At 39.4% G+C, this 144,179-nt stretch overlaps 1 protein-coding gene across 3 annotated transcripts; it reads left to right on the forward strand.

Annotated features, from left to right (window-relative positions):
* The first annotated feature begins 12,633 nt into the window (after nucleotides 1-12,633).
* Tbc1d30 (TBC1 domain family member 30) lies at nucleotides 12,634-96,275 on the forward strand. Of its 3 annotated transcripts, XM_076853071.1 has the most exons (13): nucleotides 12,634-13,108; nucleotides 16,935-17,099; nucleotides 60,137-60,198; nucleotides 61,271-61,336; nucleotides 63,173-63,298; nucleotides 65,237-65,422; nucleotides 69,271-69,439; nucleotides 71,261-71,429; nucleotides 76,552-76,657; nucleotides 84,018-84,130; nucleotides 89,062-89,201; nucleotides 91,751-91,957; nucleotides 95,100-96,275. In XM_076853071.1, exons 1-13 carry the CDS (start codon nucleotides 12,634-12,636, stop codon nucleotides 95,885-95,887), a joined length of 2,772 nt encoding a protein of 923 aa, XP_076709186.1. In that variant the 3' UTR covers nucleotides 95,888-96,275. The 3 variants fall into 3 exon arrangements, with proteins under 3 accessions (XP_076709186.1, XP_076709187.1, XP_076709188.1); XM_076853072.1 differs by lacking the exons at nucleotides 12,634-13,108; nucleotides 16,935-17,099 and adding an exon at nucleotides 56,528-56,690; XM_076853073.1 differs by lacking the exons at nucleotides 12,634-13,108; nucleotides 16,935-17,099 and adding an exon at nucleotides 56,528-56,690 and having other exon boundaries at nucleotides 95,172-96,275.
* The last annotated feature ends 47,904 nt before the right edge of the window (nucleotides 96,276-144,179 follow it).

The following is a 144,179-nucleotide window of genomic DNA, read 5'->3' on the forward strand; positions in this document are numbered from 1 at the left end:
ATGTTCAAGAGATCTGCAGGTGGATGCATCATGGTGAAAAATGTTGAAAGAGGAGAAAAATCTTAAAACAGCAAAAGAAATATAACTAGTACTCACAGGGGAACTCTAATAAAATCAGCAGATTACTTTCCATTAGAAATAATGGAGGCCATAATGGAGGAATAACATACTCAATGTCTGAAATCAAAAATAAAAACACCCTGGTAATCAAGAATGCTATATCCAATAAAGTTATCTTTTAAAAAATGAAGGTGAACCAAAAAAATGCTCAGATAAATAAAAACAACGAATTTGTGGCTAACAGGGGTGTCTTGGAAGATATATGAAAAGAAGTTCCTTTGGCTAAAAGTAAGTGGCCCCAAACAGGAAAAAAAAAAAAAAAAAGCATTAAAAGGTAATTTATGCAAATATAAAATGATAAATGCTATTTCTTGTTCTTTTAATTTTAAAAGCAATCTTAAATTCAACAAAACAAAAATTTTCATGGTTATGAGTCATATTTTGGGAGCTTGCAATACATAGAAATGTAATATATTTGCCAACAAAAGCAAAATAGATTCATGGGATCAAAGCTGCTTTGGTGTCAGAAAATGAGTGCAGATGGTAATTGAAATCCATAGGAAAAGGTGATGAAAGTCAAAAATAGTAAAGAGGTAACTATAACACAAGTTATACATATATACTTTCTTTTCTGTTAGTTGATTTAGAATATATAAAATTGAATGAAACATTAGCAATATAACATTTTGTGTGTGTGTGTATATATATACATATAAAACAATACAGTGAAAGTATTGAGAAAAGAGGCATAATGAAAAATGTTTTTATATCTCATTGAAATTAAGTTAGTATAAATCTGTTTCCAATAAGTTGGATACAGTAAGAGTAGGGCAATCTCTAAGGACAGAACTAAAATTTTTTAAAAAAGTTAAAATATCAGAAAGTACTTAGGGCAAAAAAAAATATAGTAAGGAATAATAGAGGAAAAAACATGAGACAAAAAATTTTAAATGGCAAATGAATCAACTAAATCAGTAGTAACTTTAAATGTGAATGGATTACACAATCCAATAAAAGGCAGAGATTGTAAGAATAGACAAAAAGCTAGAACTAACTATATGCTGTCTATAGAAGACACAATTTAGATTAAAAAGTACAGTAGTTTGAAAATACAAGGATGGAACAATATATGTACTTAGCAAACAAGAAAGGTGGAATGGCCACACTAATATCAGACAAAACTGACTTTAAAAACAAAAAATGTTAATAGAGGTAAAGCTGGACATTTTATATGGTAAAAGGGTCTATACATCAGGAAAACATAATAATTGTAAACATTTATGTATCTAACAATATAGCATTAAAATTCATGAAGGAGAAACTAATGAAAGTGAAGGGAAAAATGAAGAATATAACAATAATAGTTGGAAACTTCAGCATTCCTTTCAATAGTAGGTGGAATAACTAGGTAGAAGATCAAGGAACTAGAAAATGTGAACAACATTATAAAACAAGTAAACCTAGGAACTGAGGGCAGGCAGGATAGCTCAGTAGTAAAGAATGTGCTAAGCATGAGCAAAGCAAAGAAAGAAAGACCTAGTTGGTATTTCTATCCAACAACAGCAGAATACATGCTTTTCTCAAGTGCCCTTTAGATGTCCTGCAGAATAGACCATTTGCTAAGCCATAAAACAAGCCTTCATAAATTTAAAGGGAAAGAAATCATAGGAAATACATTCTCTGACAAGTATAAAATAAAATTAGAAATCAATAACAAGGAAATTTGGAGAAAGTTATTTGAAAATAGTGCATTCCTCAATGACCAATAGGTTAAAGAAGAAATCAAAAGAGAAATTAGAAAATATTTCGAGGACTGGGGTTGTGGCTCGCCTTGAGTGCTCGCCTTGAACGTGTGAGACCCTGGGTTCCATCCTAAGCACCATGTAAAAATAAATAAGTGAAATCAAGGTACTGTGTCCAACTACAACTAAAAAATATATATTAAAAAAAAAGAAAATACTTTGAGATGAACAAATGTGAACATATAATATCCTGAAACTATGGGATACAGCTGACAGTTTAAAAAATAATTTATAGCTGTAAGTACCTGTAATTAAAAAAGAAGATGATTTCACATCAATAATTTAAGCTGCTGCCTTACGATACTAGAAAAAGAAGAGTAAACCTAAGGCAAGCAGAAGAAAAGAAATAAAGACATTAGAACAGAAATTCATGAAATAAAGACCAGGAAACAGAGAAAATCAAAGGAAACAAACATGGATTCTTTGGAAAGATTGACCAAATTGGCAAATAATATTTCCTGTTATGGTTTAGATATTATGTGTCCCTCAAAAGGTCATGTGTGAGAGAATGCATGAGAGTTTAGAGGTGAAATGATTGGGAAATAGGAACCTTCACCTAATTAGTGCATTAATCCTCTGATAGGGATTAACTGGGTGGTAACTGTGGGCAGGTAGGGTGTGACTGGAGGAGGTGGGTTAATGGGGATGTCATTAGAGTTTTTTATTTTGTCCAGGAAAGGGGAGAGCGATCTCTCCCCGCCCCCTCCTCTCCTTCTTGGTGGCCAAGTCCTGACCTGCTTTTATTTGCCACATTATCTCACCATTATATTCTGCTTTACCTTGAGCCCTGAGGAATGGAGCCAGCCATCTGTGGACTGAGACTCTGATATCATGAGCCCTCAAATAAACCTTTCCTCCTCTAATTGTTCTTGTCAGGTCTTTTGATCATGGCAATGGAAAAGCTGACTGAAACAGAAATTGGTACCAAGAAGTGGGGTTGTTGCTGTGACTAACCTCACCATGCATTTAGAAGATTTTGGAGCTTTTTGGAATTTGTGGGAGGAATTTTGAAAAGTTTAGAGATGCAAGCTGGAAAGTTTTAGGTTGTTGTTAAGAATGATAGAGGCCAGACACATGTGGGTGATGGGAACATGAGGTTAAGAGAATAATTCTATAAAATGGACCCACCATGCTGACCCTCACATGCTTTCTTTTCCAAGAAGTGTAAAGTTTACTTGCAGCCCTACCTGGCTTAAGTGGACAGGCTATGTCACATTTCAAAACAAATGATAAGAGAGATCCAAGTTACCCTGAAGGGGAGACCTTTGTGACCCTTTTCACAGACCAGATCCCAGAACTCAGGGAGATAAGAATAATTCCTCCCCCCATAATTTCTGTAAGAATGTATGGTTCAGAATCCAATTAGAACTGGTCAACATGGGCCAAGGTGACTTAGACTTGTCATAGCAATGGGGACTTGAAAGTATGAAGCCATCCTATTGTCATTCAAAAGTCAAGAGGTAGAAATGGCTGGGGCTCTTTGGAAACTTCTCAGGGAGCCCCAATAAACTGGAATGCAGAAGAGGCAAGTTGTCCCTCTCCTGAGATGACCCACTCTCTCCCTTAGGAGTGTCCCCCTTTCCCTCTTCCCTTCCTTTCAATAAACTCATGCCTTTTACTCTGAGTGACATGTCCAAAATCTTTCTGACTTGATTGATGTTAGGTAGAACTTGACCTAGGCAACACCATTTTGAAATATCTTCCATCTTAGAACAAGAGTCACCTCAAGGTGGTTCTGACTCTTCCTGACCTAAACCCCAGACATTCCATCATCGTAAGAAAAGAAATCATTAAATCTGGGATTTAAATCCTAAAAACACCTATTTCCTTATTAAGGTGACACCACAGGGACCTTCCCTATCAACCCCCTAGCAATGGCTTAATTCCCCCTCCTTCCTCATCCCTCTAGATCTACCCCAGTCTATAAGCAGAAGACAGGTTTTAGTCTCCATTGGGCCCCCCTCCACAGGTTTGTCCTGAATAAACCTGTGTTACTGTTGAACTGCCTCTCCTCTCCATTTCTTTCATTCACTTCTTTCCTTACACTTGGTGAGAATCAGTGTATGAAGGGGAGTCTTCATGCTGCCTCAGTTTCCTGGAAGATCCCAGCCCTATAACACTATCAGATTCCCTCCTACACCATGGGAGTTACGTCTCTTCTCACTTAAATAAATCCTACTCTGTTCACTTTTCCTTTCTGTTATTGTCCTTCAGATTTGTGACACAAAATCCCAAAAGGAAATTGGTAAGGCCTGCTGCCCACACAAACCCCATGTGCTAGAAGAAGTGGGGAATCTAGTTTCATCTCAAAACTCCAGTTTCAGGAGGAACTTAATGGGCAATTCTGGTGGGAGCTCAGATCAGAATGCCAGTAGCATTGTAAGTAGTAAAAACTGGACTCATGAGGCTTCAGAGAGAATGGAGGACTCTATCGGAAATTGGACTAGAGGCCATTCATATTATGTTCTTGCTAAGAAGCTGTCTATATTTCGCCCATGTCCCAGGACTTTCTGTGAGGCTAAATTAAAAGGTGATGGATTTAATCTGGCAAAAGAAATTTCTAAACAGCATATTGTTCGGACAGTGACATGGATCAGGCTGTCTACTTTTAGCAGAGTTTATTTTGATAATCAGGAGCAGAAAGCAGAGCTGCAAGATTTGACAAACTTGCAGTTTGGCTAGAAAACTTTGTAAAACTGGGATTAAGGAATGTGTGGTTGTTAAGGACATTACAGCCACTAAAGAGATACTGAAGATTGTCTAGATACAATAGGAAAGAAGACTTGAGGGCATCTCAGGAATTAATGAGACCAAACCCATATCAGGCTCAAGGGTATAAAAGTAAAAATTCCCTGGAGAAGAGACCAGTGCATCACTCTGCCTGCACAGGGGGGCCTAGGAAGTTGTTTCACCATGTTCAGCCACCCAGGCACTTGGAGGTTGTTGCAGTTAGGTTCTGGAGGCTTGGCTTCTACTCAAGATGGTGGCAGACATTGATATCAACCATGAGGTACTGGTTCTGCAGGATTTCAGAGAGAGAGGCAGTTCAATGGAGAGGAGAGGAGTTAGGGAGTTTTGAAGGCTTCCACTGAGATTTCAAAGGAAGGCCTGGGGAGCCAGGCAAATTGCAGCAGAGTCAGAGTCCCTGCAGGCTGCCCCCATAGGGCATAGGGAGATGAGTGGAGATGTGAGGAGGGAGCTGAAGCTGCAGTGGAGAAACTTGAGATTAAGAAATGTCAGTACCTAAGAATGTCTGCCTAGGAAAGCTGCAAGAATAAATCAGAGACAAGCCAAAGGAAAGGCCATATGATCTGTAACCAGCAAAATCATAGGAGCAGAGCTACACAGCCCTTTGGAGAGACTGTCAAGATGCCATGTGCTCCAGATGCTGGACATGAACTACAGGACTTGTTAGCCCAGCTGGATTTCAGTCTTGTTTTGGTCTCCTTTCTTTCTATGCCCCATTTCTTCCTTTTGTAATGAAAATGTTTACTTTATACCTTTATATATTGAATATATGTAACTTGCTTTTGATTTTTAGTTGGGCTCAGGCTGAGAGTTTGCCTTGAGTTTCAGAGGAGACTTTGAACTTGGACTTTGGGTAATTCTGGAACTGTTAAGACTATGGGGACTCTTGTAAATGGACTAAATGTATTTTGCATTGTGAGATGGTCATGAGCTTGTGGGGGCTATGGGGTAGAATATTATGGTTTAGATATTAGGTGTCCCCCAAAAGGTCATGTGTGAGACAGTGCATGAGTGTTTTGAGGTGCAATGATTGGGTTATAAGAACCTTAACCTAATCGGTTCATTAATTCCCTGATAGGGATTAACTGGGTGGTAACTGTAGGCAGGTGGGGTGTGGCTGGAGGAGGTGGGTGACTTGGGGCAGACCCTTAGGATTTATATTTTGTCCATGGTAAAAGGAGCTCTCTGCTTTCTGGTGCCATGTTCCCAGCTGCCTTCCTCTGCCACATACTTCTGCCATGATGTTCTGCCTCACCTTGAGCCCTGGGAATGGAGTCAATCATCAGCCCCCAAATAAAGTTCTCTTCTAATTGTTCTTATCAGGTCTTTTGGTCACAGAAATGAAAAAACAGTCTAAAACATCTCCATTTAAGTAGCTAGTCTGGCCTCAGCATAAAAGGATTATGGAGAATAATTAGAGTTTACCATAAGCTCATCCAAGTATTAGCCATGATTGCAGTGGCCTTGTTAGATAGATGTATGTTTGCTACAGGAGATAAATATAGTCACAGGTAAATTGTAAGCAGCCACAGATTTGGTGAATGTGTTTCCCAACCAGGAAAGAGATTTAGAATCAATATATGTTCATATAGAACAGATAACAAAAGACACTTATAGTTTTGCCTCAAGGTTATATTAAACGCCCTATATGTAACAAAAGGTGACTGTGTGCATAATATAGTTCAAACAGATCTAGACTGGGTATCCTGCTGACATTTGTCCTTCCACTACATTGATGACATTATGCTGACCAGGCAGGATGAACAAGAAGTGACTAGCATGCTGGAGATGGTGGGAGATGAAACCTATGAAAAAATAAGTTCCTGGCACTTTCCTAAAGGTTTTTAGGGATATTGCTAGGACATTGCCTTCAAAGTGAAAATAGATAGCCATATCTTACATTTCTTACTACAAAAGAGGAAGCACAGTGCCTGGTAGAACCCTTTGAATTCTGCATGCAAAACATCATACCACTAAGATTATGATTTCAGCCCACATGGCAAAAGACATGAGGGCTGTCAGCTTTGATTGGGGATGGAAGCAGAAAAGCATTTTGGTAACAAGCAGTTTTGGCTACATAATCTGTGTATCCAGTGTGAAACAAAATCCAGGCCCTTAGTTCAAAGAGCAGGAAACATGTGCCACTAAAAGCTGGGCTTGGTGGTGCATTCCTGTAATCCCAGTGCCCTGGGAGGCTGAGGCAGAGGATCACAAATATGCATGAATACATAGAACTTCAGACACCTGTGTTACTCATTATGGTTATGCCAGTGCTCCCATCTTACCTCACCCCCAGGGACCAGAATGACCAGCAACTTAATTAGACCCTAAGCCACTTAATAAGACGCTGCCTTAAAAAAAAAAAAAAAAGGGTGGGGGTGGTGGACTGGGGATGAGGCTAAGTGGTTAAGCCCCTCTGGGGTTCAATACCTGGTACCAAAAAAAAAAAAAGGACATAGAAGGCTTTAAGTTTTTATATATTCCAAAGTGCCCATTTATGTACTTCATCAGAGTATCTGCAATTATAGGGAAAATTAACTTAAAAATGCTTTTCATTAATATTTGGTTAATCCAAAATTTCATATGAAAATAACATTCTTGGCAAATTAGAACATTTTTCTATTTCTAAGCCTCTGGGTATATGATTTGCCATGTTGCAAAGTTATCAAAACTCGACTCTGAACACTTTGAAGAATTCCAATAGCTCACTGATATGCTGTATTACAATTTCCGTGTGGGCCTTTATTTTGTAATAATTTACTGACATGAGCTGCCTAACCTTTGGAAGTTCCTGTCCCAGCTTTTAGGCCTAGGACTTAAGATTAGTGCAAATGTTGCAGAGACGGAACTCAGGAAACAGGCAAGCTAGACTCCCACAGCAAGTTCTTTACACAGAGTCCTTTTTCTCTCCTACCATTATCACCACTCCACCAGCACTGCTGCCTCTCCAATACTCTCTACTGTCTCTACCATTACCTGGGGCTGTTTCCCTCCTGGCTCCTGACTGCCCTGAGTATTATGCTTGTGGCAACTGCTTGGTGCATGGCACTGACTCCTGTGTCTGCTGGCTTGGCTTATCTCTTCTGATCATGCGCATGCCCTATCCTATTTGATTAAAAACACACACACACAAGTTAGAAGATAAAAATTATTAATAATTTTAAGAATGTGACAATAGAACATTAAGACGAGCACTGGGACCTTTTGAGAATTGACATGCCCATGAAGCCTGTCCTGGCAGCAGGTCTAAGCTGCAGTGCAATTGCTTTTCTGTTTGGGCTGCACTCGGGCATGTGCCAGTAGTGGAAAGAGATGCAAGGTAGAGAAAACCCCTGAGAAAATTGCAAGATTTTAGAGAAAGGTCATGCTATCTATCACATGGATAGGCATATGGAATCTATAGCAGGAATTACACATCATTTGAAAAACAGCTCCTGGTGTACTAGGAACTTTAATCTATGAGGTACCAAATGACTATACTTCCTGAAATACTTATGAGTTGGGTTCTTTTGGATCCAACAAGTCATGGAGTTGGTCAAGACCAGCCATAAGCCTTCCTAAAAGGAAATAATACAGGACCCTGCAGTATCAGAGGACACAAACGAATGCATGAATACATAGAACTTCAGACACCCGTGTCACTCATTATGGTTATGCCAGTGCTCCTATCTTACCTCACCCCCAGGGACCAGAATGACTAGATGAAGGGGAAGGAAAAAAACAAAGCTTGGTTTATGGATTGAAGAACTTGGGATATGAATGGAGGTGGAAATGGTTGGTGGGTGCATCACAGCTTTACTCAGCATTGGTCTTTTAAAAAAATTTTTTATTATTATTTTTTTATTTATTGGTTGTTCAAAACATTATAAAGCTCTTGACATATCATATTTCATACATTAGATTCAAGATGGTTATGAACTCCCAATTTTACCCCAAATACAGATTGCAGAATCACATAGGTTACACATCCACATTTTTACATAATACCCTATTAATGATTGTTGTATTCTGCTACCTATCAGCATTGGTCTTAAGGACAGGGGTAAGAAAACCATCCTAATGGGCAGAGAGCTCTGTGTGGTGTACCTGATCATGTGGTAGGTATGGAAGGATAAATGGTCTGAAGTTAGAATTTTTATATGGGCTCATTGGCAGTGCTGCTTGGCCTTGGCTGGCTGGTCATAATCCTGGAAGGAAAAGGATAAGAAGAATGGAAATAAGGAGGTTTGGGGTAGTGACACATGGATAGGCATATGGAATAGGCACAAAGTGTGAGGTTCTTCGTGTCATATGTTTATGCCCAATGGAAAGCATTCACTGTGGAAGAGGTACTAAACAACAACTTAGACAAAATAGCCTGGATAATGGGTATTAGACAAACATTGTCAATGGCTATTCAAGTGTCACTTCCTCTTCAAAAAAATGTTACTTTAATCCAGGTATCAAAAGATTTAATTTTCAGCTGTTATGCATTGAGCAATCACACTGTAAAGGAAAGGTTATATTCTGTCACTTTAATATCCAGTGTAATAATATTAAATAAAGTGGTAGTCAAATTAGATTTTCAAAATTCCTATCAGTGTCAAATTTTCTGATTTAAATACTATTCAACATCAACAACTCTTATTTATTGATTATCTGCTACTTATTAATATGCTTTACTAAGGTCTGTGTAAGGTTTGATGCTTTTAAAAAAAACAATTTTTGTGTCAGTTTTATTGAGGTACAATTAACATACAGTAAGATTTGCCAATTTTTTTTTGTGTGTGTGTCTTCGTGGTGCTGGGGATTGAACCCAGAGTCCTTGTGCATGCAAGGCAAGCACTCTACCAACTAAATTATATCCCCAGCCCAGATGGATGGCTTTTAAAAGTACTAAGAACCTTTTTTTTTTTTAAACCTCTCATTCCATCCTTTTGGATTGAAAAATATAAGCATATTCCTCATGTATAGTTCTGAATTGAAAATACAGACTGCATTGTATTCCAAGCATATAAGTTAATTATAAACAAAAAATTAAAGAGCAAAATTGAGTTCCCATGAGGATGAACCAAAATGCAGCAATAAACTCTTGTGTTTTTCTTCTGACTCAGGGAATGAGTAATCCCTGAAAGATTAGAGTAAAAGGTTAACTGCTGGGTATTAGAAATTGCCCATCCCAGAAATAATCATAACTTTCCTCATAGCAATTCAGACTTTATGTGGGTATTTGTACATGCTAAGAAAAATTGTAAAAATGGTGAGAGTTTTGTAAAGGTGGTTTCAAATAATGGATATCTGAAAGATATGGTAAGACCTTGTTACAGGTTTGGAAATAAATGGTCATAATACATAGATTGTACATGAGATTTTCATAAATTGCATTCTAGCAAATTAAACTCAGGGACAGGTGCTTTTTAGTTCCTTATAGTGCAGTATTGGAATTTGTATCCCAGTTGTATCTGATATAAACTTATTAGAACAATTAAACATTAAAACTAAATTTCCAAATTAAAATAAACTAATTATTATCAGCAGCATAATTAACTTAGTACATTTCATTTTAGCTATTAGTCTTAGAATTAACAATTAGTTTTGACATTTATGTTCTATTAGATCAATGGTTCCCTTATATCCAAGAGTAAGCCTTAGAACTTCAAAGTTCTTATTTGGGGAATTCCCAGTCACCTGGAAGCAATAATGTGCCATGGAAAGGGGACTGCCCTTTGCCCACACCTGTACAGGATTCTCTTTAATGGAACTCGCTTTTCTTCGGAAGGTAGGTAATTGGCTGGTATTTTCTCTAGTTTTTATTTTATTCATTCAATTAATTCAGAAAATATTTATTAATCATCTGCTAGGGACTGCTCTCAGTGGTGGGCCTATATCAATAAACAAAATTGACAAAAATTCCTGCTCTCATAAGCCTATATTTTTGTGGAAGAAGACAGATTTAAAAATCCATGAATTATGTGATATGAAGGAGCATGATGAGTATTGTGGAAAAAGAGAACAAAGAAGGGAAATTGGGAATGCTGGGGGATGGGGAGCTGCAGTCTAAGTGGTCAGGGAGGTACCCCCTGAAGACATTTAAGCAGACACCTGACCCAGGTAAGAAAAGAGTTATGTAGATATCTGTGGGTAAGTACAGTGACCTTGACCCTGCTTGCCTTCTTAGTTTTTAGTTTGCCCGTTTCCTCTTTACTAGTAATTTGGTAATGATGGGAAATGGTTAATAATTTTGAAGTTTTGATTAATTTAGAAATCTGAAGGTTAATGACTACTGTTTTCTTAGCCTTTTTTTTTCATTCTCTGCTCACTTTGTTTCTTTATAGTTCCTGGTAGAAAAACTTTAAATAATAATAAGAAGAATGAAGACTAGTAGTTATAACACATCTCTTCTTAGTGGAAGGAGATAGAAAGAGCTGGGAAGTCAATGAAGAGAGATCTAATTTCAGCATTTGCTCCTATGAAAGTCCTGCTTGTTGCAAAGTTTGGCCTATGAAGAGGGCTCTTAATACTTATTCAATGCCAGGGACAATAGAGGAAAAAAAAAGAAATTCAAACACAAAACAACAGCAATATAATAAATACACACCCTCCATTTCATATATTTAACATAAATGCTAGCAGAAGTTAATACGTTGCAAAAACCATAAAGATATTTTCAGTATAATTTTAAATTCTAGATATCTAAGGGGAAAAGGCACAAAGCTTCAATTTTCTTTATATCAAGACCAGTTTCAAAAAGGGTTCTATTTGTTGTCGTGGTGGTATCAAGTGATGACACCAGGTTTCTACTTATAGGGTCAGCCTCTCTTATGAAGATGCCTTTAAATATAAAAAGTGTACTGAACACACAGAAAGCACCACTATTGTTCATGCTATGTGTTGTTCCCTCTGTTAGAAGGATGCCCAACTATTTAAACAGCATTATACTAACAGATATTCTTCCATAATGAAAGCCAGGCACTTCAAGCTTCATTCTTTGTCATTCTTTGTGAATGGGCAAGTTATTTAGCCTCTTTCCCTCAGTTCCCTCATCTGAAAAGTGAGGTTAAAGTAGTGCTTACCTGCTTTATAGTACTGAAGTGAGGATTAAGTGGGATAATCCATGTAAATCATAAAGAACAGTGCCTGGAGTGCAAAAAAGTGCTAAAAATGTTGATGATTATTAAATTCATAGAAATATCTAAGGTGGAGGGGCACCTCATTATCTTCTACTGAGCTCTAGTGTAAAGACATCTTTCATAAGCATAATTTTACTGTTAAAACTGGTTCCGTCAACTTATTAATTTAATCATCTCATGACTATTTATTAAATCCTCATTCTATATTATGTCTTGTGTCAGGGAATTAGTTGATGTTAATCAGTACTTTGTTTTTCACCGAAAGAAAAAAGTTCTCAGCGTTATTAATCCCAAGTATATGCCAGGTGTTCAGAGTTTTGGAAAAGTTTTTGTCAAAAACTAAACTAGACCGCCTTCAAAGGCTCCCAGATGGGGAGGGAAGGTGAGAAGGGCTGGGCATTGTGCCCGCGTATGGGAAGAAGTTGTTTCTGACCTCGGCCTATTGACTGGCGCTTAAAACCCTCCCGGGCATTATATCAAGCTGGTAGCTCAATAAGATGCAAGAGTTGCCCTCATTTTGAGTTAAATCACGTGCTTAAAAGTGAAGGTGGCAGCGGCCAGAGAGCCCATCCCCCTTCGGGCTGACGGCTTCATCCTGCTCCGGCTCTGGCCACATCCTGCTCCTTGACACTCCAGAGAGCGCTCTCGGAGAAGTGGTGCCTCACCGGTGGCAGGTGTCCCCAGGTAACCCGGCGGCGTGGAGGTCCCCCTTCGCCGGAGGCCGCAGCCCAGCTCAGCGGATTGGGGCGGGCCCCGGGAGGGAAGGTCTGGCTGCCTCGGGAATCCGGAGCCCGCTGGCGCTGCGCCAGGCCCAGGACACCCCAGGCGGGGACGAGGTCCACCTCCTCCCGGAACTGGCCGGCGCCGCGAGGCGGGACCGGCGGCTAGCGCGGGGCTGCGGAGCGCCGGGGGCCATGGAGGTCCTTCCCGCCGGCGGGGGCCGGACGGGGCGCCCCGAGCGGGAGTTCCGCGGCGGCGGCGAGGCGAGGCTAGAGCACGCGGTGGAGGAAGCGGTTCCTGGAGTGGCTCGGACTGTACCCGCGCAAGGGTCGGCGGAGCGGCCGCCCGGCTCCCGCGGCTCATGGGAAGGCGAGGAGGAGCTGGAGCCGGAGCCGGGCCAACAGCCCCGCGGCCGCACGAGCCGCACGGCGTCCCTGGTGAGCGGCCTGCTCACCGAGCTGTACAGCTGCACGGAGGAGGAGGAGGTGGCGGCCGGGAGCCGCGGTCCGGGGGGCCGCCCGCGGCGCCGTGACAGCCTGGACAGCTCCACCGAGGCCTCGGGCTCCGACGTGTTCCTGGGCGTGCGCGGCGCCGGCGACTCCCGCGTGCTGCAGGAGCTGCAGGAGCGGCCGAGCCAGCGGCTCCAGATGCAGTACCTGCGGCAGAAAGGTGAGTCGGGGGAGCCGGACTCCTGCGAGCACCTGAACCGAGAGGCCGAGAGATCCGCTATTAAGTTCTGGGTCTCTCCTCGAATTGACTCTGGTGCCAGCATTGTCACACATTCATGACTGCGCTAAGTTCTTATGCCCCTTCTCCCATCCTCTCTCCAGGTGTCCCTTAGAGTATCAGTTGTTGGAATGGTCGGGGTCTCTCCTCCCACTTTCCCCCAAGTGTTTGTGGAGGCCCAAGGGAAGAGGCAGCCGGAATCCTAATTTCTACTGAACAGCTGCCAGGACTGGGTTGGAGTTTCTGCTACGTATACCTGAAGTTGCCCAGAGGACGCTGGGAGAATGGAGATGACGCCTAGGGATTTTTTTTTTTTTTTTTTAAGTCCGCTTTCCCTAGCCACACTATTTAGTGTTTAACTAGTGAGGCAGAATAATTCAATAATGTGGTTTCAAAAGCAAAGCGTGCGAATTCCATTTCCACCAGAACGCAAGGTTCCGAGCTGCTCACTAGGTGTTTTGTTCTGTTCACCGGTTCACCGTGGCGGATTAGTGGAGAGTCCTAGAGCATTGGCTTCATGGCAGAGTAGCTGCTGGTACCTTCCGTTGGCATGGAGAGGTTGATCCCACAAAATGGCCTTGGCTTCATGGGAGGAAAGGCTAATTTGGTGTTTCTTTTGTTATCAAACTCTGAGGCTCGTGTCCTGTTGAGCCTTTTTTCCCCCTTCAACTGTTCATAAAAGCTTGCCTCTCAAGCACGAAGTTATTACAGTTGTCCTTTTTCAGAGATATAATAAGATCTTAATTTACAAAATTTAGTGAGATGTGAAAAACAGAAGCTAAGCCACTATAACATTTCTTGGAAATAATGTCCTTGTACTAAATGAGCAGGCGAGGGATGCAAGAGTACTATGTGATGGTATCCTTTCTTATTACAAAAATCAGTCTAGCTGGTTCCAGGAAAAAATAATAATAATAATAATAAATCTGGCTGCTTTCTCAAGTCTATGTGAACAGCTTTCAGCTTCCTCTTTTGGCTTCCTAGTGAAGATATTTTTTCCCAGCTGATTGTTACAAATGACTTCCACCTTCCTCCCCCATGTTGGCCTCTGGCCGGAGTTAGGCCATTTCATTTTATACAGTTATTTGGCTGTTCATAGAGTGTGTGTTGATTCCAAAAGTTCTGTAGGGCAATAACTTTTCAGATTTCAACAAATCAATTTTGAAGAATTATGATTTGTCTTTCTCTTTTTACAAGACTTACTTTTAATTACTGAGAGAGTTTTGGTGATTAGTAATTTCCTTTTGGAAGAAGAAAATTGGCAAGCTAAAGTTTAAAAGAGAGGTAAGTGGTACAGCTTTGCAAGTCGACTTCAGATGAATGACCTCTCTACTAATTATTCACAAGACCTGTAAGAATCTGTTTTGCCCCAGTTTCAGTCTTATTATGTACCTAGTACCCTGCTAATCCTTTTTTTCTCTTGTAGTCAGCCGTATTAGGATGACAAAGATGACCATTTTATAATGGTACACATTCATTGTTAATAAATATCATTAGAATGTTAGATTTAAGAATCAGGTGATGGATACAGCTGTCTGCTTAAATAATGCTACGTATTAAGTTATGTGATTTTTCTTTTAGGGTCAAGTAGTAAGTAGCACATGCCTGTAATCCTAGTGACTCAGGAGGCTAAGGCAGGAGGATCACAAGTTTGAGGCCAGCCTCAGCAATTTAGCAAGGTCCTAAACAACTTAGCCAGAACCTGTCTCAAAATAAAAAATAAAAAGGATTAGGAATAAACTACTCTACATTCAGTAGGAGAATGTAGCACCTATTTTGATATTTAACATGTGGCTCGCTCTTTAGGTGAGATACCAAAATGGTTTCTCAGGAAATCTGGACTGTCAGTATTCCCATGGTCAAAGGGATGAACTTTGGAGACTCCTGGATTGATATCCCACTACTGTTCCTTACTAGCTGAGTGACCTTGGGCAAGCTGTTTAACCTCTGTCACTTTCATTTTTTTTGTAAATAGGGATGATAATAATGGGTCAGAGGGCTATGGTGAGAAGTTAATATGTATACAGTGCTCAGTGAGTGCTAGAGATTATTTTTGTTAACATACACGCTAGAATTCCTTAGAGAGGAAATTGATCACAGGTGACAATTTTCTCAGTTTTCCCTCAGTTACTTAACACTGTGAAAGAGGCAGTGGCTGGTGTAGGGCATTCAAAAATGTGGACCCACTTCTGTCCCTGGGATGTTTTGATAACTGGCCTATATTACTGGAGAAGACATTTCCACACTGAACTCTGAAAATTCTTGTCATAAACAGTGTATATAATTCAGAGAATGACAGAGCCATAGATACATAGGAGTTACTGGGAATGAGATAGGGTTTTCACATTATCTTATGTTTTTGTGAATGTTAGTTTTAAGAATGGATACTTCGGAGACTGAGGCAGGAGGATCACGGGTTCAAAGCCAGGTTCAGCAAAAAGCAAGGTGCTAAGCAACTCGGTGAGACCCTGTCTCTAAATAAAATACAAAATAGGGCTGGGGATGTGGCTCAGTGGTAGGGTGCTTGCCTAGCATGTGTGAGGCACTGGGTTCGATTCTCAGCACCGCATATAAACAAATTCATAAAGTTCCATCAATAACTAATAAAAATTAAAAAAAAATACAAAATAGGGCTGGGGATGTGGCTCAGTGGTTGAGTGCCTCTGAGTGAGTTCAATCCCTGGTACCAAAAAAAAATAAATTAGTATACATCTTTTTTTTTTAATCTGTTAAAAGGAAATATATTTTCTATTATATATGAAAACTTACCAAGTCTCTAAAAATGAAATATTATACTTGATAGACTATTTGAAGACAGTATATTTAACACAAAATCAGTATTACTACATTCGTCTACATTGCAAAATGTGGGAAAATCATTTAGAAGGATGATAATTTACAAGGATGAATACTTTAAAAGAAAATCTTAATCAGCTATTAAGAATCTTTTTTAGGTTTTTACATTAATGATTAACTTATCTTACAGGCTTACCACCTGAGTACTTTAATAATATAAAAAATGTACATACCAACTGGGTGCAGTGGCTTAGGAGGCTGAGGCAGGAGGTTTTCGGGTTCAAAGCCAGCCTTAGCAACTTAGCCAGGCCCTAAGCAACTTAATATGTTTCTTTTTTTTGAGGCAGGGGTGCCAGTGATTGAACTCGGGGATACTCAACCATTGAACCACATCCCCAGCCCTAGCCCTATTTGTGTTTTATTTAGAGACAGGGTCTCACTGAGTTGCTTAGCACCTTACTGTTGATGAGGCGGTGAACTTGAGATCCTCCTGCCTCAGCCTCCTGAACCAATGGGATTACAGGTCTGTGCCACCTTGCCCCGCCCTAAGCAAGCAACTTAATGAGACCCTGTCTCTAAATAAAATTTACGAAGGGCTGGGGATTTGATTCAATGGTTAAGCACCCTTGGGTTCAACCCCCAGTACCCCATCCCCCCAAAAGAGAAAAAAATAAGACAGATTTCAGAAGCAACCAGAGCCAGGAATGGTTAAAAACAAGAATCTTTGCTTATATGCTACAGTAGCCTCAAGGGTTAAATTCACAGCATTTATCTCATGAATAGAACAGGAGATGAATAAGTGGGTTTTTGAGGAATGTCTTAGCTGAGTGCATGTATGTAATCTTGGGAAGAACCTAGAATTGGTTGGCTTAAATGAATGTTCTAGATATTTATCTGTTGACCAGTATCACATTGAAATTTATATTCCTCTCAAGGTATTTATTGTTCTCTTTCTATTTTTCTTTCTTTATAGACCCTAATGAATTGAAGACGATCCTTCAGGAGCTCAAGTACAGAATTGGCATTCAGTCGGCCAAGTTACTTCGGCAGCTGAAGCAGAAAGATAGGCTTCTGCATAAACTACAGAGGAACTGTGATATTGTGACTGCCTGCCTGCAGGCTGTGTCTCAGAAGAGAAGTAAGTACTGGAGAGGGGCAATAGGCATGTGTTTTTGAATATTTTGAAAAATTCTGCATGGGTGTTCATACCCTGGAACCAAGAACCATGAATAACTCAGTTTTTTTTTTTTTTCAGTTCAAATGAATACTTCATGTCTAATGTTACCTTAGTTTAATTATTCCAGACTTGAGGTAGTGCTTCACTTTGACAATGGTTATTTTTACTGGATGCTAAATAATGACAAAAATCTTTGTTTTTCAAATAGACATAAACTAAAAGCCATGTCCTTGCTCTCTTCATCTCTGTATTGCTCCAATAAGTGAATTAGACAATTGACCTAAACAAGGAAACTCTTGTAACAGGATCTTACAACTTGCTCTGAAATCTGAAAAGAACAAAGCATTTTAACAAATGAAACCGGTCTCTTAGGTAATGCCCTTATGACTTATAGCTTCATGGCATGTTAATTGAGTTAAAAATAGTTGAATTATCTGATCCATAGTAATACTAGATATGAAAGCTTGTGAATTAATTTTATAATATTCCATGTGATAGTTTTACATTTTACTCTGCTAACATGTCCCTGTTTTTGTTTTGCATTTTTTTGTTAACATGCAGCATGGCAGAACAGTATGTTCAGGTATGGTAAATATAGGCACTGATAGTGTGTTTGGATAAAATGCCTGTGGCGATTTTTCAGGTGCATGTGAAAATTGCCTTTTTTTGCTTGTTTATTCTATCACATTTTATATGCAAAATAGCACATCCTAGAGATTTTAAAAATATTCTAAATTAATGTTTTTTTAATGAAGCAATTTTTAGGGCTTGATTAGTTTCAGATAAAAAAATTAATGGCTTAAATACCATTGTCATATTTATCACTAAAAGAAAATCCTGTGTTTTCTTGTTCCTCTTTTGATTATATTGCTGTTTATTGTCCCCCAAACTATAAAGGTTTCACTTAATGTGTGTTAAACAGAATGCCACTTGGTTATCATAATGATGCTGCTATGGACCACACTAAGTGGGAATGTGATCGATAAGACTGGAACTGAATAGGGCTTTCTCTCAGAGTCAGGCACTTTAACGAAATAGCTGGATCAGGAAGAAGGGCATGTGTGTGGTGGCGGGGGAGGTTATGTGCACGTGTGCATGCATCTGTATCTACCTATAACAAATTGGCATGTTATTAGTATATGGTAGTTTTTCATGGATTCTGATTGATTCAAAAGTGTCAAGTAAAAATTATTTTCCCCTTCTATTATAAGATACCGTGATTTTGACTTTCTCCTTTCAACCATGTGTTTGTGTACCTATTGTTGTTTGTACCAGAAGTTAAAGGCATAAAAGGGTAAATGTATGGATGTCCCCCCTACATTCCTCCTCCCTCTAAGGATTGACCCCAAAACTTCGCACATGCTAGGCAAGTGTTCTACCACTAAGCTATATACCCAGACCTTTTTTTTAAAATTAACTTTGAAATGTGATCCCATGAAGTTACCCAAATTGACCTTGAACTTTCAATAATCCTCCTTGCTCAGCCTCCCAATTATAGGCATGAGCCACTGTGCCTAGCAATACATGGAGTTTTAGTGTGTAGTAAAGTGTAAGAAAAGATGGATCAGGTGTCAGCATATAGAGAGGAACATTAGACAAGGTCATGAATGGGTGGACTGTATTGGTAGTTACTAGGGACTAATAGTCATGTGGAATTTAAATTACTTGATTGATAGAAGGACTAGCAGTTATGTGTTTTTATGGCAAATGTGCCCACAAGTACCCAACCAAATTTGTGAATCTATGAATGCATCCTTCCTATGTATTTTAGAGTTTGTCTCTTCAATTTCAGCCAGGGTTTTGCATTTCAGAGAATATGGGGTTATCTGGCTGCCTTCCTTGAAAGCTTACTTCTCACCTTGGTAATATGACTATTAAATAGAACAGTGTTTTTTGTTGAGCAATAACTACATTAAAAATTATTGTCATAGTATGGTACTGCACTATGATGTAGCCAGTTAAAATTTTGACTAAATGGTTATTTATCAATTTTAGAACTCCAGAGGTTAGATGTTTTGTGACTAAATGCTTAATTCCAGTAGTTGCACATTTTACCTCTTCCCTGAACATCAATTAATAATAAATACATTTAACTAGAGTTCTAAAAAGCTGAGATTTGACTATACATTGAATAACTGAACTTTCATTTTGTAGTGATTGGCAGTGATGAATTCAAATAGAACATGTTATGTTAACTTATATGTATTTAACATGCAAAAGTCCAGATAATTTCCATTTCTGCCTGCATGTGGATTTGATGCTTATAATTCTTTGCAAAAGTGATTTTTTCCCCTACCATAGAATGCTACAGAATAAAATTGTCTTTTATTAAAATGGGTTATTTCTCATTAATACATTAAAAAGAATATAATAATTTTGAAACAAGAATCAGGAGTAATTGTACATTATGATCAAAATGACTAGATCATTTTTATTTCTAACACAAATGATATAATTGCTTAGACTTTATGGTTTCTTATGCCACGCCTCGTGGTAGCTAGCATCTCTTTGTTTTAAAACTGGGGTGGACATAAAAAAAAACAACATCAATATTTGTCTTATAGAAGAGCACATTTCTCCCCCATATTCATATAAGGAAAATTATTGGCATAAACAACTTACTATTTAAAATAAGATTTAAAAGAACAACAGCAGCTGTTATTTATTGAATACATGCTTTGTGCCAAATTATTGCTTTTTTTTTTTTTTCTTATTGAGACTCCAAAAGCATGTTTTTTTTTTTTTTTTTTTTTTTTTTTTTTTTTTTGTTGTTGTTTTATTTCTTTTTGTGCCAGGGATTGAACATAGGGGCACTTAACCACTGAGCCACATCCCCATCCCTTTTTTATATTTTATTTAGAGACAGTGCCTCACTGAGTTGTTGAGGCTGGCGTTTAACTCATGATCCTCCCGTCTCAGCCTCTGGAGCTGTGGGGATTACAGGCCTGGGCTACCACACCCAGCTAAAAGCATGTATCTTTATGAACATTTTATTAGGACACTGAGATTCAGAAAGTTGAAGTAATTTGCCTAAGGTCACATAGCTAATAAGGGAGTGAGAAAGAATTTGAAGGTAAAGTCTCAAAAGTAATATGGAAAGGGGCTGAGGTTGTGGCTCAGCGGTAGAGTGCTTGCCTCACATGTGCAAGGCCCTGGGTTCAATCCTCAGCACCACATACAAATAAATAAGTGTACTGTGTCCAACTACAACTAAAAAATAAATATTAAAAAAAAGTAATGTGGAAAGAAAGAAAAAGAAAAAAATGTCTCACAAGTTCACACTTTCTAACCATGAACTGTGTTATAGAATTTTCTAGTTTTTCTTAGCAATTAGATAGACAACTCTATCAACTCTATAATATTATTGGAATGTTGCTGAACTATAAGAAATTTGTAACTTGCAAAGGACACAATAAAGAGTTCAGGTTTGTTAGAATGTGTTGCTTCAGCACAGTTTGCATATGAAATAAGTACTTTATCTTTACTTGTTTAAATGGATTATACTGAACAATTTTGATGTTAAGATTTTTATGTGGTTAGCTTAACCTGTTTTTCCTGAAAGTAGATGGAGATCATATTAATTATTAGCATTGCATTGTTTTACAATTTTCTGCCTTGGTGTAATAAATGTTTAATTTATGCTGGTTGAGTTTGTGAAATGGTATTTTAAATCAAAAAATAAAATCTCGCTGGCTCTTGAAAATCATGGTAAGAGAAAACACGAAAAAAAATGTGAATATACACAGAAATATTGTCTTTGTTCTAGCTTTGCCAATAAATACAGGAATTTTACACAGTTTACAACCCCATTGTATTAATGTATCTTTGCTGGCATCCTAAATTTCACTATCTATTATAAGTGCCTGGCAGAGGCTCATGCCTTGTCAGGTAGGGCCATCTTTGTTTTGCTTTTCTTGTGCCTGTCTTCTCTGATATAATAATTTGTCCTTTGTAGAAGGAAATGGTATTTGTGCAGCCCCGAGTTTGATGGCACAGAAAGTCAACATTTTCCACTAAAAATCAGTTTTCTGTGTGTGTGTATTTTTAAATTATAAAATTAATATACTCAACCAATAATCTATTCCTACATATCTACTGAAGAGAATTGAAGAAACATGTTCCCACAAAAACTTGCACACAAATGTTATATTATTATTATTCATAAGAGCCCAAAGTGGAAATGTCTATCAGTGATAATGAGTAAATAAAATGTGGTAATATCTATTCAATGGAATATTTCTAAGCCATATAAAGAAAGTACTAATGTATGTCACAACATGGATAAACCTTAAAAACATTAATCTAAGTGAAAGAAGCCAGATACATAAATCCACATATTGTACATTCTATTTGAAATGACCAGAGTAGGCAAGTCTGTAAGACAAAGTAGATTAGTGGCTACTAGGGGTTGGAAAGGGTGGAGCAGAGTGGAATGGAGAGTGACTGTTAATGTTATAGGTTTATTTATTTATTTATTTATTTTTGGTACTGGCGATTTAACCCAGGGTTGCTTTACCACTGAGCTACATATCCATCCATTTTTATTTTTTATTCTGAAACAGGGTCTTGCTAAATCGCTTAGAGCCTCCCTAAGTTGCTAATTTGCTGAGGCTGGCCTGGAACTTGGAATCCTCCTACTTTAGCCCCTTGAGTTGTTAAGCATACACCTGCAATCTTAACAACCCAGCTAGATTTCTTATTGGGGTGGTGAAATTTTTCTGGAATTAGATAGTGTTGATGGTTACTTTGTGAATATCACCAATATGTATAGTCAAAAAGGATGAATTTTATGGTAAGTGAATTATATCTTAATAAAAGTGTTAAAATTTAATATACTTGTGGAGACTTTCAAACATACATAAATATAAAAAGAAGAGGAAAGAAATCATTTTCTAAAGTCAGTCCCTTCATATTTTAGAATATTTATTCAAGTGGGTTTTTTTTAATATGCGGTTTTCCCAAAGTCGTGATAGTACATAACATTTCTGTGTCCTACCTTTTCCATGTAACACATCATAAACTGATGCCATTGGTATAAATTATTCATAAACATAATTTTTAATGGCTGTTGCACTGTTTTTCAGTCAACTATTTTGTTTCAGTGTAGCATTGAAATATTGAAGAATTTTCTTTCAGTCGTGCATACAGAAATAACAATTCAAATTGATTTAAGTTAAAAAAGGAAATTGATTGGCATACTTAAGTATAAGTCCAGGGATGTGCTTTTGGGTGTTGTTAAATCGGGTATAGCTGTTCAAACAGGATCTTGGAGAACATGACTTCATCTCTTAGCTGTGCTTGCCTGGGTGCTGCGAAAGGCCCGCACGGCCGGCAGCTGCTCCAGTTCAGCAGCCCTACCTGGAAGAACAGATTTTTTTCCCCCACAGGTCCAGAAAGTCTCATAATTCGCTTTCCTCAACCTTCCTGGACCCATGCTCACTAGGAATTAATAAATAACTCCTTATTTATGTACATAAGAAAGTGATAAGTGCTATAGAAGAAAAAAAGAGGAGCATGTGGATTTGGAGTGGTTTGCTATTAATGGTCTTTTGGATTTTAACTATTTTATTGCATGTGTGGTGGCTGTGTAATTTTCTTTTTTCTGATTACTGATATGGTTTATTGACTATTTGAATATCCATTTTTTGTGAGGTGCCTGTTTCTCTCTAGAATTTTCTGCTTTTTAAAAATTTTATGGATTTGTTGGAGTTCTTTATATATTCTGAATATATAAATATATGTTTATATATATTCTGAAAAAAATATTCAGAATATATATATTCTGAATATATAAATATTTGTCAAATATATGTTGAAAATATCTTGTTCAGCTTCTTTTGGTCTGCCTTTTCACTCTGTGTCATTTAGTGAGCAGTAGTTCTTAATTTCTATATTGTTCCATTTATGAGTCTTAGCTGTTTACGAGCAGATTCCATGTGCACTCCATGGAGTCCCATCATTAGCACTGACTTTTACTTGGTTTAAAGCTTTTGCTGTTTTGAAACACTCAATTTTTTGAACAAGTGGCTTCACAAATTATATAGCCAGTCCTGCATTTATAGCTGGTGGATTTTCCATGAAGTTTAAGAAATCTTCCTTCCTTCCTTCCTTTCTTTATTTATTTTACCCCAAACTCTAGAAGCTTTTTAATTTTAATTTAATTTTATGTTTTGCAGTGCTGGGAATTGAACCCAGAGCCTTAAGCATGCCAAGCAGGTGCTTGACCACTAACCTGCACCCCCAGCTTAGAAGCTTTCCTATTTTGTTTTCAAATAGAGATCTAACTGCCCCTAGAACTGGTAAATTTTATTTCTGTGATGTGACATAGGAGTCAAATTTCATATGTGTCCATGTGGATACTTAAGGGACCCAGCCTTGTGTATTGAAGATAACATCTTTTAACATGACTCTGTGATGTCAGTTTTGTGTAAAAAAGGTTTCTGTATGTGCACGGATCTGCTTGTGGGTTCTTATTTTGCTTTTTTTTTTTTTTTTAAAATTGTTTTTCCCCTGAGCCAATAAAACACTTATTTTCAATATTGTATTTTATAATAGCCTTAATATCTGAAAACATATGTCCTTACACCTTGTTCATCTTCAAGACTGTTTTGGTTATTCTTGACTCTTTGGGGAAAATTGTCATCTTTACAATGTTGGATCTTTCAATCCATAAATATGGCACATCCCTCCAACAGTATTTTAAACTTTATTTTATTAGTATTCTATAGTTTTCTGTTTCTAGTGTCTATAAAGATATGTCTTTAAATTTATTCTTAAGTAGTTGATGTTTCTTGACACTATTTTAAATTGTAGTCTTAAAAAATTCACTTTTTTACTTTTGCTGGTTTGTACAAATAGTTTTCTGTATACTGACTTGGTGGTATCAGGTAGTCTTTTTCTTTTGTTGATTCCAATAATATTTCTGTAAATTAATTTGTATTTTTATCTTATGTGACTACTGTGGTTTTTAAACCTTCATTTTATTTACTTATTTTTAGGTGGTGCTGAGGATCAAACCCAGTGCCTCACATGTGCTAGGCAAGTGCTCCACCACTGAGCTACAACCCCAGTTCCTCATTTCTTTTTTTTCTTTCTTTTTTTCTTTTTTTTCTTTTTTGCCTTGTGCGCTGCCTGGGGCTTTCAGTAGAATATCAAATAGCAATAATGATAATATGGTGGACATTTTCTCCTTGTGTTCAACCTCAGAAGGAAAGCTTTCTTTTCATTTCACCAATTAGTACAATGCTTGTGAAAGTTTTCTGTATAACTCTTTTATTAAATTAAGGACATCCTTTTGTCCAATTTGCTGAATTTCATCACATTTTATCTACTGTATTGAAATGACATGTTGAATTTTATGAATTCTGTTGAATGTTAAAGAAATCTTTCATTTCTGGAAAAATCCTAACCTGGTCCTGATGTATTATTTATATATAAATTGGGTGGGTTTGGTTTGCTAATTCTTTGGTTATAATGTTTGCATCTATGTATGTTCACAAATGAGACTGACTTATAATTCTCATTCTTGTAATGTTCTTATCAGATTTTGAGAGAAAGAAAAAGTTATAGAGTTTGCCTTTCTATTCTCTGGAAGAGATTGTGTAAGACTGGTATTATCTCTTTCACAAATATTTGATTGAATTCACTGGTAAACATATTTGGACCTGAAATTTTCTTTATAGAAAGATTTGTAACTATGAATGTAACTCTTAAAATAATTATAGAGTGATTTATATTTTCTATTTCTTCTTATATTAGCTTTGGTAAACTATGTAGAATTTTTCCATTTCATATAACTTTTCACCTTTGTAGGCATAAGATTTTTAAGAATATATTTTTTAAATATTTATTTTTTAGCTTTAGGTAGACATAATATCTTTATTTTATTTTTATGTGGTGCTGAGGATTGAACCCAGTGCCTCATGTATGCCAGGCGAGCACGCTACTACTTAAGCCATATCCCCAGCCCCAAGAATATTTTTAAAAACATTTTTTTAGTTGTCAATGGACCTTTATTTTATTTTTTTATGGTGCTGAGAATTGAACCCAGTGCCTCACACAAGATAGGTGAGCACTGTACCACTGAGCCACAACCCCACCCCTTAAGAATATTAAGAGGGCTAGAGGTGTAGCTCAGTGTATGAAGGTGTATGAAGTCCTGGGTTCAGTTCCCAGTGCGCGCGCGCGCGCGCACACACACACACACACACACACACACACAGAGATTTTTTTTTTGTTCCTTTAAAATATCTTTTATTATATAATGTATCATCATAAGGAAAATTATTTAATATATGCATTAAAATTTTTTTAAGGACTGAACCCAGTGCCTCACATGTGTGAGGCAAGTGCTGTGCTACTGAGCCACAACCCCAGCCCTAATATATGCATTTTTTTAACTATTTTTTTTAATTGTAGTTGGCACAATACCTTTATTTACTTTTATGTGGTGCTGAGGATCGAACCCAGCGCCTCGCATGCAGTAGGCGAGCGCTCTACCACTAAGCCACAACCCCAGCCCCTGCATTTTATTTTAAAGAATAAATAGGCGTGTGTTGGGATTGTAGCTTAGTGGCAGAGTGCTTGCCCAGCATATGTGAGGCATTAGGTTCAATCCTTAGTACTACATAAAAATAAACAAAATAAAGGGATAGTGTCCATCCATTAAAAAAAAAAAAAAACTTTAGAAAAAAGAATAAATAGCCGGGCATGGTGGCACACATGCTCGCCTGTAATCCCAGCAACTCGGGAGGCTGAGGCAGGAGGATCTCAAGTTCAAAATAGCTTCAGCAACTTAGTGAGACCTTGTCTGAAAACAAAACTGGGGATGTGGCTCAGTGATTGGGCACTTCTGGGTTAAATTCCTGGTTCAAAAAAAAAAAAAAGTAAAAAGAAGAATAAAGAGGCCTGTGTATGGTGATATTTACTTATCAAGCTTGAGTAACAGATATTATCGCACAATGAAGAGTCAGCCCCTGCGTGCTGTTCCCCGGGTGAAATCTCTCCCCGACGTTTGTGTTAACCATTTCCTTGCTTTCTTTATACTTTCCTCACTTGTTTTGTATGTTCCCAAGCAACATTTGGTTCTGAAAAATTGAGTAGCAAGCCCAAGACTAGTTGTGTAGAGGGTAATGTTGCTGTCTTAGATAGAAGCTTCTAGAAGGTAAAGCTGGGCCCCTGTCTAGGGTTGACTTCCCCTGAGAATTCACAGGAGTCCTTTCTGGGGAAGTCAGATGGCAAGGTTATAAACGAGTCCTGTGACATCTGTCAGGCTGTCATGTGGACCAGCTGCTGAATAATCAGCTGGGCTGGGGTGTGACTTGCTTTTTATTTTTGATTGGGAAGCTCACCACAGCCTCACTTCCTCCTGCTCTTAGAAGCAGGTCAAAGTACTTCTGTGGGAATGGAGGGAAAAGCAGGTTTCATTAGCACATTGTAAAATAAACCTGTACAGGTGAGAATTGGACCAGCTCCGCTGGGCATTCTGCCTGTGAGTTAGAAGATGATCCAATGGCAGGAAACATCTTGTGTTGACTCCCTTCCACACAACTGAACCCTGAGCACAGTGCACTGTCCTGTACACAGCTGTCATCTGGGCTCCCCCCGTCACTCTTTCAGTGGAAGCTCCCCCCCACCCTACCCCGGTGTCAGATCTCGTTTCCTGTATTCCATGTGACATAAAGTTTTTGGAGCTGTGCATGAATGAAAATGGCTTTATTATAGCTGCATTTTGATGGATGGTTCTAGGCTTGCTTTATTGCCTTCTCACTTCCAGTGTTGATCTTGGGAAGCTGGAAGCCTTTCCGATTCCTGACCCACTGTACTTGACTGCTTACTTTTCCTTTGAAAGCTTGTGGAGTCTTCTCTCGTTCTCAGAGTTCATGGTCCTGTTGCTTGGTGTAGGTCTACTTGCACTCATGTAGGTCATTTTCACTAGCCTAGACAGGTTCTTTCAATCAGGTAGTTTTCTGTGAACTGTTTCTTCTATTCTTTTTCCTCCTTCTGGGGTTCTGCTATTTGGTGGTCACCACATCTGGATTAATTCTGTAATGTTCTTATTTTTCATCTTTTTTTTTTTTTTGCTTCACTGTGTCAACTTATTACCTCAACTTTATTTTTCAGTCCTATATTGAAAACTTTTGGGGGGGATTGTTATTTGAATTTTTAAAAAATGTGGCACCATATTCTTATTTCATAGGTGCAATATATTATCATTTTAAGCATAGTGATAGAGACTAAAATAGAGAAGTAGAAGTAGAACAGAACATTTTGGAGGAGCTAAAATATAAAGGAGGAAAGAAACTTTCAAAACTGCTATTTTATTTAGAAGCTTTTCTCAGAGGTCTGGTCATCCCTGGCTGTCTGTTCATATGAAGTGTGGGAGTCTAAAAAGCTGACTTGAACTCTGGGCTCCCTGGCAGGGATTATTGACTTTGAGTTCCACTGAAGGACATCTGGATGGAACCCCCTAGTTGAGTATCTCAGGTCTGCCTTCTGGAGCTGGTCAGATGTCCCAGGGAAGAGTGTTCTGATCTCCTGGCTGGTGGGCAAAAGTGTGGCTGCTGGTATTCTGGGAACTGAGTGGAGTGAAAAGAACTGGAAGCCTCTGCATTTAGCATTCAGTAGGCCTATGGTCAGTAAGTCCCCTGTTTTAGGTAAGGAACTGTATACACAGAGGAGAAAAACAAGCTTAGTTTCTCCAACTGTATACTTACAACACAGATCACTTCTGTGACCCCAAGAGGTGCAGGGATTTCTTCCCACCAACAAGCAAACAGTCAGTCTGCAGTGGGCAACACCTGGATGTCCTCTAGTTCAATTCAGTTCTGACACTGTCTCCCTGTAGGTAGCATCAGGTCCCACAGATTGAGAGCTCAGTCCACAAGACTGCTTCCCGCTTTCAGATGCCAGTCACAAGTCCCAGGTTGTTTTATGTGTGCTGTTGACAAATTGGCTACAATTGGGGTTCCAACAGACCCCTCCTTGTGTTTAATTAATTTAGTAGAACAGCTCATAGACCCAAGGGAGTCACTTTTCTTTGCTAATTTATTATAAAGGATATTATGAAGGATATAGATGAAGAGATGCAGAGGGCAAGCTGTGGGGAGGGGCACGGAGCTCCTGTTCTCTGCAGACACACCAGCCTCTGGCAACCTACGTGTGTTCAACTATCCCGAGGCTCTGGGTCCTTTTTTTAGTGGAGACTCCGTTGCATATATAAGCATGAACAACCATGTAGAAATACAGTGGGACAAAAGGGGTATGACCAAATGCTAATAACCGAGTGGGGAGACCCAGCAAGGCCTGATTCTTCTTGGCTCTGTGTAGTATGTGTTTCTCCCAGGAGCTGGGCAGGACCCCTTTCCAAGTGGGGGTCTTATGATCTACTGTCAGACAAGGTAAGTCAGAATTTTTTTTTTTTTTTATTGCCAGCTCCAAAACAGTAACGGGAGAAGAATATATTTTCAGTTTTTATGGCTGCCTTGGGGACAAAAAGGATCAGATAGAAGATCAGGAGGTCAGAGAGAAAGATTTTTGCTTTCTGAGGCCCAAAGTCCCTCAACATTATAGCAAAAGATTTTCTTTGACCTTTATCACTCCAAAGATGTTCTGAAGCTGCTTTAGAGACCAGGAACAAGCCGGGCGTGGTGGTGCACACCTGTCATCCCAGTGGCTTGGGAGGTTGAGGCAGGAGGATTGCGAGTTCAAAGCCAGCCTCAGCAAAAAGTGAGATCTAAGCAACTCAGTGAGACCCTGTCTCTAAATAAAATACAAATAGGGCTGGGGATGTGGCTCAGTAGTTGAGTGTCCCTGTGTTCAATCCTGCCCCCAAAAGAAATCGGGGACAAAGTACTTTAACTTTATTATTCTAGTCATTAGGAAATAATAAGGACCGTGGGAGTTATGAACCAGAATCCATGGAGGAAATCCAAAATATCTAGCTCATGGTATCAGAGTACTCGTCCTCAGCTGCTTATCCAAGGACTCTCCTTAAACCCATACAGAAATGAAACTTTTGCAGTGATAGAAGAGGAGTGGGTGCCTGGCCTTGAAAGTAGAAGAGAGGAAGTGGGAATCTAACTACTCCACAGCTTTCTCCTCATTCTTCTTATCAAACTTCCTGGAGAACTGGCTGCCAGTCATTGAGTCTTTGTGGAACATGGGTCATAACTTAGGTTGGATCTCGGCTTTCTTCAGTGTGTTTGGGATGTGGTTCTCTAGGATCTGCTGAGTCTATGTCTGCTTATCTGTATGCTTTTCTGGCTTCAAAAATCCATTGCTATCCCAGCAGCTCAGGAGGCTGAGGTAGGAGGATTGCTAGTTCAAAGCCGGCCTCAGCAACTTAGTAAGACCTTAAGCAACTGTGAGACCCTGTCTCTAAATAAAACATAAAAAAGGGCTGGGAATATGGCTCAGTGGTTAAGCACCCCTGAGTTCAATTTCCAGTATCAAAATAAACAAACAGACAAAAAACAGAAAAGAAAAAAAATGCTTTGGTTGAGGGCTCACCTGGTTGAATTATAGCTTTTCTTTATCCTCTGATTTAATCATCCTACTTCTAAACATTTCTCCTTGGGAAAAAAAATCGAGGATATGTGAAAAGATCTCTTTCAAGAAAGTTCATTGATCCTTGTTTTTTTTTTTTTCATCTAGAGATTAAGCCCAGGACTTCAGGCATGCTTGGCCAGTGCCATACCACTGAGCTACATCTCTTACCCAAACACTGCTTTTAAGAGTGGGAGAGTTGGAAATAATTTAAAAACCCAACCTCAAATCTGTCAGATATGTAGGAAAAAAAAAATCCTTTGCTGTTCTCTCTGCTCCCTTTTCCTCTAGTCCCTGCAGGTTCTGATTAAAAAATAAATTAATTAATTTAAAAAACTCTTTTTACTGTATTTTTAGTGTGGTTTTGCGGGGGTCAAAAATTATATGCACTCCCTCTCGCTTCTGCTGCCCTAACCAGATGTGTATAATTTCTTTTTTTTATAAGCTCATTTGTTTTGATAGATAAAAATAAGTTGGCACTTAGATCAAAGTAGATTTCAGTTTGACTGCAGAACTGTGAATTCTATTACAAACTTGTTAATACTAATAACAATTATAAGTTTTTTAATTAAAAATCTGTTTTGTGGTGCTGGTGATCAAATCTAGAGCCTTTTGCATGCTAAAGCAGGTACTCTGCCTCTGAGCTACATCTCTAACCCTCAGGTATGTTTTTGACACATAATTAGCAGCTTGGTCTACCCTGAAGTAAGTCAGTAAGAATATGACTAGGTGAAAAAAATTGACTAAATTTTTTTTTTTACAATATATTTTAGCAATAGTTAAAAAAATAAAACAACTCTTCAGTGTTTTATAGCTAAGTTCTTTTTCCATTTTGTCATAATTAACTCATTATATATACTGCAGATTTGTGTGACATTTGAGAATGCCATAATTGCTTTTGAACCACTAAGTCCTGAGAGATTACTGAGGTTTTGAAACAAAGAGGAGATGTTTCTTTGACCTCATTAAAAAGGGAACTGATTTTTAGAAAAAAAGAATATTTATGAATCTCATCATGATAGGTTAGAAGTAGAGGGACTTAAAAAAAGTAATTTTGGTTTGCCCCACAGCCTTGGTTGAACACAGTGAGGCGTGGAAATAGGGGTATTGGTGCAACTCACTAGGCTAGTTGGACTCAGCCAGGACTCGCTGACTTGGTGTCCTTGCTCAGTTATAGCCAGCAGGGGGCACTCTCTTTCCCTAAAGCTTTTACAACCGTTCTCTATAGTGTCTCACCCAACAGGAAAAGACAACCCATAAACCAAAAAATAATACAAAGTAGGATAGACTTCGTATGAAAGAAATAATCCTTTTTAGAAGTACCTTTACACACACACATATTTAAAATGTGTGTGTGTGTATATATGTGTATATATATAATGTGTATATAAATAAAATGTGTATATGTAAAATATGTGTATATATATAATGTGTGTGTATATGTATATAAAATGTGTGTATACATATATAATGCGTGTGTATATCTAATGTTTGTATATATATAATGTGTGTATATATATAAAATATGTATATTTATGTATATATAAACATGTACTTTTATTATTTTTGAATTTAGTTATATGAAAATGCTTCTAAAAGTGGAATATTTTATCATATTTAAAAGGAAGCATTTCCATTAAACTGTGTTTTCAGGATATATGCTTCAAAACCATTATTCATTCAACAAATTATTTATTGTGCATTTACAATTTACCAGACATGAGTACATGTGTTGGGAATATAGTAATGAGAAACATAACAAGATAAATATTTCACAGTTTGAAGTGTCTTTTATCCTAAGTATGAATGCAAGATTACCTTAAATACTTTTTTTCCCCAAAGAATGGACTCTTATTTTCTAAATCAATTAACTACATTTTTCCTATGCTAGATAGATTGTTATATTTTGTTATTGATTTACTATGTGACACAGAGTGCTTAATTTTAGGAATTTTACTTACATCTCCAAATACCATTCTCCTTTGCAAAGAAATAGACTTCCAGTGTTCCTAAACTTTGCTGCCTATTGGAGTTACTTGAGGATCTTTAAAAAATTCTAATGCCTGGTTCCCACTCCCAGATATTCAGATCTAGTTGGCATGGAGTATGATCTGAACATGGTGATTTTTAAACTCCTGGGCTATTCTAATGTGCAGAAAAGTTTGGGAATTAGTGAGCTATTCCCTAATATTGACAGCTCCCTGAAGATAGGGATGATGGCTTCTATTCCTCCGAATCCCTATTCTATCATCTTGTACAGCACATTGGACCTAGTAATCAGCAATGAAAAGCCATTGCCTGGTTCCCTGGCTACTCTGCTTAGAGTTTATGGTTGTCTTTATCATGATTCATATGCATAAAAACTTAACTCATTTGTCCCACTCTATATTTGTCACTCACCCCTGACAAAACTTCAGCCCTGATTAAATTCAAATCTTTCTTCATTCTGTGTGCACCTACACAGCTGACTGGCTGGAGAAACATAGTACGCCAACAATGCTGTCTTCTGATATGAGACTGTCAACCTCTTCATGGATACCCAGGGTGCTTCCAGAAATCCTATTGTATTTCCCTAGCCCATTCAAACTTCCCTTTTTGCTTTTTATATTCCATTCCTGCTCCTCATAACTGATGATTTCACTTTTTATTTCAGCAGAAAAAATATAAGCAATCAAAATGAATGACTCATGTTCCTACCTTTGTGTGATAGTGTTCCTGCTGTTACTCAAGATGAATTGCCCAGAGCCCTTGGGTACATTAGATCCATCTTCTCTTTTCTATTTAAGGAATCTCTGTGCTTCTTTTCTCTCACTTTTTATCTGTTTTTCCATCTCTACTGGTTCATTCGATCAGCATAAAAACATACCTATTTATCTTTCTTCTAAAACCAAACGCTAAAATCTTATCTACACATTCAACTACTATTCCATTTTTCCATGCCTCTGTTTACCTGAAAAATGGACTATAATATTGGTCCTACTTATCTCAGGAATGTTTTGAAGACAGAACTGAAAGTACTTTGAATTGTTAAATGTATATCTGTACTTAGTTATAAATTCAAAGAAGTTCTACACAGGGTGCATGCTAGATGCTAAGGTGAAATATGCTATATCTCTAGTGACCTTTCAGAAAAAATGAAGATGCAGGGAAGCAAACCTAAATTTTGCAATAAGATTTTTGGTGTAATGGTGGTCCAGTAAAAATTTAAATTGATTTTTTTTTTCTTTTGTGGTGATGGGGATTGAACCTAGGGCCTTGGGCATGCGAAGCAAGCACTCTACCAGCTGAGCTATGTCCCCCAGCCCTAACATTGATTTTTGGACAACTCCCATTTTCACAAAGTATGTGTTTACACTCTGAAATATTTCAGATCTACCTTTCCAATATGATTGGCTAACAAACAGGGGTCTTAACTACACACTATTGGAGCCTGAAATGCCAATGAGTCATTAAATGTTTCAAGATAAAACTATATACTTTTATGAAATTTGTGGAAAAATGCTTAGGAGGAGGTGTCATTGATGCAAGGGAATTTCAGGCAAGTAAAAAATGATTTTTATATTCTCAAGAGTTAAGAACTACTTAGCATTAGATTACCTGAAGGTCCTCCTACTGAGGAGAAAAAAAAAAGTGAGAAGTTTGTTGAATTATCGAAGAGAGTTGTTCTGTGGACGAGCTGCAGAAAGATGGAATCAAAGTCCAAAATGCTCTTGTGTTTATGGTTCCTCTTTTCTATTCGGTCCTCTTTCTTTGGGACCACTTTTTGGGCAATAGACCATTTTCCACATCTGCCAGGCTGGCATTAGGTCCCTTCTCTAAGAGCAGGAATGGAGAAATAAGGGAGAAGTCAGGGAGAGGAGTCTGGGCTTCTGGGGGTGTGCCCTTGGAGAATTGATGGGACACACGAAGGCTGCATTGGTCAGGATCAAGGGACTCTGGAACCATCTCACCTGGGCTTGAAGCCAGGTCTACCACTGACTAGCTGTACAATCTCATGCCAGTTCCTTATCCCTCTGTATTTCAGTTTCTCATGAAAGGGGGTGATGATGATACTCACTTCTTGGGGTCATCGTGAGAATCGAGTGAGTTAAGGTGTATACAGTGTTTAAGGCATTGCCTGGCTACGTTCTTTTCTGTTATGCCGTAATTACTGGGGAGGTTTTCAGGCTGTGTTTTCCATCAGCATTTGTCTACTTGCCTTTTTTAAAGTCATTTATGAAGGTTATTGGGGCTTCTCACATTAAAATAAAATTGGTCAGGTGGGACTAATTAAAGTGGAGATGTCAAATAACACGTAACTGGGGATTTTATGATTTTTAGATCTTTGGGGAAGGACCGCATTGCTTCTCCTTTATGTGATTCAGTTTGGAATGTGGTGTGTAAATGTGTTTAGGGGATCTATATTCTGTATGAATGGACGCCCTGTGTGAACGAGAAGCAAAGGTGGAAACACCAAAGGCTGTGAGGCATGAGGGAATGTTGAGGGGGACTGAAAAGAAGGGTGGAAATGTGTCATGTGCACGGGGCAGGAGCAGTCCAGGCAGAGAAAGCAGCCCAAAGGCAGAGCGAGCATCAGGTGTTGGTACTACTCTTAGTAATCTACTCTTGCTGGGTATAAAACTGGAGAGGATAGAGGGAAGTGGCAGAAATTGAAATGAGTTGAGATTCTGCCTGCAGCAGCAATAAGAGCTCAGGATTGGATTTTCATGTTTCAAAGGTCATTTTGGTGGTAGTGAGGACAGGCTGGAGAGGGTGAGTGGACACATGGACTATCAGGAGGAGGCCAGTGCGCTAGAACAATAGAGTAGATGGGAAGGGAGTCCTGGGTATGTAGGAAAGGCACCAATGGTGATTCAATCCAATGGATTCAATTGGATTGTAGGAAGAGGAGGATCTGGGTGGTGGGAGGCACCAGTATGTATAGGCAGCTGAGATCCCCCAGGAGAGTCCACTGGGACTGCTAGGGGAAAATGTGGAACTGTAGGGAAGACAGAACCCTGGAGGTAAAAAAGCCAATAGAGAGTGCAATGTCAAGAGTGAGGCCAGAGGCCAGAGGTAGAGTTTAAAGGAGATGCAGGTTTAACTTCTCTAGAACAGTTCTCAAGAACACATGCATGTGTACACACACACAATTATACAGAGAAATCAAACAGGACAAAGACTGAAAGGGAACAGGACTTTTTTTTTTTTTTTTGCCTTTTTAAAGCAATGATAGTGGGCTTTTTACTTCATTCAAGTGACTGGGAAAGAGGCTGCATTACATTTGACTTATCTAGCTAGAGTATTGTAGTCATGTTGAAGTTCATTGGGAATGAGATGGGATGAAAATTAGGCTTCCTGGTTTAGATTCCCATCTGCCCCTCAGTGGTTACAACTAATTACTTTCTTCTTCTAGAGTCTATCATTTGCTATACTTTCTTCTATTAGAGCTCCAGTAATAGTTTATGCATCTTCTACTTCCTCCCTGCATTAGACATAGATCTTCCAGGGAAGGGGCTATGCCATTCATTCTTAGCATTTATTATAAAGCTTAGCATTACAGATGGGCTCATTGAATGTATGGGAGGTGGATGGTTAGCTGGGTGGGTGGATAAATGAAGAGGTTGTATCAGAGATGCCTTGCGTGTATGTGATTGCATGAAAGCACACATGAAGCAAGTGACTTGGTCATGGAAGTGAGAGAGGCCAAGGTAGGTACAGAGCTTAAGATCAACAGTGTATATTTGGAATCATCACTTTCATAAATGGCTAAGGGCTTAATTAGGAAGGAGCACCAGGGATCTGCTGAGACTGGAACATCATAGTTTGTAAACATGTAAGAATTTTGTGGAATTATCTTAGAATTTTGGAACTGAAGGAAACCCCCTAGAATTAATCTACTGTAACTTTCTAGGGAACATAGGACACTAGTATGTATGAACTACCTTCCTAGATAGACTAGATGCAATTTGGGGTATGGCTATTATCCAGAAAACATTTATTGATGATAATGTCAGTATAATCTTTACATAAGCATGGGGAAAATGAGGTTATATCATTTCAGTTATAAATAAACCCTGAAATCTGGGCATGGTCGTGCATATCTGTAATCTCAGTGACTTGGGAGGCTAAATCAGGAGAATCACAAGTTCAAGGCAAGTCTCAGCAATTTAGTGAGGCCCTAAGCAACTTAGTGAGACTCTGTCTCAAAAAAATAAAAAGGACTGGAGATGTGGGCCAGTGGTTAAGTGTCCCTGGGTTCAATCCTCACTACAGAAAAAAAGAAAAAGAAATCCTTAAAAGACTTAGAAAATGTATGTCCCAGGCACATAAGAAGAATATTAAAGACAGGTCAATTCTAGATATATTGTCTTTGTAGAATATCTCCTTATAGCTTGCAAACTTTGCATACTCAATGGTAAATGTGCATCTAACTCTGGATCCCCTGCAAACTGCAGGAGGGTTTTTCTGAGCCTCTGGGTATTTTTGCCATGATTTTTACTTTCAATGGGTTATTTGCCATTGAATGATAACATAATAACATTTTTTTTTTCTGATGATGGCATGAACAAGTTGATGTTTGTAATGGACTCTGTATAGAAATATATATGTACATGTATGTGTGTATGTATATAGGTATTTATATACACACACACATCCACACACCCACACACACACTAGGGATTGAACCAAGGGGTGGTGAGTCATATCCCAGCTCTTTATTTTGAGACAGGGTGTCACTAAGTTCCTTAGAGCCTGGCTAAGTTGCTGAGGCTGGCCCTGAATTTGCAATCATCCTGCCTCAGCCTCTGGAGTCACTGGGATTACAGGCGTGCACTACCACTCCTGGCTTAGAAATGTACTTTTGATATTGCATGTTGGAAAAGAATAATTTTTAACAATTGTGTGTCACATCCTATGCCTAGTCTATTAGAGCTTTTTTTGCTCCATCCAATATGGCATTCCCAACACCATTCACAAAAAGGGATGTTGTAGGACATGCCATGAAGGCACCAAAGTGTGCCATTTGGCCGGAGATCTCTCCCAGAAGGTTTTGGTCAAGTATGAAAGTTGCTGTAGATAGGTGTGTTGGTGGGTTCAAAGGATGGCAAGGACATCCTTCTCACATCTTGCTGCCACTACCCAAGGTGGCCAGTAGAGGGCAGGCTGTCTCCTTCTCCCCTCCCCACCAGTTTTCTGATTTATCAGATCAAACCGATTCTAGAATCAGTTGTGTAATTAAAACATGATAGGAAAGGGGTGCATAATTTATTTAGTTGTTTTCTTTATACAATTGGGGCAGGTTTCTCCTAGCCTGCATTGGTGTTTCTGTCTTATCTTTTTTTTTTTTTTTTGGTTCCAATTCTCCTTAGATTGCTCACAAAATGTAGAAGGGATTCAAACTCTAGGCCCTGTAATGTGGGGAGGTTTGTGGACTTTGAGTTTGGTTGGTTATGATTCTTAGTGAACCTTAAAGAGCTTCTCATGTCTGATTCCACGTCAAGGCCCACAAGTCTCCAGCGCTCCTACTGAAAGACAGGGACTTTTAGGGAGCTAAACAGTCTGACCTATTTCCATATGAATAGATTTTTGTTGTTACTCTTGGAAAGATGTGATAATAACTATCATCCCTTTTAGAGGAGGAGCTAAATTTGCAAACGTTGTTGGGCTATGAGATCAGAAGTCCCGATCCTGTTTTTGTTCTCCTTCCTTCCTTGTTATTTGAGGCAGGGTCTGACTATTTTGGCCAGATTGGTCTCAAACCTCAAGCTCCTGGGCAGAAGCAACCTCCTGTCTCAACCTCTGAAGTAGCTGGGCTGATAGGTGCATGCCATCCTGGCTCTGGCTCTGTTCCTGTTTTTGATGATGCTTTTTTCTTTTTTTTTTTTTCCCTGTAAATCATCCTGTTTGTTGGTATTCACCTGTATATAAAATAGTATTTCCCCCAGGGATTTACTGGTGACTCCTCTTCAGGGTGTCTCATTGAGAAGATACTTTTCCTCTTCCAAAGTCTCTATATTTGAAAGTGGGGAAGATCAATCTTACATTAGAAAAATGTAACTGATTTCCTGGGAGAATGACCATTTCTGCCTGCCATCCCAGCCTGTTTTGGTTTGAATATGAGGTGTACACCCCAACCAAGGAGACAATGTAGCAATGTTCAGAGGTGAAATGATCAAATTATGAGAGCTGTAACCTAATCAACAGATTAGTCCATTTGATGGATTAATAATTTGAAAGGACTACTGCACTGGGTGGTAACTGTAGGTTTGGGGTGTGGCTGGAGGAAGTAGGGGGCATACCCCTGGGGTTTATATTTTGTTTCTGGTTCCTTACTTTCTTTCTGCATTCTGGAATTCTGGATGCCATGAGTTGAGCTGCTTTCCTCCATCTCACCCTTCTGCCATGATGTTCTGCCTCACCTTGGGCCCAGAGAAATGGGTTTGACCAACCATGGAATGAACCTCTGAACCCGTGAGCCCCAAAATAAACTTTTCCTCTTCTAAGTTGTTTTTGTTGGGTATCTTGGTCACAGCAATGAAAAGCTCACTAACACTGATCATTAAATTTTTTTTTTTTAGTTAAAATTTATCCCTGTAGAAGAGTGAAAGGCAAGCAACAAATAGTTGTCTCTGTTGTAGTTGTTGCTAAGGATCAATCTTGCCTCTGTGAAGATTAGTGAAATGTAAAAGTCATTCCACTGTATTGGCCATTTCAGTGCTTAGTGACACCCATGTCCTCTTCATGCGTGGCTTTCTTTAACTTTGCATTCAGTTAATGCTCCTTGTACTTTCAATTTGTGTTTTACTTGAAACCATATCCAGAGTCTGTGTCAGGATGGTGAATATAGATGGGAAATATAAGCCTCAGAAGGATGAAATGATCCAACCCAGTTTCCCCAGTAAATTTCTCTAATTCTCCTCTCAATTCATAGAATAATGAAATTTGAGATCCTTAGGAATCATGCAACCCAACTTGCTCATTTTGCAGATGTAGAAATTGAAGATTCAGAAAGTTGAATAAGATGTCTACAACTACCCTCACACCTGTTAGGATGGCTGTGTTTGAATAAAGGGTGTTAATGAGAATGTGGGGAAAAAAAAATAAACCCCTTGTGTGTTGTGGATGGGAGTGTAAAATGGTGCCGCTGCTATGGAAAATCATCTGTGGTTCCTCAACAAATTAAAATCGGGTTACATGTGTTCCAGCAATTCCACTTATGTGTGTACCCAAAAGTACTGAAAGTCAGGTCTCACTGAAATATTTATACACCTGCGTTCACAGCAGTTCTGTTTACAGTAGCCAAAAGGTGGAAGCAACCCAAGTACCCACGGATAGATGAATGGAGAAACAAAACCATACATGTACATAATGGAGTGCCATTCAGCTATAACAAGAGGAAGGAAATTCTGATATGTGCTTCATAATAGATGAACCTTGGGGACATTACGCCAAGTGAAATAAGTAAGTACTGTATGTTTCCACTTACGAGAAGTTCCCAGAAGCAGAAAGTAGAACAGTGGTTGCCAGGGGCTGGAAAAGAGAGAGGAATGGGTGTAGAGCTTCAGTTTTGCAAGATGAGAAGGCATGATTGCACAACCGTGGGAATGGACCTAACACGATTGAACTGTATGTATAAAATTGGTTAAGATCATATGTGTATTCTACCAAAAAAGTTTTTTTAAAAAGGTGCTGTTAGCTGCATGGGTAGTTGGTCTTAGATTTTTCCTCAACTTCATATCTTGTTCTTTCCCTAATATGCCATTCATGGTGTTCTTTCTACAAAATTAATCATGGATCAGAGTTAAAGCATCCTTTTCCCATCTGGCTTATCACCGTCCAGAAAACTAGTTTTCATTGTTGCTGCCTGGAAGTGACTCTCCACCTTCCTCTCTTCTTTAGATCACTCCTTCCCACTCTGTTCCAAGCAGAATGAATTATGTGCTGTATTTAAAATTCACCACATTCTCTCTTGCCTCATGCTACTTCCTCTGCCTGTTATTTTTTCCTTTACTACCTCTATATGGTAACTTCTATTTTGAGGATGCAGCTGACATGTCATCTGTTCTGCAAAGTGCTTTTGACCACACAGTCTGCATTGGGTGCTTACTACTTTCAGGGTCACCCTGGCCACATGACGTTGCTATACTTTGTTCTTGTCCACATCCTCATTGGATTGTGCCTCACTGGTCTCACTCACAGTCTAGCATGTTGCTTGCGTATAGGAAAGTTGCTCAGAAATGTCTGCTGCAAGATGAACTGTGTCTTGGAAGATACCGCCGTAAGAGAGACATTCAAAATTTCCCACGACCAATTGCTGATTTGCTTTTTCCTCTGACTTAAAAAAAAAAAAAGAAAGTATCTCATTTTTAATTGTGGTAAATATACATAATAGAAGATTTACCATCACGAGCATTTTAAGTGTGCAATTCAGTGGCATTAAGTATAATCATGTTGTGCAATCACTACTACCATTCATCTCCAGAACTCTTCATCTTGCAAAACTGAAACTGTCTACCCATTCAACAGTAACTTCCCATCCCTGCCTCCATCTCTCCAGCCCCTGGCAACCACCATTCAGTATTTGCTCTTTTGTGATGGGCTTATTTTCTTTCATAAAATATCCTCAAGGTTCATTCATTTTATAGCATAATACAATATCCTACAACATGGATTTTTAAGGCTGAATTCTTTCTGAAGGTGGAATAATATTTCATTAATGTATATTCAACATTTTGTTCATTCCCCTGTCTATGGAAATTGGTTTGCTTTCACCTTTTGGCTATTGTGAATAATGCTTCTGTGAACATGGGTGTGACTCTGATTTTTACAATATGGCAAGTCTACCCTGTGCTATTCATCCAATGCTATACAAATACACCCTTAACCCCTTGAATTCTTCATAGTCTCCATATGGAAGCATTAATATTATTTTTTTTTAGTTGTAGATGGACACAATGCCTTTATTTTATTTATTTCCACGTGGTGCTAAGAATGGAACCTAGTGCCTCACATGTGCTAGGTAAATGCTCTACCACTGAGCCACAAACCCAGCCATGAAGCATTTTTCTCCATCCATTTCTGGCATGTTCCATTTTCCCCAGATTTTAACTTGTGATTTGTTTTTCTTACTTAAAACTGTTTATCTTGGGCTGGGGATGTGGCTCAAGCGGTAGCGCGCTTGCCTGGCATGCGTGTGGCCTGGGTTCGATCCTCAGCACCGCATACAAACAAAGATGTTTTGTCTGCCGAAAACTAAAAAATAAATATTAAAAAATTCTCTCTCTCTCTCTCTCTTTAAAAAAAAAAAAACTGTTTATCTTCCTTCCCTCTAAATTGTGACTCACGCCCTTCCCCTTGTTAGTGGTTTTGGATCAATTATGCTACAGATCCAGTCTAACAATTTGTTCCTAAGCCTCATGGGGTTTGGGATTCTTGGTAGAATATGTTCCCTTCCTTCATCTCCATCACTTTTCCCTCTTCTTTCTGGTCATCAGAAATTTATCCTCCACTTTTCCAGCTATTCCTATCATTCGAAGGAGGATCATCTGACAGCAGCCTTCCTGTACTCTGTTCAGCATGAAGCCTCCGCCCTGACCCTTCACCCATACTGCTGTCTCTGTACCCTCTCCTTCCATATCCCTCCATCTCAAGGCCTTGAAGAAATGAAAAGTGACTTCTTGTACTAGAGACAAACAGCAGCAAAATACAGTCACCACTTCCAACAGCCTGTTTTGGTGGATTTGTGGCGAGAGATCTGTTTCACCTGTGTTCTGAGGCGGGCCATCCTACTTCTTCCTTTTTGTGTTCTCTGTTCCTGCGGCTCCAACTTTCTCCACATTCTTCCATTTGACTCCAGACCTCTCTCTCCTCTACCATTCTCCAGAGTACCCCCAACATGAGGCATGTGACACAATTTACTGAAGGTTTCAGGGTAAGAAGGAGGGAAGTATAGCATGAAAACAAAAAGTCAATGGTTAACCCTGAACTGAATCAAAGATAATATCGACAATATTGTTCTCCTCTGGGAATTCCCTGGTAATCTTTAGGCCCTGCTAATCTATTTTATAGCTTAATCATCTATACTGTTTGGAAGTCAGAGAGCTTCAGAGCCTAGAAGGTAAATCAACATCCTTGGCTGGACCTAATTTCCCCTCCATGGAGGAGGAGTAAGCCATACGTAAACGTGAGGTGTATAGCATCCCTCTGTGCAGTTCCAGCTCATCTGGGTGAGATCAGGCAGGATGATGGAGGCGTTCCAGACTTTTCTCTTTGGCTAAAGCTTATTTTCAAATTGTACACAAATTTTTAATTTTAATTTTTTGATTACATCAGATTTAAAAAATAATGTCATTATATTTTTATACCTTTATTTTATTTATTTATTTTTATGTGGTGCTGAGGATTGAACCCAGTGCCTCACACGTGCTAGGCAAGCGCTGTACCACTGAGCCACAACTGCAGCCCTGACACCAGATTTTTAATGCAAGCATTGGACAAACAGCAAGGGAACATTTGAAGTGTTGACTCACTGTGTCAAAGCTTCAGTATCCTAAATGGTTCATACGATTTTTTTTTTAAGTGAGTATAATATGGTGATAGAAATTTTAAACACTCTTGAAAAGACTCAGGGCAATTTGGTTTGAATCATCTCAATAGATGTCTTAATTCTGAGACACAGTGATTACGACAGCTGCTCCCCTGCACAAGAGGGAACACTACAGTGGCACAAAAATTATTCAGGACTGATTATACTCAGAGACTGTATCATTTTCCATCTTCTCTCTATGGAGAGGGTCTTTGGTTTGTTGCTTTCTCAGCTAATGATCCAGCTTCCTGTTTCCTTTTGCATATTTGGCAAATTATTTTTAGAGACAAGTCATTTCTGCAGTTTCTCAGGAAACTTTAAGATGGCCCAGACTTTCTCCTGGATAAGTCTTAGGGTGGGTTGATGTGGAAAGGAGCTCACTGAGTGTCCATTAAGCCTGGTGTGTGCCCTGATTGATATCTGCACACTCTGCCAGGGTGCCATAGAAGGGACAGCTAGTCTTTTGTAATCCTTACCAAGACCTTCACTAATTTGCTCAGGTATTATGGGATATCTTGTTTGACTGGCAACATGAGGCTAACCATGTTGAAGCCACTTGTTATTTCTACCAGTACCTTATTTGTATTAGTTGGTAAATGATATAATGAACATTTGCAGAAATGAGGGGTGTCTCGTTAATTGGTATACACAGGGCTATGAACAAACATATTTTCAGAACTTCCAAATGTTTTGAACCTGCTCAGATTAAAAAAAAAAATCTGATTATATTTCACTGACTTAGTGGAGAGAGAGTGGCTTTAGAGTGATATCAACCTGAATTCAAATCCCCAACTTCACTTATTAGTCTTATGATCTTAGAAAAGTTATTTACCTCTTAGTTTATTTGTTCATTCGTTTATCTAAAACTTCCTTTTAAAATTATTTCTTAGAATAATAAAAAAAAAGAAAATCAGAAGAGTGCAAGGAAAAATACAACCAGTTTCCACATTCCAACTATCCAGAATTAACTACTTGTATTTGTATCACTGTCTTTTCCTGTAGTCATTTTTGTCTATGCCTAGTAAAAAGAATTACCACAGTAATATATGCATACTGCTCCTTTTATTCCCCATTGCTTGGGAAATAATATCTACTTTGTTGCATTAAATAAGATAGGATAATTAAAGTATCTCAACCAGTACCTGAACCACACTACATTACATGGTAATTACTGTTATTTATTTATTTATTTTTGGTACCAGGGATTGAACTCAGGGGCACTTGACCCACTGAGCCACATCCCCAGCCCTATTTTGTTTTTTACTTAGAGACAGAGTCTCACTGAGTGTCTTAGCACTTCACTTTTCCTTTGAACTTGTGATTCTCCTGCCTCAGCCTCCAGAGCCAGGGAGTACAGGCATGCACCACTGTGCCCGGCATAACTGTTATTATGGGTTATAGTTATACTCATCCCATCCTTGTTTTTTGTGTAAACTTATAAACACAAATTTTTGACAAGGTATTTCTCCTTCTAAGATATATTTGCAACCCCTAACTTGAGAAATTGCTATTAATACATGTAGGAATATAGAATATACCATAAAACTTATTTATGCTGCAAATAATGAAAATATATTCAAAGACCAAAACTTTATAATAAATGATGGGCTGTATTTGATGAACTCCGAAAAATAAATGGTTGAATCAAATTTCAAAATATTGCAAACATTATTTGAAAAGCTACAATATTGGAGGAATAGAAAGATTGACAAGAACATTGCTGTCTTAAACTCTGCTATGCAGGACTGGTTTCCTGCTTGCAGTTATCTTACAAAGCCAATGGCCATTGGGTAGTTAATACTGGGGCTTTATTAATTTCTTTGAAGAGCAGGAAAGAATTGACTTATATGCATTGTAGCAAATTCTCCTAAAGTAACAAGTTTTAAAAAAATCAAGATAATGAAAAATGTCACCAATTTGTCAGTTTAAATATGAGTGTTCTTTTTAATGGACTTCCTCAAGCGGTTTTGTACTAAATCTGTAGATCATGTTGGATGCTAACATAATTAAAGAGCAAAGAAGCTCAAGTGACCTCGTTGGCATTGTTGGTAATCTATGACAATGTTCTCATATAAGTTAAAATGTCTTAAAATACTCTTATGTGCTTTTACACTACTATGTTAATGGTAGAGGAAATATTTAAATAGAGAGCTTACTGTATGCCAGGCGCTATGGTAAATGCTTTACCTCTATCATTTGCTTCTTTGAGTAACCCTTAAGGAGTAGGTACTTTATTGCCCCATTTTGTGAATGAGGAAACTGAGGTAATTGAGTTACCCAGGTTTACATCACTACTGAATGGTGGACCCGGGTTTCAAACTCAGACAACTGGTTTTAGAATCTCTGCTTTTAGCTACTATCCTAAACTGACTGCCCTTAAATCTATAATTACAGGAGCATTTTTACCTGATGTCTAGAGCCAGTGTGTGATATCTGAGCATTGCATATTTTGGAAATTTGTCAGGGAGACTAAGAATAGTGTTTGTGGATTATTTTTTGTACATTGCACAAATGTTAGTCAAAATAACTGTTCGTAAACACATCTGCTTATTTTTCTTATAGTTGAATAAGAAGGCTTTTTAATGGGTAGTAAAACATGACATTCTTCTTAACTTGATGAATTTATGATTTTATTTCTTTTTAACATCCATGTACCAGAGCCTCATGCTAGCTGCAGGCAGGGGTGGGGGTCAGGTGCAACCATGAATAAAATAATTAGTTCTTGTACTAAAAGAAGTTTGTGGTTTACAAAAAAGTCTGCATATAAATAATTCAAGGGCATGGGTGAGTCAGGTGTGGCGGTGGGAAGTGTAACATATGGAATTCAGGTGTTGTGGCAGGTACCATTTTGAAATGGAGTGGCAGGTACCATTTTAAAATAGAGCAGCAGGATCCGAGTCTGATATTCTTTGTGTGCCATAGATACAGTTAAAAAGACATTTCCTGAGTCTGTATTATGGATCAGTCTCTATGGAAGAAAATTATTTTGCATTTCCCTAAAATATACTGTAGTATATCTGGTCTAAAACTTTTTGAGTACTGGCATGATGGCACCACAAGTGGAAAATTTCACACCATAAAACTTTGTTTCAGGTACAAATTTATTGAAAATATTATAATTGCCTATAAAAAGGCTATTTGAATAAGGTGTATATGAAACACAAATGAATTTCATGTTAAGACTTGGACTCTACCCCCAAGATATCTTATTATATATAAGCAAATATTTTGAAATCTAGAAAAAATAATTCCCCAGTTCAAAACACTCCTAGCCCCTGCCATTTTGAATAAGGGATACTCAACCTGCAGTTAGTTTTCAAGTGTCAGGAAGGTTTAAAATTTAGAGACTCAGAAGTAATTTTTTTAAAAAAAATTTTTGTAGTTGGACACAACACCTTTATTTCACTTGTTTATTTTTGTATGTGGTGCTGAGGATCGAACCCAGGGTCTCGCACGTGTGAGGCCAGCATTCTACTGCTGAGCCACAACCCCAGCCCCCAGCGCCACCCCCCCCCCCAAGTAATTTTTTAAACGACATAATCTATTCCCTCCCTAGGTGTTGGCATATCTGATGATGCTGGCCTTAGGCCAGAATGACATACTGTTAAGTGATACTCTGCTGTAAGTGGGGACTAAAGACAGTGGTAATTAAAAGTGCCAGCACTGCTATACTAAGTACATGAGCACAGTAGCCATACTGGTACTGATTCTAGAAGAGAAGGAGAACGTAGAAAGTATATTTACTAAGAGCTACTGCTTCCTTAGGAGTTTTTTCTCTATTAACCAAAACTGTAGGTTGACTTTCAAAGTTGAGAACATAAATATGACCGTTTCCCAGGTTACTCTGGTAGATTCTTGTATTTTTATAACAGCAAAGACAAACATGAATATAGATCACCAGATATGCAGCCCTTTGAAACACTGTGGCCTATATTGACTGATACCGTAAATCTGTCTACCCCAAGTATCTGGCACCTGTGAAACTCAGGAGAACAACATTCCTTTTTATGTAGTTCTGGTGTGATTTAAAATTTCTTACATTCACTGTCCTCTGATTTAACCATAGCTGATTGTTATGCTAGCCTTTATATTTAGAATATAGAAACAAAACACACATATCATTTTTATTAAATGTTTCTTTTAAGTCAAAGTTTTCATATTGACTTTTGAATGACAATGCAAATTCGCCTTAAACATGTCTAGGCTTTATTTGTGGGAGTTATCCTGTTTATTATAGCTTTTTGGCTAATATTTTTTCTTCCTGATTCTCTGAACTTCCTTGAAAACAAGCTTCATTTGAAGAAATAAAGTTCTAAACTGCTTTTTGGAATTTCTAGATGAAGTAGTAACAGAAAAATTATATATATGGAGGCAGGTTCAAAATGAAGTTCTGCTAAGAATCGTGACTTCTACTTCTAAGTTTAAATTGATGTTATGGTACTGACACAACAAATATAATCATTCAGAAATAAGAAAATCAGGAGCTGGGGTTGTGGCTCAGTGGTAGAGCACTTGCCTAGGATGTGTGAGGCACTGGGTTGATTCTCAGCATCGCAAATAAATAAATGAACAAAATAAAAGATCCATCAATGTCTTAAAAAAATACGAAAATCAATTAATAATGAATTTAAAGCTTCTAGTTTTATACATCATACATAGTCATGCACTTTTTTTGTGTGTGTACGTGTATTAGGGATTGAATCTGGGGTGCTTAGCCACTGAGCCACGTGCCCTAGCCATTTTTGTTTTGAGACAGGGTCTTGCTAAGTTGCTTAGGGCTTTACTAAGTTGCTGAGCCTAGCTTTGAACTTGCAATCCTCCAGCTTCAACCTCCCGAGCCACTGGGATTACAAGCATGTGTCACTGCATCCAGCAGTCATGCACATTAAAAAACTCTTATATTTTAGAAAATGACTTGGGCTCACTTTAATTGTTTGAACTTCTATGTCTGTCCTGGACTCTTCTACGATGAGAATAATGGCTTAGAGATAATGTAAATTTCTAACAAACATAAAAATTCAATTAGTTTGGAATACTCTTAATAAATCAAGTAGGTAGAATACATTTTATAAACTTTCATCTATATTTTATGATGAGGAGTGATACTGAAAGGATGTTTTGAGTGAAATTTCAGTTTACCTGAAAATATAACCACCCAAACTGTATTCTTTAAGCATTACAGCTGCCCAATGGTTTATTTTGGATTGAGGAATTCTAACAGAGTAATGGACTTTCTGCATATCTGTTCAGTTGACCATAGAGAATACTAGGGTTGAAAGCTGTTTTGCTGATCTGAATGGTCCATCCTCCCCTCATTTTAAATGTCCTTTCATAGCACCTCTGCCTGCTGGGCCTAAGAACTCCACAGGAGAGGACAATTAGGTCTCCTTGAGGCCATGGGTTTCCTGTACAGTTAGAGCATTCTTACATTGTGCTGACATCTGCCTCTTCACAACTCCCATTTAGCAGTTCTAAGCTAGCCCTTTAGAGCAAACACAGAGCTAATCCCAACTGGGTGTGGGGCCACATACCTATAACCCTAGTGACTCAGGAGGCTGAGGCAGGAGGATTGCAAGTTAGAGGCCATTCTCAGAAATTTAGTGAGGCCCTAAGCAACTTAGTGAGACCCTGTCTCAAAATAAAAAAAAATTTTTGAAAAGGACTAGGGATGTGGCTCATGGTAAAGGGCTCCTCGGCATAATCCTCAGTACCATAAAAAGCAGCAACAACAAAACAAAAACAAAGCTGATTTCAGGATTCCTACCAAGAGAGTGAGGGCACCAGGGTAAGACAGTAAAAGATGAGATCTGGCATAGGGTTAGGGCTTTGGGCCAGTTACACTTGCCCTGGGGGCAGGGCTTGGATTCTGCCTCAGCGGGCCTCTGGGTGATCTGCTGACAGTGCCGTGCTAGCTGCTGACCTTTCCAGTTACAATGCACACTCATTAAAGAAGGACAGCCAGGTTTAAGTGTATTTGGTGCCTGCTTTGTGCAGGGCTATACTATTGACTTTCATTATGCAATTTGTTCTCACAACAACTCAGATATTGTTCATTCTAAAGATGGGAAAACTGAAACACATGAATTAGGTTACTTGGCTAAAGACATAGAGCCAGTAAAGAAGTGATGTTGGGACACTACCTTGGTCTGCCATTGTGGGCACTCTTCTGACATGCCACGTTGCCTCCTGGAGGGCGCTGGCAGGTGCTGTGACTCGTGTGCCTGCACACATTCCCACATCAGTCCACACATTTGCACCATCTCTTCTGAGTGGACTCAACTTGCAGACCTAAGGCTTCCAGGCCTGCCAAGCCAATGCTATCATTGATGCCAATCTCTCTCCTCTTCCTGAAGCTCCTCTCTTATCAAATTTAAGTATATTACTTTCAGAGGCATCAGCCTTTCTTATCTAGGGATGTATTTTTAAGCCAAATGAATCAGCACTGATTGGTGTGAGAAACCTCCTTGCATATCCCTCCCCTGGGACAAAGGAACCATAGAATGTCATGGTGTAAAGGGCTGGGGAGTCCAAGCTCAACAGTTCATCATGAGCAGATTAAACACTGGTTATATCTTCTGAAGTGATGAGTCTAAGTCTCCCGGTTTCACTCCTGACTTATCATTGAGTGCAAAAATAAGAAGAGCAAATGAGCTTTGTCCTCAAATGTTTTCAGATGATATATAATAGCTCAGTGAAACAAAGCTCTGGGAAAGCATTTGAACATACAAATCTTTTTTAAAAAAATTTTCTATCCCTATTTGAACATGTATTTTATTTTATGTATTTTTTTATTCTAACTTGTTATATATGACAGCAGAATGCATTACAATTCATATTATACATATAGAGCACAATTTTTCATATCTCTAGTTGTACACAAATTAGAGTCACATCATTTGTGTCTTCATACATGTACTTAGGGTAACAATGTCCATCTCATTCCACCATCTTTCCTACCCTCATCTCCCCTCCCTTTCCCTCCCTTCCTCTCCCTCCCCTTTGCTCTATCTAGAGATTGTCTAATCCTCCCATGCTCTCCCTCCAACTCAGAGTATTCTTATATCAGAGAAAACATTTGGCATTTGTTTTTTTGGGGGGGATTGGCTAACTTCACTTAGCAATAGTATGATTTATCTCAACACTATATATTTTTCAACTCCATTCATTTACCTGCAGGTGTCATGATTTTATTCTCTTTTATATATAGCACATTTTCTTTATCTATTCATCAACTGATAGGCATTTAGGTTAGTTCCGCAGTTTAGCTATTGTGAATTGTGCTGCTATAGACATTGATGTGGCTGTGTCCCTGTAGAATGCTGTTTTTAAGTCCTTTGGGTATAGACTGAGGAGTGGGATAGCTGGGTCAAATGGTGGTTCTGTTCCCAGTTTTCCAAGGAATCTCTATACTACTTTCCATATTGGCTGCACCAATTTGCAGTCCCACCAGCAATGTGAACATACACATCTTAAGAGGTAGAAATAATGATCTCTTTTCAAGTATTTTTTTTTTTTTGTGTGTGTGTGTGTATGGGGGGTGCTTCTGGGGATTGAACTCAGGGGCACTCAACCACTGAGCCACATCCCCAGCTGTATTTTGTATTTTATTTAGAGAGAGGGTCTCACTAAGTTGCTTAGCACCATGCTTTTGCTGAAGCTTTCGAACTCAAGATCTTCCTGTCTCAGCCCCCAGAGCCACTGGGATTACAGGAGTGTGCCACTGCTCCCGGCTTTACACAGAATTTTAAAGGATTCCTGCACGCTGTCCTTATTGCTACTCACTCATGGAACTGTAAACTCTTGGGGATAGAACATGCCTGTTTACACTTGTATTTTTCATGTATCCCTACACAGAGCCTTAGCCACAGTGGTTGATTAATAAGTGTTTATTTTATGAATGAATGAATGAATGAATGAAAGAAATACAAAGATGTCTATTTATGGTCAGTATAAACCTAGCTCAAGTACAGGTTGACCATGATTAATCTGAAAATCCAGAATCTGAAATGCTCCAAAATCCAAAATATTTGGGGCAACTGTATGCCACTGTCACAATTGATAATTCCACATGACCTCATGTTATAGGTCACAGGCAAAACTAAGGCATGCCGAAATTATCATATAAAATTTCCTTTAGCTTTGTGTATAAGGTGTATTCTCAACACAAATGAATTTTATATTTGGACTTGGCTCCTATTCCCAACATACCTCATTATAGATGTAAATATTCCAAATCTGAAAAATCTAAAGTCCACATCACTTCCACTCTTAAGGATTTCAGATTAAGATACTCAGCCTTAGTATTTAATTGTTCTCAGTAATCATGAGGCAAGAAAAAGTACTTCACAGAAAATAATTGGCCAAGAAAAATAATAGGATGCGTTCTTAAATCTCTGATTAGTTTTATGTCTGAGAGTACATGGATCTGGCTTCATCTGGCTAAGTATATTTCTCATATAGCACTCTGAAATGGAATTTCTACCTCACCTGTGAATTAAATGATTAGATAAATTAATTTTAAAATTTATGTTCTGTAAATGTAACTGGTTTCTTTTTCTTTGCTTTTCCAAAATATTTGAGTGTGCTTAAGGGGAATGCTGAAGATGGTTTTGTTTTTGAAAGTATCTTGTTAAAATATATGGTCTTGAGAAAGCATAAACAGGAATACTGGGAGGGAGCAGAACCAGGCGGTGTGTGATTTGGGGTTGGAGTTTCAAAGCTTTTCTGTTCTTTGTTTGACAGACCCTTTTCTGTGAATTTAACAAAATACAAAAGCCACACCTGACTGTCTTAAAGGATGAGTGTATTTAAATAGAGAAGTTGCTTTTATGACTAAGAGGAGCAAATCATATAAAAAGAAAATGAAATGTTCCACGTACATAATATGGTGTCAGGTAATTGTAAAGATTTTTCCCCCTCAATTTCCTCTTACTGCCCTCTCTCTCTGTGTCTCTTTCATGAGGGGAAAATTATTCTGATGCTCATCACCCTGGTCTTTATAGTGTATAGTCTTTGTTGTGAATAATGAGTTGAATTAAGGTCTTACTTTGTCATAGGTCTGAGGAGAATGTTTACTTCTTTTGGAACTGACCACAGATGCTATATTAGTCAGCTTTTTGATATTATTAAAAAAAATACCCAAGATAATTAACTTAGAAAAGATTCATTTTGGCTTTCAGTTTTGGAGGTTCTAGTCCATGATCTAGTTGGCTGTTGCTTTGGCTCTGTGGTGAGGCAGCACATCATGGCAAGAGCCTGTGGTGGATGGAGCAAAACCACTCACCCCATCAGGAGCCAGGGAGTGAAGAGGAAGAGACAGGGTGTCCCATTGTCCCTTCAATGGTATACCCTCAGTGACCAAAAAACTTGTGCTAGGCCCAATCTCTTAAAAGTTGCACCTTTTCCAATAGTGCCACACTGGGGACCAAGCCTTTATCACATGGGTGCATTCAAAAATCCAAACTACAGCAGGTACTAGGAGATATATGTTACTTTTACTACTCAGGAGTTATTGATATACCCTAAAACTTTGTGGGGAGAAGGGAATAGCAGCTTTTATGCCATCAGACTCCCACTTTATTAGCATGAGTGCAAAATGGGCCCATCTCATGCCCAAGGGAGACAGCATTAGATCTCATGATCTAGTAGGATAACTTCTGACCCTCAAAGACTCTGTGCTCATGAACAGCTGCCAGGGAACTCAGCAGCATGCACATGAACTCCAGGCCAGCTTCCCCAGAGCAGGCTGGCTCCCTGTGGTTTTTCTTTTTCCTCACAGCAGGCTTCCAGGGCTTTTTCTCTTACTAATTGCTACCACTAGTTCTGTTCAGTCCCTGAAGATAAGCACGTAGGCCTTTTTTATTTTAAGGCTTTACTGTTAAAAAAAAAAATAGTAGCAATAGGAAATCAGAAAAGTCTCAGACTTTATTCCCTCTAGAAGCCCTTTGGGACATAGCATTTATTCCTTATGTTGGACTTTCTTTTCTTTCAATCTTCTTCCCCTGTCTCTAGTTTGCTCTTAAGGAAGCTTCATTCCCAGCACGTAGGCTTGATGATGCAGGAAGTGCTGAGTGGTTCATAATTCCCTGTTTCAGCATGGGAGATTGAATCTCTGAGGATGTCCCAGGAGAACTGGGCTCTGAGACATTCTGGGCATTTTCCTCAATGTCTTTATTTTCTTTAGCAATACAAAGAATAGTTTCTCATCTGGTGTAAAGTTTACACTGGGCCTTCCTTTCTCCAAATCCAGCTTAAATCGTAACTGCTCTGGACTGTGCCAAGGTATGATTTGCCCATGCATGAATTCACTGTTATTATTTGATTAGTAAAGATCATTTGATGAGTAAAGAGGGATGGTGAGTTGACCTGGCAGCTGAAAGCCTCAGGCACATCCATGCCAGCTTGTTTTCTTTGTAAGTTGACTTCAGATGACATCTTTTGCTTTTTGGAAAACAATATCCCAGACATGAAATAAGAAACTGTGAGTCACATAATAAATATAATACTAGGTTTGTGCCATGGCTGCTTTTCGAGTATTGTATTTTAGTCCTTGGTTAATTATCTGTTTGCTACAAAAATTGGCAGTCCTGGCTCTCCTCTCCAATGTAAACAAAATAATATTGTTTAATTCCTTTGCTGCTTATTGCCATAATAGTAGAATTTTTTTTTTCTGATTCAAATTCTATATAGTTTTAAAGTAGGAAGTTTTCAGGAAAGCTTTTTCTAATGATCAGAGTCAGTTTTTCCTTGTAATAAATCTAAAGAAGATGGAAACAAAATGTTCGTTTTGAAAGTAAACAAGCTCCTGTCAACATCAGGAAGAACAGTAACTGAAGAAGAATTTCAGAAAGAGGTCTTTTCATCAGCCATGACATATCAGGCTGACTTGACAGTCCAGGGGCTAGACTTTGACTCTGGCAGTTCTGAAATTTGACTACTTCAGTTTACTGAGCATTGAGCATACTCACTGGTAGTGACTGCAGTTAGCTGATAAGTACATTCTCTCCTCTGCATCCGTCAATATGAGAAACCAAGTGATAATTAGAAGTTTGTTTGGTGAGACTAGCATCAGAGCCAAAGGGAGCTGGAGATGGTCTGAGTGGCTTGTGTCATAGAACCTGTATATCCTCCCCACTGCAGATGGTGTGGTGAAGCAGAGACCATTGATCCTCCTTTTGAATAGCAAGCCTGCCTCTCTTGCCAGCCCAGTGCATGTCACTGAGTGTGAATAGCCTCTTGTTAGAACACAAACCCCTCTGAGTTTTGAGCAGAGGAGGGTTCTGGGAGACAAGATGGTATATGCATTGACCAGCTTGTTCTCCTAGTGTTTCCTGTTCCTGCAAGTTCTCTTTCTTTCTTTTTGGGTGTTCACTACCATCTTTAGCCCCAAGGGCATATTGGTGCCTCTAAAACACGGGCCAGACAAAGGCAAAGATTGGGCCTCTGTCTGTTCTCAGCATAGCTGAAATAGGCTGGAATAGTCAATGGATATCTTATTAATGTTAACAGAAAGATAAAAGATAATGAATGTGTGCCCAAACTGCAAAAGCACGCAGCCAATGATTGATAGATCTCTGTGTCTGAGCTTGGTGCAAAAGGTCAGGAAATCTAAGCAAACTGTTAATAATGACCAGGCTAAAAAGTGACTTTATCTTCTAAAGTGATGTGTTTTCCGAATGCTGCTTTTTTTTTTTTTTTTTCATAGCATCTTTATTTCAGTCAGGCAGCTATAATTGAATAGCTCACACATCCCTTATCAGCCTGTTTTGCTTTTGCACATGACTTTGTTTTAACAGATTTTGTTTTTATACATTTCATTTTTAGAGTTGTACCATTTCTGACAATGTCCTCAAATTCTGGGGGCACTGCACAAGTCTCAAATGTACTGATTACAGCATAAGTGTGCCAGAGTCACAGGAATGACTTCTTTTTATGGCTGGTTTAGAATAACATTATGAAAGCATTTAAAAATATTCAACTTTTTCCAGTCAATTGTAGCCATTGTTTTTTAAAAATTTACTTATTTATTTACTCTAATTTGTTATACATGACAGCAGAAGGCATTTCAATTCATAGTCCACATATAGAGCACAATTTTTCATGTCTCTGGTTGTACATAAAGTAGTTACACCATTTGTGTCTTCATACATGTACTTAGGGTAATGATGTTCACCTCATTCCAGGGTCTTTCCTACCCTCATGGCCCCTCCCTTCCCTTTGCCCTATTTAGAGTTTGTCTAATCCTCCCATGTGTAGCTATTGTTTTTTTTTTTGATAATCCTTTTTTTTTTTTTTAAGTTGTCCATGAAGCTTTTGTTTTATTTGTTTATATGTGGTCCTAAGGATTGAACCCAGGGCCTCACACATGCCAGGCAAGCACTGTACCACTGAGCCACAACTCTAGCCCATAGCCATTGTTTTTGATAGTCAAATAATTTCATCTTTGGTCAATCAGAGCTTATTTATGTGGTTCTTACGTCCTTTTGACATGACCCTATTAATCTGGGAGCACTTCCTTCCTTTCTGAGTTCATCAAGATGTTTCAGGCTCTCCTACTTTTTTTCTGGTCCAGATATGGAATCGGTCACTCCTGAAAAGAGCCTTTGTTCTTTTTAGTGGGGAATGGTATTTAGGTGCTGGGATGTTCATTGCTGCTGAATTGTCTGTCCTTCTAAATCCATCCAGTGGATATATTTATTTTTGGAAAAGGAAAAAATGAGTTCATGCCAGTGATTTCAATTTAAATATTGTAGTATTTTAAAGAAAACTGGTTTCTTTGTTGTATACTTAAATTTTCTGTCACACTGAAAATATCTTGGCTCCATTTGACACTAATGTAATTATCTATTTGCTTTATTCTATAGTGTATGTAAGTTTAAAATACCAATATTATTCATAATAATAATGATACTCCTGAATGAAATTAATATTTTCTTTCAGCTCTATTTGCTCTTGGAATATATACCACTGTCAATGAAAGTCATATTGTGTTCTAAATCAATTATTTTTTCTGTGTTCTTATACTATCAATGGCTGTTTAGTTAAGTTCCTTTGCTTTCATTCATTTTTGAGATTCTTTATAAATTTTATTAATATTGTTAACATTATTCCACAGTCAAAACTATATAAGGCAGGGCTGGGGCTGGGGCTAGGCAGTTGCACACTTGCCTGGCATGTGTGAGGCACTGGGTTAGATTTCTCAGCACTGCATATAAATAAAATACAGGTCTATCAACAACTAAAAAATTATTGAAAAAACTACATAAGGCAAATCCAAAGAAAGCTCAGCTTTTCATTCACACTGTACCCCCCTCCCAGTTTTAAAATTTCACTTTTGGTTTATTGAACTAGTGTTTCTGTTTCCAAAGAATAGCAAATACAAATATTTTATACCCCACCCTTTTCTTCCTCATTCATTTTTGTGGTAAATATTCCATTGTTTTAAGAATGGCTTTTTTCTTTTTAACAGCAAGGATGGTTAATCCTAGCTCAGAACTAATGAAGTTCTGGAGAGATGAAGAACCACTTCTTTTAAAAACTGCTCTTCAATGAAAACACTTTTCCAAAAGTCCATTTTTTTCTAAGAGAAATAATCATTTAAAAAAGTGTTTTTTTTTTTTTTTTTTCCTTTAAAAACCACATTTTCTATGCCTCTCTAAGCTGCCAGGAAAGAGTTTAACGCAATTTGGGGGGAAGATTGTACTTCACCATCTGTCAGCTTCAATGCCACGCTGCCAGATTTGTCCTGTGGCGGACTGACCTTCGGTTCCAAGGCTGCTTAGATGAGGTGGGCACTTGCAGCTTGCTGGTGTTCTGCACCTGAGGCTGGCTCCCTTTGGAGCCCTCTCCAATCCTCTCTCCTGGGAGAAGCGCGGAAAACTGTTTTGGTCTCCTTGCGGTCCCGGATTCCCTGACGCCCGGGCCACCGGCTCCAGGGCGGGGGCTGCCCCGCCTGCGCACAGCGATGCGGGGATTGGGGGCGGGAGCACCGCCTTCTTCTCCCGCTCACTGGCTCCCGCCCTCCCTCCCTCCCCGCCCCAAGCCCTTTCCTGCTTCAGCTGTGCAGGCTCCGCACTGCAGATGCCCGCCCGCCTCCCGATGCTCGGCGGCTCCCACGGTGCTCTCAGGTCCTCTCGATCCCTGGAGGGCTGGTTGCTGCTCCTAGGCACCCTCGTCAGCTTGGACTCACTGAGCTCTGCGCCTGAAGCTGCTACCCCGACGAGGCAGCGGGGACCGAGGAGGACATCCGCGGTGCCGGATCCCGGGGTGCTCTTGGATGCGGCAGGACAAGCTGACCGGCTCCCTGAGGCGCGGGGGGAGATGCCTGAAGCGACAGAGTGGTGGCGGCGGTGGCGTGGGCACCATCCTGAGCAATGTGCTCAAGAAGCGCAGCTGCATTTCGCGGACCGCGCCCCGGCTGCTCTGCACCCTGGAGCCGGGTGAGGACCCGGGGCTGCAGATGGGGCGCTGGAAAGTAGCGTGGCGCCCTGGAGCCGGTGCTGCTTGCACCCTAGCCTCCGCTGGACTCCGCTTAGGCCAGGCGCTGTGGCTTGGTGCTGGCGGAGCTCGGTCGGCCTGGGAGGGCACAGTGCGTGGACCAGGGCCTGGGCACCAGCAGTGCCTCCTGAGACGCGAAGAATGGGCTGCTCCCGCCCGCGGACCCCCACCCCGCGGCCTGTGAGCCGGCCTCCTGCGCGAGGTGGGGAGGTGCGGGAGGCTGCCCCCGCGATCAGAGGCTGCGCCACCTATTGTGCTCCGGGCTCGCAGGAAGCCAGACCTTGAAAGAGGTGTGTGGGGTGGAGAAAGGCACAGGGTTGACACCAGAAGTCGGAGGGGAAGGCTGCGACTGCGAAGCAAAAATCGAATATATGCTTTCCTGAGTGTGCCTGTGATGAGTCCCAGGGTCAGCCTGTCTGAACCCTTTAATTTGAGCCTTGGTGGGGAGCAGACAGGAGATCCTTGCTGTGGGTAAGGTTTGGGAGCACTCCTGGCCGTGGTAGGATAGGCCCTTTCTGCCAACAGCCTGTGTTTACACATCCCTGCTTCTCCAGGCTGCATAACTCGGCATCAGCTCCACCACCCAGCGTCCCTCCCGGGCGTTTTAAGAGGCTGGCGCTGCCAGCTGAGTGCAAAGGGAGCCAGCGGTACTCGCAACGGTGCTTGGCGCTCACCTTTCCCTGGAGTGGCCCGGGCTGGGCTCCAAGAGTGTTGGTCATCTCCACTGCCCGCCCCTCAGCGACTGCTGGGACCTGTTATCAGCCAGTTGTGGGGGATTCAGCCCAGGCTGTAAGTCCCAAAGGATGGAAAGCATTGCTGCCTCCCGAACCTCGTGGTTTCTTTGTTTTCCTCCCCACGGAAGTGTCTAGTTGCAGAAATTGTAGTATTTATTCGTCATCTTCTTTTACCTTTCTTTAAAAAGGAAAAAAAAATCTCCTTCCCATGTTAAAAGTGTTTTATATTTCTGAATCCTGAACAGCTGTGATTATCAGATGAAACGTAAACCTTCTTTCCTCCTTTATTCAGTTAGAAGAAAAGGGGGTGAAAATGACCTGATTTAAGCTTTTGTATGCAGGCGGCAGATGATCAATTCCACCTAAATTCTCTGACTCATTTTTGATTATGGGAAAATAGTTGTGGTTTTGGCTAACCAACTCCTGCTGGGTTTCAGCTTGGAAAGGCAATCTGTATGACGCCCAGCAGGTGCTCCAGAAAAGCCAGAGGAGGATATTTGGTCAAACACGTTAAGAAATCCTGCAGTTTTAGGGCAGCAGGAATAAGTCAGCTTGGGACTGACTTATTGGTCTTAATTGCAGTAAAACAAACGTAATGATTATATACTCCTCCGTTCAGCACCCCGCTCCTGGACAGCACCCTCCCAACACAGTTTTGTTTATTAAAATGCCTTTGGAGCTAGAAGCACTCTCGGACTTCATTTAAACCATCTTACAGAGACGAGAATCAGTTGGGTACTTAATTTTTCTCCGAAGAAGAAAATCATCTATCCAGGCAGAGTGTGGTTTTGACCCCAAAGCTTTGAAGAGAAATATCAAGGCATTGATATTTCTACCGTAGCTTGACTTTAGAAATCTAGGTCCCAGGGCTGGGGTTGTGGCTCAGGGCAGAGCTCTCACCTAGCACGTGCGAGGCCCTCGGTTGGATCCTCAGCACCACATAAAAATAAATAAAAAAATAAATAAAGATATTGTGTCCAACTAAAAGCTAAATATTTTAAAAGAAAAGAAACCTAGGTCCCAATACCGTGTATCCATAGCACTCTTCCTGGGCTCCAAGAAGAACATCTGCATCCTGTCATGGACTTGGGAAAATCAGACACATCTCTTTCTTTCCTAATTCTTGTCTCCAAGATTTGTCCTTTAAAAGACCAATTTACTTTGTTATTACTCTTACTATATTTTATAAATTCTAAAGATTGTTCCTGTTCATACCACCCCTCAGCATTGGAAATGTGTAGATTTTCAACATGCCTAACCTGCAAACAATAACTTGTAGGCAAAATATAATTTGATTTCTGTAATTTGTAAAACTGAATGTTATTGATAATGTTTGGTATTTCTTGTACTTAAAAGCAATGTCTTTTTTATTATTATTTTTAATTTATACGTGACAGTGGAATGCATTACAATAAGTCTTTTAAAAAGTGATTTAAAATGTCATGTACTTGATTTTGAAATTGTAGAAAGAGGATTTATAGTATTTTAAGATATGATTTTATTTTTATAGAATTTAAACATGTAATTTCATTTTAATAACAATACATAATTCTAATACAGAATTTTGAATGAAGATCTTTATACCCTTTCCAATTTATTTACTTCTGTTCCATATATTTGGAATTTCTATCAAAGAAGATTATCTAAAGTTATTGATTATTTGGGATTAGAGTTCAATTATGTGTTTAGTTTGTAGTTTGTAATTTAATACACATGATGTTTTATCTTCAATGAATAAGTCTATCAAGGCAGAATTTTAAAAATATAAAAATCTCCATCGGTCTGGGTTTGTGGCTCAGTGTTAGAGCACTTGCCTAAGCATATGTGAGGCCCTAGGTTTGAGCCTTAGCACCACTTAAAAAATAAATAAAACAAATGTATTGTGTCCAACTACAACTAAAAAATAAATATTTAAAAAAATATAAAAATCTCCAAACAGAATTGTTATAATGGATCAAAAGGAAAGGCAATGACATATATGTGTGTATTTTTTTTCTTCTTCTCTGCTCCGGTGCTGGGGATTGAACCCAGGGCTTTGGCCATGCCTTGTAAGCACTCTACCACTGAACTACATCCACAGCCCCATAATATTATTTTATAGCTTTGGATATTCCACTAAAGTTATCTTAATAATCTTAGTCCATTCAAGCATCCTGGAAAAACAAACTCTAAGTAGAGAATTATCTTCCTACCTTTCATTAATATTAATTACACTGTACCTGGAGATTTACAGTTAGCCATCACAACAGTCCTCAGAGATAGACATTATTGTTCTAATTTTAAAGATAAAGGAATTGAGGTTGAGACAGGTTAAGCAGTTGGTTTGAGTGTGAGAACCAAGGTTGAATGGAGGTGTGGGTAACTCCGGTTCTGTGGCGCCAGGTTTTGTTTTCTTTTGGCACTATTCCAGGTAGCTGTGGAAACTACCATCCCAGGTGATAAGCTCTATTCTATAGCCATATGGTATCTTCCTGTTTTAATAATGAATACATTTGCTTTTTATTTTAACAAAATTGGCTAAAATTTAGTAAAAATACCTGGTTTTAAAAATTTAAACAATTATTCAGTAGAATCAAGGTTTTTTTTTTAAATATTTTTGATATAATTTGTCATAGTTTCCTTGAATAACAATGATTTACGTATTTTTCTTTTAGGAGTTGATACAAAATTGAAGTTCACTCTTGAGCCATCTTTAGGTCAAAATGGTTTTCAGCAGGTAACTTCATTTTTGCTTTGAATATACTCTTGTTTGGGAGTACCAGTAGGGTACATTGAGATATAGTCTTCAAGTTTGAATATTAGCATGTACTTTGATATGCATACGAAGATGTCAGAGTTTTTTTTTTTTTTTTTACCCCTTTGGTTTCAAGTAAAATAACTTTTGAAGCTAAACATGACAATTTTTGCATTTTCTTTTTTTGGAGCACTGGGGATTGAACACAGGGGCACTTAACCACTGAGCCACATCCCAGTTCTTTTTTATATTTTATTTGGGGACAGTTGCTAAGTTGCTGAGACTGGCTTTGAACTTGTGATCCTCCTGCTCCAGTCTTCTGAGCCAGTGGGATTACAGGCCTGTGCCATCATGTCTGGCCAGTTTAGCACTTTCTATAAATGGTAAAATTGTGAATTATTTTATTTATATGTCCTGCTGAGGATCGAACCTAGGGCCTCACACTTGCTAGGCAAGTGCTCTACTGCTGAGCCACAACCATAGCCCTGAAAAAATTTTACTAACCAAATATTTATTATTCTGAACTCATAGTACATGTTTTGATATATATACTTGTGTGTGTGTGTGTGTGTGTGTGTGTGTATCACAACATATATTTTGTTACCAGGGATTGAACCCAGGGGTGATTCACAGAGCCACATCCCCAGCCTTTTTTAGTATTTTGTCTATAGACAGGATCTCACTGAGTTGCTTAGGGCCTCAGGCCTCAGTAAGTTGGTGAGGCTGGCTTTGAACTCACAGTCCTCCTGCCTCAGCCTCCTGCTGGGATTACAGGCATGCACCACTATGCCTGGCACGTGTTTTGGTTTTTGAGTTTCCCAATTGTTGTTTGTTTACTGCAAATGGGTCAAAGATGTGTTTAGAGTACCTGAGGTGTGGGTTTTGGGGCAGTCTTATCCCCAGAGCCATAACTGCCAGCTGCAAGAAGCTTTATTTATCCTAGTGTGCTGTACTAATTGTATCATACTCTGTGTATGTCAAGATGGAGAAAAGGTTGAAATTGCTTATCCAGGTTGGTATTATTACTTCCCTAATAGCTCTTCTTTGTTCCTAGTGGTATGATGCTCTCAAGGCTGTAGCCAGACTATCAACAGGGATACCAAAGGAATGGAGAAGAAAGGTAAGGTGGATTTGCAAGGCTAAAATACAGAAAGTCTGTCATTCTGTCCTTCAGAAACCTCTGGAATGTCAAAAAGTATATTCTAGATTTAGTAATTTGATACTTATTGCTTCATTATTTATGCACGCAGTAAGCAGTTATTGATTATCCATTCTGTGACACGTGCTGTTCTAGGTGCTAGGGATGCAGCAGTGCAAACAACAGCAGACTGAAGTTTTTGTCCAGAGGAGCTTACAAGGAATAAAATATAAAGTATGTCAGATGGTGACAAGTGCTGTGGATAAAAATAAAGCACAGAAAGAAATAAGGAGAGTGTGGGAGAATAGGGGTAAGGAGGTGGAATTTTAAATAGCAAAGTAATGCGCGAGTAGGGCCCTGAAGGAATGGAGAAGTCAGAGATGTAGTTACCTGAGGAAGTATACTCCAGGCTAAGGCCTGAGGAAGTATACTCCAGGCTAAGGGAAGAGCCGGTGCAAATGCCCTCAGGTGAGAGCATCTCACCTGATTCAATCCAAAGCAGAGGGGTGGGGTGGAGCACAGAGGACGAAGTGAGAAGCAATAGGGGAGAGAGTCTTAGAGGTAACAGAAGGGTGGTACACTCTGGCTGGACTTGGGTTTTTTGCTCAGTGTGGAATGGGAAGTTTGAATAGGGGAGTAACATAATCTGAATTACGTTTCAAAGGGACGGATCTGGTGGCTAACTTGAGAATATGAGAGCCAAGGGCAGAAGCAGGGAGATCAGTTGGAGGCTCACAGTAATTCAGGCAACAGATGATTTAGGTTGGGGCAGTGGAGATGGAGAGGAGGGTCAAATTCTAGATATATATTTTGAATACTCAGCTGATATGAATTCCAAGTGGGCTGAATATAACGTATGAAAGGTGTGTCCAGGAGGACTTTTAAGATTTTGGCCTGAGTGACTAGAAAGGTAGAGAGTTACTGTTTATATAGATGGGAGGATCAGGGGTGCAATACTTTATGATTGTATGTAGAGTTGGGTTGGTGGGAGATTAGCTGTTTGGTTTGGGATCCATTAAAGTTGAGATGCCTATTAGATATCTAACTCGAAGGTATCAAGTGTGCATTTGAACATATGATTCTGATGCTTATAAGTTTGGTTGGAAATACTAATCAATGCTGTTCCTGCAAAATCAAGTTAAAATACCAAAACCTGAAATGTGTTCTTAGGATAGTAATTTATAAACCTAGTTTTAATACTCCTAGAATTTGAACATTGAAAGTTCCTCAGAATAAATATTAAAAATGGCATTATGAAATGCATTTTGTAGAAGCAGATTTTCTGGGTAAGACAAAGGAGTAAAAATATCCAATGACTCTTTTAAAAAAGTTCTTCATTATGGGAGCCCATCTGTTAGTTTTATGTGTGTGGGAAGGATGATTTAAAGGCAGAGGCCTCCATGGTGAAAAAAGGCCCCACCACCATGAGTGGCCAAGTGGGTTTTGCCCAAGCATGAAAGCAACTTAGAGTCAAGTAAAACAAGTTTATAAGAAAATGCAGTGAGTCTAATGAACTGAAATAAAATTCCAAAAAACTCATGGCTTATTTTCTTAATAGTATTTCTAATGCCTGGATTGTTACTTGACACATGGTAGGAACTTTACAAATAGTTATTGAAAGAGAAAAATGAAAGGATTCAAAGGTCGCAATTCAGTACAGCAAAAATTTTGATGAGGTTGTTACAGATCTTGACGTACAAGCTTTATCTGGATTAGGAACGGTTCCCATTTTCTTGTCGGATGCAGTAACTATTTTCTAACAAAAGTGAAATTACATATTCTACTTTAGCAACCTTTTTTATTTATGCAATATTTTAGGTTTGGTTGACCTTGGCAGATCATTATTTGCACAGTATAGCCATTGACTGGGATAAAACCATGCGTTTCACTTTCAATGAAAGGAGTAATCCTGATGATGATTCGATGGGAATTCAGATAGTCAAGGTAATGCCCCTGCACTTGGCCTGTAGTTCTAATGTAGAAAAAAGACTCTAAGAGCCAAATGTTTCCTAGATAGAGGATCAAATGGTCTCTACCTTTGGTCCAAATGTCTTTGTATTTTCTGCATCTTTGTTTTATTAGTTAACAGCTTTTTTTTTTTTTTTTTTAATGGGGAAACTCAACTATGCCTTATTTTCATCAATTTAAATGTTGCTGGTAAGAAGAAAATGCTTGTGAATGAATGAGCTTCCACTCATATTCAATTTGTTTATCTTCATCACATGATAGGAGATTGAAATTCCTTTTCTAATTTTTCCCCTCTAGCATAGGTTAGTGCTTTGCTAAACTGAGTTTTACATAAAAGGCACTGATTGGAGAAACTTAAAGTTAGATATATTTCATAGTAGAATCATTTGGCTCTTATTAGGGTCTTTGATAGTTTCTTAACTGTTAATTTATAGAGATAGTTAGAGTTGACTGATGGGTCTACCTTAAGTCGGTTGGTTACAGGTTGAAGCAAGCTGTAGAGGCAGCTGTGGTTCACCTACCTGTGTTATTGCAGTTGATTAGAGCCTGGTGCTCAAAGCACCAGGATGCTGATTCTACTCGATTCCAGAATAATCCTCTTATATAAGGCTCTAGCACATGCTTTTTGATTTTTTTTATGAGTGCATTACAGTGTGATACTAAGCTGGGATTTTAAAAGGAGGTTGTTTCATCTAATTTTTGGCTGCTACAAGATAGCTAATGTTTTGGCATATTTGAGTATATTTTTTAAACGAGGAAGTACTAACTGAAGTGAACAACTTTCTAACCTAACTTGATCTGTTTCAGACAAATGATAAAAAATTATGGCATTTCACATTGCATATTAAAAACCTTTGCATTATCCACATTTCAACTGTCTATTTGAAATTTCAGAATATGTTTCATTGAGATAAACATTTCATATTTGAAATATTTTCTTTCTGTTTAGCTGGTGAACTAAGAGAGTGCACGTTTTATAATAAACATGTTATTAAGGGGATCTGTTCTTTTTCCCAATGAAGCAAATGCTATGTCAATAAAATGACTTCAGCTGCCGAAAATCAGAGTCTCTGCTTGGTAATTAAATTGTAGATATTGTTCTCATTACATATTAATGCAGAACAAATGTTTCTGTCCTTAAACAAATTTATAAAATGATTTGGATAGAATGATTTTTCTTTCTATAATATAGATATTTTTCTATTTTGATTTACTCCCTAATATTATTTAGTGTTTTGGTAGCTAAATATTATACCATATTTTTTAGGAGGGACTGTGAGCCTCTATCATAAATGTGTTGAAATGGCTATTTTTTTAAAATATTTTTTTAGTTGTTGATAGACCTTTTATTTAATTAATTTATTTGCATGTGGTGCTGAGAACTGAACTCAGTGCCTCACATATCCTAGGCAAGTGCTCTACCACTGAGCTACAACCCCAGCCCTGGCTATTGCTTTTTTAATATATATATTTTATATACATATACATTTATTTATAAATTTTTAAAAATATATATGTATACACATATACATATATCTACACACATATTTATGTATCTGTATATATATGTGACTGATGCCCATTTAAAAAATAAACTATCAATTTATGTGAAATTATAATGTCATTTTTGTTAATTGAGTTTTTTTTTATGTTAATTCTGGGAACTCTCTAAGTAGAAAATTTGCCTGACTGATCTTCCCCTTGCACAGACAGTGTATTAGAAAACATTTGAAAGAGAAAACTTAAAAAACATGTTTTGGCCTATGTGTATAAGTTACATATACATTTAAAAAAAGTTAAAAATCCATGTTGATATTTTGAACTATTTAATGGTGAGACAAATAACAAAAGGTATATTCCTTGTGAGGGAGCATTAGCAGATATTTTAATAATATTGCTCCCTTTATTTTTTAGGATCTTCACCGTACAGGCTGCAGTTCTTACTGTGGCCAAGAGGCTGAGCAGGACAGGGTTGTGTTGAAGCGGGTGCTGCTGGCCTATGCCCGATGGAACAAGAATGTTGGGTATTGCCAAGGGTTTAACATCCTGGCTGCGCTAATTCTGGAAGTTATGGAAGGCAATGAAGGGGATGCATTGAAAGTAAGTGTCACTGATGGAGGGGACTGGAATTCTCTTACAGTAGAAAACTGGAGCTATAATTCTCTTCCCTGATGCCTCTCCCTTTTCCAAGTGTTTTCTATACTTTGGTAATGACCTAGGTTAGCATTTTCTCCAGGTTAAAGCCGTGTCAAGTGACTCAGGTAGCTGCTGACTGTGAGGGTGATTATTTTCTAGTCTCACTTATAAGGCATCATATGTTAAAGGCAACTTAAATATTAATTGTGTTAATTATCATGTTTGTGTAACAATTAGCTGCTTAAGACAGCTAGTATGTATTACCTTATGGTTTCTTTGAGTCAAATCTGGGCACAGCTTAGCTGACTCAAGGTCATATCATTGTGGCATTTAAACTGTTGGTGGTTATGTTCTTATTTGAAGGCTTGACAGGGGGAGCGTTCATCAGGTTTGTTCATGTGGTTGTTGGCAAGACTTAATTCCTCACAGGCTGTTGAACTGAGGGTCTCTGGCTATTTATTGACTGGAGGCCTCTTTTATTTCCTTGCCATGTAAGCCCCTACACTCCACCACTTGGTTCCTGGCATCCATGAGAGAGCAAGAGAATAAAAGCAAGTGAGGCAGAGAAGTTCAAGTTACAGATTTGTAGCCAAATATCAGAAGTGACATCCATTGTTTTTCCATATTCTATTCCTACGAAGCAGTCACCAGATCTAGCTCATACTCAAGGGGAAGACTACCATGAGGTGGAGGTTACTGGGGGTCATTTTATAACTGCCTACCATGCCAGTTATCTTTAATTCTGGTTGGATTGACTTATTTGGTTCCTTTGCTCTTTCATATTTGGGGCGAGATATAGAGGAGGTGGGCTGAGTGTATCTATGGAAGGTGTTTGGAGAAAGGTCATGGAAGTGAATTATATCATTACCTTTTAGTCTTCGGTGAGTAGGACCTTTATTAGTTAGACACAATTCTGGAAACAACTTGAGATAAAACACTAACAATGTAAGTTTATGGGTCTGATTGTGAGTCATGTGTCACCAGAAATAGTCTTTATGAGAAATGAAGCCTTGCAAATGTGGAGGATGGCCACTGCCTTCATTGCTTAGGGCAATGTGGGTTGCCAATTCATATTTGAACATCTAAGCAGCTGCTGATTGTAGTGTTTGTGATATATTAGATGGAGGCTTGTTCTCTGTATTCAAAACACCTCCCCAACCCTACCAACTCTTGTGTTTGACTGTGGTGAATACCTCAGTGACATTCTCTATCACTGACTAGTGTGATATGGAAAAATAAGCTCATGTTCCTCCTAGGTTTATACACATCACAGTGGACTTAATTATAAACCCAGCCGGACATGATCTAAGTGTGTATTCACCTGCTCACTTTTTCCATTCATGTATTTAAGGAAATAGCTTTGAAATGACTTGTTTATCAAATAGGTGGGGGTGGGGAAGTGGGGTGGACAGTGACAAATTAAATATGTGAATTTAAGACATTTTTAATTAAGAAACAATTTTATTTACTCATTCTATCGCTGTTAGTATTTTTTCCAGATATAATTTGTATGGCTATGAAATGGAAATTGTTCTGTTAAAAAGTTGGAATAAGCGATTCAGGTCAGAGAGCTGGAGAAGTTTGGGAAAAGGAGTATATATTGCCAATCAACTCATGAAAGGACTCAGTGGTACCGGAGAAACTAAAATTCACATAAAAAGATGGATTGGACAAAGCAGAGAAACTGAATATTTTTATTTCTGTCCCCAAGAAAATAAGCCCCGTGGAATGAGATGACATATATCATCATTGTTTAGGAATGTGTAGATCTTGTGATTAGATATTTAATATGCAGAGGAAAGTTGGGTTGATGAAGAAGCACTTCTGATGCCAAGAAAAATATCAGTGTCTGTGTTTTTTTAGCAGCCATTTTGGCATTAGCAAGTTGAAATTATTAGGGAAATTCATAGTTTATTAAAAATAGGTGAACAACTTTTTTCTAATTTCCAGAACTGTCTTTTGTTAGTAATTATTATTAGATTTTTAAAATGTTTTTTAGTTGTCAAAGGACTTTATTGTATTAATTAGTATGTGGTACTGAGAATTGAACCCAGTGTTCACACATGTGAGGCAAGTGCTCTACCATTGAGCAACAACCCCAGCCCAGTCATTATTTTGTTTCTAAATATTTGTCAAAAATTTGAAGCCCTCTCATTACTTATCTCATTTATTTATTTTTTTTAAGATATATGATTTGGTCTTTGAAATTTGGTAATGAGCTGTCTCTTTTGTCTTAACACCAGACTTTAAGATGACTTTATACTGAGAATTTTATTATAAGAATTACTAGAATAATTGAAGAAATATATTTTCTTATTCTCATAATTTTGATGGGATCATAATTTCTTAATAATGACTTGAGTGCTTTTCTTGCTGCTATATAACTTCTCCTTAGGTGAAAAGGATAATAACCCCCAGACCATTACCTTTAAATTTGCCTTTCTGTCCCCATAAATCCCCTTTCTCCGGATCCATGGAGTGCTAAGTGCCTACCGGGGTGCTCTACCCTGCTGGGAGTCTGCTCTTTCCCATCTGGGACCTCTTCCTCCACGTGGACTGAATGTGCTCCTTGTCTTGCTGAGCTCCTGTTTCCCAGGCAATGATACATTTACCTGGTACATTCTGTGCTGACGTAAGAAGTCTCCCTAGGCTTGTGGATCAAAAACCTCAGAGGGCTTTCTCAAGAATCATACAAAACCATAATCTAAAATTAGAAAGTATAAGCCAGGAATAAGGGGAAAATGGTCCCATGGCATGGCTGGAAGTTAGATAGGGAGATCTCTATTGATTAGATAGGTCGATTTTTATGTATCACTTTATTTTTTTTGAAAATATGTGGTATCCTGAAGATAAAAAATGTGAGACAGCACTTTTCCGCCTGCATACAGAGCCAGCTATGATTTTGTTCTTAATTTTGTTTTTCTGGTGCTCTGGGAATGATCTGGTCTCTTACGGACTATAAAAGCAGACAGGGAAAGGACTAGGGATTGAAGAACAGAACTTGTGTTTTTTTTTTTAATATTGATTTTTTAGTTGTAGTCAGACATAATACCCTTATTTTATTTATTTTTATATGGTGCTGAGGATTGAACCCAGGGCCTCACATGTGCTAGGTGAACACTCTACCACTGAGCCACCATCCCAGCACCCAGAACTTGTTTTTGTGTTACTAGATCTAGTGGTTCTTATCACTTTAGAAAAGGTAATACAAGTATAAAACTCAAGAATGAAGATTGTAATTTGAAGAAATCAGGTGATGATCTTATGAAAGAAATGTGGGTTTAAAACAGTCCCATTTGTTCAAACAAAACTTGGTTGCATTCTCCTGGGAGAGGAAAGTAGTCAGAAACCAACATCAGTTGCTGTAATAACCCAGGTGATTGGAAAATGAATCTCAGGGCCACCTCAGCGTGGGTGTTTTATGATAGGCCATCTCTTCGGTTCCGTATTGATGTCGTAAACTACTCATCCAGGATTCAATGCTGAGGCTCCTGCTGGTGGCTGATGAAGCCTGTGCTTTCTCATTCCCCAGTGAAGCTGAGAGTTGTGAGATCACAGCTGCTTATGCAGTCTGGTGGCCCATCTAGGAATTTCAGAAGGCGGCAGAATTTGGGTCTAAGTTACTTATGATTATGCCGCCTTCTCCTTATACCAGGTGTAAGTGAGCCTTGAAAAATTGGTACTGATACATTTAAAGGAGAGTTTGCTTTGGCTAATTGCATTTTATCTATTTGAATTATATTCTTTTAATTTTGGACATGTTAGGATTTTGGTTGTTATGAAGCTGTATTATTCTTTATCTTTTTCTTTAGATTATGATTTACCTGATTGATAAGGTACTTCCTGAAAGCTATTTTGTCAATAATCTCCGGGCATTGTCTGTGGATATGGCTGTCTTCAGAGACCTCTTGAGAATGAAACTCCCTGAATTATCTCAGCACCTGGATACTCTTCAGAGAACTGCAAACAAAGAAAGTGGAGGTTGTCATGTTTCATTGCTATTAAACCTTTAAAAATATTTGGCTTGTGAGATTCCACTCTATACATGAGCTAACATTGAATGGAAACGCAGGTTTCTGGGTATCTCTTTGTTTTTTAATTTTTTTTGTAAATAGACACAATACCTTCATTTATGTATTTATTTATTTTTATATATATGGTGCTGAGGATCGAACCCAGTGCCTCACACGTGCTAGGCAAGTGCTCTACCACAGAGCTACAACCCCAGCCCTTCCAGGTATTTCTGTTGTAAGAGTTTGGTGCAATGAAATAGATTCCCAGAGAATAAAAACAAAACTGAAAATACATATATAGGGTCATGTGTTAAGCCTCTAGCTGGTCATGGGTAGAAAACAGGTTGAGAGCCTAACATCCCCTTGGTACCAGATCAGAAGCTAACGGGATATATTGTACTCTAGATGAAGAATGGTGTATGTGTCTTATTGTCTAAACTGTTCTACGCTGGCACCAAACCTGTTGGAGTTCTTTAAAGCTGAGCTTCAGGTACCATTTAGCACAAGCTGGCTTTGGAGAACCATTGAGGCTATGGAAGTGCAGTTCCCAGAGCTGCTGCCATCTAGTGGCCTTATCAGCCCTCAGCAGTACCTGGTTGAAGTTGCAATTACACCCATTGTCTGTGCTCTTGATACCAGAAAGAATGTTTTGTTTTGCTGTTTCCTGGACTTGGCTGCTGGTTCCTGTTGTAGATCATGCATTTGTGGGTTAGTCGGACCCACACATTTAAGTCTTGGAGCACATTAAAGGATTTTGAGGATCTAATCTTTGATTAAAATACACTGTGATATTTTAGTGACAGCTGGGTGTCTCTAAGTTTTTTCTCCTAGTCTATTTAAATAATCTGTATTTAATTTGGTGTACAGCGTAACTGTATACTTGCGTAAGTTTTATAATGCTTCTGCATAGACTGGTTTTGCCTGTCCTGCAGTCAGACACGTTTTACTGAGCTACATGTTTTCCCTTTCATGGCACTTGGCTAATGAGGAATAACCTCTGGTTCTAATCTTTGAGCAAATGTTTGTTCATAGGTAAGGAGGAAGAAAATGGGTGTAGGAAAACAAATCTCTTTTTTGCTTACACTTGAGTAATTGTGCATACTGACTGTAACTGGGAGGGAAGCTCAGTCTAAATGTCTGAGTTGTTATATTTCAATAAAATATATGCTTATGATATCACAAGAAGTGGAAGTACTGTTTTTAGTAAATTCAGAATTTCAAAATGGATGGAACCCCAGATCTTTCTTTAAAACTATATATAGTTTAGCTCAAAATGTATTTAAATTTAATGTTGTTTAGTCTCCAAATATTTTGGGATTTTCCAGCTAGCTTGCTGAGAATTGTGTACATAATTTAAGAAGCAGACAGATAAATTATAATAAACAAGTTTATTCTTTTTGGCCACATTTGAGTAAAAGTGTGCTTTATAAGATTCTGAAAATCTGATGCCTTTTGCTTTTGAGAGGCTAAAATCCTTTATTTTTGGTGAGGAAACTTTCTTCTTAATTTCCAGCACCCTACAACAGGTAGAGACATAGTTAGGTTTTAGGTTAAGATTTCTGAAGCATCATAAAGATGAAGCTCACATGATTGAGGTTTTCATTAAAAACACCTATGTTCCTCCAGAAGTATGGAAGGAATAAAAGGAAGAAAGAACCAGGATGTAGAATGAAGGAATAAGTCAAGAAATAGAACCTAATTGAGTGGACATGGAAGACTGAGAGAGGGTGTTTGTCCAACTTACTCATCATCAATTTTGAAGGAATTAAGCATGCTTGTTTTGTTTCAGGTGGATACGAGCCCCCACTTACGAATGTCTTCACGATGCAGTGGTTTCTGACTCTCTTTGCCACGTGTCTCCCTAATCACACAGTTTTAAAGATCTGGGATTCAGTCTTCTTTGAAGGTTCGGAGATCATCCTAAGGGTGTCATTGGCCATCTGGGCAAAATTGGGAGAGTAAGTGATTTCCCTCATCTGCTTAATTATGTGGTGTTGAGAGTCTCAAACAATTTTTGTGCTTTGAATGTGAAGCATTGATAGTGAGTGTGAGGAGAAGAGAAAGTTGTGAACTTTCTTGAATTGCTTTAGGCTCCTGGAATCTCAGCTGCCTGCTCCTTGATTGCTCGGGGCAGAGGGAAGAGGAGGATTCTCCCCTCCTCCTCAATGGACCTGTCCTGCCTGAGTCTCTCCTCAGCATCCCTCTGGACATTCTTTTGGAGGAAGGAGGGAAACTCAGATGGAAGAGAAAGTGGAAGATCTGGAGAGGAGCATGTGGATTTATTGGCTTATATAATACTTTGGATTATTTATGAATCTTTATTATTTATTTTGTTTTGCCATTCAGAACTATGGTAAAATTAAATAAGATAACCCGTAGAAGATTCTAACAGGGTGCTTGGTACATAGTCAATAGTAGACTCTATGGAACTCCTTTCTTTTCATGAAAAATTGCTTATGTGTTTAAATCTGGTCCTGCCAAAACATATTACCCAATAAATTTTACTTACATTCCTTACTAGTAGTAGCAGGGCTGAAAAAGATAGGGTAGTTTCGCTTATCTCTAATATATTATGACTAATACATTGTAACCTTTGGTTAATGGAAGACACATTAGGAGGAGACTGTTAACACTTTACTTAAGAAGCAGAGAAGTTTTCAATGTTTCTTTCCCAGAGCTATGAATGACTTGAGTGGGTACATGTGTTAGTAAGCTTTTTGTCACTGTGACCAAACTGGCTTACAAGAAAAACTTAGGGAAAAATTTATTTTGACTCACAATTTCAGAAATTCAGTTCACAGTTGGCCAACTCCATTGCTCTGGGCCCAAGGTGAGGCAGAACATCATGGTGGAGGGTGTTGCAGAGGGAAACTGCTTTGCTCATGGTGGCCAAGAAGTAGAGAGAATGAAGGAAGAGTCAGGGCGACAAGATATAATCCCCACGTGCTCCCAGTGGCCTCACTTCTTCCAGCCACACCGCATCTACCAACAGTTACCATCCAGTTAGTCTATTCAAATAAGAATGGACTCATAGGTCACTGCTCTCATAATCTAATTGTTTAACCTCCTGCTCAACACAGGAGCTTTTGGGGAACATCTGATATCCAAACCATAACATTACCCATGGCATGGACAACATGTCAAAAAACTAATAAACCACTGGCAGTGTCTTTTTTCAAAACCTTTTTTAAACTCGCCTTTTTATTTATGATAACTTGTTTCCTGGGAGATTTCCAGCACTTTTTTTTTTTTTTTTTTTTTTTTGCAAAAAAAGTTTCACCATCTAGGCGTGGTAGCGCATGCCTGTAACCCCAGCAGTTCAGGAGGCTGAGGCAAGAGGATGGTGAGTTTGAAGTCAGTCTTAGCAACAGTGAGGCGCTAAGCAACTCAGTGAGACTCTGTCTCTAAATAAAATACTAGAAAGGGCTGTGGATGTGGCTCAGTGGTTGAGTGCCCCTGAGTTCAATCCCTGGTATCCTCCTCCACCCGCAAAAAAAAATCCACTAACTATCAATTCAGGGATTAAAAAAAAAATCTTTATTGTGTACAAGTATTTTAAAATATGACATAGCTCTCTCCTTTGCCTTTGTTTTATTGAACATTACTTTTCAGGTAGGCCAATCAATCCATCTGATGGATTTAGTGTGGTGTTTTGTTTTACTTTTCAGGTAGGCCAATCAGTTCATCTGTGTGGGATTTAGTGTACTGTTTGCTTTTCATTTTCTCCCAGTATCTAACTCATTCTGTAGTCACATGTGTTTGATCTACATTATATGTTATAAGCTTTTTGAGTTTTTCTGGGTGTGACAGTCCAATTACTAGGTGACTGGTTGGTAGTATTAAAATAGTAAAGCTCTCTATTATATGGGGGGATAGTGATATTCACCTTTGTGACTTCTTAATAATGGGGCAGGAAGAAAAGAGGAGGTCCTGGCTTTATGCCAATCTAGTCATTATCTGGAGGGTGGGAATTTATTCCTATGGTAATTTCAGCAGTGTCACTCTTACAGATTAACAATAGCTGCAAGTTAAGAGCCAGTATTCACTGAGTATTTGAAATGGACAGGCACTGTTCCAAGTCCTCCACATATATTAACTAAGTCATTCTTCACCATTATCCTGGTAGAGTTATGTATTGTCATCATCTTCATTTTATAGATGTGAGAATTGTGACACAGGATTCAGTGAATTGCCTAAGTCCCCCTTTTCGTAAATGGAAGGTTCTGGTTTTAAACCCAAGTATCCTGGACCCGAATCTGTGCTTTTTTATTTTATTTTTATTAGCTACACATGACATTACAATGATCTTGGCAATTCATACATTTGAATCATTGGGGTATAATTTCTCATTTTTCTTACTGTACAGATTGCAGAATCACACTGGTCATAGAGTCACCTATATACATACAGCAATCATAATGTCTATTCTATTCTGCTGCCCTTCCTATCCCCCCTACTCCTCCCCTCCCCTCCCATCATTTTTCTCTATCCAATCTAATGTGAATCTGTGCTTTTAATTATGCAAGTCTACTGATAATAAGTGGCTAATATTCATGAGTGTTTGCAATATATGTATGTGTAAATACACATATATCATATCCTGAACTTCATGATCATTCATATATATATATATATATATCAGGGTGATGATGGCCAGCATCTCTTTGAGAGGTTCTCTTGCCATCTCTCCTCCACCAGGGAAGTCCAAGCCACCCTAAAACTTATATTCTCAGATAATTAGTCAGGAACAAAGCACAAATACTCAGAAATATATTTACAGAATGCGAAGCCCCGGATAGATCTAGTCTACATGGGTTCTGGGACTAGACAAAGAGAAAATGGCTCCAGTGGTTTATTTAAGCAGGTACATCAAAGGAAGAGATAAGGTTGCAAGGGTGGAGTCTTGCTTCATGATGTCTCGCAGTCAGCAGGGTGATTGACATCTTGGCAGGTCACACCCATCTCAGGTACAATGTTGGGGGATCTTTGGCAGAGCTTCAGAAGGGAGGATCACCTGCATGGGGGAGTGCCAGAGGGAGTTCCCAATGCCAGACTTATCCCCTCAGGAGGCTACTGTGTGCAACTGTCCACACACAGCCCACGGATAGTTTGTGGCATATATATGTGTGTATGTATATATATGTATGTGTATGTATATGTGTGTGTGTGTGTGTGTGTGTGTGTGTGTGTGTGTGTGTGTATATATATATATAAATAAAATATCAGTCTGGTAGAATCTTTGCTTATCATAATTGAAAATCTTTTGAGCATGCAAGGGAAGGCAACCAACACATATCATCAAGTGCTGACAGTGTCTGTCATTACGTTAGGCAAATTCAGCACATTAGCTCATTTAGATCTCCCAATAATGCTGTGAAGTAGGTAGGGTTATTCCTCCCTGTTATTTCAAGTGAGAAGACTATCACACAGCTAATGATTAGCAGGGCTGAGACTTACCCCTGGATTTTTCTGACTCTAGTGCCTGTAATCCACTCTACAAATGTTTCATTGGAAAAACCATAAACAGCATAAAAGGTAATCTTCAGTTGATGTGTGCCTGAGCAACATATGTGCCTTACATATGGTTATCCATGGGGCATCTCCTTCCACTTTGCTTCTGCAGCTGGGGATTCCCTCCTTTCACTCACCGAGGGGTGCTTTTGGAATCTGTAAGTTGTAGACCATCAGTTCATCTGCACTAGCATCTCTTGCGTGTCTTTTCTCCTCTGGCCCACCATCTTGGCGCACTCCCTCACTGATTTCTGTTGATTGCCCATTGTGGTGTGTCTTCTCTGGTCTCCAGTCATGCATCATATTTGCCATGCCACCTCCAGGCTGACCTTGCCAAGGACACAGCTGTCCCCTCACTCCCTATTAAAAGCCTTTCAACACTTGTGTCCTGAAGTGGTTCAGCTGGCAGGTGAGGCCTTTGTGATCATATGTCTGCAGCTTTCTAGCCTCAGCATTCACTGGCTCCCTCTGGCTGTGCGTTCATTTGCCCCCTGGTCTTGTGGAGCTACTTGCAATTCCCCAGATGGTCCTGCTGTTTCCTGAATTGGTGTCTTTAGAATGATTTTTCTTCTTTGTCAGCTTGGAGAGCATTTTTCAAAGCACTTTTCTCTTCTTCACTCCCCAGGGTAAACGTAACCTCTTTTCATTTATGCCCACATCCTACGCTGTATCTTTGTAATAATATTTTAGAAGTATACTTCATTTATATACTTACATAATCATAAACAACCCACACAATACCCTGAAGCCTGAGGTTTTTCCATCATCATTTTTTTTTTTGATGATTCTATGAAGATCACCCAGTTGGTGAGCAAATTGAACTGTCCAACTGTACAAAGAACAGTATAATAGATAAAACAGAAATACCCTGTGTTCTTTGACTTGGATTACTCACCCCCCACCTCAATTTAGAAGAAAGTTAAAAGTCCAACCTATCTCACAGGTTACTAGGTAATAGATTCTTCCCTGAGAAGGGCTCAGAAAATTCTTGTGGACTGATGAAATATTGCAAATGAAGTTTTTGTATTTTTTGACTTTTAGCTCTACTGTGGTTTGGTTTCCACCTATTCATGCTATCACTGCAGATTAAGATCAACCGAGTCTCTGCAGGGGATAATTATTCTTTAGTACCTAATTCTGTGGTTATAATTTCTGGTCAGTGCTGGGTGTTCTGATATATAGAATTGTCAAATGGAACCCATGAAGAGCTACAGTGGGACTACGTTGCTGGGATTTTGGGAGTGCATACCAGAAAAATACCTCTAGATTGCTATTTTTTTTTAATGAGATTTTTCTATGTTGCCCAGGCTGGTCTTGAACTCCTGGGTTCAAGCATCCTCCTGCCTCAGCCCCAGAGTAGCCTGTTTGATGGGTGTAGACCACTGGGCCAACTTGGTTTTGGTACCTTTGATCTTTACTTCATATTCATTGTGTCCCAGGATTTTGATTTCTGTTGATTGCTAACTTGGTTGATGGTGAGAGGCAGCGCATCTTGTATCTACAGCACATACCCATTATACAGCATGAGTGCCCTCAATAAGTCCTTTCCCCCCTTCTTTCTTCATCTAGGCAGATAGAATGTTGTGAAACAGCAGATGAATTCTATGGCACCATGGGGCGCCTCACCCAGGAGATGCTGGAGAATGACCTTCTGCAAAGCCATGAACTCATGCAGGTGAGTGGGCAGCGGGGCCCAGCCTGGATGCAGGAACCCAGTGCTAAAGTAACTACCGGTGTCAGAGCAGCAGTCTATGGGAAATGTATTTGGCTGTCAGTCTAATTTTTTCAGTTGACTAAGAGTCTGTGTCTAATTTGATAAGAATTTATGTGACAAGAGGAAGGAAGAAATGAATGATGGCTGTTTGTTAGGGCTTTCCTTCAAACTGCGCCGCTTAAGAAACATTAGGCGCAAAATAAAAATAAATCAGGGGGAAAATAGCCCAAATCACCCAGTGTTTATTCTGAATCTGATTTTTAGCCTTCTTAAAGGGATATTTGTGGGGTAAAATTGTTATTTGGGGGCAGGTATTAGGATACAATTTTCACCTTCATTGTTCTACTTTCTAAAACCAGGTTATTATACATGAATCATAAATTTCAGCATGAAAGCCTTAAAGGGTTTGCATATTTTCCTTCATGTTTTGCTGCCTCTCAAGATCACATTGACCAAGTCACTGAAATTGACAGCAAGTATAGAAAAGAGAGCTGGTGTGTTGCTGCTCTTTCTTCCATTAGGTTCTGCAACAAAGTTTTGTCCTCATTCTCCTCCTGTGCTTTCAGTCACTTCTTTTCTTCTTACTTCTTCCTCTTGCCACTGACAAATGGCAGGCTGTATCCAGGGTTGTCCTGGGGACTTCCTTACTTCTTTGTGATTTTTCTCCTTATTCTCAGCTGCAACTTTCACCTTTATGTTGGGGTCCCATGGTCATTTTGAGGTGCCAGGACCACTCAACAGGCTACAAAACCAAGACTCAGGACAATTTCAGGCAGATAGGTGAGGGGCTTTGTTCATTTTGTGGCTCACTCCAAGGCTCCCCCAGCTCCTCAGACTCTCTTGCTCTTGGCAGGCAGCAATCTGATTTACCTGACCCTTTGATACAATTCCCTTGAGCATTCTTACTTCCACCTCAGTGTCCCTGTGTACTCTCATCCCTTTTATTTCTTCCTGTCTGTCTTAAAGGAGGAAGTGTTCTGTCTGGCCCTAATTTCATGCTCTGATTCCAACTCTTCTCACACATCCTGGCCTGTTATTTCATTGCTCATTCTCTCTTGAAGGACGGTGCCTTTTACTGAACACTCTTCTTTGTCCCAGGTCCATGACTGGCATTTTCCAAACATGAGACTCTGTACATGCTACAGAAATGACAGAATCAGATGAGTGCACTGGCCTATGCCTGCAACCCTGGTGGCTTGGGAGGCTGAGGCAGGAGGATTGCGAGTTCAAAGCCAGCCTCTGCAACTCTGTGAGGTCTTAAAGCCACTCAGTGACACCCTGTCTGTAAATAAAATATTTTTTAAAAAGGGCTGGAGATATAGCTCTGGTACAAAAAAAAAAAAAAAAAAAGGAAGAAGATAGCATCATCTGTCTAAAGTAGGACTCTGAAGGATTATTCCTTCTCCCTCATGTGGAACTTCCACAGCTTCTCACTGCCTCTAGAGCAGCAGAAATCACTCAGCTAAACATCCAGGACTCTTGGCTATTTGGTGCTGATCTTCCTTTTCAGCCACAGTTCCTATTTCTCCCTCTCTGACCCTTGTCCTAGTCTCATCAAGTCAAACTGTTTTCTATGCTCAAAGAAATGCCTGGAAACACACCTCCTCCATACCTTGTTCTCTCCACAGTCTTGCTTTTTTGCCTTCATAAAGCTTCCTGCAGAAAGTTCAGCTCAGAGGCCGTCATCCTTTATGAAACTTCTCTCAGTTTCAACAAAATCATCTCCCATCTCCCTGGGCATTTTATTTGTGCCTCTTGAAAGCTTTCCTCATCTTCTGCCTTGATTCAAGATGGCTCTCATTTCCTCAATTGTATTGCAATTTCTTTGAGGACATGGACTGTGCTTAGCACTTTGCCTTTTACGAGAGCTGCTCACTGAGAGTCTGTGGTTAGTTTTCTATTTTTTCTTTTTTCTCTTCATTTAAAAAAAAATAGAACAGAGAATTTATTTTGGTGGGAGGGGTACTGTGGATTGAACTCAGGGGCATTCAAACCCTGAGCCACATCCCCAGCCCTATTTTGTATTTTATCTAGAAACAGGGTCTCACTGAGTTGCTTAGCACCTTGCTAAATTGCTGAGGCTGGCTTTGAACTCACGATCTTCCTGTCTCAGCCTCCCGAGCTGTTGGGATTACAGGCATGTCCCACTTCGCCCGGCTCTACTTTTTCTTTTTAAATCAGTGTTCATTTGGTTAAACAAAACTCATAGGTGACAACCCTCCTTTCTTTTTCCTTATGTTCCAATACAGTCATCAGTACTTGGCTGCCTGAGTAATTGTCCATACTTATTGCCTCATCGTTCTACTTTCTAAAGCTATCTGTATTTCTTGGTACTATTGTAAAATAAATGCCCCAGCCACATTTTCTAGGCTCTGCATTAGCTTTTCCAAATATTTATTGAGCATCTCTAGTTGTCAGGTACTGTACCACATGCTGGGGATACATATGGGGAGAAGACATGGAGTCTATCCTTATGAGGTTTATAGGCTCCTTTAACAGTTGTGGTATGTGCCCTGAGAAGGGTGTGCACAGGGGCTGAGGAGGAAAGAGGACCTAGTGCCCAAGGGTCAGGAGTGGGGTGGAAATGGTGACCATTCTAAGCTACTCTTTTCTGAATTTACTTAAAAAAAAAAATTCAATGATTGTGATCTGGCTATAAAGCAAACTTGACATTGCTCCAGATGAAAAATGTGGGTTGAATGCAAAGATATGAAAGGATTCTTCTCTTTTGGGCTTTCCTGTTTCTTTCTGTTCTAAATATTGTACATAAACTAATATGCTGGGTTATCCCCTGAAGATCACTCCTTTAATTAGCAGTTTCCATTTTTTTTTTGTGGGGGTGGGGAGGCAGGGGAAAGGTGCTGGGCTTCTTACATACCAGGCAAGTACTCTACCACTGAGCCATATCCCCAACCTTTTTAATATTTTTTTTCTTTTAAATTGATAATGTTAAGTAGGGAAATTGGGGGAGTGCCGATGAAGCAGTTTATCTGAATCTCAGTAGGACTTTTCACCACATCTCTGGTAAATTCCCTGAGGGCAATGTAGAGAAATGTGGGTTAGATGCTAATATCAGAAGAGTTGTAGGTGCTTGAGAAACCTCACCCCAGAGTGCTTGTGAGTGATTTTCTATTATCTGAAGGCAGTTGTCACATGACATGAGGCAAGACGTGCCCTTGGACCCACACTGTTCGCTTTTTTCCGTCAGTGATTGGGTAGAAATCCCAAGGATGTGGATGCTTATTCAATAGAGAGACAATGTTTGATTAATTAGTTCTGTCAAGAATTAAAACCGTCTGTCCTGCAGAATAGTGTGTGCCCATCACTGGGAGTGTTTAGGCAGCGCCTTTGAGGCCATCTGTTGGAGATGTGCTAGAAGAGGCTTCTGTGTGGGTGGGAGGTTGAATTACATTATGTTTAAATTCCTTTGAACCCTAGCATTCTATTACTATACATATTTTGGCTCTAAGAGATTTGGAATCTGTTATAAAATCTTCAATTTATAAGTTGGAAGCCTAAAGGGTTTTTCTTTTCTTCTTTTCTTTCTTTCTTTCTTTCTTTTTTTTTTTTTTGTACCAGGGATTGAATTCAGGGACACTCCACCACTGAGCCACATCCCCAGCCCTATTTTGTATTTTATTTAGAGGCAGGGTCTCACTGAGTTGCTTAGTGCCTCACTTTTGCTGAGGCTGGCTTTGAACTTGGGATCCTCCTGTTTTAGCCTCCCAAGCTGCTGGGATTATAGGCATGTGCCACCGCCCCAGGTTTAAGCCTAGAGGTTTTGTGTATCCTGAGTGCTTCAAGGTTGTGCCAGGGATACTTAGGCTCATGAGACAGAGCTGCCTCTGACACACGAGCCCTTGGAGTGAGTGAATGTACGTGAAGAACTATAAACATGTTTGTTTCAGGAACACTGATTACTTCTTTAAAGAACTAACTACAAGTAAACAATAGAGAAGGGAAAGCCTTTAATGGAAGAGACTGAATGCCCAGTGGAGCCAGTTTCCTTTTTGGCCAGGTGTCTAGCTGTAGTGAGCTGAGACCATCCACCCTGGGCAGGATGGGAGAAGTAGAGGCAGAAGAAATTTGCCTTTCCTGTCTTCCAAACTTCCTTCCCAAGACTGGACAAGGGAATTTTCTAACACAGCTACAAAACTGGCAAAAATAAAACAGGCAAATCTTTAACTGTTCACCCTACTGTATTTCCTCAGCGAGACATTTCACTTGTAAGGAATTTTGAAATTCCTAGCATTTATTAATCATCTTCTTCTTATTATTATTTAATAATCTCAACTTTTAAAGTTGATTTCAATTGGTATGGTTTTCTTAAATGCCTGAAACAAGTTTCTCAATTGTGAAGGAAAGAAGATCACATAAACGAGGGGGCGGGTTGATGATGATGATGATGATGATGATGATGATGATGATTAGAGCTTTATAATCATACATAGTAGCTGGGTTCTTCCCAACAAACTCGTACATAAATGGAAATCAATTTCAGTTCATGACCTCCATTTCCCCCTCCTTCTTTTCCCTCCCGTCCCCCTTCCCCACTCCCATTCTCCTTTGAGGGCTGGCTCTTGCCCCAACTGTGGAAGCATGTTTGGTATATGGTGGTCAGTATATTTGGGCACATGCTGCTCCTACTGAGGTTCAACAGGAGGTACTGTTCTCTGGGTCAAAAGTTAGGATGCAAAGGAGAGAATTTCACATTTTTTTCTTCCTCTCAAAGGGGTGCATGGAGCTAAGATGTGGTCACATGAGCAAGGAGGGGAGAGTTCTACAGGGGTAGCTGTTGGATACTTTTGTGAGCTCAAAGAACATGGGCATTCACTCTGACCACATTATTAATAAAATTATATGAATTATTTTAGGCACACAGAATGTATTAAGAATTGTATAACAAAACCTACATAACCAACACCCAGCTTAAGATATAAAACATTAATAACATGGTGAATACCCTCAAATATTTCTCCCTGACCTTTCTACCCCCTCTCCTTTTGGAGGTAACCCTGGTCCTGAGTTTCACACTTTTCACTTTTCAGATGAGGGAAAGGAAGTCCAAAAATTTGGGAACTGATGTAATCTCATACTTCAGACTAATGGAAGCCACAAGGTGTCTTCTGTTTTTTTTTTTGGAAGTGAGAGACATGGTTTACTGAATAAATTTGTGCCACTTCTCAGCCTTTTGGATATAATCAATCAAAAATGTAGCATATGTAAAAAGACAACTTAGAGATGACTTTTGTGGTCCTGAAGAGCTGTGTAGCTTTGTACAGTAAGCATAAAAAATTGAAGGGAAGGAATTTTAGCCAACACTTACTTGTTTGGGATCTTGGGTTGTTATGGTAAAGTGTAAGTGGATACCACAAAGGTTAGGGGCAGTCAGATGTGGAGGCTGTTAGAATGGCCGGTCACAGCAGTGCACAGAACTACAAAGTGAAACAGCAGCACAACTAAACTCCCTTCAAAGCCCTCATTTCCCTACCCGTGAGCAAACACATCAGCCTTCCGAGAAGCAGTCCTGCTGAAATGAAAAATACCGCTTTCAAAATATTTTCCTAGAAAAGTGTCATAAGATATTTGATTTGCATCCTGGGAAAATGAAACTATGAATACTATACATTTGCTGGTGTCTTTTCCACAGCTCAGTCTGTGCCCAGGCAATGTAGTAGATTGCAGACAGCCCAGAAAAAAGTGCCCAGAGACAGCATGGGAGACATATGGTTTACTGGGGAAAGCTTACGAGAGATCAGTGACTGTACCAAGAACAGTCTCCTAAGAAGAATTCAGTGGCAACAGGTTGACAGCACCCCCGTCTCTCACGGTGCTTTGCCAAGCAGTGCTCCTTCGCCTTTGCGGCATTTTGTCCTGCAGTGGTTGGCTGGACAAGTGACACACATCCTTTCCAGGGTGCCCTCAATTCCATTGTGCCCATCCCCCCTCAAGAAGGGTTTTATTTTTTAGGCTGTAGAAACAGTGACGTCATCACTTACTTGGTTTTCTTGCTTAGTTTGTTTGTCTGACCAGTATCCCTAAGAGCAACTGTCCTGGGGTACATGCAAGAAAGTAGCTTTGACCAGATAACACTGCAGTAACTTGCCCTAGTTCCCAGTGTGTATAAGAGAAAGATAATATGTATCTGGACTTTCCAGCTCAGACTTGCTCTTGTTGTTCCTTTAGCTTGGTGAGGTTTTAGGAACAGAAAGGGGGCATCATTTGGGGTCATAGTATTTTACTGTCCCCTTTGCTTTGGGGATGATACAGTTGGTGAATAAGAACCTGAAGGATTGAAGTAATATGTTTGGAATAATTGTTAATAAAAATAAGAGGACGAGTAAGACTACTCTTGCTGAAGTTATGATACATAGTTTTGAGATTCTGGTGAAGTGTAGATGCTTCTCTATGTTTTTTATTTTTTTCATAGTTTTTGATTGTCTCTGCCTTAGTCACTTTTTTTTTCTTTTTCTTTTTTTCTTTCTCCCTTTAAAAAATAACAGCTAACAATTTTCACCTAGAACTCATTCACAGACATTTGAAAAGGTGGTATCTTTGGAGAAAACCTGTGGCACAAGACTTAACTGCATCTAGAAAGTTAACATTAATGTCCACAAAAATCATCAAAGCATTGAAAAAAAAAAGCCCTACATATGAAGGACATTGATGGGTTCTTTGATACAGAGGTGTCAGAAGCCATAGCTCTCTGAGTTACCCCATCTATCAAATGACAGGAGGAAACCAGACTGCCTCCATTTGCCCACCCCTATTCACCAGTTGGAGTGCCCAGCTGCGGCTGGTGGATTTGAGGTCTCAACTGCTGTGTTTTTCAATGCAGATTGGGTAGTCCTCTCCAAAGTGCTTGGGATCAGAAATGATTCAAATTTGGGAATATTTGTATATGCATCTTGAAAAATCTTGGGGCTGGGACCCAAGTCTTGGCATGGTATTCACGTATGTCACATACACCTTGTATGCATAGCCTAAAGGTAATTTTATATAATATTTTTAGCATGGCCTGCGTTCTGCCTGCGACCTGTTGCAATGAGGTCAGGTGTGGAGTTTTCTACTCGTGGCATCATGTTGGTGCTCAAAAAGTTTCAGATTTTGGATCATTTTGGATTTTGAATAAAGATTCTCAATCTGCAGTATTATTTTCTCTAAAGGGGATATTGAAGTATAATCTCTCCCACTTGACATATGAGGAGCAGTATCTTCCTCTTCATCCTCAATCTCATGAAACTTTAGTGTTTTCTGGGCTTGATAATAGCTGTATCAGGCCACTGTTTCAGACTTGACATTTTTTACTTTTGTTTTTCAGACTGTTTATTCTATGGCGCCATTCCCTTTTCCACAACTGGCAGAGTTGAGGGAAAAGTACACCTACAACATTACACCCTTCCCAGCCACAGCTAAACCCACTTCAGTTTCTGGGTAAGTTGTTTTCATGATGCAAGAGTTAACACCTCAATTTGTTATTATAAATTAATATTTATTAAGACCTGGAAGTATGTACGAAATAATTTGGTCTTAAGTAATTTAATTTTAAAAATTGGAATGGTTCTTTCCTAAAGATTTTGATTTAAATTCAAGAGAAATTTCTAAAACTATACTTTCCACAGAAGTTTGGAACATACACTGAAGGAGTATTTAGCAAGCCCCTAACTAATTTAAAAATATATTTTAATTCTCATAATTAAGATAGTATGGAACTGGTGTGCACAAGCAGATGAGCTAATTTAAAATACCATAAAGAGAAATGAAAAGATGGTGGAATGAGATGACTATAATTACCCTAGGTATGTGTATGACTGTACATGTGGTGTGACTTTATGTTGTATACAATCAGAAAAATGAAAAATTGTGCTCCATTTGTGTACAATGAATTGAAATGCATTCTGCTATTGTGTAACTAATTAGAATAAAAATATTGAAAAACACCATAAAGATAAGAAACTAACAAATATATATACAGAATCTAGTATATGAAAAATTGACCTATCAAATCAATGGTGAATTTCTCTTCAACACAGTCCTTGAAACTGAAGCCAGAGCAATTAGGCAAAAGAAAGAAATTAAAGGGATATAAATAGTGAAAGAAGAGTTCAAACTAACCCTATTTTCTTATGACATGCCTCTGTATTTGCAAGACCAAAAAAACTCCACCAGAAAACTTCTAGTACTCATAAATAAGTTAAGCAAAGTAGCAGGATATAAAATTAAGATCCATAAATCAATTGCATTCTTATACACCAATGATGAATCTGCTGAAAGAGAAATTAGGAAAAGTATCCCAATCATAATAGCCTCAAAAACAAACAAACAAACAAAAACTTGGGAATCAATCTAACAAAAAGAGGTGAAAGACCTCTACAACAAAAACTACAAAAGACTAAAGAAAGAAATTGAAGAAGACCTTAGAAGACGGAGAGACTTCCCATGGTCTTGGATAGGCAGAATTATTATTGTCAAAATAGCCAAAAGCGTTATACAGATTTAATGCAATTCCTATTAAAATTTTAATGACATTCCTCAAGGAAATAAAAAAAAATCATGAAATTCATTTGGAAAAATAAGAGGCCCACAATACCAGACCTTAAATCATATTACAGAGCTACAGTAACACAAACAACATGGTATTGGCACCAAAACAGATATATAGACCAATGGTACAGAATAGAAGACACAAAGACAAACCCACATAATAGAGTTATCTCATACTAGACAAAGGTGCCATAAACATTCAGGGGAGACAAGATAGCCTTTTCAACAAATGGTGCTGGGAAAACTGGAAATCCATATGTAGTCAGAATGAAACTTAACCTCTATCCCTCACATTGCACAAAACCCAAAGTGGATCAATGATCTAGGCATTACACCAGAGACCTTGTGCCTACTAGAAGAAAATGTAGGCCCAACTTTTCAGCATGTTGTCTTATAAACTGCCTTCCTTAACAAGACTCCTAAAGTGTAAGAAATAAAATCAAGAATTAACAAATGGAATTATATCAAACTAAAAAGCTTCTTCTCAGCAAAGGGAACAATCAAGAACATGAAGAGAGAGCCTACAGAATTGGAGAAAAATCTTTGCCACCTGCGATTCAAGAGCATTCATCTCCAGGATATAGAGAAAAGTAAAAAAACCAAAAAACAAAACAAAACAAGCCCCCAAACAACCCAATCAATCCCAGCAAAGGAACTGAACAGACACTTCACAGAAAAAAAAGAATGGTCAAAAAAAAAAAAAAAAAAAAAAAAAGCAAAGGGAAGAGATAGCGGATGGGAACAGGAAAGACAGTAGACTAAATCGGACATAACATATATGAATACACCACCAGTGAAACTCCACATCATGTACAACCACAAAAATGGGATCCTAATTAGAATGACTTATACTTTGTATCCATATAATATGTCAAAATACTCTCTACTGTGATATATGTCTAAAAAGAACCAGAAAAAAAAAACAATGGTTAAAAGATATGCTAATTAATAAATGGTAAATCTGGAAAGTAAGGTAGAATCATATTGAGTATCATATATCAGAATGAATTTCATATGGATGAAAGTGTTAAATGGAAAAAAATGAAATAATTTGCAGAAGAAAATGTGAAAGAATTCCTCCACTTCTTTGGAATTGAGAAAGTCTTATTAACTCACTCAAACAAGGTAAAAAATTTAAGCACTTTAAAAATAATTTTCTTTATGCTCAAAACCAAAGCAGAATAAAACAAAACCTTCATTAGCTAACTCAAAAATATTTGTAAAAAAAATAGCTTTAACTTATACACAAAATAGGGACTGACACCTCTAATATAAAAAAAATTTAGAAATCAGTTTTAAAAAATGTCCACCCATTTGAAAAGTGATGAAATGACAGGAATAGGCAAAAAGCATCAATAAGTTTATGAGAAATGCTGTGTAAAACTAGAAATTTAGATTCTTTTTTTATCTGTCAGATTGACAGAAACTCAAATCAGGAAAACCATCTCATTTACAATAGTCTCAAACAAAAACAAACAAACAAACAAACAAAAAAGCAAACCCTAAGCATAAATCTAAACCAGAAGGTGAAAGATCTCTACAATGAAAACTATAGAATGTTGAAGAAAGAAATTGAAGAAGATACAAGAAAATGGAAAGACTTCCCATGTTCATGGATAGGCAGAATTAATATTATTAAAATGTCCATATTACTAAAGGTAATATACAGATTCAATGCAATCCCCATCAAAATACCAATGACATTCTTCACAAAACTAGAAATAATAATCCTAAAATTCCTTTGGAAGAATAAAAGACTCAGAATAGCCAAAAAAGCAATGCTGAAGGCATCGTGATACCTGACTTCAACTTATACTATAGAGCTATGGTTACAAATATTTCATGGTACTGACATAAAAGCAGGTACAGAATAGAAGACACAGGGACAGACATACACAGATACAGTCATCTGATTCTGGACAAAGGTGCCAAAAACATACATTGGAGAAAAGATAGCTGTTTTAATAAATGGTGCTGTGAAAACTGGTTATCCATAAACAAATGAGACTAAATCCCTGCACAAAAATCAACTCAAAATGAATCAAAGGCCTAGGAAACTATATAGCACAAGCAACCACTTTCTCACTAGGACCCCTAAGCTCAGGAAATAATGCTAAAAGTTAATAAGTGGGATGGCATCAAAGTAAAGAGCTTTTGCACAGCAAAGGAAACAGTTAAGAATGTGAAGAGAGAACCTACAGGATGGTAAAAAATCTTTTTTAGCTACTCTTCTGACAAAGGATTAATATCTAGAATATATAAAGAACTCAAAAAACACTAAAACCAAATAACCCAGTTAACAAATGGGCAAATGAACTATACAAAGATACTTCTCAAAAATAAGAAATAAAAATGGCCAACAAATATGTGAAAAAAAAAGTTCAACATTATTGGCAGTTAGGGAAATGCAAATCAGAACTACACGGAGATTTTATTTCACTCCAGTCAGAATGGCAGCCATCAAGAATACAAACAATAATAAATTCTAGAGAGGATACGGAGAGTAAGGAACACTTTTACACTGTTGGTGGGATTGGCAGTTAGTACAATCACTACGGAAGTGGGTATGAAAATTCCTCAAAAGACTAAGAATGGAACCACTGTACCCTCAGTATTTAGCCTAAAGAATTAAAGTCATTAAACTAGAGTGATCCATGCCTACCCGTGTTTATAGCAGCATAATTTACAGGTGCCTAACTTTGGAAACAGCCTAAGTATCCGTGACTAGATGAATGGATGAAGAAAATGTGGTTTTATACAAATGAAGTTTTGTTCAGTCATAAAGAAAAAAGGAATTATGTCATTTGCAGAAAAATGGATGAAATGTGCGAACATTATGTTAAGCAAATAAGCCAAATTCAGAGGTTCAAGGTGTTGCATGTTTTCTCTTATATGTGGAAACTAGAGAGGAAAAAGGAAAAGAAAGGTTGAGGGTAGCGTATCCCATGAAAATCTAAGGGAGTTCAGTAGAATAGAGGAAAGAGACCAGGTGAGGGAAAGGGAAAGGGGAAATACTGGGGAATGCTGATGGCCAAATTATATTGCATGCATGTATTATTATGAAACAACAAATCCCACTCTCATGTATAGCTATAAGGCACCAATAAAAATATTGAAAAAAAAACTTAAAAAAAAAAAAGTTCTGACAAAAGTTTAAAAGCTTGATAATGTCCTCTGTTGATAAGGCTATAGGAAATAGACACACTTATACTTTGCTTGTAAGAGGTTAATTACTATATATTTTGTGACAATTTGTCAGTATTTGCCCAAATCACTAATGCATATATCCTTTGCCTCAGTATTTCTATCTTATGGATTATTCCATAGATTTATTTTCATACATGCAAAACACAGTATGTGTAATATTATTTATTGCAGCATTGTTTACTATAGTATAATATTGGAAACAACGCAATCAGGTACCATTAGCAGTTTGATTCCATAACATAAGCTGTGTATGTACAATATGTTTTTATGTCAATATGGAAAAATTTCTTCTATGATTAAGAACAAGATACACAAGAATATGTATAATATGCTAATATTTTTGCAAAAAGAGGAAAAAAATTAAACTATGCAGTTATCTTTGCATATTTATACCTAGGTAAATGAAGACTACATAAGAAACTGGTAGCAAAGATCAGTTGTGTGAATTAAGTGGGGCAAGGACTGGGCAGAAGTTGGCAGGGATGGAAGGAAGTCTGTTTGTAATTCATGTAATTATGTAAATACGTCATTTAAACCATGTGACTGTATTACTTCTTTGGAAAATACCACTATTTTCTTGGACTGTTTCTTTTTCTTCTTGTATGTTTTCCAAGACGACATGGTAAGGTGAGAGACAGTGATGAGGAGAATGACCCAGATGATGAAGATGCTATTGTTGATGCAGTAGGGTGTCTTGGGCCTTTCAGTGGGCTCCTGGCACCTGAACTGCAGAAGTACCAAAAGCAGATGAAAGGTAAAGAGGCTGGCTGTTGATCACTGTAACAAGGGGAGTTATCATTGGGTCTTACATGTGTCTCAGTAATTCTCCGAACCTGGTTATTGACATTGAAAATATTTATTAGAAATACTTAAAATCAGGGCTGGGGATGTAGCTTCTGGTAGAGCACTTGCCTAGCATGTGCACGGTAGGCTTGAGTTCAATCCCCAGTGCCACAAAAACAACAACAAAAGAGCAAAAATAAAAACCAAAATTCACTTTATTATTTGATGTGATCTCTCTATATTGTGTTTTACAGAACACACTTTTTTTTTTTTTTTTTTTTTTTAATGGTGACTGTTGCTTCCCATTAATCTGATTCAACTTTGTGTGCTCAGATCTTTAGAATAAAGCCTGGCATATAGTAGGTGCTTAATACATCCATCTGAGTTTAATTGAAATCCATCATAGACTGGCTTCTCTTCCCCTATTGGACTAAATCTTTAACCCAAAAACATTATGGTAACCTCCACTTCAATTTCTTGAATTACGAGAAACTCTTTATTTCATAAGATGCTTTGCTAGATTGTTCTCCTTAGCTCAGGATTTCTAGTTGCAAAGAGTCAGGCTTCATCTACCAGTTCTAGTAGTTCTTCCCTCTGTAACAAAACAGAACAAGTCTTCCCCCGCCCCCTTCTACCTTGACATCTCTTCAAATCTTTTAGGACAGCTGTCATATTCCTCAAAGCTTATCTTTAAGACTCAAGTTCAGAATTCCTTCAAGCATTTCTAATACGATATGATTGCAGGCCTTTTAGTATTCTCTTAATTTACCTCTACTGTCCTATAATTTGGTAATGGCCCTCTTAAAATGGTGCTCTGGATCAAATGCTATGTCTTGTTTACTTCCTGCACAGAACAGACTTCCTGTGGTCTGGGCATTAGCAGTGTAATGAGCTCTTTGGAAGTAGTTGTGGTCTTCCTACTAAGTTCTTTCCCATTTGATGGCAGCTCTTCCTTAGGATATTTATTCTACCTCTTCTGGTTGGAAGACCATTTTCCCTGTTCACAGAGGATAGAGACATGCTGAAAACAGAGACAGAGGCACTTCTGCAGTCTCTCTGCCATCTGCTAACTTTGTACTGCCTTCTTTTTTTGTACTGGGATTGAACCCAGGGGCACTTAACCAATAAACCTCATCCCTATCCCTTTTTTTGTATTTTATTTAGAGACAGGGTCTCAGTGAGTTGCTTAGGGCCTTGCTAAGGTGCTGAGGCTGGCTTTGAACTCTGCTTCCCTAGCTGCTGGGATTACAGGTGTGCACCACTATACTGCCTTCTTGAAATCATGGGGCTCACCTTTCATTTTTTGGTTGCTGATGTTGCTGTTTTGGTGTGACAGTTTTGTGTATTTTCCCCAAGCCTCAGCTTGTTTTGCATTTGAACCTTCCTAATGGCTGCAGTCATATTGCTTTAAGTGTATGTCCATGGTGTGTGCTGTCTTTCATCTTTTTGAATCCAACAAAAATCCTCTCGATTTTGGTAATGTCCTCCACCCTCTTTCTTGTTCCCTGAATTTCAGCTTTTGATTTCAAGACATGGAATTATCATAAATATAATTGCTGAAGTTTTTGACTATGTTTCTGTAGTCTGGCGCCTTTGTTCTGTTTTTCTGTCTGTGCAATTTTGTACTCCAGGATGACACTATTACTTTCTCCTAAATTTTATCATTAGTCTTTATTCTTGACTTTGTTAAAATTAATAGTTCCCCTTCTAATTTTCTTCTCTTTGGGGAAGAGAATGGAATCTATGAGATGTTCAGCTTTTATCTGAAAGACACTCTCAGCAGATATTAGGATAGTTGAAATCTTTCAGTCTTATTTTAGGTGGTTCCCAGGTCAGTTTGACATATTGTGTTAGGAAAGCCTGCTTCTCTCTCTCCTGCACAGTCTGTGTTTTCTCACTACAGTAGTTGCCTAAGCCAAAGGTCCAGACTATAGAAACACAGTTAGAAACTTGAGCACTAGTTTTTAATTTTGATTCCATGTCTAGAAACCAATTTGGATATAATCACAATTTTATTGAAGGGACAGTTCTGCAAGTTGTAGATGTCACAGGAGCAGAAACCACATCACGTAACATGCATAGTAGACAGGAAGTGTTTGATAAATGAACAAAACATTCATTTCTAGCAATTTAAGGAAAATGTACTCTTAATGAATGTCTAAACTCTAGAAGCTGTCAATCCCTTATAAATCTTCTTGCAGGTGTATGGAAATCTGCACAATGATTTTAGACATTTGGTGGTATATCTTTCTAAGGGGATTTTAGAAAATGACATTGACTTTTATCTGAAAGCAGTTGTTTTATGTCTGTATAATGAACAAAGTGGTAACAAAATCAGTGAACCCACACAGCTCATTTCGACTTAGGCTAATAAGTAAATAAGCACTGCACAACTTCTAGTCATTTTTTTGAGGTTTACAGTTTCCTGAAATACTAGACTGTGTTTTAGTGTAATTAAGTCTCATTTAATCCTGGCTCCCCTCCACTGACCAGTTCTTTGTGTGTCTTCCCCGAGCGCAGAACCAAATGAGGAGCAGAGTCTGAAATCCAATAACATTGCGGAGCTGAGTCCAGGAGCCATCAACTCCTGTCGAAGTGAATACCATGCGGCATTCAACAGCATGATGATGGAACGCATGACCACAGACATCAGCGCCCTGAAGCGGCAGTACTCTCGGATCAAAAAGAAGCAGCAGCAACAGGTCCACCAGGTGTACATCAGGGCAGGTAATGGATTCTTTGAGTCAGTTTCAGTTCCATCTCAACTTGTGCAACGAAGGACAAGTAGCCTTCGGAGGGCCTCAGATTTACTAACTGGTGCTCAGTTTCCGTGAACTTAGCTGACAAGACACAATAGCATATTTAGCATCTCATTTAAAATTTTATTTTATCAGGCTCTAAAGAAGAAAAAGACCATGGGTTTTTTTTAGGCCTCGAGAAGCAGGCAGTCGATGGTACTACATCTTTACTCTGTGTGCTTGTGGAGAGGGGTTTTACAAATGATGAGAATGTTGCAAAGTCACACAATCCTTGGACTTGAGGAATCTTAGGAATTTCATGCATTTGAAAATAGAATTTAGTCATTGGTGTGCTAGTAAATTAAACTATACACTAGTCATTTAGGTAGTAATATAGCATGTTGTCATCAGGGGAAATGGAAAAAAAGGATCCATTGAAAAGCCTGTGCCTCCCGGATGAGTTAGCAGTGTCTGGGGAATGTTTTGAACAGTTATAATGCAGATGGAAATGCTCTTTTCCAAGGATTGTCAGACTTCATCTTTTTTTTTTTTTTTTAATTCTCCAAATCTCAGTGAGCAATCTGCTTTATTGTTTAATATATGCTGATTTGGGAATGGGTTTTCTTACTGTAAGTGAATATCCCAATGAAAATTGATGCCTGCCCAGAATTAACTGCAATGTAAATCTGACATGCTTGTAAGTGGCTTGTGAGCATGTGACTGATCTGGCACAAAAACTGAATTCACCTTCTAGTTATCAGGAGGAAGAGGCTGTGCTTGAAGCATTACGAAAGCAATCATGAAGGAAACTAGCAATGACACTATTTTAATTTTTAAAACACTGGCACACCTGTTTTCTTATTTGTTTTTAAATCTCGGAGGAAGCCTTAACAGTTGTCCAGGGTTTACAGCTGTAACGAGCGGTCAGGCCAGGGCTAGAGCCGAGGTGTTCTGATTCATCATGCAGTCCTTTTTCAGGGAACTGTACAGATCTTTGAGTGGGATGGCGAACAATTGCTGTTGGATGTTAATTTGATTCAGTGTCTTGTGCTTTAGTCAGGGAGTCAGCAAACTGTGGTCTACAGGCCATATCCTGCCCATGGCCTGTATTTATGAATAAAATTTTATTAGAACACCAGTACATTCATTTGCTTACATGTTGAGGCTGCTTTCACACTCCCTTGGCTAAAGTATTTACAGTCTGGTCCTTTATAGGAAAAGCTTACTGTTACCTGCTCTAGATCATGGTTTATGTGGTTCTTCTGCAGGGAGGATTCTTGCTCAGATGCCAAATTCTACACCATTGGTTCTGAAACTCAGTGTGCATATCAACCACTTGGGGATCTCCTGTTTCAGTAGGTTTAGAGGAGGGCTGAGATTAGACATTTCCAACAAGCTCCTAGGTGATGTGGATGCTTCTGGGTAGGGCCCACACTCTGAGTAGCAAGGCTTTAGAGGAGATGACAAATGATAATATTAACCACACAGGAGGAGTGATGAACCTCACCTGGAGGCAAAAGACTTCAGCTTCTGAGACTTAGTGGAAAGTGGTGGTTGCTGTTCTAGCTTCCTGGGTTATGGAGGACAGGAAGTTGAGGCCTTTCAGACCTCAGAGTTTCTGCTTTCATGGAGAAATTGGGGGTTATTTGTTATTTGCTGGAATAAGTTGGGGGTTGGGAGTAAAGGGGAGCTTAAGGAAAGTAATGAAGATTTGGATTGAAAGGAATGCTAGAGGGAAAGAAAAAGATTGTTTGGCATCATTGAGGACCCAGCAAAATAGAAAGTCATGAATTTGAAGGGCTCTGTTTCAGGAAGGAGAATGTGGAATTTGGATTGAGGGTGGGAGTTTTGCCAGGATGTATAACAGAGGTAGAGGGAAGACTGGACTGTGGGGTACTGGTGAGACAGTGGTCAAAAGATCAGTCTGATTTCTAGCAGGGTGGGGTGCAAGTGAGACAAAGATACATGAGAGATTTTTAGAAGACCAAGGTATCCAGGAACCAGAAGTCTCTGTGACTCAGTACTGGGTATAATTAGATTGAGGGCCTAAGAGCTAGAAGAGTCAAAGAGAGGAATATTAGAGTTAAATGTTTTTCATGTAAGACAGAGCTGGGTAATAAGCTTTAGGATGGAATTGGAGAGATTGAGGAACCATGAGAATAGGTAATGGTTGGGCCAGTCACAGAGACAGTAAAAAAAAAAAAAAACAGAGACATTAAAAACAACAACAACAAAAAACCTGTTGTGGTAAGTAGGACATGAGATGAAGAGCAGATAGTTGTCAGTTTTCATTAAAGATTGAGGTGTGACTGGAGGTAGATGACAACAGTAGAGACTGGTGGAGAGAAGTGAGCCAGATGAAGTGGATGTCAAGGAGGAAGGATGTCCACACAAAGATGGAGGGACCTTCTCCATACTACTCCTGGCTGTTACCACCTTCCTGGGGCCTTCTGTGTTTAATACTTATCAGAAAAGGAACTTGATAAGAGCCTCTGGAGGAGGTACCCCACTAGTCACAGTGCTCTCCAGGAGAACAGAGCTCTTGGTGCTTTCCAGTTTGCAGTTGGCTGTCAAAGTCCATTGAAGACACAGGAGTGGTTCTTTATCCTTAGGTTTTCATCTCACAACCCCCCAGTGCTTTTTCACCTGGCAGCTGTGATTCCACTGCAGTTTTGCTACCTTCTTAGCATTTCTCTCACTTCATAATATGCTGTGCATTCTCTTCCTACCTCGCAGAAGCTGACAACTGATTATCCATATGGTCATAATGTTTGTCGAATTATTTAAAAAAAGTGTTTTCCCAGGTTTTCCAGATCTAGGACCTCTGAGGTTGTTACTGAGAGCAAAAGCTATCTGTAAAAGACATTAGAGAGTCTGGGCTGTCATGAGTAACGATGGCTCGGCAAAGTCCCTGTAGTTTTAATTTATTTTTTGTATCCTCACCCTCCAGTATCTGCCTCTTTGACAGGAGGGAAATGGGCACCCCAGACACTAGGGTTGAATTCAGTTTCTGCTGCCCTCGGTCACATGGCTCTGGAAAGGGCGCGGGGAAGACGTCCATGTGATCACTCTTCAGGTTGGGGGTGTTTCTCTGTGGTGTGTTTCACACAGCCTTTCACCATTTCTTTCAGACAAAGGACCAGTGACCAGCATTCTCCCATCTCAGGTAAACAATTCTCCAGTTATAAACCACCTTCTTTTAGGGAAGAAGATGAAAATGACGAACAGAGCTGCCAAGAATGCAGTCATTCACATCCCTGGTCATGCAGGAGGCAAACTGTCTCCTGTCCCCTATGAAGATCTTAAAACAAAGCTCAACTCTCCGTGGCGAACTCACATCCGAGTCCACAAGAAGAACATGCCGAGGAGCAAGAGTCACCAGGGCTGTGGGGATACCATAGGGCTGATCGAGGAGCAGAACGAGGGCTGTAAGACCAACAGCCTGGGGGCAGCAGAGGAGTTTTCCTCCAGGTGTGCAGCCCCCGCTGCAAAAGAAGGCAGCAGCTCTGAAGGTGGCATCGGTAGGACAATTGAAGGACAGTCTCCAGAGCCGGTGTTCGGGGACGCTGATGTTGATGTGTCTGCGGTTCAGGTGAAGTTAGAAGCCTTGGAACTGAACCAAAGGGATGCTGCTGTTGAAACTGAGCCCAAGGTGCACCCGCCCTGCCAACTGCATGTTCCAGAGCTACCTGATGCCCCTGGAGAAATCAAAGCCACCAGCAAACCTCCCCAAGGCAGCCACTCAAAAACCCCCATCTTTAGCCCTTTCCCCAGTGTGAAGCCACTGAGGAAATCAGCCACTGCCAGGAATTTGGGATTATATGGTCCAACAGAAAGAACCCCAACCATGCACTTTCCTCAGATGAGCAGGAGCTTCAGCAAATCCAGCGGCGGGAATAGTGGCACTAAAAAACGATGATGTCTCCTGGCCACTGTGCGGGACTCGCCTCTGCGCGCTGAGTAAGGGTTCCAGCTGCACCCATCCGGTTTCATTTGCCAGTGAAGATGAATAAGGAGGTTCAGAGATGAGCAACAACATCCCATAAAGCTGGGAACGGAAGGTTTTATGTTGGAACTGGAGTAGGGATGTTTTCTCTCCACTGGAGAACTGATGGGGTGGACTTTCATGACAGAATTAACATTGTGGTTTTAAAGTGTGAAGTTTTCCCAATTTTTTCTTGTGAGCTATTTAGAAAAGATTATATCTAGACTGTTAAGCCTTCTTTTGTCCTGTCCTGAGGGCCTTTCAGGATCCCTGGGACAAAAACCCCAAAACCTTCCAGTTCTCTGGGTGTTACCCAAGCATGCACACACCAGCTGGCTAGAACAGAAAACTGTAAAAAGGAAATAAGTTTCTCATTTGCAAAAACTTCCTGATTTTCCTATTCCTGTTCTATTGGGGGTGGTGGAGGGGACTTTTTGTGCGTGTGGATTTTCCCTCAGTACCTGTCTCCAAATTGTTTTTTTTTTTTTAATTCTTATGCTAAAGCATAGGAGAAAAATTGGTAACCTTTCTATTTCTACTGCCAAAATGAAGAAAACCTTTAATCTGTTAAAATTTAGGTTGATAACCAAATTGAAGGTCATATGCAGAGAACAGAAGTTAATATGCATTAAACAATCACCCTGAACTGCTTGCTAATTCCACTCAGCTTCCCCACCCCAGGTTCATTTTCTCGTCTCCGGAAGAGCATGAGTCCTCAGTGGTACAGAGGATTCAATGGCTCTGCAGGGAGCTTCTCCTGCGTCCTCAGCCATGCAGCTCATTTACCTACCAGCTCTCCATGGCAGGTGCACACAGCCTCTGCTCAAAAGCCAGAACATAGCACCTGCGACTCTGTTACTTGAATTTTGTGCTTTTTTTTTTTTTTTTTTTTGGATTGGAGTACTTTGTTACTTGAACACTGCCTTTCTCTGGAGAAGGACCCAGTGCTTTCTAGCTCTCTCTCACCCACTCCACTCCTGCCCTGGTCCCAGTGGGTCAGAGATAGCACCTTTTGTCTCCACTATGCAGTTGGGAACTCTGAGCCACACAGAGGTGATATAGCACTTCAATTTACTCGAGGTAAATACTTCGGTATTCCTTGTGACTTAGCCACGTGGAAACTTAGCCAGTGCAGTAGGTGGGCTTAGTGCTCTTTGTGCACAGATACACTGACTACAGAGCTTGAACCAACCAAGACTGGGAAGCCATTCACACTCTCTCCTGACTCCAAGGCTCCAAGGACTTCTCTCTAGATGTTCAAGTCCTGTGATGATGTTTCAAAAAACCAGCTCTGACCTCTTTACCCTGAAAAGGTAGTTCATTTTAAAATGCTTCATGTCCCCGCCCTTTGGCTGAACAAATGGATCAGTCCTCAATCCCCTTCTCCTGATCAGCATTGGAAGAATGGATTGACATCTTTATCTTCACCTCTGAAAGACCTTGGCAGTGCTTGCAGGAATATTGTTGATGCCATGAATATGAATTTGATCTAATTGGTTTGCTAATTCTGAAGCCAAAGCTATAATTGTAGAGAAGGTTTTTTTTTTTTTTTTAAAAAATAGGAGAGGTACTGATTTTTATAATAAAATAGAGTATGGTTATGTGGACTTTTAAAGACAGAAAATGCAAGAATGACATATACCATGAGAAAAGCCATTTTTCCCCCCTTTGTGGTATTTTTACCCCCAAAGGAACTGAATATGGGAAGCATGACTAACAAGTGATTGCAGTTTGAGCCTTGAGTCTGTGCCATCTGCATGCAGCTTCTTAGCAAGCAGCTACACCCACAGCCTGTTTCCCTGGGAAGGGAGTGGGCGGAGAGTCGGGCTGACTTTGCCTACCACCCCCAGGAATTGAGACCCACTGCATTTAACAAAGTTAAGTAAATGGCATGATTTTCTCCCATCTGTTAAGTTTTGCAGATAAGAATGATTCCTCCTCTTCCCCCTCCCCCCAGTCCCACATGCCTCACAATGGTCACATTACCCTTGAAAGTTGTTCAGCTTGAACAGGGAATTGTTCTTTCCTCTCAGGAGTCAGATCGCTGTCTCGTGGTTGGGGACAATGGGTGGTGAGGTGGAGCTGTCCACTGGCTATCTTAGTGTTGGCCCTGTCATGATCTCTTCTCTCCTACTCTGGGGCTGGCCTTCCTGAAGAGAGGACAGATAAGCTGGCACATGGTTTGGGATAACTATTGGTTGGATGAACGAGCAACTGAAAGGGTAACAGTCCTTTGAGGTAAAAATGACCTTGTCAGAATTTTTTCAGTCCAGCAGTTTTCCCGTTAAAGCACTCTGTACCAATAACACGTGCATGCCTGGTACCAAGTAATCACGATGTGAATCCACCAACTTATGAGTCTTGCCTACTTTAGAAAATAAAGAAATGTGCAGTAGCCTCTACCACTCAGCATGTACCAAGACCAGTACGGACTTGCTCTCTTCCCCACGTATTGGACTGTATGCAAACACCAGAAGTTCTTAATGATTAGTAGTTCCTTTCTTCTAGATAAGTCTACCTTCTCAGCACCTTTTCTGGGAGTCAATTCTGCACCTCAGTCCTCTTTAAAAAGCCTCCAGATGATCTAAACCTAGTTTGTAATGTCGACCTATGGGCTGTAACTGTTTAAAATCCTGTATTCCTGTTTTTTTTTTTTTTTTTTTTTTTAATTTTTGGTCTCTTTTGTCCTGAAGAGTTGTACTGATTACAAAGACATATGCATAAAAATTCTCATTGTGTTGTGGTTGTTGCATTTTCTGTCTGAGTGCATGCATGAAACGCTGTGGTGACCTTCCTCCTCTTGTCACTCCCTCCTCTGCTCCCACTTGGTCATGTGAACCAGGGAACCAGCCCAATGAGCTCTGTGTCCCCCCAGTCCAGTCACTGGGTTGCAGGGTGTCCATGACCCACTCCCAACTTGGCAGAATCGCTGGTTCCTGAATGTAACTAAACAGGGTGTGTGTGTATTTGTGCGTGAACATATACGTGTACTCATGTAGATTATCCTTTAGACCTACCCTCTTCCTTTGTTTTAATAAAATAGAACCATAAGAATCCAATTGAGCTTCATGGTCTTGAGGAGTCTAAATGAATAGAGAGCTGTGACTAAGTGTGCAGCTGCTACTGTCTCCCATTAGAATCTCTCTTTACGTTTCTGAACTACTTTCTTTGCTGTCTACAGCAGTCATTTGAGGTAGTGTTTAAAGTATGTTATTTTTCCTAATCAGAAAAGTAATACATCTCTTAGAAGATTTGGAAGACACAAAGCACAAGGAATTATCGATATTCTGGCATAGATATTTCCAACACATCCTAGTGTGCGTGAGTGTGCGTGTGTGCGTGCACAATTATCTGCAAAAAAAAAATGTATGTTGAGCTTACTAGTTTTAGCTGTTTTTCCAATAAATTCTTTTTCTGCAGCACCATTTTCAGTGATGTGTTCTTGCCAGAATTCACACAATCAATACTTTGTGGTCAAACGGGTTTTCTGATTGTTGAGGCATTGGGGAGAGCAGCCTCATAAATGCATCTATGTACATAGCCTTGCTTGTTTTCCTGTTACATTCGTAGAAAGGGAATGTTGGGGATCCAAAACGTGTCCATTTAAAAATATATGTATCTTCATAGTACCATCCTTAAAAGCTGAACTTACAGGAAGGGAAGGCAGAAGGATCACAAATCAAGCTCAGCTTGGGCAGCTTGGCAAGTCCCCGTCTCAAAATAAATAAATAATTAGATAAATAAATAAATAAAAGCACTGGGGATGGGGATGTCGCTCAATGGTAGAATGCTTACCTAGCATGGGTGAGGAGGCCCTGGTTTGATCCTGAGTACCATGAAACAACAACAAGAAGACAAAACAAAAATAAGCAAAGGATATTGAGTTCATAGATTTCTTTACATCCTGGAAGATGCCTCTCTTCTTTCCTTTAAAAATTTTTTTTCCTTTTAGAAATTCCAGTGTTGAAGTGCCTTAAGGGTATCCTTAAGATTTTGCTGGGGTGTCTGACAGGTACTTTTCATCATAAGGAAATTATCTTTTTTGTTAATTTTTTTTTTTAATCCATACTGTTGAATTTTGTCAAATGAACTCTAATTTCATCTTTTGAGAAGGGAGTACTGCTTAAGAGTTGATATTTTGAACCCAAGAAAAATGACCAAGTTTTAAGTGTGAAATGTTCCAATGTTCAGTTGATGTATTACATTTATCACTAGAAATTTGGAAACAGTGTAAACATCTGAGAATAGGAGAAATATTTGGCTGAATTATTGTTTCTCCACAGGATGGACATGCAATGAGTGGGCCACTGAAATGAGAATTTATTATCAACACCAGGAATTTGACTTAAGTCAGCAAAATTGGGAGTTCCAGAGCCAATGGGTTGGGGGTTCCCACTGGATGGTGGCTGGATTCAGAACGTGTGTGTGTGGTTCTTCCACAAAGGCAGACTGTGCTCACAGTACTGAGGACTGAATGGGCACTGGTTGGACTGGCTTCCATGCATTTCCCTGTGGGCCATCTCCTGATGCTGAGTGACTCAGTTCTGCTGCTGTAACAAAATCACTTAGACTGGCTGGCTTAAACAACAGACATTTCCTTCTCAGTTTTTAAGGTTGGGAAATTCAAGATCAAGATGTTGGCTGATTTGGTCTCTAAAGCTCCTCCTTCCTGGTGTGTGTGTGTGTGTGTGTGTGTGTGTGTGTGTGAGAGAGAGAGAGAGAGAGAGAGAGAGAGAGAGAGAGAGAGAGAGATGTAAGCTAGCTCTCACATTGCCGCTAGAGTGATCTTTGAAAATAATAACTGAAGAAGTCATCCCTCCAGTGAAAATCCTTTCACCATTCTCATTTTCTGAAGAATAAAAGCCAACATCTTTAGCACAATCAAGCCCGTGGATAATTTTCCATCTTATTTTCCCATGATCTTCCCCATTTGTTGCTTTCTGTGACCTACTATTTCAGAACATCAATATCAACCCTTTTCTGAGCTTGATGTGCCAGGCACCACACAGCTCCTTTCTGTATGCTAATTGCTCTTACTCCCCCAAGAGTCCCATGAAGCATGGATCACTGTATGGCAGATGATGACGGTGAGCTGACCAGTTAAGTCCTTTCTACTGTCGTCAGCTGGTAAATAGCAAAGTCTGGACCCACATGACACCAGGGCCTGAGCTCTTCCTTTGTTTTTCAGCCTGATGTGCTAGTCAGCTTCATGTTACTACAACAAATACCTGAGACAATCAGCTTATAAAGAGAGAAGGTTTATGTTGGTTCATGTTTCACAGGTTTTAGTCCATGATTAATTGGCCCAGTTGCTCTTGGGCTTGGTGAGGCAGTGTGTCATAGGGGAGAAGGGTGTGGTAGAGTAAAACCATGCTTACCTCGCTGGCCAGAAAGTGTAAGAGAGCGAGGAAGGAAAAGATGGGTCCCATGATCCCTTTTGAGGGTATGTCCCAGGGACTTGAAGATCTCCCATGGGGCCCACCTCTTGCATTTCCCACCTACTCCCAATAGTGTCCAAGTGGGGACCAAGCCTTTAGTACACAGGCTTTGGGGAATTTAATATCCAAACCATTGCACTTGGCATATGCCTTGAGGCTTTCTGGATGCCCTGTTCCTCCATTGCCTCTTGCCTCTGAGTATTCACCAGTCTGTTTACAGCACCTCCAGACTGTAGTTGGCCTGCAAAACACCCCCCATTCCTTCTGCCTGTCATACACATGAATGGGGTCAAATCCAGTTCCTGCCACTTTCCAGCTGTGTGACCTGGGGCAAGATACCTAACACCTGGGGCATTCAATGTCCACATGAGAAAAATCTCAGTCTCATGTTGTTTGTTGTGGACATCTGCTGTCTTTGCTGCTGACAATCTTCTACCTTCCTTTGGCAACAATGCCCTGGTTTTGCTTGGGGAGCCAGCCCTCCTCCACCTCTGTGCACATACTTCTGGTGAGGTCGATGGCTCTGCAGCACAGGGCCAAAGCTCAGTCACTCAGCATGTTCCGTCCTCCTGGCCCATGGACAAAGAAACTCCATTCCTGGGATCTTCATGGAAACAGACTAAATTGTACCAGATTTGAAACAGGAAGGAAAAGGCCTGAAAGTGGGTACAAATATAGAAAGAGAAATAGGTACAGTAAAGATGGCATGGGGCATGAGGACAGACCTTGAGAGTAGAATGTGCTTCTGCTAAGAGCAGGAACATTTTCACTTATGATCTAATAGTTATATAAATAATTCCTGGGTTATAATTTTCACAGGCAACAATCTGCACATCATCTTGTTCATATTTTCACAGTGTTCCTAAATTGAGTGGAATCATTGCCAAGTGTTGTCAATAAACAAGGATTTCCCCCCAAGTCCTCTCTATTTCATTGTGGGTTTGGGAATCCGCAATGTACGGTCTGGAGTGATCCAGTAACTTTTCAAATTTATGCCTTTTATTTTATAGTATACTATCTTAAATTTTTTTTTACTATAAGCTGACAAATTATTATAATTATCAATGTATGATTTTATGGGGTACAATATTATGACATGTAGAATGATTAAATCAAGTCTACCTATCCATCACTTTGAATACTTATTTTGTGGTGAGAATATTTGAAACTTACTATCTTACCAATTTTAGAATACATATTATTATTATTATTTTAAATAACTTTATTTATTTATTAATTATGTGGTGCTGAGGATCAAACCCAGTGCCTCACACGTGCTAGGCAAATGCTCTACCACTGAGCCACAACCCAGCCATGGCACATATGTTATTATTAACTATAGCCACCATGCCATGCAATAGATCTCAAACTCACTTCTCCTGTCTAACTGAAACTTTGTTACTCTTGGACCAACATCTCCCCACTTCTGCTACTCCCAGCCTCTTCCAGGAGTTAACTGTATGGATTGAAATAATGTATAACTGTATAATTGAAATCATGCAGTCTTTCTGTACCTGGCGCATTTCATTCAGCATTAATGTCCTTAATGTCCTTCATGTACATCCACATTTCACAAATGACAGAATTTTCTTCCTTTTTAAAGGCCACATGCTATTCCATTGTGTAAATATACCACATTTTCCATATCCATCCTCTTGTGTTGGGCACTGAGCATGATTCCATATTTTGGCTATTGTAAATAGAGCTGCAGTAAGCATGGGAGTGCACATCTCTCTGACATACTGATAACAAATCCTTTGGATAAATGTCCAGAAGTGAGATTGCTGGATCCTGTGGTATGGTTCTACTTTTAGTTTTTTGAGAAACCTCCACACAGTTTCCCCATAATGTCTGCAATAATTCACGTTTCCACCAGCAGCAAGATTTCCCTTTTCTCTGCACTCTTGCCAACATTCATCAACTTTCATCTTTTTGATAACAGTTATTCTAACAGGTGTGAGATGCTCTCTCAGTGGTTTTGATTTGCATTTACCTAGTGATTTGTGATGCTGAGCTTCTCTTTACATGTATGTTGGCCATTTGTATTCTTGAGAAATATGTATTTAGTTTCCTTGCATATTATTAATTGGGTTATTTGTTTTCTTGTTATTGGGTTCTCTGAGTTTCTTATATACTTTGGATATTAATCCCTTATCAAATATATGACTTGCAAATATTTTTTTCCCAGTCCTTACTCTGATGATGGTTTTCTTTGCTGTGCAGAAGCTTTTTAGTTTGATGTAACCCTACTTGTCTGCTTTTGCTTTTGTTGCCTGTGCTTTAGGGATCATATCCAAAAAGCCATGGTCCACAGCAATGTCATCAAGCTTTCCCATATGTGTTTCTCTGGTAGATAGTCTCACAGCTCCACACCTTATGTTTAAGTCTTTTTTTCCAGTAACTTTTTTTCCAGTAACTTTTCAAATTTATGCCTTTTATGTTATAGTATACTATCTTAATTTTTTTTACTATAAGCTGACAAATTATTATAATTATCAATGTTTTGTAGATTTTTGTGCATGGTGTGAGATAAGAATTAAATTTCATTCTTCTGCTATTTAGTGTTCCCAACACTCTTTAATGAAGAGACTATTCTTTTCCCATTGTACGTTATTGGCATCTTTGTCAAAAATTAATTGACCATAAATGCACAGATTCACTTTTCATTCTTTATTCTGTTTTATTTGTAGATGTGCCTATTTTTGTGCTAGTACCAGTAGTTTTAGTTGCTACAGCTTTGTAATATAGTTTGAAATCAGGTAGTGTTGATACCTCTGTTTTAAGACCATTTTTTTCCAGTTTTGTGAAATTTGACATTGAATTTTGATAGATCGCATTAAATCTGTAGGTCATTTTTTAATAGTATGAACATTTTTGCAATATGAATTCTTCCAATCCATGAATATAAAACATCTTTCTATTTATGTCTTTAACTTATTTCATTAATACCATATAGTTTCAACGTACAGATCCTTCATCTCCTTGGATAAACTCATTCCTGAATATTTTACTTTTTGATGTGATTATAAATGATAGTTTCCTTCATTTATTTTCCCAATAGCTTACTGTTAGTATATAGAAATGCTACTAATTTTTGTGTATTGATTTTTTATTCTGCAATTTTATTCATTTGTTAGTTTTAACTTGTTTTTGGTGGAGTTTTTACAGTTGTCTGTGTATATAACATCATGTCATTGTAAACAAACTTCACTTCTTCCTTACTGGATGTTTGGATGTTTCCTATTTCCTGTTTGGGTGCCTTTAAAATATATATATATATATATATATATATATTTCTTTTTAGTTATAGCTGGACAAAATATCTTTATTTTATTTTTATGTGGTGCCTCGCACATGGTAGGTGAGCGCTCTACCTCTGAGCCACAACCTCAGCCCCTGGATACCTTTTATTTCTTGTTGTGGCAAATACTTACAATACTATACTGAATAGAAGAGGCACACATCATGTCTTGTTGCTGATCTTAGCGGAAAAGATTTCTGCTTCTTACTGTCAAAATATGTTGCTCGTTGTAGGCTTGGCATCCACACTTTCATTGTGTTGTGTTACATTCCTTCTATACCCAAGCTTTTTTATAAAAAAAAAATATATATTTTTTACATGGTGCTGAGCATCAAACCCAGTGCCTCGTGCATGCGAGGCAAGTGCTAAACCTCTGAGCTCCAACCGCAGCCCCTGCACCTGAACTTTTAAGAGTTTTAATCATGAAAGGATGTTGTTGAATTTTGTCAAATGCTTTCTCTACATTTAATGAGATGATCATATGGTTTTTGTCTTTTATTCTGTTAACGTGATGTATCACATTTATCGATTTACATATGTTGAAACATCCTTGTATCCCAGGGATAGACCCCCACTTGATCCTGCTGAGTGAACATTTTAACATGCTGTTGAATTTGGTTTGCTAGTATTTTGTTGATAATTTTTTTTTCATCTATTGTTTTTGGGGGTATTGGTCTATAGTTTTCTTGTAAAGTTCTTGTCTGACTTTTGGTATTAGGGTAATGCTGGTCTCATAGAGTGAGTTGGAAGTGTTTCTTCCTCTGATTTTTGGGAGAATTTAAGAAGAATTGGTACTACTGTTTTTTCTTTAAATATTTGGTAGACTTTAACCTGTGAAGCCATCAGGTCCTGGGCTTTTCTCTGGTGGGAGAATTTGTACTGCTGATTCAAGTTTTTTACTCATTATTACTCTATTCAGGTTTTCTATTTATTCATGATTCAGCCTTGGTATGTTCTGTGTGTCTCAGAATTGATCCATTTCTTCTCTATCTGACCTGTCAGCATGTCATAGTTCATAGTAATCTTTATGACCCTTTGCATTTGTGTGGTATTAGTAATGATACATCTTTCATTTCTGATTTTATTCACTTGAGTCTTTATTCTTTCTTTTTTTGTAGTCCAGTAAGGGTCTATCTACTTTGTTAATCGTTTCAAAACCCCAACTCTTTTAATTTTGTTGATTTTTTCCCCCTATAACTCCTGCCTGTGTTTTGTTTATCCTGCACTAATCTTTGTTATTTCCTTCTTTCTGGTAACTTTGGGCTTAGTTTGTTCTTCTCATAGTTCCTTCAAGTTTCTAGAACTAGTTGAGGGTGGGTGAGGGGGAGCAGCTGTGGTGTGGAGCTTTGTAGAGAAGAAACAGCACTTCAGCCAAGGCGTCACGGGAAAGTGGTCAGTCCAGAGAACCCCAGCTCACCTTGCCTTTGGAAACCATCTGGGCATTCTCCCTGGAGCCCCTTGGAAAGGGGCCATCAGTGTGGAGAATGCACAATTGCTTGGGTTGCCTGGCATGTGGTTTTGAGTTCACTGGCAGACATTGACCGTGACCTCATATATTACGCGTAAGTAGCTTGAGAGGGCAATAAAGCCAAGAATAAATAAAACTCTTTAAGAGGTTCTTGCTCAACAATAAAATATGTTTAAAGGCTTGCCAAAACAAAAACAAAACCCCTACATCTTGAATGACATGAGAATAACAAATAATACTTAAGTCACAACCACTGGATTTCTAGAAAGATTATTCATCAAAAAGGAATTCCATCAAGCAAACATTTTATCTTTCTCAAATTGGCTTTCTATCAAAAAATTAAAAAAAAAAAACTTGAAAACAAAATAGTAAAAGCAATTGCTTACATCGATCCAGAGAAATGGATGGATTCCAGTAATAATTAGTAGTCACCACCAAGCATCGTCCACACAACAGAGCAGTAAGGGTCTGGCTTTCTATGAGGCCTAGGTCTGAGTTTCTGAACCGCAGGGTTCACACTAGGGTGGGCTGAAGGGTTTCCCTGCCTCATTTCATCAGGGTGTGAGTGACGGCTGCACCAGGAGTTGTTTCTACGTCCAATTTCACTAGCTCTTAGTCTGTAAAAATTCTCTCAGATTCTGACAATGAGCTGACTTGGGCTTGTGATTCTACCACGTTGAGATTGACACCAGAAAGTCCCTGAATGTGGCCTGGGGACTCCTTGTGTCCCCACCACACTTTTTATGGATTCCTTGAGGTCATAACTATTTTCATAAACATGAAGATGTTGTTCGCCCTTTCTACTCCCTTTTCCTCATGAATGTACAAGGAATCTTCCGGAAGTGACATGATGTGTGATATCACAACAGAGTGAAGGTAGAAGCAGGTAGGAGAAACTAGCTGTCTTCTATGAAACCAGATGTGAAAGACATTTCAAAAAACCGGAAGCAACACCACTCTTTCACCATTTTTTTTTTTAAATTTTGGAAAGTGCAGTTATTTCTGTTAATGGATTTATTATTTTTCAAGAATGAAAATATTTTCATTTGATTTATAAGATAGTGACTATCAAAAGATAAAACATGAGGTTGGGGATATAGCTCAGTTGGTAGAGTGCTTGCCTTGCATGCACAAAGCCCTGGGTTTAATCTCCAGCACCACCAAAAAAAAAAAAAAAAAAGATAAAACACATATAAACTTCAACTCATTATAATTTTTAAGAGTCTATGTGGTTCAGAGACTAGAAAGTTTGAGAATCGCTGTTCTCTGAGATAGTGAAATAAAGTTGATATTTACTGAGTGCTTCTGCTTGACGGGCACTTGCTAAGGGCCTTATATAAATTACCTTATCTAATTCTCACAACTACGCTAGAAGTGGATGCTAGCATTCTGTCTTAATGGTACAGACGAGGGGCCTGTAGCTTAGAGAGAATGCATGACTTTCTCAATGTCTTAGAGCTCGAGAGTGGCCGAGAGTGGACTTGAAGTGGGGGAATGTGGCTCCAGCTCCCAAAGCAGTAGCCACCTACTGATTATGACTCTGATAGCTGCTCCTCTGCCTGTACCTACATGCCACCTTAATAATGTAATTTAATGAAATGAGGCCATAGTGGCAGGCAGTAGAGAAGGTACTGCACTGCAGACCCTCAAAGGGTCTCTCCATCTGAGTGAAGGTTGGGCTGGGACCAGGGCTCGCATGGTGTGGTAGACACCAGTTGGGCAACTAGATCCTAAAATATTGTGGGTCCACACTGGTATCTCCTCTTTTAAGGCCCTCCAGGAGAGGAAGGGCCATGGTAATTAAGAACCAAGTCCCAGGTTGGATAACATTTTAGAGCAATGTGGTAGAATTAGAATGAAGGGACCCAGAGCGGGTGAGGCTGATGAGGAAGGGCCCTGACCGCCCTGGTGGCATCCTGTGTGGGAGGCTACCTACGCAGACTTCCCATTCCACTCTGTGGGCCCTTCAGATGCTGCTTCAGGACAAAGCCAGTTACTGCTTTTTACTAAAATGCAACTCGGATAGTGTGCACATGTGTGTGTCCTGGGCTCATTTGAAAGCGCTAAGGTTTGTGTGTAAGTAGTTGTGACCGTAAGTCACCTCCATCCAGAGGTCCAGAGCTCCAAGATGTTCTATAAGCTGTCCTTTTATTGAAACTAGAGAGGATTTTAATAACAAACGGATGAAAAAAAAAAAAAAAAACCCACAGCTCCAGTGAAGCAGAAGACTCATGTCTGTGCTGAACATGAAGGGCTGGGTTGGGTGGGGATTGTACTGGAGGAAAGTGAGAGGTGAAAGGGTATGAATGAAATGGGAGATGGAAATTTTAAAATGGATTTTAAAAAATTCCTGCCCTCCCTGCTCCTGCTTAGGAAGAAGTCGAACACAGGGAGGCAAGCTTTACTTGGGTAGCCATTTCTTCATTTCACTTATTCATTGTAGTCTACAGAGAGTGTTTGTATTTGATGAGTTATTATTTCATGAACAGATGAAGGATGAGCACAAGGAGAAAGTTGCAGCTTCTGTAGAAGCTAAGATGAAAGCTTTGGAAAGACTTGATGAAGCTGTTACTAAAGAAAAATGCTATTGAATAAAAAGTGAGAGAGAGAACTCTAAGAAAAATCCTAACAGTCAGTGGGGGAGGGGGAATTTCTTTCATGAGTGTTTTAAGGATCTCATTCACTTGGTAAATAAAAAGTGAACATTGTAGATGATATATGATGGCTTAGGCAATACAGAGCAGTAGTGGGTCCTGCATTCAGGAAAGGAACCCAGGTTGCACCTTGAATAATCAGTGAGTGAATACATAGATAGGTGTATGTTCTAGGTTAAAGTATTTAGTTAGCTCTGCATGTTTCATTTTAATGATTCTCTGTTCTACTAATTTTCTTTAAATAATTTCAGACAACTTCCCAATACGTAAGTTTGGATAAGACATTCAAAGGAAGAGCCAGAAAGCTTGGGAACTTTTTTTTTTTTCCTTCTCCTCACTTGAACTGAGCAGAGGTGCGATTGATGTACTTGACCACTAGATGCCGCTGTTGCCTCACGTGAACGGCACCAGATGCCACAGTCCTAGTGATAGGCTGGAAATTTTACTTGTTCCTGGTGTTTAAGGAAGGGAACAGGAATGGTCCCATTGTTGCTTCTTCCCACATATGACCATCTGATAAATTTCAAAAAGTATATGGAATTGGATTTTGGTTAAAAAGCACTCAAGTACAAAGTTCCCAACCAAAGGTGGCTTTCTTTAAACAAGCAGCACGATGTTTGCATGATCAGGGAAAGCCCATGTTATGGATGGTTCAGGGCATGCTCACTACCTGGTGTCCCATGCAGGTCACCCTGTCACAACGAGACACTCCACAGCGTGGAGTGCACAAAAGGTAAGTTGCAGCCTGACTCCCCAAAGCAATCTTCTTTGAAGAACTGCATGCAGAATAGGAGCACACGTAGGGGAGAGGAATGGGCTAGCCCTGCAGTGTCCTGAGCTGGCCACGGAGTGCTCTCCATAGGTCCTGACATCTGTGTTTGGGACCTCAGAGCTGGAAGAGCTCTTGAGAGTCTTCACTTTAATCTTCCATGTAGTGCAAGCAATTCTTTGGAAACATCCTTCATAGATGAGGATTCACCTGCTAAAACACTCTGTACTGAGATTCCTGTGGTTGGGACGTTTTACTGTGGGTTATCGCTGTTAGAAAGCACATTCTGTCTTAAGCTTCCCTTCTGCCTCCCTTCAATTTCCCTTAGTTACCTCTCATGATTTCCAGACTCCTCAATATCAATTCAGGGGACTGCAGACCTTATTTATTGAACAGGGTTAGGGCCGTGGCCTGTGCTAAGCAATCAGGACCTCCTCTGGACACAACTGGGACTGCCAACAGCTTCTTACTATGGCTCTTCTGGGACTGAACCTGACGTTCCAGGTGAAGTCTAATTCATGCCAAGCATAGAGACGTGATTGCCCTCTATCTGGAAGCTGCCGTCCAATAAGACTGTTTTAACTTTCACATACTATAATGATGCTTGTTCACTTTTAAGTTTGAGGGAGATTTAAATTCCCAGGTCTTTTCTCAGGATCTGTGTCAAGCAAGTTTTTTTTTTTTTTTTTTCCTATCCTATACTTTTTTAAATGGAAAATTTCCCCATAAACCTGGGTCCTTTTTCACCCATTCACTCACTTGGTGTGTGTTAAACATGTGGCTTAGCAAGGGGGTGTGACAGTGGTCTACCTGTTGCTTCCTTGGGAGTTGTGTCCATCGAAGATTTGGAACTTGCGCCTGCTGACATCATCCCGATTGCTGAAGCAATCAGTGCTCATGCCTGTTTGCTCTGTGGGAACTCGAGAAGGACCTGACCCACTTCTATGGAATCTGACTCTGTGTTGAAGAACACAAGTGAGGCCAAGTGTGGTGACTCATGCCTAAAATCCCAGTGGCTTGGGAGGCTGAAGCAGGAGGATCATGAGTTCAAAGCCAGCCTCAGCAACTTAGTGAGGTCCTAAAGCAGCTGAGTGAGGCCCTGTCTCTAAATAAAACATAAAAAAAGGGCTGGAGATGGGACTCAGTGGTTAAGCACCCCCACACCAAAAACAAACAAAGAAACCCCCCCCCCCCCAAATAAGTGAAACTTAACTTGGATTTGAGCTTTTTTTCTTTTCAGAGAAAATGTAGGTTGTGTTTATTCAAAATTCTCAATAATGTTGTTTTTTTTTATTTTTAAACATTTGTTCTAATTAGTTATATATGAAAATAGAATGCATTTTGACACATCATACATAAATGGAGTAGAACGTCTCAGTCTTCTGGTGGTACATGATGTGGAATTACACTGGTTGTGTAGTCATACATGCACATAGGGCAATAATGACTAATTTATTCTACTATTCTTCCTTACCCCACACCCCCTCCCCTTTCTTCACTTCCCTCTGCCTAATCCAAAGTACCTCTATTCTTCCCTAGTCCTTCCCCTCTTATTTCGAATTAGCATATGCATACCAGAGAAAACATTCTGTCTTTGTTTTTTTGGGGATTGGCTTATTTTGCTTAGCATAATATACTTCAGCTCCATTCATTTACCTGAAAATGCCATAATTTCATTCTTCTTTAAGGCTGAGTAATATTTCATTGTGTGTATGTACCACATTTTCTTTCTCCATTCATCTGTTGAAGGGCATCTAGGATGGTTTCACAGTTTAACTATTGTGAATTGAGCTGCTATGAATATTGATATGGCTGTGTCACTGTAGTATGCTGATTTTAAGTCCTTTGAATATAAACCGAGGAGTTGAATGCTGGGTCAAATGGTGGTTCCATTCTGAGTTTTCTGAGGAATCTCCATACTGCTTTCCAGAGTGGTTGCACCAATTTGCAGCCCAGCAGCAATGTATGCATGTACCTTTCTCCCCACATCCTTGCCAACATTTATTGTTGCTTGTATTCTTAATAATTGCCATTTTTACCTGAGTGAGATGAAATCTTAGAATAGTTTTGATTTGCATTTCTCTAATTGCTAGAGATGTTGAACACTTTTTTCATATATTTGTTGATTGATTGTATATCATCTTCTGAGAAGTGTCTGTTCAGTTCCTCAGCCCATTTATTGATTGGATTATTTGTTTTTTTGGTGTTAAGTTTTTTGTGTTCTTTATATATCTAGAGATTATTGTCTATCTGAGGTGTAAGTAAAGATTTTTCTCCCATTCTGTAGGCTCTCTCTTCACATTATCAATTGTTTCCTTTGCTGAGAAGCGTTTTAGTTTGAATCCATCCCATTTATTGATTCTTGATTTTACTTCCTATGTTTTAGGAGACTTGTAAAGGAAGACAGTCCCTAAGCCAACATGGTGAAGACTGGGCCTACTTTTTTTTCCTATTACATACAGGGTCTCTGTTCTAGTGCCTAAGTCTTTGATCCACTTTGAGTTGGGTTTTGTGTAGGGTAAGAGACAGAGGTTTGATTTCATTTTGTTACATATGGATTTCCAGTTTCCCCAGCACCATTTGTTGAAGAGGCTATCTTTTCTCCAATGAATGTTTATGGCACCTTTGTCTAGTGTAACATAACTGTATTTATGTAGGTTTGTCTCTGTGTCTTCTATTCTGAACAATTGGTCTACATATCTGTTTTGGTGTCAATACCATGCCATTTTTGTTATAATGGCTCTGTATTGTTTAAGGTCTGGTATTGTTATGCCTCCTGCTTCACTTTTTGGTTATTCTGGGAGTTTTATTTTTCCAAATGAATTTCATGGTTGCTTTTCTATTTCTGTGAAGAATGTCATTGAGATTTTAATAGAAATTGCACTTTTGGAATTATGGCAATTTTGAGAATATTAATTCTGCCTATCCAAGAGCATGTGAAATCTTTCCATCCTCCAAGGTCTTCTTCTATTTCTTTCTTTAATGTTCTGTGGTTTTTATTGTAGAGGTCTTTCTCCTCTTTTGTTAAATTTATGCTTAAATTTTTTTTTGAGGCTATTGTGATGGGGTAGTTTTCCTGATTTCACTTTCAGTGGATTTATCACTAATGAATTTGTTTAATTTATGGGTTTTGATTTTATATCCTGCCACTTTGCTGAATTCATTTATGGGTTCTAGAAGTTTTCTGGTGGATTTTTTTGTAACTTCTATATATAGAATCATGTCATTGGCAAATAGTGATAGTTTGAGTTCTTCTTTTCCTATTTGTATCCCTTTTATTTCTTTCATCTGTTTAATTTGCTAGAGTTTCCAGGATTATATTTAATAGAAGTGGTGAAAGAAGGCATGCTTGTCTTGTCCCAGTTCTTAGAGGGAATCTTTTAAATTTTTCTCCATTTAGAATGATGCTGGTCTTGGGCTTAGCATTGATAGCTTTTATAATGTTTTACAATCCCACCACTCCTAGTTTTTCTAGGGTTTTGAACATGAAGGGGTGCTGTATTTTGCCAAATGCTTTTTCTGATCTAAGATGTCCATATGATTCTTGTCTTTACGTTTATTGATGAATTACGTTTATTGATTTCCATATGTTGAACCAACCTTGCATTCCTGATGAACTCCACTTGATCGTGGTGCACTGTCTTTTAAATTTGTTTTTGTATATGATTTTCTAGAATTTTATTGAGATTTTTTGCGTCTGTGTTCTTCAGGGATATTGATCTGAAGTTTTCTTTCTTTCTTTTTTTTTTTTTTAAAGAGAGAGTGAGAGAGGGAGGGAGAGAGAGAATTTTTTAATATTTATTTATTTATTTTTTTATTTATCGGCGGACACAACATCTTTGTATGTGGTGCTGAGGATCCAACCCGGGCCGCACGCATGCCAGACGGGTGCGCTACCACTTGAGCCACATCCCCAGCCCAAGTTTTCTTTCTTGATGTGTCTGTTTTTGGTATCAGGGTGATGCTAGCCTCCTAGAGTGAGTTTGGAAGGGTTCCCTCCTTTTCTATTTCATCGAATATTTTGAGGAGCATTAGTGGTAATTGATCGTTGAAGGTCTCGTAGAACTCTCCTAAGAATTCTTCTGGTCCTGGGCTTTTCTTGGTTGGAAGGCTTTTGATGGCGTCTTCTATTTCATTGCTTGAAATTTATCTGTTTAAATTGTGTATATTCTCCTGATTCAGTTTGGGTAGGTCATATGTCTCTAGAAATTTGTTGACGTCTTCAAGATTTTCTATTTTATTGGAGTATAAATTTTCAAAATAGTTTCTGATTCTCTTCTGTATTTCAGTTGTGTCTGTTGTGATATTTCCTTTTTCATCATGAATTTTGGTAATTTGAGTTTTCTCTTCCTCTTCATTAGCATGGCAAGGATTTATCAATTTTATTTATTTTTTCAAAGAACCATTTTTTTGTTTTGTCAATTTTTTGAATTTTTTTATTTCAATGTCATTGATTTCAGCTCTGATTTTAATTATTTCCTGTCTTCTACTGCTTTTGGTGATGATTTGTTCTTTTTCTAGGGCTTTGAGATGTAATGTTAGGTAATTTATTCATTGATTTTCATTGATTTATTCATGAGCTCAATCTATGAACTTTCCTTTTAGCACTGCCATCCTAGTGTCCCAGAGATGTTGATATGTTGTATTGGTGTTCTCATTTATAACTGAGTATTTTTAAATTTTATCCTTGATTTCTTCTGCTATCCATCTACTGAATGTAGTGTATTTTAGTCTCCAGGTGTTGGAGTAGTTTTTATCTTTTATTTTATCAATGATTTCTAATTTTATTCTATTGTGATTTGATAGAATGCAGGGTAGTATCTCTATTTTTTCATATTTGCTAAAGAGTTGCTTTGTGGCATAATATATGGTATATTTGGGAGAAGAATCTATGTGCTGCTGAAAAGAAAGTATATTCACTCATTGATGGATGAAATATTCTATATATGTCCATTAAATCTAAGTTATTGATTGTATTATTTAGTTCTATAGTTTTTTTTTTTGTTTGGAAGATCTATGCTGAAGTGAGAGAGTTGCGTTAAAGTCACCCCGTATTATTGTATTGTGGTCTATTTGCTTCTTGAAATTGAGAAGGATTTGTTTAATGTACATAGATGCTGCATTGTTTGGGCATAAAAATTTATGATTGTTATACCTTGTATCAACAAGGTATAATTCCTTTAAGCAGTATAAAATGTCCTTATTTGTCTCTTCTGACTAACTTTAGCTTAAATTCCATTTTATTTGATATGAGGATGGAAAACCTCAGGTACAACCAAACTTGCAGGCACCCCTATAATGGGACCTCCAAGCCCTGGCCAGTGTCCCCACATGAAGGGTGTTGTATTCTCAGATGGCAGCAGTGGTGGCAAATCAGAAGCACTTGATACTGGACCTCCAGGCCTGGCCTGTGTTCCAAGATGGAGGCTGCCACATCTTGAGATGGCCGAAGCAGCAGCTATGTCCCAAGGTGGAGGCGGCTATGTTCAGAGAATCCCATCCTTTCATCTTCAATCTGTGGATGTCTTTGCCCATGAGATGAATCTCTTAAAAGAAAAATATTGTTGGGTCTTTGCTTTTAATCCAATCTGCCAGTTTATGTCTTTTAATTGATGAGTTTTAGGCCATTAACATTCAGGGTTATTATTGAAATACTGTTTGTATTCCTGGTCATTTTGGTTTGGTTTTGGCTTTTTACTTGACTTGGTTTTTCCTTTGGTTGACTTTCCCTTTAGTGTAATTCCTGCCTTTATTGGTTTTCACTTCTCCTCATGGAATATTTTGCTGAGAATGTTCTGTAGTGCAGGCTTTCAGTTTGTGAATTCTTTTAACCGTTTTTTTTTTTTTTAATCATGGAAGGTTTTTATTTCATCTTCAAATCTGAAGCTTAATTTTGCTGGATATAATAATTCTTGGTTGACATTCATTTTCTTTCAGAGCTTGGTATATGTTGTTCCAGGAACCCTTAGCTTTGAGTGTCTGGGTTCAGAAATTAGCTGAGGTCCAAATTGGTTTCCCCTTATATATAATCTGATACTTTTCTCTTATGGCCTTTAAAATTCTATCTTTATTCTGTGTGCTAGGCATTTTCATTATAAGGTGGGTGGTGTGGGTCTGTTGTACTTTTGTACTTTTGGGGTCCTGCAAGCTTCTCATATTTAGTTTTCCATTTCATTCTTCAGGTTTGGGAAATTTTCTGATATAATTTCATTAAAAAGATTGTGTATTCCTTTGGTTTGTTTCTCCGCAACTTCATTTATCCTCATAAATCTTAAATTTGGTTTTTTTCATGTTATCCCATAATCCTTGGATGTTCTGTTCATGGTTTTTTACCATCTTTTTTGTGTGGTCAACTTTATTTTCAAGATTATATATTTTGACTTCATTGACTGAGCTTCTGTCTTCTTAAGTGGTCTGGTCTGTTGGTGATACTTTCCATTGAATTTTTAGTTTGGTTTATTGATTCCTTCATTTCAAGAATTTCTGCTTGAGTTCTTTTTCATAATCTTTATCTCTTTATTGAAGTGATATTTCACTTCTTGAAATTTATCTCTGATTTCAGTCCTTACATCATCCTTTATGTCATGGATCAGTTTAACTATGTACATTCTAACCTCCTTCTCTGACATTTCTTCTACTGTATTATCAGTGGATTCTATTATTGGAGCATCCTGGTTTGTTTGGGGCACTTTGTTCCTATTTTTTATGTTGTTCGTATTGTCTTTCCATCTAGCTGTGTGGATCTGAGGTAGTAAGTTTCTACCCGATAGACTTATAGTGTTCCTAAAGGCTTCCAGTAATTCACCTTTAAGTGGAAGGTCAATATTAACAGCACCCAATGCAAACATTATGTAGCTTAAACCAAATAGCTCCTATGAAGAGGTCTACAGTTTTGTTGTGATAAACAAAAATGATGTGTTCAATTATTGTCTGCAATTTAAACAGTATGTTTACAAAAGAGCTTACAATTTCTAATGGTGGACAAAGAAAGAACATAAGTGGTGTAAGACGTGATATTTATGAGGAAGGGAGTATATAGTAAAAGATTATAGGAAGAGTGAAAGAGGAATCAATAGAAGTTGGCTGCTATCAGAAGAAAAGAGAGAAAGAGAATCCAGAGAAACAGATGAGAGAAAAAATATATATCAAGTAAAAATGAATAAATAAAAAATTAAAAAGAAAAAAAGCAAAAATAAAATAATAAAACTGTAATATTCAGACATCCTAGTCCTCAATAAACTGATGCATAAAAATATTTGGTTTCAAAATGGTGGGGATGTGAGAGAGGTTAAAAAAAATCTTGAAGGAAAATTGAACAATTGTTTCCATTGGAGTTAAAAGTTTCTCAGCTTCCCTCTTCAGATGATAGGTGGGGCTGTCTGGAGTTTGCTGGGGGCTCCACCCTCAGGATGGTGAGATTTGCTAGGGTGGTAGAGTTAGTCCTGGAGGCAGAACTCCTAGAGGCCAGGTGTAGCAATTGTTGGTCCATGTTGGAAAGCTACATTCAAGGAATCTCCTTGGAGTTCCACTTGTGTGATGGAAGAGCCTGATCTTAGCCCCTTACATCACATACAGACCCCACAATTCCTGGTCTCTGATTTAGTCTCCAAACTCAATCTTTCCTGCCCCCATCCTTTTGAATTCCTGGTCAGGAACTTCTCTCCAAGGTGGTCCTGAGATTGAGTGCTAGGACCTATGTGCCTGTAGCAGAGAGCTATCTTATATTGGCAGATCAGGACCAGGCACTGAGAGCTGAGGGCCAGCCACATAGCTTAAATGCTGGGCCTGGTTGGTAGCTAGGGAGGGTTTGGAAGACTGGGGATTGGGGAATCTAGAGGGCCCTATTGGGTGCCTGACTGATGCCAGAGCTGGCAGGACAAGGAGATGGGTGGATGCCAGACTGGGGAGGGAGTCAGGTTATGAGCTGTTGCACAGGGACCAGGCTGGTGTTGGGGACCAGTGAGTGCTGGCCTCAGTGGGCCCCAGGAGCCCAGTAGGTGCCAGACCGGCTGGCTGGATAAGCTAAGAGCAAGATGCCCTCCACCCTCTTCCAACCTTCCAACAGGATGTAAACAGCCCAGTCTATCCCAGCATGCTTCAGGACTTGCAGAACTGGGGAGGGCATGGCTCTCTCCTGTTTCTGCAACAAGATGGTGGCTACTAGCACACCCAGCCAGAAAACCTCAGCTACAACCAAACTTGCAGGCACCCCTATAATGGGACCTCCAAGCCCTGGCCAGTGTCCCCACATGAAGGGTGTTGTATTCTCAGATGGCAGCAGTGGTGGTGGCAAATCAGCAGCACCTGATACTGGACCTCCAGGCCTGGCCGGTGTTCCAAGATGGAGGCTGCCACGTCTTGAGATGGCCGAGGCAGCAGCTATGTCCCAAGGTGGAGGCAGCTATGTTCAGAGATGGGGCAGTGGCAGCGGTGGATTTGGGCTTCTACTAATCTTGTAACAATAGTGCTTTAAAACATTTCAAATGATAACTTAGTTCCACATTCTTAGTAAAATTTGGTGCATATGAATATATGATTGTGTTCAAGGAATTTGTAGAATAATAGTATATGTGAGGGAAATCAGAAGTAGAGAATATGAAAGTCTACACAACTTACACAAATGAAGCTCGGCTGGTCTCTAGTTTCTTGAGCTCAATTATCCTCTGAGGGAAATATGACCTTGAAGGCCCTTTTTGGTAAAAATCTCTAGGAGCTTGTGATGGAAAAGAGTGATCATATGCAGACTGGGCAGCCTTAGGGTTATGGGGGGAATGTTTCTAAGAAGATATTTCCCTGTTGTGAGTAAAAAATACATCAGATGTCTCTTTTACATAGACATTGGCCTGAATTCTAGTACTGGTTTTGTTGATACCTAGCTCTGGTAACCATGAATGTCACACTGGCCAGATTAATACTTACCCATATCACTGGAAGAACTAGCCAAGTCAAGTGGTTCTAAGTACTAAGTGTTGAATGAAACCATTGAAATTGACCAAACAATTATATGTTGCCTGAGAAAATACTAGATTAAACAGTAGCCATTATGTGGTTAAAGGGACTTGTTATGATGAAGTTTAGAGTTAGGAACAGCTCTCCCCACCCCAACTTTTTGTCCTTAGCTACTCATTTTGGCAAATGACAAGATTAGACAATATTGCAATTAACATATTTCAGATATTAGTCATATATGTTGACTTGATATTTCTCTCTCTCTCTCTCTCTATATATATATATGTATATATATATATATTATATACACCCTATTCATATACAATCTGACCATCCCATTTGTTTAGTTAAACTGTGGATATTATTAAATAGGAAAATAGATATTATGTGGAGACAAGGATCTGAACCACAAGAACTGTGTATGATAAATTAATGGGCAGATAAGCCATTGATGAAAGAAATATTTCCACTGCAGGCTGCATTTGGTATGCAAATGGTTTGATTATATGGTTCCTGGAGAAGTCCCTCAGATGAATCCAGGTTTAGAGAGAAACCTTTGACTCACACATTTTGGTTCATTGTTTTCACAGAGCTTGTTTAGGGCATGACACTTTATTGGTTTATGTCCTACTTCACTGATTGCTGCTTTTAATCTCCTTTGGTGGTTTCTCCTTTTATTCTCACCTATTATTTATTGGGGTGCCCTACAGCTCAAACCATGGTCTGCTTTACCAGAATCTACTCCCTTAATGACCTGTTCCAGGCTCATCTTTTAAATACCATTATTTTTTGCCAACAACTCCAAATACATACTTTCCAGCCCACAAATCTTACAGATCAACAGCCTGTACCACATCTGTGCTGGATGTATAAGAACATCCAAACACAGATCCCTGATCTTCCCTTCCCAACCTGCTCCCCTTGGCTTTCTCATCCAAGCTGATGATAACAAAGAGCAGCAGTTTAGAAGGTTAGAAAAGTGACAAGGTGCCAGGTCATGTAGGGACTTGTGGGTCCTTGTATGGACATAGAGTTTTCAATAAATAAATGAGGAGTCATTGAAGGGTTTTGAGCAAGAAGTGAAGTTTTGTGATATAGTTTGAAAGGCTCATTCAGGCTTCTTTGGGGAGATCAGATAAGAGGAACGCATGGATACAACCAGGTGGAAGACTATTGCAATAACCAAGGTATGAGCTCATGGTGACTTGGACCATGGAGGTAGCAATGGTGATGCTGAAAAGTAATCACATTCTGGATGTATTTTGAAGGTAGAGTTAGTAGGATTTCTTGGAAGGCTGCAGGATATTAAAAAAAAGAGAAAAATTTGGCATGACTCCTAGACTTCTAATCTGAGCAACTAGAAGAATCTGGAGAGGATTGCAGGTTGAGTTTGGGATGCCTATTAGATATTGAATAAAATATTTGAATGGGGAATTGCATATTCTATCTTGGAGTTCAGGAGAGAGGTCTGATCTGCAAATATCATTTGGATATCATCCCCTATAGATATTATTTAAAACCTTGAGATTGGAAGACAGCATTAAAGTCTACCACATTTAAAAGAAAGTTTCCTATAGATCTTAGCCTTCATTCTCAACCAGAGATTCTTCTCTTGGGGATATTTTGCAAAATCTAGACTCCTTTTTGGTCTTCACAGTGGGCTCTAGTGAATAGAGGCCAGGGATGCTGTGATACATCCTGCAGTAGGACACGGGACTGTCCCCGTGATGAAGAATTACCTCGCCACAGACGTCAATAGTGTCAGAGTTGAGAAAACCTTGTGTAGAAGGAGAAGAGAGGGAGACCAAGCACTGAGCCTTAAATATGGTAGAATTAAGAGGTGAAGCAGAAGAGGGGGACCAGCAAAGGAGACTAAGAAGGAGTAGTCACGCAAGTAGGAGGAAACCAAAAGGTGTTCTGGCAGGCAAGTGGAGAAGGTTTGTCAATAAGGAGGAGCATCAGATGCTGCGGATCAGTCAAATAAGACGAGAACTGAGAATTACTCATTGCATTTAACAATACGCATGTCATTGGTGATCTTGACAAAGTAATTTCGGTGGTGTATATTGTGGCTGGATTTAAGATTGAATAGGAGGGAAAGTACTAAAGACAACTGGTACTGAAAGTCTTTATAGATGTTTTGTTGTAAAGGGGAATGAAGACATGAGGTAGTGACTGCTACAGGTGTCAGAGAATTTGACACGAGTTTTGACTGATGCCAGACCAAAGCAAGGGTCCTAGAACCAAGGACAAGGCAGGTCCAGGTTGGAATGATTCAGGACACAGGTCAAGAATGAGGCAAACATCTAGGGATCTTAATTTTGGATTTTGGCTTCACAGGCCGGAGGCAGGTCTGATGACTTGGGCCAAAGTAAGACATCTCTAAGACATTCTTTTCTGAACATGTGATCCTTCTCCAGGACTTGAGTTGGCTATGTGGAGTCTTTGCAATAACTCAGATTCCCTCTTACCTCTAGCTTTAGAGATGGGTTTGTTTGGTGTTGCTTTGAGGGTCCAGGTAAGTCTTAGAGCAATGGATGTCTGGATTATTGTGGCAGCCCCTGGTCTGATTCCAGCTTGCTTCCCTTTACTCCGGTGCCTATTTCCAGAGTGACCCATCTAAATGCTAATCTAAGCATAGAATTTTCCTGTCTAAAAACTGTTTATAGCTCCCCATCCTAGTCAAGATAAAAATTCAGGTTCCTTGGTGTGGCATACAATATTATCTCAGTTTCTGTTTCTAGCTATGTATCCCAGCTCCATATCCTGCCTTTCCCGGCCTTGCAGTGTAACTGGTCTTCTCATACCTACTGCTCTACCTACCCACCCTACAGTTCCATACCTCCACATCCGTGCTCAAATTGTTTATTCTTCTGGAACACCCTGTCTACTTTTTCTGCTTGGCCAACTCCTGCTCATTGTTTAAGACTCATTTCCTTTATGAAGCTCTATAAGTTAAAATTAAATTTGGTGCAAGTGACAAACAAACAAACAAACAACAACAACAAAAACAGTGGCTTTGTTGTAGCCCTGGAGTAGGGGCATGAGGAAGGGAGGGTTACTTAGAGGTCCATGGAGAGGAATATCAGATGCCTCCACAGTCCGATTTTTGCACAACTATCATTTAACTAGGACTGGCAAATCTCAGTGTGATCTTTCTTAGATTTTGAGACTATGATGTTGTCGCTACTGGGTATGTGCCTTCAGCTCTAAGGAATTGATTAGTCATACATTTTCTGCTTTGTTTTGTTTCAGATTTCATTCTAAGCCTTGTTTTAGATTAATTCATTAGTTCATCGATTCATTCAGTGTCTGATTGGCATGTTAGTTCACTCACTGTTTCTTACTGTATGAACAACCTGTTTCTTCTGGCTCACTCATCAGGGTAGCCAGAGGGGCAGGATAGCAGACCAATTATATCTCCATAATTTCTCATGTTCTTGAGAAGCATTATCCATATCATTAGTTCTCCTTTTCCCATTTACTTGTTGTAAAACAATTATTAAGCACTAGTCACTTGCCAGACACTGTATTTGGTGTTCAGGCTGCAGAATGCAAGACATCCCTTGTCCTGAAGGAGCTCAGCCTAGTTTCAGTGTAGTCAAGGAAAGCAACAGAGATGAATATAATAAATTCTTAGATCAAGGTTTGCCTGAAGTGGCATGAGAGTGCAGAAGAGGGACAGAAATGGTTGAGACTTGGAGTCAATGAAAAAAAATCTTAAGAGAAAGTGATATGCTAGGTGCAGCAGTGCGCACACGATCCCAGCTACTGGGAGGCTGAGGCAGGAGGATCACAAGTCTAAGGCCAGACTGGGCATCTTAGGGAGACTCTGTCTCAAAATAAAAAACAAAAAGAGCTGGGTATGTAGCTCAGTGGCAGAGCACCCCTGGGTTCAACCCCCAGTCCCAGAAAAGGGAGAGGTAGGGAGAGAGAGGGAGAGAGAGAAAGAGAAGGATATACCTGAATGGAGTGATCACAGACCAGGGGGAACTTAAAGTGGGGCGAACAAGAGTCATCTTGGTGGGAATGAACTTCCTAGAATTGTCACCAACCCTTATTCATGCTACCCTAAGTAAAAGAACCATCAAAGTAAAACCAATATGCTCAGTAGGCAAACACTATTATAAATACCCTAATCCCCATCATTCCCACCTTCAAGTTACCCCCAAATAAATATACAATACAACTTCCCCAACTGTTCCTGGATTCCCACCTGGATCCCCTCCTAGAGAGACTTCTGGGGGGTGTCACTGCCCTCTATCCTTCACTCCACTTCATCTTCCAAACTCATCTCTATCGCTAATACCTATAAATTAGTATCATTTGGGGGCTCATCCAGAGAAAATGATGAGGGGGTGGGTGGAGTTGAAGGACAAGGAAAGGTTTAGGAGAGGGATGAGGTTTGGGATGAGTAAGGACCAGGAATGGGGTGGGGATAACTGCTGTGGAGTAAGTGGTATTATGTGGCATGTCTCCCCTGCCTTACACCTCAGAAAAACTCTGTGTTCCTGGGGATGGTATAGAGGAAAAGGTGGGAGGGTCTTATTCACTATCAGGGAGTCATGGAAATCATGTAGGTGGGTCTTGCTAAGGTCCATTGATGGCAGTTTTGTGTCGACTGAGTTAAGAGGTGTGCAGCTAGCAAATATTTCTGGGTGTGTCTGTGAAGGCATTTCTGAAGGAGATTAGTATCTATATCAGTAGATTGGGTAAAGAAGATTGATGACCCTCACCAATGTGGGTCTATCTTATCCACTAAAGACCCATGTAGTCAAAGAAGGCAGAGGAAGACAGAATTTACCCTCTGTGTTTGAGCTGGGACCTTGTTTTCTGTCTTCAGACATCTGTACACCTGGTTCTTAGGCCTTTGGGCTTGGACCAGGACTTACACAATTGCCCCAGCCTCTACCCCTACCCTAGTTCTCAGGTGTTCAGACTTGGAGTTTGTACTGAACTATACCATGAGCTTTCCTAGGTTTCCAGCTTGCAGATGGCAGATCATGGGACATGGCCTCCATAATTGCATGACCAAATTTCCATAACTTCCCTCTTTCTCTCTCTCTCTATACATACTCTCTCTTTCACACACAGAAGCACACACCCACATTTTTTGAGAGAACTCTGATACAGCTATGATGAAGAAGGGGAAGATTTGAGAGGTATCTTTATTTTACAACATTCTTTTCTACTGATAAAAAATACATACTCATTATGTAAAATTTGAAAAATATAGATAATTATTTTTAAGTTACCAGAAATTTCAACATCTAGAGATAAGACCTGTTCATATTATAGACTACTTTCCCAGCATATTTTCTATGCATATGCAGATGAATGATATATCTATTCTATATTATCAGGATCCAACTTTATATACAGTTTTTCCTGGTACCATCATCTTATTTTAATGTAATACACATAACATGAAATTCAACATTTCAACCATTTTTAAGAGCTTCATGATATTGAATTTAATCATATTATTGTGCTTTCCTGGTACTTTTTAAACTCTTTCTACCTGTAGATATTGGTTCTCCTCTAATTCAAGAAAATGCTCTTCTAGCACATCTTGATTATTTTCCTGGTCCCATTTGTCATATGTGCAATCAACACATCACACTTCGAATCTAGATTCTGAGGAGAGTATAGCAACATGATTTCTTGTGGTTTCTCACTTCTTATTATTGTTCTGAGCTGCTTCAGAATTTAGGTGATTGCTTTGGTAAAGGAGAAGAGTTTTATTCTGGAGAGAAGTCTGCAAAATTTACTGTAGGTAAACAAAGGACTTAGTATACAAAGATTTCTGGTAGCCTACAGAAGAACTAGAGCCCCACCTGGTATAAGGGAATGTCCACAAACATATCCTTCCTTTCCTAGGTCACCTGCAGAGAAAGAAATACAGACTCTCAGCAGAGACTCGTTCCTCTGTTTGATGATGTGTGCTTCCTGGCATCTGGAATTCAATTGACTGTTCTTTGTCTTACAGCCAAGAATCTGGAAAGTGGGTGGGCACATCAGCTGGGACTCAGTGTTTCACAATGGCACTGAAGGGAACCTGTCAACACTCAGTCAACAGGCAGTGAGTGGCTCAGGGGGCCTGGATGAAGGCTGGGTACGCGGGAGGGTGTGAGTGTGCATGGGGGCTGGAGTTGGAGACTTGTGAGGCTATTTTGGTGCCTCGCTCAGTATGGGCATGTGTTTATTAACTCTCAAGTGGGATACTTCCTTACTGGGAGTCTGATTGGACTTAATTTTCAGTTAACTGTTTATTTGGTCTAATTTTCTCAGTTTTAGTAGGTTGTTAGACAAATCAACCAAATGCTACTCACATATATTCAATCACTGCTTCATCAGTAATAAAAACAAACACTAAATACTTCTGTGCTACAGAGATGATTTGTTATAACACTATTTATAATAGAGGGATAGTTCAAGATGGAAAGGAAGTATTTTTTTTTTTTTTAAAGTAAAAGTACATCTGGCTGATCCCCAGCAGGCATTGTGGTGGACAGAAGTCTCTGTCCCACTTGTCTGGTCAGCCTTTCAGGTGCAAATGATGGGTCACCTCCTTTCTAAAGCCTTGCACTCTTCCTCCCAGGCCCCCTGTATCTCCTGAGCACTGCCTTAGACTTGCGCATGCTTCAGGGATGGCACACGGCTCCCTACCTTCCTGATGAAGGAAAGCGTCCCTTATTTATCTTTGTGCCCTGCCACATAGTTTAGAAGCTCAGTAAATTCTGATTCCGTTATAATTTAAATTAAAGTTAGAGAAAACAGTGAATTGTTTTTGCTAATTTAACAAGTAACCAGGCTTATTGGGCTGGAATCAAATAATAAAGTTAGAATTGAAATCATTCCTCTGCCCACTGGTTAGAAACAACCACTATAAATGTTTTAGGATATTTTTATCCAGATTTTCTTTTTCTATGCACAAATGAATATAAAGATAGATTTCTCTGAAAAAAAAAGCTAAGATTAGACTATGACTCCTTCTTTGTAAAATTTAACAAATTCAATATGCCATAGGTATCTTTCTGTATGAATAAATATAGAGCCAGACCACTTATTTAGCCAATCACCTTATTTTGAATTTTGTGTCCATTTTCTCACTACTATAAATAATACTGTGCTAAATATTCTTGTATATGTAACTTGTGTGCTTATTTCAGTTATATTTATCCAATTACCTTTTTAAGAAATTTTAAGTTAGTTCTAATATTTTCCTACTGCTATAAATAATACTTAGATAAACTTCTTATGTTTCCCTTTCAATTATGTTCTTATGATAACTTCCTAGAAGCAATCTCATTGGCTACCCATTGGTCAAAGGGCATGTAGTCTACAAAGATTTTGGATACAGATGGTCAAATTACCCCCACAGGAAGGATGTACAAATTTGCCGTTATTAACAGTGTGTGAGGATTTTCCTTCCATCCTATTCTTGGCCACTCTGGGGTTTATGGATATTTTGTAACTTGATTGGGTATATTTTGTGGACCAGTTATTCTACCATGCGGCCAGCGCAATGGTTTCATTAATGAGGTTCTTGGCATAAAAGTTAGCTAGCGAGATCGAAATAAACACACAGACTCAGTTACCTTTTTCTATGACCAGGTCCGAGACGGCTCCCCTCTCTGGTTCCCTCCTCTAACCGCCCGGCAGGGCAGCAAGGATTACTCAGGGCTAGCAGGAGAGAGAGAGCGAGCACGCCAGGGAGTAGCCTTTTATTGGGGAGCAAGAAATTCAGGGGAGAATTCCATCCAATGAAGGTTGAAGGGGGGCCGCACTCCAAGGTCAGGGTCAGTGATTGGGCCTCCGGGGTCAGTGGTCAGTTACACCCCCACACGGACAGGTTCTCTCATCAGGAGAGGGCCGGGAAAGCTCGGACACAGCCAGAGCGCCTCAGACCCTAACCGGGAGTCACCCAGTCACGTGTGAGAATGGCTTCCGACAAGTTATCAGGCCTTAACCATAAATAGCATGGTTTCTCCAGAGAAATGCGTCCTACCTAGATGGCCAACTTAGAACTAGCCATCCCTATAAGTGTGTGGTTACCTGTGAAAAATACCTGGGAATCTTTAACAGCATGCATTAGAAAATGTGCCAAGGTGTAAGATGGAGCCCTATAAGTTGGTTTAATTACTGAGCACCAGAGGACCCAGAAAAAAATTAGCCTTTTCTTCAAGGCAGTCTTGTGACATGTGGCCTCATGACATTATCACATTGTTATAGGGATGTTCATTTTGCATTGATAAGGTAAAGAAGTCAGTGGTATTTACAATTATACCAAAGACCCTTTGAAAATACTCAGGACAGGGGATTAATTGATGAGGTCCTTTCAAATACGACTTTTAGTCCAGCAAATGATATTTAGACACCTGGCACTAGAAATAGGTAGACAAATTGGAGAGAGTTCAGAGGAAAGTAATAAAAGTGATGAATGGAACAGAGGGACTGATTTATGAGGAGAGATTAAAGAAGCCAAAAACACAGAGCCAGGACCCAGAAATGACTTCAGGGAACATGATAACAGACAGCAAAAATTTGAAAGGTGTAAACCACCAAAGCAAGGACTTCTTGAGCTTAGGACCCTAAACATAAGCAATGGCAGTAAAGTGAAATGAAAGGGAAGAATCAGACCTACTAATTTATTCAGGGGTGTCTCCAGGGAGAGGTTAAAAGTTCTCGGACTGGAAACATTTAGTGCCAGACAGCACTCAGCCCCCCCCACCCGGCCCCAGGAGAGGATTCTAGAGTGGAAAATAAGAAAATAAACTCGCAGGTTGGATCATGCCAAACTTTGGAGTCTTTCCATATTTTAACCTCATGGTGACCATATAAATATACTATCTGGGGTCCCAAAGGTAAAGTAATATGGCTCATCTCCTTTTCATTTCCTGACTTTAATGCCTCTTTAAGTTAGCAAGTTTAATCATGTCAGAACATGTGCTTTTTCAATCGCGTCTCCCCACATGGTGTCCTTGTGATAGAGGTAGGGTGCAAGGCGGCTGTTCCTGTGGATCACGGGGGGCAGCCCTGGTGTCTCCCAGTGCCTTTTGAAATCTTGAGGAGGATACAGGAAGGAGTCAAGCAGTTGGGAACATCCATCCGCCCAAGCCAGGGAGGCTCTCTCCTCAGCTAGGCCTCAGCGTTATTGCCGCCCCCAGATGACCCCCATTACTGAATGTGGGAGCTGTGTTTCTCCAAAAATTCACCAGGGCAGCAGGTCCGGGGGCGGGGGCATGGAAAAAGCACGTGAAGGCCTACCCAGGGAGATGGTCCTGAGTTTGGTCTTCTCCTCCTCTTAACAATAGAAAGTTAATTTGCTTGGATTTGTTCCAGCTGGTATTCAATTATCCATAAAATGGGAAACAGAAAGTGAGGATGATCGAAACCAATAATAATGCATACACATCTCTGTTGTTGCATGTTCTCTCTTCATAACAAGTAAGTGTTCAATTAGTAGTTATCCTGGACCTTGTGCTGGGTCAGTTGTGTGAGGGAGGCTCAGGCAGGCCTCCATGTGATGTTCAGCATTGGTTCCCGTGGCAACCGGAGGGGGTGGCAAGATAGTGACCAGGACCAAGGCCAGCTCTCATTAGGTATATATGTGAAGGAGACGGGTTGGGGAGAGATGACCTTTATTGCGTTCAGGTGAGGAGTTTGGGCTTTGGCCAGAGACAAAGGCTTCTCTGTTTAGTGCGTGTCTTTGGTCACAGATTATGTAACTTCTCTAAGTTATTATCTAACTTTTCCTAAGTCTCGATTTCTTCATCAGTAAAATCACAGATAAGAACAATACCTAACGTATAGGATTGTTAGAACTGTTAATAAATAAAATGTACAATGTGTTTCAGCATCTGTGTGTGAAGTAAACACTCAATAAATATTAACTATAAAATAACTATAAAATCCTCTCCTGAGCTACATGCGTACACACACACACACACACACACACACACCCTTATCTAAGTCCGTGGGGCCTCCTGTACCCATCTGTGAAAAGGGAAAATGATCTTTACCTCTACAGGTATTTATTAGGGAATTCATGGCTGTGAATTCTTAGGGGATCCATGGATGCAGTGAGAAGTTTTAAATTTTGCTTTTTAAAAATCTCAATATTTGTTGTTATTAAACATAAAATAATGAATATATTTAATGTTTTAATATTTTAAAAAACTAATATAATCTGAATTTGGATCATGTCATCGGCTATCTTATACCAAGCAACTTACTTTTAGGCTTACAGCGGTGTCAACACTGCACGATCACAGAAAGTGTCAGCTGTAAGCGTCTCTCCGACCGAGGTGTGAGCCCCCTACTTTTCCCCCACATTTCTCAAGTTTGAGAAAGACTGAGCTACAATAAACACCATACAATAGCTACAATAGTAACCGAAATGGACTGATACATGACACATGATGGGTTTGAGGGCATTTAAACTCACTTATATGTTCAGAAAGGAGACTGCTATGACCTAGAGAAGCAATGACAAAATACCACAGGCCTAATGAATGCCATCTTTTCAGAGCTGTCCCCTCCACATGAACAAAGTCTCATGGGCCCTGGGGAAATCTTATATGACTTGAGAAAAACAAAAATACTTTTACAGTTGAGTCCATCAGCAATGCAAACCTCTAGGTATTGCTGGTAGCCTTTCCATGAGGGTCACCTTGGAGGGCCACCTCTACTGCCTCTCCTTCAGCTCACTAGTCTGAGCTCAGGATAGGGAAATAAGCCTGAGAAGGATGTTGAAGTTTGCCCCTATGCTAATGCCAACTTTGGCCCAGGACATAAATGGAATTTTATGTGGGCACAGCTGCTTCTGAAGTCTGAGTCAGAGAAGTAAGAGCTAGATTTTCTGTAACCTGAGTTCTTCTATTAAGTGTTTTTGTGAAGTTTGAGGGATCTGAAAGGTGGGGGGTTAAGGTACTTAGTGGTCTCTCTTGTTCCTTTACAGGCTCAGACAGGTATAGTTCCAGGAGTGGCCACAGGTAGGGAGATGGGGAAGGTGAGGGAGTTTGCGGGAGGTGAGGGAGTATGTGGGAGCTCTCTATACTTTCTCATCCAATTTTTTGTAACTCTAAAACTGCTTAAAAAATAAAGTCTATTAGTTAAAAAAAGAAAAAAAAATGCACTTACTTTAAAAACCATTGATCATTTATTTGTATTTGCTCCCCTTTTCATTAGTACTAGACCCAAAATTATTTCACAATAAAAAATAAGTAGTATTAAAAAAACACTAGGGGCTGGGGTTGTGGCTCAGTGGTAGAGAGCTCGCCTGGCACTTGCAAGGCCCTGGGTTCAATCCTCAGCACCGCATAGAAATAAATAAATAAAATAAACATATTGTGTCCAACTACAATTAAAAAATTAAAAATAAACAGTAGAGGGATGGGTCCTTGTTGGCCTGTCTCCTGATGTGGCCACTGAGTGTAGAGATAAGCCAGGAGCCTGACGCTTAATAGATGCTGAGTAAATATATAATGAGTGAAAGAGCAGATAAGTGAACACAGGAGGTAAGCAGTCCTTGTGGGACAAGCAAGTATTTCTAGTGTTGTGCCTGGGGCCAGTGCACAGGTGCAGGTTGCCTCTGGGGATCAGCCTTCTTCTTGCTTATAGCTTAGGAGATGCCCTCACCACCAATGCCTGGACTCCTTAGAATACCCTAGGCCCAGGCCTATAGTTCTTGCTCGGCATCTACAATGACAACCGGATGGCCCTTTGGTTCCCAGTGGTTGGGCTTTGTTGACTGTCACGTCACCTTCTTACTACCTAACATTACTTATGTTCTTGATTATTGTCTGTCTCATTTTCTCTGGATGTCATTTCCTTGACAGAGGGCTGCTGCCCGTCTTATCACTTTATCTACTGGGTTGGTTGGAGAACGAACGCATAAAATCTAATGTTGAAAGCCAATTTGGAGAAGAAATTTGAACCTGAGTTGAGGATTTGTTAGCAAATCTCAGACATTCAGCAGACAATGGGAAATAAAGATATCCAACTTATTCTTTAAAATGATTACCTAGGCACATGCTATGTGCCAGACACTATGTAAGGTGCTTTAAATATAGTTTTGACTTTCCACCTCAGATGTCCAAGCCCAGGAATAGAACACCCAGACCAAGTTCTCAACTCATTTCTGCCAATTTGCTGTGTGGGTTGGACCAAATCACTTAACCTCTCTCTGTATAAAGCAGGGGAGTTGATATTCCACCACCTCCCAGGGCAGTTGTAAGGATTAATTGGCATTTATAGAGTGCTTTGTGATCCAGAGATGAAAGGTCTTCTGCTTCTGCCAAATCGCATGATTACAGCAGTGTGGTAGGATGAATGATTTAGAGCTTATGAAGGACTTTGAAGATGAAAAGAAACTAAGTCTTATTATGATTTCTTTTAGCTCCTAGGCAGTACTGACCTCAAGGTTTATGTGCCCCTGAGTCTTTCCGGCACCACTAGGATTCTCTGTCTTTTTCTTGTTCTTCCTAAGAAGTTATGTTGGCCTGTGGATTTCTAAATTTTGCATAATTTCTAAAAGAAAAACCCAAGGCAGCATCCTGTGTTATAGACACACAAATTCAATGAGCCTAGGGCTATGGGAGGAGGGGGATGAGAAGGAGAAAGAAGGGGAGGAGGAGGAAGAGGAGGGGGAGGAGGAGGAGGAGGAGGAGGAAGAGGAGGAGGAGGGCGGCACAGAGTAGATTTTTCTCTGACCCTCTGATTACTGGACTTAGATGCAGGGCTCACTGATGGTTGGTACCAGCGAGTTCTATTGAAAGAACAAAATAGAGGCAGTAGTGACCAAATGAAAGGGTAGTTGGAAGCATTAATTTGTTGGATGTTACATTTTAAAAATATGTTCAGAACCAATGTCTCTGGGGACATATTAAAACTCTCTCCGTGAGGGACAAAACACTGACCTATATTGCATACGTTTCTAGAGTCTTCACTCCCTTGAGGGCCTCCGAGATTCCACCTCAGGAGGTGAAGATTCCATCCGGCCTACAGCAAGCACCCCTGGAGTCTGAATTCCCAGGACCGGGAAGATGATCAGGTATCAGTGGAATATAGTTAGGTCAGGGCCATACAGTAAGGAGGGGGCAGGGTTCTGGGACTGGGATAACAAACTGTATGGAGTTCACTTTAAATAATCTCACTTGGAAGGAGTCCCTCCCTTTCTTCCTTTCTTTGTTCTTCCTTCAAAGCCTACTTGGGACAGAAAATTTGAGATGGATGTTAACGGTATTAAAAAAAAAAAAAAAAAAAGGGTATGTGTCCTCTTACAGGAGGGTCCAGAGGCCCTGCCCAACTTGTCCTACCCAAAGGATGGGGCTGCACAGGACCAGGTGCTGTGTGCCTACTGATTCCACCTGACTGGGAGGTTTTGCTGCAGACATTTATGTGGTGTTCCTGATATGGAAGGACTTGGTTCTGGAGATAATACGCCCAGATGCGACCTCATCTTGGTTATATTCATATCTCTGCTCCGTTCAAAAGAAACCCATAGCTGGGCTCACTGACACAGGCCAGTAATCCCAGTGACTCCGGAGGCTGAGGCAGGAGGACCACGAGTTCAAAGCCAGCCTCAGCAAAGGCAGTGAGCAACTCAGTGAGACCCTGTCTCTAATAAACTTCAAAATAGGGCTGGGGATGTGGCTCAGTGGTTGAGTGGCCCTGAGTTCAATCCCTGGTACCAAAGAAAGAAAGAAACCCATAAAACAAGGAATTTTTAATTTCTTAATGCCAAAAGGAAAATGAGAGGTACCTTTATTAGAGCTTTTGAAACCTGGCTGTTGAATAAAGATAGTTTACTTTAGTGGACTAGTCTCAAACTTTCCCCACTTGCCCATGTCTCTTTCCACCTCATCCATTCAAGCCCATTTTTCTGTATTCTTCTAGAGCCAACGCTTGTAGCCGGGAGAGGGGCCTTGATTTTTCCTCAGTCCATTGCCCCACTTGGTAGCATATCTACAGGGGAATGGAGGTTGGCTTTTGGAAAGCACAAAGCTAAAGCAATTTAAGTCAATGATCAGAGTGACAACACAGAGTCTCCCTAAGACAACGCCTGTCACTGTGTAAAATGCACTATTGTGCTCGGTTTCAAGTAAAGGGTACAAGGCATTTCTGGCCAGAACAATTTGATTCTGAAGGACGCATATCTGACTGCCAAGTGGAGAAAGCACCCACGTCCCAGTGAGAGTGGATACGAGAGGAAATTTTTTGTCCATTATTTCAAAGTCTTTTAGTAATTCACCAACAGGCAGGCTATTCAGTAACATAATTGAGTTTTCCATTTATAAACAGTGATATAACAACATAGTAGTTTGATCCAAGATTCTGTCCCAGTATGTCCCACTTCCTGGCAGTTATTTTAAATGGTGCAACGGAGCTTTATTGGATTTGGGGAATATTTCTCTGTCCAGTGCTCTCTGAAGTCATAAGATTGCTTGATGAAAGGTGCCTTGTGAAAATACTGCCTTGTTTTAAGAAAATGTAAATCAACTTTTATAGTTAGTTTTCCTCCGTATTTGCGTTAATATTTGCTTGGGTTATATATAGCGAGAGTTGTGTGCTTTTGAAGCACAATTTCATTATATATTCGTTATTGTATTATTTTTTTATCATCTCTGAAACTTGTTCCCAGTACTCTTCTATATATCTTGTTTTTGTTATGTCTGATTCTAATTTTAGCCATAAACCACTGTGGTTTAATGGGTTTAAATCGCCAGAAGGACATGTGCCAAATTGAAGGCTTGTTTGTAATTTTTTTTTATTCTATATTTTTAACCCTCTCTTCTTGCTGAGGAAAACTAGGTTTCTATTAAAATGTATACTTCAAAAAATTTTTAATGCATGGCTTTGGAAGAATTCTGAGAATGCTATACAATGCAGGAGAGGGCTGGGAGATCTTTTGCCAGAGAAACATAAAAATGAAATATTAATATGATTGGGCACAGGCTTTAAGGCGCTTTTTCCTCTAGAAAATAAATGCTGCCACATTTCATTTCTGTAAGTCTGATGTCTTACATAGTTGCTATCGTTGTCTTCGTTATTTAATTATAGGCCTAAGGAGTCACTGGAGAAGGAGGGCAAATGGTCCTACGATAGATTTTATTTATTGGTGGTGGTCAGGTTGGGGACCCCTGGGAAGCAAGCAGTTTCCAAGAATAGCAGATTCTAGATGCTGCTTGCCTTATTCCAAGAACCAGTTATTTAACCATCGTTCAGCAGCTGCCCGACTGTCCACAGGTGTAGCACACCGAATGACATTATTCCTTAAGGGGAGTCCACCTAAAAATTATCTGGGTACACATGGAAAAAAAAATCACCCAAATTAGAGTTGGGGTGGGAAGTGTGGTTTGGCTAGCCAGTGAGATTCGACTGCCTACTAGATTTGGAATTTTAATTTTGAGTTGCATGATAAAATAAAAGGGGTCTATAGGAATTGAAACTAGAAGCAACATTTTGTGTGGCTGTGTATTTTTCTGGGGAAAGCATGAATGCGTCTTGAGATTCCCCCCACCAGCCACAGCCCTGAAGAGCTGAGAACTCTTTCCAAAGCAGATGACTCAGTCTTCCCCACACTGTGGACCAGCCCAGACAGTCACCCACATGTGGCGTCTGCCAGGGAGGAGTGCCAGTCCACGAATGAGCACTATGTTGATTTATTGTGAGCTTGAATGGAGAGTGGGGACCACACTGATTCCTAAAAGCCTCAGCAGGTGGTGTAAATGGGTGGAGGGAAACTGGGGACATCATGGCCACTAGGGAGCTGTACCTCCTTTCCCAAGGGGCCACGGTACCTTCTTTCTCTGGGATAAATTTTTGCCAACCAATGGTGAAGCCTGCCGGCTGCATGTTTATGTGTTACCGATTGTTTAAATGTCAGCAACTGATTCAAAAATTTGAAGAACGTGGAACAAACCACACAGATAGGTTTGCAGGACGGATTTGACTACAATCCTGTGGTCGGTCACCTTTCTGCCAGAGCAGTAGCTTCCATTGGAAGCGAACTCAGGGCTCCATTTTCATAACGTGTATTTGGTAACAGCTTCTTTTCTGTTCTAGAATGAAATCCATAGATGATACAACTAACATGCATAAATTGAGAGCAGGAACAACAATTAATATACTGCCTCATCTGTGATGCAATGGGAGAATAACAGGATAGAAATTTGAAAAAGTATATTCAAACACTCAGATATGACTAGACTGGAAATCAAAAGAGCCCCTATCGATGTACAGAATGCTCCCTTAGGAGCAGAACTGTTGTCGTGGAAGACCATAATGGCAGAGGATTGTTCCTCATGTAAATCCAGTCTCACATCCTTGAACTTTTTACTCATCAATCTTAGCTCTGCTCTCTTGTGCCACATAGGTCACATTTCATTTTGCCTTTATGAGACGACTTTTCAAAAATATGAAGAATTCTCTCTCTCCTCACAGCCTTCTTGTGGCCAGAGCTTGTCTTCTCTGGCCAAACATTTCTAGTTCCTTCAATTACTCTCAACATAGTTCACCTCCCAGGACCTCCCATGCAGCCCTGGTCCATCATTCTCTTTTTCTTAAGTCTGGGAGCCTGAACCCCCAGTCCTGAGTCCATCCTGCATGGCAGGCTGTGTCTGAGCTGCCCTGTCCTTCTCCTCCCCAGCTCTAGTCAGTGGACAGTTATAGGAGAATGTCTTGGGTTGTGTTGTTCTTGTGGCTGTCATGGCCATTCTTGATGTCACATAAGAAAGGAAGCCCCTTTCGGCATGCTGGGATGTCCCTTGGACATTAAATTACATGGAAGCATCTGAAATTGTGAGATTTGACTGTGCTTGACCTATAGAAAAAGCTCTTAACCTACTATCTTTACTAGTGCTGTTAGTTGCAACCACATCTCCATTGTGGGTTCATTTGAACAGGGTTCTTGCTGTTTCCGTCACATTCTGAGTGTTGACACTGTCCGTGCAACTAGTCAGCATCCTCTCAGGGCTCTGATTTACAGACTCCACCCTTAGAGGAGGCATGAGATGCTGTTGAAATCACTGGCTTTAGCTGTTTTGTCCAAATGGGTTATTTCCATATCAGCTCTAGAGTGAAACTCAGCCTCTTCTTTAAATCTACAAAAAGTTAAAACCCCTTACATTAAGAATCCTGAGTTGTCCAGAGAAATGGAAAGTAGAATGGTGGTTACCAGGGGTAGGGGAATTGCCAGGGGACAAAGGGGGAGATAATAGGTCAAAGTGCACAAACTTGTTGTAAGATGAATGATTTCTGAGGATCTAATGTATAACATGGGAACTCTACTTAAGAGTACTGTACTGTATACTGAAAACTTGCTAAGAGAAGTAATGCTAAGTATTCTCACCACACATACACCAATATAACTATGTGAGGGACGGGTATGTCAGTTTGGTGGTGGTAATCATTACCAAATATATATGTATACCACGATATCACTTTGTACACATCAAACACCTACAATTTTTATTTATCAATTATGCTCCAAAAAATCCAGAAACAAAGCTGACAAAAGTTCATAGGTTTTGGCTTTATTAAAAAAATTTGGTGTGTCAATAGGAGTTGACAACATTGCAGAGTATGTTGATTTTTATCATCTCACTGATGATATTTTTATCATCTCTTCCTCACTCCTTCCTCCTGGATTGCCCATGAAACTCCAAAAGTTCTTTCCTCTTTGATGCAGAATATTGTGCTCTCAGGTCTGCAGCTTTTGTTTTAGCCATTGTATAGGACCTGCCCAGGGGATGGGGGTGGAGTCCAGAGAGAGTGTCACTGGACACTCCAGTCTTCATTAACATCACTTTTCATACTGAAATATTTCTCTCCTTATGAGTTTCTCAGGCCAATTGTGGAAATTATTTTCTCTGTTGAGGTAAAGCATTTGTGTGCTTTTCTGTCTACCTATCTGGAAGGAGCATATTTATTATCTGTTTGTGCAGTCTTCCCACATCCATTGGTTGAGCGCCTACTCTGTGCTAGGGAAGGGTCTTCCCATTGGGGATAGCCAGGCCTTATTTTAAGGAAATGGTATTTTGGTGTCCGGCAGAAGAGTTCACAGACAAGTCAACCTAGCGTGTCTTGATGGCAGTGTCATTGGTTCTTATGGTTGCACAAAAGAAGAACATGTAATCTGGTCTTCAGAGACCAGGGAAGTCCTGGCACACTAAACAATCTTGCAAGATGAGCAGGAATTAGCTAGGTGAAGGAGGAGAGGAAGGGAGGCCCAAGGAGATTGAGGAGCATGTGTAAATGTATAGAGTGAGACCTGAACCCTATTTCTAAGGAAATCAGTCCTGGCCAAACTCAGGAATGATGGTCAGGGCTCTTCCCATGAAAGCTGAGCACCCCCAACTGTCATTTATTCTATAATAAAGGTCCGTGTACATGGTTTGTGACATTTCTTTGACAGAACAATTACCTCTAGCATCAAGAACTTTATTTTTTATCCTTTTCCTATCAAATTTCTGTTTTTCCCCTTCCTGCCGCTTAGCAGTACATATAGAAACAGAATTATTTGAATAGGATCTCTGAGACCTCATCTCTGTTAATAAAAATCAGGGTTCTGTGTTATGGATGTATTCCAGGTAGAGCTTTTCTTTGATTTTTCTCTGTTCTGGTGATTGAGGTTGAGCTGGTCTAAGTTCATACTCCATTTGCCCCATTTCCAGCTGTCTGATCTAGGGCAAAATATTGAATCTTCTGAATCTAAGTTTCTTTGTCTTAAGATGGGGATGGAATAGTTCCTGCTGTAGACAGCTGTCATGTGAGGCAATGCCTAATGCAGGAAAAGTATTCAAAAAATGATGGCTTTTGTCTTAATCCTTATTAAGACTTTACTGAATCCCACTGACTGAATGGGAAGAGGCTGGCTGCAGAAATTTCTTCCTATGCAGGGTACAAAGTGGTTGAAACTTGAGTAAATGTAAGAAGCGATGAAGCAAGTCCCCTAAGAAAGATTGGTCTCATGTTTTCTTATCAAGAAAATGAGGGAAGGAGCTGCCAGCCTCTGTGTCTCCCTCTGCAAAATAAGAGTTGGGTGAAATGATGGTTTAAATCCATTTCAACCTATGGAAGGAGGTATAGCTCAGGTGGGTGTATGCTTAGCATGCACAAGGCCCTGGGGATTAGTCCCCAGCACCAAAAAACAAACAGAAACAAACTTTAGCATTTCATTCATTTCAGTTTCCAGAATATTGCCAATTAATGGTTATTGATTATAAAAGTACAGAACTTCTAAATAATGGTTACATGTTAGAGATCCTAGGAAGTTTTTAAGACCTCTTAACGTCAGGGTTCTACTCCAGATATTTTAAGTCAAACTCGCTGGGTCATTTTATGGGGTAGCCAGCATTGAGAGTTACTCTGATAGCTAGAGTAGGGGTCTTTGATATCAACTTATAGTATCACTTATAGTAAGTAATTAAAGCTAGAGAATTAGATGTTAGAAGTAATACCAACAATTGCTTTTATTGTTTGCTTCAAGGTTTTTTTTTTTCCTGAAGTGAATAATTAGACTTTTTAGAGATGTATATAATTGCAAGTCTTTGAATTTCCTTTATTAAAATATTCATAGCATAAAGATATATGTTAGCAATTATGTTTTTAATTAGAATGAGAATGTGTGTAAAGCTCTTTCACAGAAATGCATACTAAATCTGTTTAGAGAAACTTACTTGTAAGACTTTTTCATTCCAGTTCAGGCTTTGGCTTCTATTCAAGAGAAGCCACTACAATGAAATATTTCCTGACACTATGTGGAAACAGCTGTCCTTGATGTGTGTATTCTTATTTATGCCAGGGTCCCTAAAGCTTCCACAAATAAAACCTAGGTTTTTTTTTTTTTTCAATGAAAACTATTTCAAAATGGAAGAGGGTTGTATGTCATGTTGACCCAGAAATAGCATGATTATAATGAGCCCAACATGGGAGAGGGCTTAAAGTCTCAGGTCTTCATGGGAAATACTTTTCCTTCACTATAATTGGAGGGGAAACGTAATGGTATTTTAGCACGACAGTTTCCTAATGTGTACTTATTGAACTTCAGTATGTGTGGTCTCCTAAAAAATTCCACAGGAGAAATTTCACAAATTATGAATGTTCACTTTTGAGAAGGATAATCCCTATAAAACTTATTTGATAGCTTGTTTTATTAATATGTAGTAGACATTCTTGTCAAAACCTGTGATCTCATGTCATTGCCTGTTTTCCCACAGAAATGGAAAGTAGAAACAGAAGTGGGGAAATTAACAGTGGTCCACTTTATACTTTGGATACAATAGCTCTTGCTGCTCTGCCACTGCTATTTGGTTTTAAAACAGTTTCTTCCTTTTCTCTCTCTCTCTCCTACCTCCTCCCTAATCTCTCCGTCCCTAATCTTCCCCTCCCTAATCTCAGGATAACTTTTGTTCTCTATCCTAATCAAAGTTAAGGGTCCTTGAGCAGTCGCCCACCACAGGAATGAATTTAAATTTGGAACTTCTGGGATGGCACCAAAAGGACTAAGAAATGACTTCCCAATTTAACGGGTGAATTACGAATCTGGAAAGTTGTTGCAATGGGCAAAGGTGCTACATATGCAGTTGAGGGGAGAAATAAAGAATGTCCATGTGCTAATGCCCTTTTCAATGTTATATTCACTCAAAATCACTCAATACAATTTCACTCTATAGGTTCTTAATCAAGAAATGTCAATTCTTAATGCTGGGCACTACAAACACAATAATTCAGACTGATAAGTGCAATAAACACAACTAATTCAAAGCAAACAAATTCTAAGTTAACTCTAAGCACTGCAAACACTCTTAATCAAGACAGACATTCTCTCTGCATGCTAAGTTTAAGTGCTAGATTCAAAATTTTAGATCATAAGTCCAGAAGATGCACACTCAGACCGCAGCGATCAGGTCAGGAACCGATGGAGGCTTCTCTCAGTGTGGAGTTGATGGCTGGTTGAGAAAACGGTCCTAAGGAGAAGTCGCCATTCTCACTAGGGTCAAGAGGCTGCTGTAGAGTTTGAGAGCGTGGGACAATGCAGAGGATCAGGCAGATGATGAGAAGAGTTGGGATGTCAGTCCAGGTCCTCATCAGGCTCTCTGGCATGTGTGCATCAGTATTGTCTGGCTTGAATGTCTGTTCATTTGTTCCATTATTAATACTAAATTTGGGGGCTTCTGTGCACCCTTTTGGTCCCTATAAGCTGTTACTAGGTTTCTTAGTGACATCTCACATCTTAGAGTCAGGGCCTATGATCTGATGGTTTCCACCCTGGTATTACCCTTCTGACTCTTATCAGGGTTAAGGCAAATGACACGTTTATATCAAGTGACTTCACTCTGACTCTTATCAGGGTTGTGGAAAGTGACTTGTTGTATCAGGCTATCCCTTATGACATATTGGAGGGCTCTGTGAGCTTGTGCCTGGTGAGACTGCAGGTTTATTTTAAAATGGAGTTGCTTAGGCTGAGGTCATCCTTACAAATGTAGACTTTGAATTACCTCCTTAAAACCCCCTTGTTCTCCCTAATGGGCAGAACCACAGACTCTGGGACCTGAATTCCCTGTGTTTCTCTTTTGCTAGCAAAGCAATAAAACTTCTTTATCCTTTTTCTAAAAAACAAAACAAAATAAACAAAACCCTGAGATTTCCATAATCATTTTAAGGACTAAATAATATTCTTCATTTATGAATATATCAGAGTTTATTTCACCAATTTCCTATTTCTGGCCAGTTAGTTTGCCTTCACCTTTTCCTGGGCTAAATAACACTGCAATGAACATCTTTGTATCTTCCTGTCTTTTCATTTTTTTTTTTTTTTTTGTGGTACTAGGGGTTGAGCCCAGGGGCACTTGGCCACAAAATAGGGCCACATCCCCAGCCCTATTTTATATTTTATTAGAGACAAGGTCTCACTGAGTTACTTAGTGCCTCACTTATGCTGAGGCTGGCATTGAACTTGAGATCCTCCTGCCTCAGCCTCCTGAGCCACTGGGATTACAGGCATACGCCACCACACCCAGCTCATCTTCCTTTCTTGAGACAATAAATTCCTAGAAATGAATTCAAAAAGGTGGAATTACCTAGTCAAACAGTGTTCATACTTTTAAGGATTTTGATACATTTAACAAAATTTGTACTGAAGGCTGAATTTACACTCCTAGTGAAAGTTATTTTTTATTTAGCAAACACTTTCCAGCAACACAGAGTCATCATCTGCTGCGTTTTTTTTTTTTTTAAAACCAAAGTAAAAATCTCCCTTAATAACTCAACAAATAGCTTCCAAACTCCTCAAGCTCATTCTACAAGGTAAAATTCTAGAGAGTGCCAAACACATTGAAGCAACCAGAGTGGAGAACAGGGGTGATGAAGAGGAGAAAGAGGTTGTTGAGAATGGGCTTAGAAGAAAGTAATATGTGTTCCACTTGTCAGTGCCTAAGCACAACGCACTTCCTCTTAGAGACAAGCTGGGGTTGAAAGGAAGGGAAAACTAGAAATTCCACTTAAAATTTCACTGGGTCTCGTATTTGAGATTGGCAGTGCCCAGGCATGCCAGATGGCTTTGTCCATTCTTTTGAACTCTCCCTTTTGATTGTCTTTAAATTTCCTCATTTCACCTGTTCTGGATTTATTGCCTGGAAAACAAGCAGGTGAACATATTAGCTCCTCTGAAGGCACCAGTAGACTACAGGAAATTTATGTCCAGGTTAGGAATCATATAACATGACTACATGCTGCACATTTATGAGCAAGTTAAGCCACAGGGAATTTTATACGGGGATTTATGACACCAAGTTCTAGCAGGCACGTTCTGAGGCGTGTGCAGGGAAAAATTTAAAAAAGGGGAAAAAACATCTCTGCCTATTGTATTGATTCAAATACTTCAATTGATGGGAAAAACATGTAAGGATTTTATTCTGCAAATTGCCTATGAGTTTAGAGAAGAGACAGGAAAACATAAATATTATAAGCCCATCACTCCTCCTTCCCCAGATATTAAAGTCATATATGAGTTTGGATGAAGTCATTTCAGTTTTCTAGGCATCTGGGTACAGACTAGAATTGTCTACGGGCATTTAATGGAGTGTTTTAGCAAAGTCTATCCCCATTAATTCCAGGAAGAAGGAGGAAAGAAAGGAGAAGCATGTGTGGGGTTGAGAGGGCAAGACTTCTACATTCCCTAAAAAACTGACCTACACCTCATGTATCCGTCCCTACAGCCCATAAAAGCCAGCACAAAGGAGAGCAGCAGCTGGAATCATTCAGCAAAGGAACGACTTTCAGAGGCCTGGCTAGCAGCAGGTGGAATATACATTAGGGTCTTTTATTCTCCAAATAATACTTATTTTCAGTGGGAAGCAATGTGACTCTTATGTAGTCAATAAAGAGCAAATTCAGGGCGTTTGTGCTTTTAGCTAGTGCAGCTGATGAGTTGTGATGATTCCAGCATCTCACTGTTCCCAGCATTGCTCAGAAAACGTTGAATTAGAGGGCAGGAGGACCCGGGTCTTGGTGGCAGAGCTGATTTCTCAGACCATGCTGAGGTCTATAGGAACATGGCTCAGTGGCCAGAACAGCTTGGAATGATTGGGCTGCTGGGACAGTGGTTGCTTGGAAAACGGTTTTCATTTTTTTTTTTTTTTCATACCTGTCTGCTTCTCTGTTCTATGGTTCTGGAGGCTAGAAGTCCAAGATCAAGGTGCCAGCAGACCCAGTGTCTGCTGAGGATTTCCTTTTTTGGTTCTCAGAGGCTGACTCTTGCTCACATGGTGGAAGGAGTGAGGGTCTTACGAGAGTACCGATCCTAATCACCCTCCAAAGGACTCACCTCCTTTTTTTCTTTTTTTAAAGAGAGAGAGAGAGAGAGAGAGAGAGAGAGAGAGAGAGAGAGAGAGAGAGAATTTTTTAATATTTATTTTTTAGATTTTGGCGGACACAACATCTTTGTCTGTATGTGGTGCTGAGGATCGAACCCGGGCGCACGCGCCAGGAGATCGGGCTACCGCTTGAGCCACATCCCCAGCCCTCTTTTTTTTCTTTTAATTTGTTCTAATTAGTTATACATGACAGCAGAATGTATTTCAGTTCATTGTACACAAATGAGCAAAGCTTTTCATTTCTCTGGTAGTATACAATGTAGAGTTGCATCACATGTGCAGTCAAACATGTACTTAGGGTAATGATCTCATTCCACCATCTTTCCTCCTCTCATGTCTCTTCCTCCCACCCCACTTTGCCCAAAGTTACTCATTCTTCCCATGCTCTGCACCCCACCCCTCTGCATTGTGGATTAGTATCCACTTATAAGGGAGAACATCTGGCCTTTGGTTTTTCAGGATTGGCTTACTTAGCTTAGCATATTCTCCAACTCCATCCATTTAACTGTAAATGTCATAGTTTTATTCTTTTTTAAGGCTGAGTAATATTCCATTATATATATATATATATATATATATATATATATATATATATATATATATATATATATATACACCACAGTTTCTTTATCCAGTCATCTACTGAAGGGCATCTATGTGGCTTCCACAGTTTAGCTATTGTGAATTGAGCTGCTATAGATATTGATGTGGCTGCATCACTTTAGTATGCTGATTTTAAGTCCTTTGGGTATAGATTGAAGAATGGGATAACTGGGTTAAATGGTGGTTCCATTCAAAGTTTTTCCATATTGCTTTCCAGAACAGTTCCACTAATTTGCACCTCGAGGACTCACCTCTTAAAACCATCACTGTTGGGGGCATAGGATTTCAACATGTGACTTTGGGGCAGGAAGGAACAAACATTCAGAACACAGCTGCAGTCAGCTCCACAATGTTCCTTTAGTGGGTAGGTTGTGTATGGTCCAGAGGTGGTGATAAGTAGTCTTGTTTTTCTTAACAACCTCTTTGCTTAGGATTGTAGTTTTTTTTTTTTTTTTATTCTAAATGTAGATGGGTTTGGGGGTGGGGAGGAATGGAAGAGGAAGGAACTCTTGGGAGTCCAGGGGCTCTAGGAAAAGTCAACAGGAGGCTATTGCTGGGAGAAATCAGATCATACACTCCCTGAAGGTTTTATTTTCCACTGCTCTCCCAGTGTCTGCACCTAGCAGGTGCTTAATGCATGATCATGTTGCCCGAGATCAAGTGGAATGGGAGGAAATGACACTATCCTTTGTCACAACCAGGAGCAAAGCTTCTCTCCTTGGAGTGTTAGTGCTGTCCAAGGAGAGAGGTTTAAAGATATAAAAATGGGCCAGGTGTGGTGACCCACACCTATAATCCCAGTGATTTGGGAGGCCGAGGCAGAAGGATCGCAAGTTGAAAGCCAGCCTCAGCAATTTAGTGAGGCCCTAAGCAATTTAGTGAGAACCTGTTTCAAAATTTAAAAAAATACACACACAAACACACACATACACGGCTGGGGATGTGGCTCAGTGGTTAAGCACCCCTGGGTTTAATCCTCAGTAACAATCACAACAATGAAAAAGAATATAAAAATGGATTAATTAAAATGTCATTAATTTTCACTTTTCTTTCTCACACACACTATGGGCTGGAATGGAGCTAGGGCAGCTTTTTAGCATTACCTGACTCCTTGCTGAGGAGTTGGTACAAATTCAAACCTGAAGCCTGGGGCTTTTTTCCC

Source organism: Callospermophilus lateralis, chromosome 4, assembly GCF_048772815.1.
Source record: "Callospermophilus lateralis isolate mCalLat2 chromosome 4, mCalLat2.hap1, whole genome shotgun sequence".
Classification (NCBI taxonomy): domain Eukaryota; kingdom Metazoa; phylum Chordata; class Mammalia; order Rodentia; family Sciuridae; genus Callospermophilus; species Callospermophilus lateralis.

Excerpts from the sequence above, each read along its gene's own strand:
- Tbc1d30 (XM_076853071.1), top strand. The coding sequence starts at position 12,634 with ATGGAGGTCCTTCCCGCCGGCGGGGGCCGGACGGGGCGCCCCGAGCGG. Across the intron at positions 17,100-60,136 it reads GGCTGTGTCTCAGAAGAGAA|GAGTTGATACAAAATTGAAG; the intron begins GTAAGTACTGGA and ends TTTTTCTTTTAG. Across the intron at positions 91,958-95,099 it reads CCAGGTGTACATCAGGGCAG|ACAAAGGACCAGTGACCAGC; the intron begins GTAATGGATTCT and ends CATTTCTTTCAG.